We start from the raw sequence: 109,419 nt of genomic DNA, 5'->3' as shown, positions 1-109,419 counted from the left end.
CTGACTTATTTAACTCAGCATAATGCCTTTGAGGTCTATCGATGTTGTTGCAAATGGCAAGGTTTCTTTCTTTTTTATGACTGAAAGTGTTCCACTGTACATAAATACCACAATTTCTTTATCCATTCATGCATCAATGGGCACAGGTTGTTTCTGGATCTTTGCTATTGTAAATAATGCATATAATTACCTTTTATCCTTCCCATAACTGTAAAAAAATTCATGTTACTTTTTTCATCTCCATTAATAACCTGTAAACTTGAAAGCCAAGACTATGGAATTGTATGCTTGGTGTGATACCTGATTAGTACAGTTTTTTTTTTCTAGAACACATATCTGATCATTCCATTCCCCTGCTTTGTCTGTGAGATAAAGTTCAAACTCATCAGCATGTAATGTATGGCCTTCCTGAAACTTCTCCCTTGTAGTTTTCCCACTGTTCCTCACTCTAAGCACACATCAAGCAGAACCACTTAGAGCCCTGCAAACACACTATCTATGTCTATGCCTCTGTGCCTTCATCTTTGCTATTTCTACTCCACTTTCTCTCCCACACCTATACTGAGTAAACTCCTAATCCTTCATCCAGATTCAGCTCAAGTATTATCTACTATGTGAAACCACCCCAACCCCAAAATTGGAAATTATCACTTATTCTAGGATCCTCCACACTTATCCAGAGATATCTCCAACTCTGATGCTATTATTACATTATAGTTAGTCGCACATTGGACTGTGCCAACTGATTGCCATCTTGAGGTTAAGGAAATCAATCAGGTGAGGGGCCTGGCATTTGGGGGACACCCAGTACTTCTTAACAGACCTTTTATAAATAAATGAGCAAATGAAAAACTGAACAAAGAAACTAGCTAAATAAATATTAAATGAACTCAGATTGATTTGGTTTAAATATATCAAAAAGTAAAATTCTTGTCTATGGCCCATATTCCTATAATTGTAAGTTTCAACAACTTATAGAGAAGGAAGCAATCCTACAAGTTTATTCATTCCACTCTTCACATATTCTAGTATAGGTAGGCACTTTAAAAAATCAACTTCCGGTTGGGTTCCTAGTCTCTGAAATCCAAGGATCACTATTATGTATTGGTCTCATTGAGATAATAAAAGTGATATATGTATCCTAATATAACAAATATGTGTGTTCCTACAACAAATAATACCATGAATTCAACTTTGTTACTGATGAACACTTCTAATCAGGGTAAATATTGGATTACCCATTAACTAGTTCAATTTTATTAATTTGTGCTTCCATATTTCCAAAATGTCTAGTTGCTACCTTAAAGAATTTAAATTTTCTGAGAAAAAGCTGACTTAGGGGTAACTTGAAGACAATTGGGTTTTCTTTTTTCACAAGACAGCCAGTATTTGGGCTGCGATAGACAGAAAGACATACTACTATTTGAGGTTTATTGAATACATATCCTTAAGCTCCTTACTTGATAAATCACAAAACACAGTTTAACCAAAGAACTTATTTCCCTCTGGTAGATTTTATATTTAAATTTATGTGACAGTACATGATACAGAAAAGACCAAATCTGACAACTGAAGAAAGCTGTATGAAAAAGCATTCTGGACACAGAGAGATAACATAAATAAAGGGTTCTGGTCTCTACTTCTCACACCACCACTACTAGCTAACCGAGGAAAATACATTCTGAGTGTGACCCCCTGGTCTATAAAATGAGGAAGTTGAACTCTGTCATATAATGTCCTTTGTGATTCTAAAACAGTCTATACTTTGAATTTTAAGGGTCATATTCATAGATATTTGAGTAAGCTCTTCTCCTGAGGGGAAAGGGGAACTCTCTCACAATAATTCTGGTGCTATAACCATAAAACCATCTAAAGTGTCATTATTTCTTACCATCTATACTGACTCAGTGTTTATCATAGCCAGGGGGTGACTCTTGGCACCACCCAGAAAGGAGCTCTTCTCCTGGGGCAGGATATCATGAAGTAATTTTAAAGAATGGAAAACGACCAGGATTGCAATTGAAAAAAAAAAAAAAGAAACCCAAAGAACCAGTGTGCTTTGGTGAGTAAAGGGGTTGATTTAGGTTCAGTCAAATCCAAGTCAAATTGTGGCAAATAGAAGAGGGAAAAGTGGAAGGAGAGACAGATTTTGTTTTCTTGGGCTCCAAAAATCACTGCAAAATGGGGACTGCAGCCATGATAGTAAAGGATGCTTGCTCTTTGAAAGGAAAGCTATGACAAACCTAGAAAGCATATCAAAAAGAAAAGACATCATTTTGCCAACAAACGGTCCATATAGTCAAAGCTATGGTTTTTCCAGTAGTTATGGATGGATGTGAGAGTTGGATCATAAAGAAGGTTGAGTGCTGAAGAATTGATGCTTTTGAACTGTGGTGCTGGAGGAGACTCTTGAGAGTCCCTTGGACACCAAGAAGATCAAACCAATCAATACTAAAGGAAATCAACCCTCAATATTCAATGGAAGGACCAATGCTGAAGCTGAAACTCCAATACCACCTGATGTGAAGAGCCAACTCATTGGAAAAGACCCTGATGCTGGGAAAGATTGAAGGCAGAAGGAGAAGGGAGGAACAGAGAATGAGATGGGTAGAAGGCATCATCGACTCAATAGACACGAACTTGAGCAAACTCCAGGAGACAGAGGAGGACAGAGGAGCCTGGAGTACTGAAGTTCATGGGGTCGCAAAGAGTGGTTGGACACGAATGAGCAACTGAACAACAATAACAACAACAACAAAAAAATCTGAGACCTTGCAGTGAGACCTTACAGTGGCAAGGAAAATGAGGAAAACGAGTATCGCTTTTATTTTAAAGAAACCCATAAACTGGGACTAGCTTCTTTCCCCCACTGTGGAAGGGAGTAACAAGGAAGCAATGATAAGGAGATGCTTTTTGTTAAAGATGAAGCCCCACCCGTGGGCTAGGAGGCTCTTCAGAAAGGATAGGACCAGTTGACACAAGTTGAAGAGTTCAATTTAAGGAGTAATTTTCTAGTAAGTTCAGTTCAGTTCAGTTGCTCAGTCATGTCCTACTCTTTGAGACTCCATGGAATGCAGAAAGCCAGGCCTCCCTGTCCATCACCAACTCCCGGAGCTTGCTCAAACTCACGTTCATCGAGTCACTGATGCCATCCGACCATCTCATCCTCTGTCGTCCCCTTCTCCTCCCGCCTTCAATCTTTCCCAGCATCAGGGTCTTTTCCAATGAGTCAGTTCTTTGCATCAGGTGGCCAAAGCATTGGAGTTTCAGCTTCAACATCAGTCCTTCCAATGAATATTCAGGACTGATCTCCTTTAGGATGGACTGGTTGGATCTCCTCACTGTCCAAGGGACTCTCAAGAATCTTTTCCAACACCACAGTCCAAAAGCATCAAATTTTCAATCCTCAGCTTTCTCTATAGTCCAACTCTCACATCCATACACGACTACTGGAAAAACCACAGCTTTGACTAGACAGATCTTTGTTGGCAAAGTAATGTCTCTGTTTTTTAATTTCATGGCTGCAGTCACCATCTGCATGTCCTCAAATTGGAACCTATTAATTACTTCAATAATACATTTGAGAACATTGTTTTAAGGAAAACTCATACTGTAAACAAGATTATTAGGCATTTAAATATTGAATCTGCCCTCAAAGAGAGTAGAGTCTGGTAGAAGTCATACAACACACATAAAGAACTCTAATGCCAGACAGAAGGTAAAATTTATGAACGGAGCAGAAAGGTAATAAATCCAGTGGTGATGGCACTGTTTAAGGAGAGTCTGCCTGACTATTTGGGGTGATGTAAGAGAGATTTATACATCTGGTAGGAAGTTAACTACATGACCTTCAAGGTCCTTTCCAACAAATGCTTTGTGGTTTTATTAAAACTATCACTACAATAAGGAATTAAAAAAAAAAAAGAAAACAGGATGTCTGATTTCTGTCTCATTCACAGCTAGTTAGATATTTTCTTCTTGCATAAATGTAAGAAATCATTTTTCCAACACATGCTCTTAAAACAAATGTTCTTAATTAATTTACTTAAAACATGTCTGAGAATTCAATCAGTTTTAAAAAATCAATAGAGCATATTTAAAACTATTTCTAAAAAGGCAGGTACCAACATACTTTCCAATATAATCATGATGGATTTTTTAAAGGAAAACTTAATTATTTTATATAATACAAACCAGAGAAATGAGACTAATATAATACACTTACATACATCTATAATTTCCATTCACTCTTCATACTATTTTAGCTTTAAGATTAATTGTTCAGAATCTTATTTCACAGTCACTCAACTTTGATTGACTCCAGTATTGACAGTCTTGGTACAAGTTATAAAGTCTTATGTGGTGTGATTGTATAATTAAAATACTTTGTCTCATATTAATGGGTGTATGTCAGAGAACGATGATTCTCTCTGAGAAGAACGTAAACCCATACTAATTAATTTGTTGAGGAAAAGCCTACCAGGGCCATTACCCACTTGGCCTGTGCCTTATCTAGTAAAGTTCTGGCAGCTGCAGGCCGTGGTTGGGAGCCCTGCAGGCTCAGCCTACAATCTTCTTTAATGTGACTTCTGTGTAACAGTAAATCCATAGGTACATTTTTCAAAATGTAAAGTCACTGGATTAGATTAAAATAAAGCAGAAAAAAAAAAAAAGCACTAATGTAAGTATGTTTTCCTGGAACTTCTCACTAGCAGCTTTGATTAGCATTTTAAACAGTTCCCAAACTTCTCCAAAAGTCTTCACCAATGCCTGAGCTCATCTATTTTACGTGGGCTTTTGAAGATTACTTTTATTTCTAAATTATTGTGGTAGGGGAGCCTTCACTGTTGTTCCTAACTAGTCATACATATTATAAATTTAGTTGAATGGTAGTGGGCATGGTCTAAGCATTTTTAGAACACTCAGTTATAAATAAGTAGCAGGTCCACTGCTCATGGGTCGAGATACTTATTCTGTTCTTATACCTAAGGGTATTAAGGCTCTAGCAACTGATTTAGCCACCCAAACTGTCAAGAGGCTTCTCTGTAAACTGAAAAGAAAATTTATTCATGTGGAAGAGAAAAAAATCACTTTTAAGAAGAAAAGATATCCTGGTGTCTGATAATTATGGTCTCTCCCTTAGGCCAGATCAATAATGCTCCTGTTGCTTGGTGAGCATAGCATCTGATCACAGATAGCTGGTTGGGTGATACTTATGGCCACTGTTATCCACCTAGGAAAAGACTGGTGCATCTATCTCCACAGTTACAATATCCTTGAGGCCACTGGTCAGGTATGTTTTACCCCTAGACAGTGCTGGAGACCCTCTGAAAAATTCTTGCTTTCCGAATCTCTGTAGACATCATACAGGTCATTCTTCTTAATATAATCTTTCATTAAAGGATGACCACACACTGTAGAGAGGCTTAGGTCAAGGCAGGGCTTACTCATTCAAATGCCTACAAGGGCCAGTCAGTCACAGAAATAAGTGAAGCAGATGAAAGGTGAGAAAAGTCAAGCATCAGAGAAACAACCAAATTTCCTTTATATTGACTGAATGCAGTATAAATGGGTATGTATGGGATTTTTAGAAACATATAAAATTTTAAAATAAAAAAAGTATTTCATTACTTAGATCTTGTTGCATTATTTATTGTTTCTTCAATTGTTATTGAACCTAGTATGTCACCATCAGACCATGTAAACCTAAACCACAAATCCTTCAACTGGGTGCAGTAGTATGATTTACTCAATTTCATATGCAAAATGGAATTTACAAACATCAGTGCTACTATGTACAGACTCTCTTTATACGTATGTTATTCTTGGTCTAGTGTTCAGTTATGACATTCTAACATCACTGTATTTAATTTTCAGTCACTTATTGTTTTGCAGGTGAACAACTTTAATTTGTAGTTCTTTTTTCATATTCAGTTCAGTTCAGTTGACCTCTTTGCGACCCCATGAATCACAGCACACCAGGCCTCCCTGTCCATCACCAACTCTTGGAGTTTACCCAAACTCATGTCCATCGAGTCAGTGATGCCATCCAGCAATCTCATCTTCTGTCATCCCCTTCTCTCCTGCCCCCAATCCCTCCCAGCATCAGGGTCTTTTCCAACGAGTCAACTCTTGGCATGAGGTGGCCAAAGTATTGGAGTTTCAGCTTCAACATCAGTCCTTCCAATGAATACCCAGGACTGATCTCTTTAAGGATGGACTGGTTGAATCTCCTTGCAGTCCAAGGGACTCTCAAGAGTCTTCTCCAACATCACAGTTCAAAAGCATCAATTTTTTGGTGCTCAGCTTTCTTCACAGTCCAACTCTCACATCCATACATGACCACTGGAAAAACCATAGCCTTGACCAGACGGACCTTTGTTGGCAAAGTAATGTCTCTGTTTTTTAATATGCTATCTAGGTTGGTCATAACTTTCCTTCTAAGGAGTAAGCGTCTTTTAATTTCATGGCTGCAATCACCATCTGCAGTGATTTTGGAGCCCCAAAAAATAAAGTCTGACACTGTTTCCACTGTTTCCCCATCTATTTGCCATGAAGTGATGGGACCAGATGCCATGATCTTAGTTTTCTGAATGTTGAGCTTTAAGCCAGCTTTTTCACTCTCTTCTTTCACTTTCATCAAGAGGCTTTTTAGTTCCTCTTCACTTTCTGCCATAAGGGTGGTGTCATCTGCATATCTGAGTTTATTGATATTTCTCCCAACAATCTTGATTCCAGCTTGTGTTTTCTCCAGCCCAGCATTTCTCATGATGTACTCTACATATAAGTTAAATAAGCAGGGTGATAATATACAGCCTTGATGTACTCCTTTTCCTATTTGGAACCAGTCTGTTGTTCCATGTCCAGTTCTAACTGTCGCTTCCTGACCTGCATACAGGTTTCTCAAGAGGCAGGTCAGGTGGTCTGGTATTCCCATCTCTTGAAGAATTTTCCACAGTTTATTGTGATCCACACAGTCAAAGGCTTTGGCATAGTCAATAAAGCAGAAATAGATCTTTTTCTGGAATTCTCTTGCTTTTGATCCAGTGAATGTTGGCAATTTGATGTCTGGTTCCTCTGCCTTTTCTGAATCCAGCTTGAACATCTGGAAGTTCACGGTTCACATACTGTTGAAGCCTGGCTTGGAGAATTTTGAGCATTACTTTACTAGCATGTGAGATGAGTGCAATTGTGTGGTAGTTTGAGCATTCTTTGGCATTGCCTTTCTTTGGGATTGGAATGAAAACTGACCTTTCCAGTTCTGTGGCCACTGCTAAGTTTTCCAAATTTGCTGACATATTGAGTGCAGCACTTTCACAGCATCATCTTTTAGGATTTGAAATAGCTCAACTGGAATTCCATCACCTCCACTAGCTTTGTTCATAGTGATGCTTCCTAAAGCCCATTTGACATCACATTCCAGGATATCTGGCTCTAGGTGAGTGATCACACCATCATGATTCTCTGGGTCATCAAGATCTTTTTTGTACAGTTCTTCTGTGTATTCTTGCCAACTCCTCCTAATATCTTCTGCTTCTGTTAGGTCCATATCATCTCTGTACTTTATTGAAGCCATCTTTGCATGAAATGTTCCCTTGGTACCTCTAATTTTCTTGAAGAGATCTCTAGTCTTTCCCATTCTTTTGTTTTCCTCTATTTCTTTGCATTGTTCGCTGAGGAAGGCTTTCTTATCTCTCCTTGCTATTCTTTGGAACTCTGCATTCAAATGAGTATATCTTTCCTTTTCTCCTTTGCTTTTGGCTTCTCTTCTTTTCACAGCTATTTGTAAGGCCTCCTCAGACAGCCATTTTGCTTTTTTGCATTTCTTTTTCTTGGACATGGTTTTGATCCCTGTCTCTTATAGAATGTGACGATCCTCCGTCCACAATTCATGGGCACTCTGTCTATCAGATCTAGTCCCTTAAATCTATTTCTCACTTCCACTGTGTAATCATACATAATAGTGTCTAAAAATATCTTTCAACACTCAGTCACATAAATCCATATGCTACAACAGGCCACCACAGCATACATCTGATTCATTAAAAAAAAGGCCTAGAGTACCTGGATTTCATGCTGTGGGATTTTATCCAGTTTACACTGTTAAATTACTTGTACATTCAGGTATATTACATTAAAACTTTTTTAGCACAAAGCCATTCCTGGAAAATGATAGAAATGGAAAATGATAGAAATCAGGAAACTTAAATTCTATGTCTTTTGGAAAATGTTACCTTCTTGAGTTTGTTTTCACAGTAACCATATCCATTTCAGAAGTTTAATCACACTTATTCATCTTGACCAATTATATTACATTTTTCAAATTTTTTTTACAGACAAAGAGAAGTCATCTGCTAAATTCTAGTCAGAGTCTCCTTATTTTCTGACACAAAATTTTTTGTCAATATCACCAATTTCATATAGCTGACTATGTGATGTCATTTATATCCATGCTCTCATCACCCATTCTATTTTTATGGAATAGAATATGCTACAGCCAATTTAACATATTTCAAAAAACATATTTAACATATTTCAAAAAAACTTTTCTAGAAGTGCTAAGAAATGACTTCAGTTTGTTGGTTAATATTATTTCCAGTAACAGTTAAATTTACAAATGCTTGTCTCCATGTAGAACACATAATATATATTATTTTATAAAATTGTCCACTTCGTCAGAAAAAGATGTTATCTTCCATTGTGCCTGAATCAAGCATCCTTTTCCTACATTCAGTGGAGACAGGATATTGTTGTTATTGGTCAGTTGCTGAGTCACGTCAGACTCTTTGCAACCCCATGGACTATAGCATGCCAGGCTCCTCTGTCCTTCACTGTTTCCTGGGAGATAGGGTATAGGTTTCTTTTCCAGGAGAAACAAGTGCAAGTGACAACTAAAATCAGCTCCAGTGTTAGAAATACAACAAGGAGTCATAGTGATTGTGGCTAAGGAAAAAGCAAATGTTCCATCTAAGGGAATAACTGCTGCTGCTCTATATAAAAAGATGTGACTGATGATTTTCATGCAGAAATGCAAGTCTAGTATTGCCAAAATCAACTTGTGAAAAGAGACCTGAAAATGACTGGCTCAAATAAACAACAAGAAAGACAATGACAAAGTACTACAAGTCAACAGGCTGGACAAAATTGTTCAGCAAACCCAAACAGTCCAGTATTCAATCTTTTTATTAAACTGTTAGATATTTTCATAAAATTTTACTTTTTTGAGACTACACTACCATGATTGGAGTGCTATATATTCTCCAACACTCCAAACATTTGCAAAAAATTTTACAGATATGTGTTTACAGTGTGAATCTCTTATTTTTGTTATCCCAACAAGCTCTTTCTACTGGTGGGAATGTCCCTACTAGGTGGATGTACTGTATCTACCATCATAGAGAAGATGTTATGTGCTGCAGGGTAGCCACAGTTCTGAGATTTATGGATGGGCATGTGACCCAAGTGGCAAGGATACACATAAGAACTGTACAAAAAAGATCTTTATGACGCAGAAAACCACAATGGCATGCTCACTCACCTAGAGCCAGACATCCTGGAATGCAAAGTCAAGTGGGCCTTAGGAAACATCACTACAAACAAAGTCAGTGGAGGTGATGGAATTCCAGTTGAGCTATTTCAAAAGCTGGATTCAGAAAAGGCAGAGGAACCAGACATCAAATTGCCAACATCCACTGGATCATCAAAAAAGCAAGAGAATTCCAGAAAAAGATCTATTTCTGCTTTATTGACTATGCCAAAGCCTTTGACTGTGTGGATCACAATAAACTGTGGAAAATTCTTCAAGAGATGGGAATACCAGACCACCTGACCTGCCTCTTGAGAAACCTGTATGCAGGTCAGGAAGCGACAGTTAGAACTGGACATGGAACAACAGACTGGTTCCAAATAGGAAAAGGAGTACATCAAGGCTGTATATTGTCACCCTGCTTATTTAACTTATATGTAGAGTACATCATGAGAAATGCTGGGCTGGATATAACACAAGCTGGAATCAAGATTGTTGGGAGAAATATCAATAAACTCAGATATGCAGATGATACCACCCTTATGGCAGAAAGTGAAGAAGAACTAAAGAGCCTCTTGATGAAAGTGAAAGAGGAGAGCGAAAAAGTTGGCTTAAAGCTCAACATTCAAAAAATGAAGATCATGGCATCTGGTCCCATAACATCATGGCAAATAGATGAGAAAACAATGACAGACTTAATTTTGGGGGGCTCCAAAATCATTGCAGATGGGGATTGCAGCCATGAAATTAAAAGTCACTTGCTACTTATAGGGAAATCTATGACCAACTTAGACAGCATATTAAAAAACAGAGATGTTAACTTCACCAACAAAGGTCCATCTAGTCAAAGTTATGGTTTTTCCAGTAGTCATGTATGGATGGGAGAGTTGGACTATATATAAAGAAAGCTGAGTGCTGAAGAATTGATGCTTTTGAACTATGGTGTTGGAGAAGACTCTTGAGAGTCCCTTGGATGTTACGGAGATCAAACCAGTCAATCCTAAAGGAAATCAGTCCTGAATATACATTAGAAGGACTGATGCTGAAGCTGAAACTCCAATACTGTGGCCACCTGATTTGAAGAACTGACTCATTGGAAAAGACCCTGATGCTGGGAAAGATTGAAGGCAGAGGAGAAGGGGATGACAGAGTATGAGATGGTTGTATGGCATCACCAACTTGATGGACATGAATTTGAGCAAGCTCTGAGAGTTGGTAATGGACAGGGAAGTCTGGCATGCTGCAGTCCATGGGGTCGCAAAGAGTCAGACACAATTGAGAGACTGAACTGAACTGTGTGACCCAAGCCAGCCCAGTCAGAATCCAACCCAGGTTTTCATTTAGACAATTGAGATACTCTCTTTCCTTAGGGCTCACTGCCTGGAAAGTACAATGAAGTGCAGAATTGCTTGTGGTCATTTTTGTCACCCTGTTGGAAGAGTTTACTTCAAGTCATGCCAACATGGAGGAAGATATCAAAGCCAAGAAAAAAAAATATTGGAAAAAAAGAGACAAATTGGATAATATCATTTGAATTGCTGAATCCAGCCATTTCTGAAGCCAGGATTTTCTCTGGCCTTTCTGGTTACATAAGCCAAGCTATTCTCTTTTTGGCTTAGGCTGGTTTAGGATGGGTTTCTATGACAAGCAGAGTCCTGACTTTTTACCTAACTAGTACAGATAACTCATATTACCAATTATGTCTGAGTTGTTTGACAAGCTACATGGGCCATATAATCCTGAATTCTCTTACTGTAATTTACTATGCTTAATCATAATCTCTTATTTAGCATCTACTATATGTTAGATTTAGAAAAGTGAAAGTGGAAGTCACTCAGTTGTGTCTGACTCTTTGCAACCCCAAGGAATTCTCCAGACCAGAATACTGGAGTGGATAGCCTTTCCCTTCTCCAGGGGATCTTCCCAACCCAGGGATCAAACCCAGCTCTCCTGCATTACAAGCGGATTTTTTACCAGCTGAGCCACGAGGCAAGCCCAAGAATACTGGAATAGGTAGCCTATCTCTTCTCCAGAGGATCTTCCTGACCTAGGGAATCAAACCAGCGTCTCCTGCATCACAGGCAGATTCTTTACCAACTAAGCTATGAGGGAAGCCCAGTTTGGAAAACTTTTGTTAAGGGCCAGATAGTAAACATTTTAGACATTTTAGGCCAGATGGACTGTCACAACTAACTCATCTCTGCATTTTAATATGAAATCAGTCAGACAATACATAAGCAAACAAGTGTGGCCATGTTACAATAATGGCACTGAAATTTGAATTTCACATAATTTTCACGTGCCATAAAATATTATTCTTCTTTCGATTCTTTTTCAACCACTTAAGAATCATTTTTACTGTGTAAGCCACATTTGGCCTGCAGGCTTTAGATTGCTGACTTGGAAGCAGATGATAATTTTCACAAGGGTGAGCAGTGAGTCTGATTTTCAATGTGTCCATAGCACCAGAAGCAGGGCTTGCCAATAGCAATTTATCACTAATTATTGAAAGGATTGGTGAATGCTCAAGGAAAATCAACATTATAGAAAGTTTAGTTTTCCAAATCATACAGTCATATCAAGTATTTTATAAAATCAGTAAAACTATCAAAGATTTAAGGAAACTGAGGAAGGCCATGCTTCTACCTAGTTCTCTAGACTCTTTTTTGTTTTTCTCTAATCTCTTTACAACATTTGCTCCTGATCAGGCCCAGGAACCTCCAAGTTTTTTTCCTTCTGTTATGCAGATTAATTTTTTCTCTTTACAGCTTCATCCACAAACTTTCATATCAAAATCAGTCAAGGTATTCAGATGAACACAGGGATCTACCCCATATGAGATGACCAGGCTTCCCAGTTCCAATAGTGACATTCTCAGTAGGTCCTTGGTCTCAGGAAACACATTTAAATGCTCATTTTATTCACATATAAGACGGAGAGAATCACTCATTGAACCAACCTCATATGTTCTCTTTAAAGCTTCACATGAATTACTGAATATATAGAATATATTCACTTCATATATGTATATATATACACACATTATATATATATATAGTGGAATATATACATAAGCTTTTAAACTTCATCCAAAAATTTAATACATTATTAATAAAAATTTTAGCCATGTTCACAATGATCAGTGTGTACAAAGGATGTGATCCAGTCTGCTTGGATCAAGTTTAATTCTTTAAAAAAAAAAGTAATCATTTTAACTCATTTTAAACATAAACTAGTTCAAAGGTTTTCTCAAAAAAAAAAGATCAACTATGACTGGGATAATTTTCATACTATATTTTTCTAATTCTAATGAAATCTTTTTCTCTTTCATTAACCTGGAGGATAAACTTACATTTTATGTTAAAGTAAGTAAAAAATGAATAATACAATGTATTATCAATACATAACACAGTAATCTTTAGCAATAGTATTATAAAATTTTTTAGTCTTTCATACAACAATGAACAGGTCTCTTTTCCTCAAAATCATCTTAAATGTGTTGCTTAGCTACTGTTGCTAAGATTTTTTTCTTTTTCTTTTTTGAAAAAGGATAATGTGTCATACCACCTATGGGCTCTTCTTTTTCTGTCTTGACATTTGCTATTATATCTACATGAAACTAAAAATCTACAGAGATGTGTATCTTTGTTTTAAACAAAGAATCATACATAAAAGTGGTTATAATTTAATTGTTTCAAATGTTTTAATTGTTTGCATTATGTTTCAAACTGTAAATTCTCACAAATGAAAAGTTTGGATTTATAGACCATGTCATCCAGTTAATCTGTCCATTTTCACATTTATGTCCATTTTCACATATATACACAAGCATGCCAGGTGGCGCTAGTGGTAAAGAATCCACCTGCCAATGAAGGAGACGTAAGAGACATGGGTGGGATCCCTGGGTCAGGAAGATCCCCTGGAGGAGGGCATGGCAACCCACTTGGTATTCTTGCCTGGAGAATCCCATGGACAGAGGAACCTGGCAGGCTACAGTCCATGGGGTTGCACAGAGTTAGACACAACTGAAGCAACTTGGCACACACATGAAATACACAAGTATGAAATACTTGATGCTAAGCAAAGGTGATTCCATCATTTAAGACACACAGGATGAAAACACTTGATTACTTTAATTCTCAATAATATTAACAGCTCTCACTGGTTATCTCTCCCTGGCTCTACAAATTCAAGTGTGGACCTAAAGGGGAATATTTTCCCCCTACTCTATTACTCTAGAACGTAGTATCATTTTCCATAGCTGATTATGAAGAACTTTTACCAAAGAAGAGTTCACTCTCGTTTTTTTTGTTTTTTGTTTTTTTTAATTCAGGGGATGGTGTGGGTAGAAGGCAATAGGGGAATGCAGGAAATTAAAGCATGTCCAGTCAATTTTCAAGAAAAAAAAAAAAGATAATGTACTCTTGTCACCTCTCAGTTGTAACCTCCTAATTGGCAGGAACTAAAGTTGTGCACAGTCTAACTATCACATTACACTGTGAGTTCTTCAAGGGCAGGGCCCTGTTTTATTCATCATTTTGCCTCCAATACCTAGCATAGTGCAAGAGAATTGCGAAGAGTTTAGTACGAATGTTGAAGGAACTAATAAACGGGTAAAAGAACAATAGTTGACAGTCTATTTGTAGTCATGGCCATAACTCATTTTAGAAGATAAATGACAACATCTCATTAACTAGGACTTTAGGGTGAGCCCCAAAGAATTAGAGTAATCACTATTATTGATTTTAAATATTGAAAATAATTAGTGAAAATCACTCAAAAATTTGCATTCATCTCTTAAGACCTAAAAGTTTGGATTGGTTTCTGACTGACTACAGGCTACAGATGAAAGAAATATCACTAGATTAGAAACTAAACAAACACTTTGCATGTCAAGGACCATTTTGATCAACTGTTAGAATTTGTGTTCCTTTTGAATTCCTGTGTTGCATATGGCAATATTTTAGAACAAAATAAGATTAGAATTGCTTTCTACCCAATAAAAAAGTTACTTGGAAGAACTGGTTTATCTTCTATTTTATGGAGACATAGAAGAAAACTGTTGAAAAGAAAACTTGACATAGTCAGATATAATCAACTCGATTCTCATTATTCCTGATCTCCAACCTGGTACTTAAGTAGATCCTTTGTTTTAAAATGAGCACATTGGGACACACTGATGAGTTTGATGTTGATCAGCGTATGTCCCAGGATTTCTCTGATGGCTATCCTTAGGACATAAAAAATCCCCAGATGTCTCTGAGCAGTTTATGAAATCTGTTCACGTATTTTAATAAGGTTCTCCATCACTACCGCTTCTCTTATAGTAGTAGTGCTGGTCATCAGAGCCTAACATCAGGCATTTCTCAGAAGCTGTGCTGTTAGTTACTCAGTTGTGTCTGATTCCATGACCCCGTGGACTGTAGCCCACCAGGCTCCTCTGTCCATGGAATTTCCCAAGCAAGAATACTGGAGTGGATTGCCATTTCCTTCTCCAGGGGATCGTCTTGACCCAGGGATCAAACCCGGGTCTCTCGCATTGCAGACAGATTCTTTATTGTCTGAGACACCAGGGTTACCTCTTTACAAATGGAACCAAGAACTAAGTTGCTTAGGTTAAAGGTCCATACATCTTTCTCAACATTTCAGGGTTGTTTTTTTTTTTTTGCATTTCTTAGATAACAAAGGACAAAAATCTAACATGGAGTTAACAATAAAATCCACTTCAAATACTTTCTGACTGAACTCAGCCTGAGTAAATTCCCCAGCTGGTGAGACCACATGACCAAGCATCACAATAACTAAAGAAACATATCCTAATACTAATGTTGTCCTAATACTAATATCTTAATACTAATCCTAATACTAATGCTGTCCATATTACACAAGGAGAAAGCTGCTGACCACAGAGTCAGCAGAACACATGAAGTGCATGCATCAGAATACCAGGAGACAAGCTCAGTATGGCTTTTGGCTCTGTGGTGTCTAAAACTTAACTTATAAATTCAAGGATACAGTATGTATGTTTTTTTTTTCTTTCCCAGTATGTATGTTTTCTCAGGAAGTGCCACTTTCAACGAACCTGCCATTAGGATGAAGACTTTAGCAATAGTATAATAAATTTCATGACTGGATATGAATATTCATATGATCTCAACTATAAAAGGCTTTTACTCAGGGCGTCTACACTAGGGCATAGACCTCAAGGCAGGGAAATATTAGTAACAGCCCTTGAAATCACCATGACTTAGCAATGTCGACTGCAGGTCTTGGAAGTCAATCAACAGTGACAACTTCCCCACATGGTCTGTTGCACAGATAAGCGCAGTGTCTGGTGGAGGTAAAAAGAGTGCAAAGAAAGGCAAAAGCCACTCAGGCAGGGGGACAGCTTACTAAAGTGTCTGGGAAAGAAGGGATTCACAAACTCCTAAAACATAATCCAGGGAACTGGGAGCTTATAAAAAGAAACCTGTATAATCCACCTGGATTCAGATATTACACCAGCTTATTTGAAAACTAAAATATGTATCTCTTGTTCTAAAGGCGTAAAAGCTGAACATCACTTAAGTTAATGAAAAAAGAGGGCCTCAGACTAGTGGAACCAACCCAGTAGACTACACCAAGTCCCTTCAGAAAGGTCCCAAACATAGAACTACAGGGACATGTTGACCACCAGTGATCCATCAAATAAGAACTTAAGCACCTATATTTAGTGCTTCCAAGCTACTCATTTTTTACTGTATTTTTGTTCAATAAATGTGAACTATTGCTGAATTGTTTTATAGCTCACTAGAAAAATGTTGTTCCCTGATATTAAATTCACAGGCATAGAGATGCTTTCTGGAATATCAAGCAGGTGCTGAGTCTTGAATTTGTGCCAGAACATTACAAACACAAGCTGCAATCACTCTGCTTCACGTTAGGAAATCAGACGGTGCTGAGGGAGCAAATACTCTTCTTAAAAGGACAATGTCATCTTCAAAATGGAACCAAATAAAGGAAGCCCTTGATCCGACTTCAGAGCTAAGAAGTTCTAGAATTATGTCTAATTATGTCTATATAATTTATGTTGATCACAAGTTGCTTTCTGGACTACAAGGAGGCAGCATATGTTTTGAACTAGTGGCCAGAGAGAAGCCATTCTAAGAGTCTTAGTGTAAATAGTTAAGCCGAGTGGGAGTAGGAAATGGGTGGCTGGATAAACTGGACCTGGACTTCCAGACAGGAAGAGCAAGGCAAATGCCAGTCTTACTCACACACAGCTGGGTGTCAGAGTCTGGGCAGAGAGGAGGTATGCAGAAGAGAAGGTCAGGTTGGGGAATAAGTCCCCTAATAGCCAGGACAGCGTCCAGTGATTTTATTCTCCAAACAGAAAGGAGGCCAGGAAGAGGCAAGAGAACCAAGCACTGCAGACTTACAACAGCACAAAAACAACTGAGAGACAGAGATACACAGAAAAATCAGTATAATCCACACTCCCCCAATTTCTACAATACCCTTCAGAGGAGTGCAACTCAAAGGTAGTAAAAACAAGATAATTATCTTTGGCTCTTAGCCACCAGCAACAAAATAGACTTTCATGACACAATCATAGTTGTATTGTTACTCGCAAATGACAGATCACTAGATCGACTGTTTCTGATTCAGAGTCAGAATAAGTGAATCAGTTTGTCTATGTTGATATTGGGAAGTCTTGTGAACTAAGGGATTATCTGAACTGCCCTCATGTTTGCCACCAGCAATTTAGTCAAGCAGAATGGATGATGCAGATAACAAGGATTATCACTTTGAAGAAAATTACCACTAAGACGCACTGGGCTTCTCATCACTCCAATATCACTTGCCCTATATTAAAAATCAAAGTCTGTCCAATGAAAACACAAAGATGGTGTCTTGCTTGGTGTCAGCTGTCTCTAAGCAAACTGAGAATTCATAGGCAATCATTAAGGCTGCTCCACCTTTTTTTCTTTTTTCTTAATAAGAAGATCTTTGCAAAAACTGTGGAATTACCAGGGCTGTCTCCTGCCATGGGTGCTGAGGAATCCAACTCTGAAATGGCCCACTGCAAGATGTTTCCCCCAGGGAACCAAATAATAACAGAATCATTAAAGCATTTCTCAGACTTAACTGAATATTCAGTGTAGCTGAATTACTCAGGGAGCATCAAAGCCTTGGCATTGGTTTTCATTTGCTTTGTTTATTCAGCATTTTCTCCTTTTTAAAAATATTTTAAATTGAGGTATAGTTAGTATCCCATAAAATATATGTATCTTAAGTGTTCATTTCAATGAGTTTTTTTACAAAACTGTGGTGAATTACAGGTAACATAAAATCTATCGTTTTAACCATTTTAAAGTACAGTTCAACGGCATTAAGTACACTCATATTGTGGTGCAGCCATGACTACCATCCATCTCCAGAACTTCTTCAGAACCCAGACTGAAAGTGTACCCACTAAACATTAACTCCCCTACAATGTGGAGCATTGTTCTTAGGTCCACTTGCTATCTGAATTATCTTCTTTGGTGAGGTGTCTGTCAAGTTCATTTTTGGTTCATTTTTAATCGAGTTGTTGGCTTCCATGTTGCCGAGGTTTCCCCCGCCCCCCCCAGTGGGGACCCACTAAGATCAGATGCTTTTTTTTTTTTTTTCCATTTATTTTTATTAGTTGGAGGCTAATTACTTTACAATACTGTAGTGGTTTTTGCCATACATTGACATGAATCAGCCATGGATTTACATGTATTCCCCATCCCAATCCCCCCTCCCACCTCCCTCTCCACCCGATCCCTCTGGGTCTTCCCAGTGCACCAGCCCTGAGCACCTGTCTCATGCATCCAACCTGGGCTGGTGATCTGTTTCACCCTTGATAATATATATATTTCGATGCTGTTCTCTCTAAACATCCCACCTGCTGAGTTTTTTATGTTTCTTACTCCCACTCCTGCCTCTGCCTCAGGTAAGCACTGTGGTCATTATTATCATTATTTTTTTTTTTTTTACTGTGGATTAGTTTTGCCTGGACTTAAACTTTATATAAATCAATTATACAGTATGTACTCATTTGAATCTGGCTTCATACAATGCCTGTGAAACTCGCCTGTATTGTGGTATGTAACAGCAGCTCATTCATTCATGGTACCAAATAGTTCATTGAACCAATGCCATTCCAGACATTGGTAATTTGTGTTTCCTCTCTTTCTTTATCAGGCTTGTTGAAGTATATCAATTTTATTAATCTATCAAAGGATCAACTTTTGAATTTTTTAATTTTTTTCTTATTTATAGTATCAACACACACATGCAAATTCATTACAGGTTTTAAAATGTTATTGTACTGTATCTTCTAAATTGCTTTTTTTTTTACTTAGCAATATATCACAGATATCTTCCAAAACAGATAATACAGATATGCCTCAATTTTTATTTTTTATTTTATTTTTTTTCATTTATTTTTATTAGTTGGAGGCTAGATTACTTTACAATATTGTAGTGGTTTTTGTCATACATTGACATGAATCAGCCATGGATTTACATGTATTCCCCATCCCGATTCCCCCTCCCACCTCCCTCTCCACCCGATCCTTCTGGGTCTTCCCAGTGCACCAGCCCCGAGCACTTGTCTCATGCATCCAACCTGGGCTGGTGATCTGTTTCACCCTAGATAATATACATGTTTTGATGCTGTTCTCTTGAAACATCCCACCCTCGCCTTCTCCCACAGAGTCCAAAAGTCTGTTCTGTACATCTATGTCTCTTTTTCTGTTTTGCATATAGGGTTATCATTACCATCTTTCTAAATTCCATATATATGTGTTAGTATACTGTAATGGTCTTTTATCTTTCTGGCTTACTTTGCTCTGTATAATGGGCTCCAGTTTCATCCATCTCATTAGAACTGATTCAAATGAATTCTTTTTAATGGCTGAGTAACATTCCATGGTGTATATGTACCACAGCTTCCCTATCCCATTCGTCTGCTGATGGGCATCTAGGTTGCTTCCATGTCCTGGCTATTATAAACAGTGCTACGATGAACAATGGGGTGCACATGTCTCTTTCAGATCTGGTTTCCTCAGTGTGTATGCCCAGAAGTGGGATTGCTGGGTCATATGGCAGTTTTATTTCCAGCTTTTTAAGAAACCTCCACACTGTTTTCCATAGTGGCTGTACTAATTTGCATTCCCACCAACAGTGTAAGAGGGTTCCCTTTTCTCCACACCCTCTCCAGCATTTATTGCTTGTAGACTTTTGGATAGCAGCCATCCTGGAGTGTAATGGTACCTCATTGTGGTTTTGATTTGCATTTCTCTGATAATGAGTGATGTTGAGCATCTTTTCATGTGTTTTTTAGCCATCTGTATGTCTTCCTTGGAGAAATGTCTGTTTAGTTCTTTGGCCCATTTTTTGATTGGGTCATTTATTTTTCTGGAGTTGAGCTGAAGGAGTTGCTTGTATATTTTTGAGATTAATCCTTTGTCTGTTGCTTCATTTGCTATTATTTTCTCCCAATCTGAGGGCTGTCTTTTCACCTTGCTTATAGTTTCCTTTGTTGTGCAAAAGCTTCTAAGTTTCATTAGGTCCCATTTGCTTATTTTTGCTTTTATTTCCAGTATTCTGGGATGTGGGTCATAGAGGATCCTGCTGTGATTTATGTTGGAGAGTGTTTTGCCTATGTTCTCCTCTAGGAGTTTTATAGTTTCTGGTCTTACATTTAGATCTTTAATCCATTTTGAGTTTATTTTTGTGTATGGCGTTAGAAAGTGTTCTAGTTTCATTCTTCTACAGGTGGTTGACCAGTTTTCCCAACACCACTTGTTAAAGAGGTTGTCTTTTTTCCATTGTATATCCTTGCCTCCTTTGTCGAAGATAAGGTGACCATAGGTTCATGGATTTATCTCTGGGCTTTCTATTCTGTTCCATTGATCTATATTTCTGTCTTTGTGCCAGTACCATACTGTCTTGATGACTGTGGCTTTGTAGTATAGTCTGAAGTCAGGCAGGTTGATTCCTCCAGATCCATTCTTCTTTCTCAAGATTACTTTGGCTATTCGAGGTTTTTTGTATTTCCATACAAATTGTGAAATCATTTGTTCTAGTTCTGTGAAAAATACCGTTGGTAGCTTGATAGGGATTGCATTGAATCTATAGATTGCTTTGGGTAGTATAGCCATTTTGACAATATTGATTCTTCCAATCCATGAACACGGTATATTTCTCAATCTGTTTGTGTCCTCTTTGATTTCTTTCATCAGTGTTTTATAGTTTTCTATGTAAAGGTCTTTTGTTTCTTTAGGTAGATATACTCCTAAGTATTTTATTCTTTTTGTTGCAATGGTGAATGGTATTGTTTCCTTAATTTCTCTTTCTGTTTTCTCATTGTTAGTGTATAGGAATGCAAGGGATTTCTGTGTGTTAATTTTATATCCTGCAACTTTACTGTATTCGTTGATTAGCTCTAGTAATTTTCTGGTAGAGTCTTTAGGGTTTTCTATGTAGAGGATCATGTCATCTGCAAATAGCGAGAGTTTCACTTCTTCTTTTCCTATCTGGATTCCTTTTACTTCTTTTTCTGCTCTGATTGCTGTGGCCAAAACTTCCAATACTATGTTGAATAGTAGTGGTGAGAGGGGGCACCCTTGTCTTGTTCCTGATTTCAGGGAAAATGCTTTCCATTTTTCACCACTGAGGGTGATGCTTGCTGTGGGTTTGTCATATATAGCTTTTATTATGTTGAGGTATGTTCCTTCTATTTCTGCTTTCTGGAGAGTTTTAATCATAAATGAGTGTTGAATTTTATCAAAGGCTTTTTCTGCATCTATTGAGATAATCATATGGTTTTTATCTTTCAATTTGTTAATGTGGTGTATTACATTGACTGATTGCGGATATTAAAGAATCCTTGCATTCCTGGGATAAAGCCCACTTGGTCATGTTGTATGATTTTTTTAATATGTTGTTGGATTCTGTTTGCTAGAATTTTGTTAAGGATTTTTGCATCTATGTTCATCAGTGATATTGGCCTGTAGTTTTCTTTTTTTGTGGCATCTTTGTCTGGTTTTGGAATTAGGGTGATGGTGGCCTCATAGAATGAGTTTGGAAGTTTACCTTCTTCTGCAATTTCCTGAAACAGTTTGAGTAAGATAGCTGTTAGCTCTTCTCTAAATTTTTGGTAGAATTCAGCTGTGAAGCCATCTGGTCCTGGGCTTTTGTTTGCTGGAAGATTTCTGATTACAGTTTCGATTTCCTTGCTTGTGATGGGTCTTTTAAGATCTTCTATTTCTTCCTGGTTCAGTTTTGGAAAGTTATACTTTTCTAAGAACTTGTCCATTTCTTCCAAGTTGTCCATTTTATTGTAGATATGCCTCAATTTTTAAAGTTGCATAATATTCCTTTGATTCTATATTTAGGACAATTCCAAATTTTTTAAAACTACAAATAATGCTTTATTCTTGTTCACAAACATTCACACAACCCATGTTGGTCCCCCGTGGTACCTGCTAAATTATAAAATTTAAAGAATGGTAAAGATTTTCCAAAAATATTCATGCCCTCTCCCTCTAATTTCACCAATACTGGCATAACCTTTTTATTTAATTTTTTCCAGTTTACAGGAAATATTGCATCTTGTTTTTATTTGTGTTTCTTTAATTATAAATGAACAACTTTTCATATAAATATTAACCTTTGTATCTTTTTCTATTTATTATTGATATCCCTTGCCCATTTTTCTAATGCTATCTTTTTGGAACTTTTTTAAGTTCTCTCTACATTATTCATGTTAACCTTTCACTTATCACTTGTTGCAAATATATTTTCCAAGTTTTGGGTGTGCATATGTGTTTGTGTGTTGTATGTTTTTTGTTAAGTCATTTTTGAGACATAATTCACATAAAATGCATAGATTTTAATGGAGTGGTTTTATGACTTCTTAAAAAGGTAAACACCCATGTAACCATCACCCAAACCACGGAATAAAATGATTTCATCACTTCAGGAAGTTTATCATATCTCCTTGCAGTCATTTCTTTCTATTATTGATACTTCAAACTATTAGAATTAGATAGATGTTTATAAAGATTCTGGCATAATATCCAGTGTACAATAAGCATTCAATGCATGAAACTGTTATTATTAATCTTATCCTGGCAATGGCTAACACAATGAGTCTGTACTACTCTGAAGTCCTTTAGGAAGTTAATGCTTCATTTTCTATACACTTCTGACTTTGGTGAGACTCCTCTCCCCCACCAGTCATGGAGAACACTGCTTTCTTATTGCCATATTCTGCTAACAAACCAGCTAAATTTAAATTCAATAACAAATTCAGCTAAATTTAAATCTCCAGGAAATTGAATTTTAATTAATTCAATCCAACTCACACTAAGACATTTATACCATCTTTCATGACAAGCATCAGAAAATAATTTAAATTCTTAAGACTCATCCTTGAGAACAAAATGTCCTTAGACAATGAAACACAGGTGTAATGTATGTTGGTTGGCCTTGAAGTCGCTGTCTCATGCTCCTGGGATGAGAAATAATGTAGCCCAGACAAGAAATGAAGACTGTTGATGGTATTCACTGTATTCGTTGTGCACCTTCTGCCACAGGAAAAGAAGCTGGTTAACTATCTTACTGGGTTTGATTCAATGATACAAAGAATTCTGCAGGTGCTATTAGATAAGATAGGAAAATTTTTTAAAAGAATCACAGGTTCTGTGTGAACCTAGATGAAAAAGTGGTAGAGCTCCCATGAGGAATTAAGAGAGTGTGAGATCTGAGAGCTCACTACGCTTGCAGACAGATCTTTTAAGAGAGAGACACTAACTGCTCCTGTATACTCTCCTAGTAAGTCTTCTGTCGACCAACGACACCTTTCTTTGGCCCAGATTAATTAAGCCCAAACAGTTTTCTGTCACTGAAACTGTTCAGCCACTGGGAGAGGCAGAAACTTGGGTGAATATTAGTCATACAATGATGTGTATCTTTACATGTTTTATCCTATCTTCAAGCAGCTTCATCTGAATTTTTAACAAAAACAGCTCAATTATTCATTTATTCAACAAGTATCTATTAACCACTTCCTAAAAGTTTTTAACCAATCCTAAAGAAAATCAACCCATTCATTAGAAGCACTGATGCTGAAGTTGAAGCTCCAATTCTTTGGCCACCTGATGGGAAGAGCTGACTCCCTGGAGAAGACCATGATGCTGGGAAAGATTGAGGGCAGAAGGAGAAGGGAGTGGCAGAGGATGAGATGGTCAGATGGCAAAATCGACTCAAGAGACAGGAGTTTGAGCAAACTCCAGAAGAGAGTGAAGGACAGGGAAGCTTGGTGTGTTACAGTCCATGGGGTCACAAAGAGTCGGACACAACTGAGTGACTGAACAACAAGTTTTTACTAGTCTTGTATTCTTTGTACCTAGCACTGAGCCTGACACAACTGTTGATGTTTAATAAACATTTGACAGATGAATGAAAGAATGAAAAGAGTTAGGTGATGGATGGTATGGACTAGTTCTAATCCTTACTTTTATTGATAGAAGTTGAAATAGTTGCCCCTTTCTTTCTTCTTGAAAGCTCTATTCTTGAAAGTCTTCCTCAATGTTTGCCCCTCAAACTCCCCTGTTTTTCGCTCCTATCTCTTAGGGCAATTCCTGTTGTTCTTTGCTGACTCCTCCTCCTCTCTTTGACTCTTAAATTTTGGTGGTTCTTCCAGAGACTGTCATAGGCCTTCTAAGTCTGCTGACTTTCCCCAGGCCATTTTATCCATCTCCTCAGACAACACACTCCTGTTTTGTTTTTTTAAGCTAGTTTGAGTTGAATATCTGATCTTTTGTAAGCAAAGTGTCCCAGCTTATTCAGTGCTCAATAAATACCTATTAAATAGTATACCAGGTTATTGGGCAGAAAACTTGAGACAAGACTGTAGGTCAAAGAAATAAACAGCATAAGCAAAAAAGAAAGTTAAGTTTTGGACAACTTACATTTCTGTTCTCAGCACCCCACAGATGCAAGATTTTTGATGCTCTTAAAGCACCTGTCTTAAGGTTCTTTCTTCATCCCTCATACTGTCATACATAAGAATTATGGTATGCTACAAAGAAATGATTTGTTCAGTTTTGTTCAAAGAAGGCTATGCATTTTGTTCATGTTCTGAACAGAAAGATTCAAGGTTACAGACCTTATTCAATATATCTATATTAAGCTATTAGGATCAACCCCTACACCAACCATTATGATGTCACCACTTCTTGACAAGCACCAGGGAACAATTCCTAATTTATAACCGAAGATTTGCATAAATTGTGTCACATTCAAACAACATGCATTATGACTAGAGCACTGCCAATTCATGAGGGCATGATTACACTATTTCTTCTGCATTGTCAAATTACACACGTATTGAAATCATATCTTCTGAGCTCATCTTGTGCAATTTCAATGTTGCAACTTTTCCATACACACAAAACCTTCATTTCTGTTTCTTAACATAATTCAAACACAGTCTATCTTTGACAATCTTATTTATAGCACACCCATCTCTTTTAAAATTGGAAATCCAAAATTTATATACTACAGAATTTAAATAACCAATATATGAAAAGGGCCATCAATTGGTTTTGTAACTCAAACCCTGGTTCTAAATTAACTTTCAGTACAGTTGCTCAGTAGTGTCCGACTCCTTGTGACCCCATGTACTAAGTACGCCAGACTTCCCTGTCCATCACCAACTCCCGGAGCTTGCTCAAACTCATAAATTATTAACTTTAGCAGTTGCTAAAATGCACTGACAGAGGTTCACAGACTTAATCAATACTAGCACTCAAATTTCAGTTACACCTGAAGATCCCACTAAATTTAAACAATATGCTTGTAAAAGGTATCTAAATGTAAAATTTTAAAAATAGATACGTCTCACTTCAACTGTAGCCTTGCCTAAATTTCCCATAGTCATAGTACCTACTGCCCTAAAATATCCCATATTGGATATAAATGCTCCAACATAGTAAATAACAAATGAAAACTGAAGTTTTCACTTACAAAGTAGCTTGATAAGTGAGACCTTATGGACTCCTAGTTAAAATAGTTAATAAGGCCCAATGCAAATTAAAACAAAGCCTTCAAGGATAAAAATGTATTACATATAACCAAATTAATGAAGGGGTGACCATTCTCACAACTTCTCCATTTAATAGGCCAAATTCACTTGGTATTAAACCTTGAAAAAAATAAAAGGGCATTGCAAGGTGGATTACTGTAACACTTGACGTGCGTGAGCATGTTAAATCACTTCAGTTGTGTCTGACTCTGCAACCCTATGGACTATAGCCTGCCAGTCTCCTCTGTCTGTGGAATTCTCCAGACAAGAACACTGGGGTGCACTGCCATGCCTTCCTCCAGGGGATCGTCTCAACCCCAGGGTTGAACCTGTGCCTCTTGTCTCCTGCATTGGCAGGTTGGCTCTTTACCACTAACACCACTTCAGAGCCAATAACATTTAACCCTGGTGTCCTATCCATTAGGACACCATATCAATACTCAATATTATGAAACTTACTGACTTTCGTCAACAGCTGTAAGTACTTTGCTCTTGTAGATTTGGCTGACATGTTCTATTCAGTGCCTACTTCTACAGAGTCTCAGCTGTGGTTTGCCTTTGCCTCCAAAGGGACATCGTGACTTTTCCAGGCTACCTGTGGGGTGCCTCTGTAGTTGTGCCACAGCACAAGGTCTTAACCACATCCACCTTCCTCCAGGAGCACAGGTATGAAATTACCCTGGTGGCATCCTCCTCCAAGAAGATTCATTTGATATACTCATCATTCTTTGATAACAGACAAATTCTGAGGTGTTGCTACAGAGGCCAAATACAAACAAGAATTTCAGGGCCATAGCTGGCAACTGCTGTATTAACAAAAACTTTAAAAAAAAGAAAAAGAAAAACCTTCCATCTTCATTCCTGTTCTAACAAGTAAATGATCCTCAGACTAGCTCCCTCACCACCTATCATCAGTTACACCTAGCCTCCAGCTAAACTAACCAGCCCCTTATCTTCATTTGTCCTATGGAGTGGGGGAGAGGAGATCAAAGGACAAATATATTGTGTTCTAATATTTTTCAAGGTTTTTAGTATAGCATGCATAGCTCACTTAGTCACTGAGTGATTTGTTCATTACTCACTTATGTAATGGGCAGTGACAGTTGACAGTGCTGGGTTTAGTGTTCCGCCTTGGAATATGAACAAATGGAAACAATGGATGAGGCACCATCTCTCTCACTAGGAGCTCAGAAGCTCCAGAAGATTCTTCTCAAAACAGGGAATGAAAAGAAGTCAGTTGTGTTTGCTCAGTTTTTAGTTTTATCCAAGTTATAACTTAAGAAGTCAAATTCCTCTATATATCTCTGCTTCTGGTCATGACAGAATTATTGTTACTGTTCAGTCACTAACTCATGTTCAACTCTTTGGAACCCTATAGACTACAGCATGCCAATCTCCACTGTCCTTCACTGTCTCCCAGAGTTTGCTCAAATTTATGTCTATTGAGTCAGTGATCCTCTGCCATCGCTTTCTCCTTTTGCCTTCAATCTTTCCCAGCATCAGGGTATTTTCTAGTGAGTCGGCTCTTTGCATCAGGTGGCCAAACTACTGGAGCTTCAGCTTCAGCAACAGTCCTTCCAATGATGATTCAGGGTTGATTTCCTTTAGGACTGACTGGTTTGATCTCCATGCAGTCCAAGGGACTCTCCCTGGACTTGCAATCCCACTGAAAACAAGGAGAAAATGGGACAAAATATATGAGACAACTTTTTCAGGCACCGGGAACAGGGAGATCAGAATCACAGTCTTTGGGATAGGAATGACAAGTAGTGGTATGCCTGGGGCAATTTTGCTTCTGTGGCACAGAAAGGTAAGCCTCTAGCAAGACAGGTGAGATAGGCAGTCTTTCTGAGGGAGAAGGCACAGACCCACCCAAGTTCCAGGCGGCGGAAGCGGCCTCTAATTTGGGGGGCAGGGTACTAAAGAGAAGGCTGTTACCCAACAAAGTGGGAGTAAAGAGGTCTCAGTAGGGGGTGCAGGGTAAGAAGTAGGGGTGGGGTTAAGACATCAGGAAAGCCACAGAGTATAGAGGGCACACCCTAGAGTTAGGGCCCCACCCTAAAACTAAGTTGCTAATGATAACAGAGCTGCCCAAACAATAAAAACAAAACTAACAGGATCAAAAGACTTTCTGAGTAATCTAATAAATGCTGGGATAAAAGTGAAACACTCTAAAGGAGGATGTCATAATCAAAATTCATCACAGTGTTATCGCCCACAGTATCCAGCATAAAATCATAAACACTGAGGTGTGTACATATAATGAAATACTTGGTAAACTGAATGACTGAAATGTTGGTATGCGCAACAACACAGGTGAATCCAATAGACACTGTATGAAGCCAGATTTAAGTGCATGCTGCTGCTGCTAAGTCACTTCAGTCGTGTCCGACTCTGTGACTCCAGAGACAGCAGCCCACCAGGCTCCCCCGTCCCTGGGATTCTCCAGGCAAGAACACTGGAGTGGGCTGCCATTTCCTTCTCCAATGCATGAAAGCAAAGAGTGAAAGTGAAGTCGCTCAGTCGTGTCCGACTCTCAGCCACCCCATGGACTGCAGCCTGCCAGGCTCCTCCGTCCATGGGATTTTCCAGGCAAGAATACTGGAGTGGGTTGCCATTACGTTGTATAATTCATTACACAAAGTTCAAGTACAGAAAAAACTAATCTATAGTAAAAAAAATTAATAGCAATCAAAACAGTGGTTACGGGGACTTCCTTGGTGGTCCAGTGGCTACGACTCCACACTCCCAATGCAGGAGGCCTGGGTTCAATCCCTGGTTAGGGAGCTAGATCCACATGCCATAGCTAAGAACCAGTGCAGCCAAACAAATCAGTAAATATTTTAAAAAACATGAAAAACAGTGGTTACCTGAGAGGTGGGAGTAAGAGCTGACTGCCAGGAGACATGGGAAACTCTCAGGAGTGATAAAATTGTTTTATCCCTCAGTTTTGGTGGTGGTTACACAGGGGTTAACCTTTGTCAAAACTCATCAAACTGTCCACTTAAAATCTGTGCATTTTATTGTATGTGAATTATATTTCAAAAGATGACTAAAATTTAAAGGAAAAAAAAAACAGCAAAGAAAAATATAGAATGATGTTTTGCATATCAACACAGCTTTTTATGCAGGTCAGAGAGGATTTTCTCACTCAGAAAACACATGTAGATTTATTGAAGTCTTTGTAAGTTGATTTACACTGCCTTGCAAGGGCTGATTGTTAAAATTTTAAGAACTTTGCAAGCCAGCTGTTAAAACTATTGTTAGCTCAAAATTACACATGGCAGAAGTCTTTACAACACATTAGAAGTCAGATCTCCCCAAACCAACTCCCACCCAAGGGCTAGTTTATCAGCACACAACTGGATTTATGATTTATTTATATTAAAATAAAGATCTGCATCGCATGTCATGTCTAGAGTTGTGGTCAATAAACTTTCCAAGATATAGTTCTACACAGATTATTTGTATTAATGGAGACTATCAATACCTCCTTCCCTGCTCCCCTTTTAATCCTATTACCACTACTCACAAACAATGAATTCAGATCTTTTGTCTGTTTAATTTTGGATGTGCCTTCATGTCACTCATGACATGCTCATGCTGCTACTTATTTTTTCAGTTTTGACATTATTGACTGTTTCTCACTATGGAAGATGAATATGAATTCAGTCTTCTTTCCCACAGAACACCTGCCACCATCAAAACCACATTTCACACCACTTCTATGCTTCCAACATTGTGTTATACTTTGTTAGATCAATATTCAGTGTTTACACTAATATGGTTATGAAAATATTCACAGCTGAGTTGTCTAGTATTATAATTAGTATTACTTTTCCTTCCTTGCACAACTTTTTGTTTTCTCTGGAGTTACTGGTATTTCTATGCCTTTTTAATTTGCCTTGTTTTCTACGTACTTATCACTGATTTATACCAAAAATTCTATCCCAATTATCTAAAATTTCTCTGAATAGTTCCAAGATATCAGGTATTTCAGCAATTTACTCTTCTGGGAAACATGTCTCTGGAGGCTGCTGTCATCTGGATTGACTGCTCTCCAGGGTGGTACACAGTTATGATTCTGGAATTTACCTTCCCCCATCTGTGAAATTCTCATCACCTCCCTTGCGAATTGTTAAATCAATTGTTGGACTGTTCTTTAAGTATTGCTGTTGAGAGGTCCAAAGCATTCTGACTCCTGATCCCTAAGAGATGACTCATTTTTCACTTTATATTCTGAAATTTTGTAATGATGTCACTCGGAGCAGGTTTTGCATTGATTCGACTAGGCCTTTAAGAGTCTTTCGATCTAAAAACTCATATCCTTTAATTCTTGAAAATGTTCTCTTCTGTTTTTTTTCTGCTCCTTCTAAACTTCTGTTATTCAGATGTTGAGCAAAGTGAACTTCTCTAATATTTCCCATTTTTCTTGTCTTTTTGCAGTACTTTCTGAAAGATTTCCCCAACTTTCTTTAGGTCTTTTAACTCTTTCATTACTTTTTGAAAATGTCTGCTAACACATTTTAAATTTCATTTATTTGTATCCTATAATGGCAGATATCTTCTCATCTCTCTGAGGATATCAATGCAATTTGCTTTCTTCTCTAATTGTTTCGACAGGTCCTCTTTATGTGAAAGGCATGTTGTGTGAATACGGACTGTCTCTATTCAAGACTGAAACTGTAAAAGGTTAATTGAAGCTCTAGATGCATAGGTGGTACTTGTCAACCATGAGTTTAACTCTGGGATTATCTGGCTGAACTGCTTCATTGAAAAATTTCTTTCCTCAAGTCTTTCCTTTTGAGCTTGTAAAATTCCTCGGATTAAAATACTCCAGTCTTTTGCTTAGAGCAGTATGGTTCTAATGTGAGTGTGCATCAGAATCAGCTAGTGCTTGTGTGTGCTCAGTCACCTCCAACTCTTTGTGATCCCACGGACTGCAGCCCGCCAGGCTCCTCTGTCCATGGGGATTCTCCAGGCAAGAATACTGCAGTGGGTTGCCATGCCCTCCTCCAGGGGATCTTCCCAGGATCTTCCCAGATCCAGGGGATCGAACCCAGATCTCCCGCAATGCAGGTGGATTCTTTACCATCTGAGCCGCCAGGGAAGCCCAATGGTTAAGAATCCACCTGCCAATGCAGGAGATTCAGGAGATGCAGGTTCGATCCCTGGGATGGGAAGATTCCCTGGAGGAGGAAATGGCAACCCACTCCAGTATTCTTGCCTGGAGAATCCCCATGGACAGAGGAGCCTGGCGGGCTGCAGTCCATCGGGTCATAAAGAGTCGGACACGACAGAGCGACTAAGCACAGCACAGCACATCCTTTACCACTGTGCCACCCAGGAAGCCCATAGAATCAGCTGTGAGGATTTGGTAAAACACTGGGCCCTGCCTATAGAGATTCTGATTCATAGGTCTGGGATAGGGACCTAGAATTTGCATTTCTAACAAGTTTCTAGATAATACTAACGCTGCAGGTCCTAGGAACACACTTTGAGAACACTGGCTGGCCTGGATTGCCCAAAACAAGGCCTGAGTTAAAGTATTGGGATTACAATCTTCAAAATGTAAGGTTTAAAAATCCCTCTGTTTCCAATAACTATACTGTCCTCAACAGCGCCTAGAGTGCTCTGTCCAGAGATCCTCTGTTTTACGGTCTCCAGAAAATAAGGTTTAAATATTCTGCCAGAGTTTGGGAAGGGATGTTCCCTGGGAAATACGATTGAGCTTCTCAGTGTTTCTTAAGCATATATTCAGTCAATCCCTTTTCCAATCCCACTTTCACTTACATTTCCAGAAGTACACAGTACTGCCAATTCCCAAGAGTTCTGAGGATTCTTTTGGGGCAAGTCAAGGTGGTTTCATCTTTTTGCCAGTTTGGGCTCTACCTGATCAAATTTTCTGAGTCATTTCCCATTCATCCATCTGTTTCCCAACTTCCAAAATCATATTGCTATCAACTCTCTACATCATCTTCTCTTTATCCATTAGGACTTAAAAAGAAAATCATTTTACTATCATATCAGTGAAGTTTGGGAGAGAAACAGAGGTAAAAGTTTGTGTTCAGTCTGCTAACTTCACAGTGAACATGGGAACCATGTTCCCAGACTCTGATTATATCTCAGAATATAAAACAAACAGGACGCAGTCAAAGCAAATTGAACCATCCTCAAAAGTTACACTAGGCTGGTCAGTTTTATTTGTTTCAGACTTGGCAAAAGTAATCACCTATGTTTGTATAGGGAAAAATCCATTTCACAGGTTTAGACTGTAACTCTCCCAAAGCCAGTGTGCCATAGGTCTGTAATACAATCTGCTGCTGCTGCTGCCACTAAGTCACTTCAGTCGTGTCCGACTCTGTGTGACCCCATAGATGGCAGCCCACCAGACTCCCCCGTCCCTGGGATTCTCCAGGCAAGAACACTGGAGTGGGTTGCCATTTCCTTCTCCAGTGCATGAAAGTGAAAAGTGAAAGTGAAGTTGGCTCAGTCATGTCCGACTCTCAGCGACCCCATGGACTGAAGCCTGCCAGGCTCCTCCGTCCACGGGACTTTCCAGGCAAGAGTACTGGAGTGGGGTGCCATTGCCTTCTCCGGTAATACAAGCTACATATATGAAATACTGGTGACTCAAAGGCAGCAACCAAATAATATGAACCAGATAGTTTATCTTTGCATATAAACAGCAACAGTAAAATCATTAATACCATGCTAAGATAGTCTTATCTTTTTCATATTATCTTCTGCCCAACAACAATTAAAATTATAATTCACTGAACAAATATCCAATGTCAGAATTATGGTGGTTCCTTTATATACTCTGTCTCATCAAATCTTTACACAATCTGCTAAGATGGGCATTATGTATTTTAATCTTTTAATACCAATTTGGAAACTGATATCTAGAAGAGGTAAGAAACCAGGCCACACAGGAAGGGCCAAGCCAGAACAGAACTATAGACTTATCTTATTCTAAAGCCCCAACATACCATTTTGATATAACATGAGTTAAAAGCAAATAAAAACATTTATTTTGAACATAAAATAAATTTTGTTTTTGTAATAAACCAAGCTGATTTTGTAATGTAACACAGCACATTTGAATTCAAGTTTTTTACAGATGTGAACCACATCTTATTTTGTGTAGGTGTGTGACCCATACAGCACTCAGTAGAGCAAAATATCATTAAATTGAAGGCTTATAATTTAATAGCTCATGAGTAATGCACAAGAACCAGTTCATTTATGATTATTATTAATATAAATGGTATGTTATGAGATGGATTTCTGCCAAAAGAGTCAGCAGGACAGAAAAGCCTACAGAGAGACACAGAGCTTGTTAACATTACTTTGCACTATCTTCTGTTTTTTTTTAAAAAACAAAAACAGATTCTAAGCATTTGAACCAACAAGGTGGTTTTCCCAAAGGATATTCTGAGGGTGGATATTTTTGCTTTAGTTTATATAGGTCATTCTGAAGTTTTATGTTCTCTAGGGACACTTCTAAATGAAGAATTTATCAGAAAAGGGAGATTCAGCTAGAGAGTAATCAAGTTTTAAAATCTAAAAAATAAAGGAACACAGCTTCACTTACCACCCTAGAGTGGAAGCAATCCAGTAGACAGATAAAAAAGTGTGGGCAACAGGAGGAGAGGTGAAAAATAAAAGAAAAAAATATTTTTAAAGCTTGTTTGGCAGAAGCTCTGAAAGGAAAAGCAGAGATGTTAACAATTAGGAGGAGGAAGAGATGGAAAAGTAGGAAAAAAATGTGCTTACGACTGCCCATGAAATAAATGTCTTTGTTACAGGACCACAGGATCCTGTTTCCTGGGAAGAGGAAAAAAATTACTCAGCTACATGTTTTTATGTTATGTCAGGCCAAGAGACATGTCACAGAGTCATACAAAGTAAAATGTCATTAACTAATACTGAGTTGTTCACTCAATTTAAAAGGACTTGTTAGGAAAACTAAGACAAAATGTGTTGCCCAATTTGGAAGACAGCTTAACCCATCTGGAAAAGACAAATATTTTATTGGTCTGTCCATTAATGCCCCCTCCAAAGATGTCCACACCCTAATCTCCAAAACCTATGAATATGTTGAGTTACAGGGCAAAGAGGAATTCAGGTTGCAAATGGAATTAAGTCTACTGATCAGCTGAGCTTCCTGCCAAAGTGCTCCTGACAATTTTCATTTAGTTCATTTAGATTCACATCTAATCTGTAGAACTGTAAGACAACAGTTGCTGTTTTAAGCCACTAAACCTGTGGTAACGTGTATAGGGTCAACAGGAAACTAATAGGATTGACCAGTCAATATATGTAAACTCATTGTTAGTCTTACTCTCTGAAGCAAGCTAACAGACTCTCATTTAACTGAGTGTGCAAAGTAAAAATGAAATCATCACTTTTTTGTTAACAAAAACTGACTCTATTTCTCACTATTTTAAATAATTACATTTCCATATTGTGATGTAAATAATTTACATTTAAATACATTTAAATAATTACATACTCCATACTGGAGTGGGTAGCCTATCCCTTCTCCAGGGGATCTTCCCACCCAGGAAGTCTCTTGCATTGCAGGCAGACTCTTTACCAACTGAGCTCTCGGGGAAGCCCAATTATATTTCCAGTTAAACCTAATTAATGTAGTTTTATGAAAACAGAAAATAGAACTGAATTAAACAATCACATGTAGCCCGTTTAACACAACATTGTCACTGCATAATACTCATTCGGTTCGGCCAAGTCTGCTTCTTTCCACACTTGCAGAATGCTGCTGCTGCTAAGTCGCTTCAGTTGTGTCCGACTCTGTGTGAACCCATAGATGGCAGCCCACCAGGCTCCTTGCCCCTAGGATTCTCTAGGCAAGAACACTGGAGTGGGTTGCCATTTCTTTCTCCAATGCATGAAAGTGAAAAGTGAAAGTGAAGTCACTTAGTCATGTCTGACTCTGCGACCCAATGTACCGCAGCCCACCAGGCTCCTCTGTCCATGGGATTTTCCAGGCAAGAGTACTGGAGTGGGTTGCCATGTCTTCTCCCTTGCAGGATGGAGTTAACCAAAACATCCTTTCCTGAGAAGAACTTCCACTGGTCTCTATGTACACATTATTTTTTTAACTACATCAGTCTGTCACCAGATGTTCTTTCAAGATGCTTCCTTCATTCCTTTAAAAATGCTCCCCTTCTAGGGACTATTCCCCATTTCCCTTTAAACACTATCAAGGTGCTACCATGAATGATAGATGGGAATTGGTTGTACTGAGTGTATGTGAATAATAAGAAGGTTTACTTATTTGGACATCTTAATTTAGAGTTGACAAAAGCACCAAGAATATATCCTTACTAATACACTTTTTAAAAATACTTTGAGAAAGAAGAAAATAAAGCAAATCCGTTTGTTTACAAAATAAGATATATGAGTACATACTATGTGTCAGGCACTGTTTAATGCACTGGGGAGACAGCAGCAAACAAGAAACAAAAATCGCCTACATACTAGTCTAAATGACAGGCAGTGAATATGACAGAGTTCATAAAAAAGTAAAATATATCAGATAAGTGTTGAGAGACAACACAGAAAAGAAAAGACAGGAAGTACCAGGGAGCCTGCACCAAGGCAGTAGTCCTGCTACGGAGAGGAGAAGTTCCAGACTCTGCCTCTATTTTGAAGGTACAAACAGAATTTGCTGATGGATTTGACACATAAAGTATTGTCAAATATTCAACTATTGAGATATTGTTGGAGTCAATAGATATTTTGCCCAATTTCCCTTCATCAACAGCACTGCATTAGGAGATACGAATCACTTAATGCCGGGAGACGGCACACGAGGTCCCACCCATGACAAGGTCATGAGGGAGAAAACATGACGGGCAAGGCGGATCAGGTTTTCAGGGATTCCGAAAAGCTGCCCCCGGCGCTCACCTTAAAGATGATATCTGTCTTTCTGATGCTTGCTTCAATAGACTACTCCCTAATTTCTGTGACACAGGCAGAAGGCCTTCCCCGATCTCTTTCCAAATAAGAATCAATTTAGAATTTTAATCAATAAGTTTCCCTGGTGGTGGTATTTTATGAGATTATCCAGGGTGAAAGGAGTGTTTTCATTTAAACTCCTTTGCTGGTATTTTAGTTTGTTTGGCAAATGCATTTATGCCCTTGGTACTAATATGCATGATTGCTTATAATACCCTAATCATAAAATAACATAAAGAACCTGATCATATAAAGACCCTAATAGACATAGAGCTCTTCGGGGAGTGAAGAAGCCCTATTAGAAAACTTAAGAAAAATTATCCTGTAGGTGGTTATTGGGTTGACATTTGTTTGCTGTGTTTTGCTTGCTGTGTTTTTGCTCTTAATGTGCTAAGGCTGTGTTATGGAAACCATTGTTAATATAGTTATACTAGAAAAATAAGAGCTTAGCCCTAGTGTGGTACCAATGAGACGGTTGTTAATTATCAGCCAGGAGTGCTAGGCAGGGGCTGCCTCACCAAAGTCGCAGCCTGTGTGGGGTAAACCTCTTAGATAAACTCAGCTGACAACTTCTGCAGAAGAATTAACTTTTATGTTAACAAGGTTATACTTCTACTATGTTGTGACATGCTGTACTGTTGCCCTATGAGACTGTAACTTTTCTGTTAAGATCACCACAGAAACAGAAAATAGGTTTACATTCACCTGACTTGCATAAAATGTTAATAGGCCCCAAGGCCAGAAGATAATGTACAAGACCCTCATAAACAAAGAAGTATGCAGAAAACACCCTGGTTTCGTGAAGGACAAGCTGATGTAATGTTAAACTATCTTTCCCTTAGAAATGTACTAACTTAGGGTATAAAAGCTATGGTAAAAAATAAAGATTTGCCAGACCCTACCAGATTCGGCTGCATCCCCCGTCTGGTCACTCTCTTTCTCTCTCTCTCTCTCTCCCTCGCAGACTTGGCCCTATCAAGGCTGGTCTCACGTGTCTTTTCTCTCTCTCTCTCTCTCTCTCTCTCTCTCTCTCTCTCGCTGACACCGTTCATCCTGAGGGTACCCCCTGGATCCTGCCGAGGCTGGACCCCGGCAACTCAACTCATGAAACAACAAAAATTCTGAAATCATGAATTCCATATATGTTAAATAACAAGGAGAAAGGAATTTTAAACTAAAGCTTTAAAGGAAACACATCTCTAGTGATAAAGCTGATTGACAGGTCAATTACCAAAGATCCTAAATAGAATACCTTCATTTTATTTGATGGACCGATAATTCATGATGAATCTTTTGAAGACTAAAGAAAAATACTAAATAATCAAGATTAACACACATGGAAGTTATTTAAATAATCAACAACTTAACATCAACTTTTCATGTGGTCTCAAGGTGAAAGGCTTTTATTTATATTTTTAAATTCAAAATTAAAATGTACTGATTAAACCAATAAGGCTCTTAGCAAAGAGCCTTAAGAGATTAAACCAATAAGGCTCAGTTTAGCAAAAGTAAAAACTGAAATTTCACTTTCATTTTCCTTAAACTTTATAGTTTCTCAAGGGTACATGTGAAACTAATTTGAAAATAAGTATCAAATACATAGTATTAAAAATTATGTATGGAACAACTGGAAAATGCATATAGACAGAAATTTAAAATTTATATCTACAGAAATGGAGACAGAAGGAAGGAAGAAAGAAGACAAGGAAAGAAGGGAGGGAGGGAGGGAAGGAAGAAGCGTCACTTTTTTGCAAGCATTTGTTATTCCCAAACTTCCTCCAGTTTCCTGACATGATCCTATTCAAGGCTGTACCAGAGAAATCCAGCAGGTGGCACTCGGACATTTTTCTAAATGGGATGCTGAATTAAAAACAGAATTGTTTAAATTTTGCATTTCAGTCCAGAAAGACCAAATAAATCATAGTTGGAAGCAAACACATTTGAAAATTTTCTATTATCGTGGAGAAATAATGCTTTTAAGCTGCTTTAACGCACATTTGTAGCTTGCAAGCAACTTACAATTTTCACTTCCTATTCTAGCAGCTGATAGAAAGCAAGCATTCATAATCATTACCTGCCAATCAACAGCTTGATAATAGAAGGCTGTAAGTGACCACGGAGAGACTCACAAACATTTCTCACAGTGGCATATGGGATCATTCCTTTCTTCCACTTTCTCTTCCATGCTTTTATTGGTTGTTCCACATAGATGGGTTCTGAAATTAGGAAACATTATTACTACCGCTTTCAACTGAGTAAACAAGAGGCTCAGAAAGAGTAAGAAAATTAGAAAGAAAGAAAGTGAAGTCACTCAGTCGTGTCTGACTCTTCGACCCCATAGACTGTAGCCCACCAGGCTCCTCCATCCATGGAATTTTCTAGGCAAGAGTACTGGAGTGGGTTGCCATTTTGGATATGGTAATTCAACTAAGAAAGAAAGTAAATAATAAATGAACCCAGTTTAAAAACTGGATAACCAAGAAATCCTCAATTAATAAATATGGTTTTAATGAACAAGTTTATTCAAGCCATACTTCAATACACCTTTATTGAACACTTCATATGCTGACACTGCTCCAGGCTCTGAGAAAAAAGTGGTGCATAAGACACATAATACCCCTGCTTTCATGGAATTTGTGGTTTTATAAATAGAAACAGACAAGGACGATTTCAGAAATCACAATAGTATGAAGAGAATTAAACTAGATGGTGTGATGTGATCATGTGACTACTTTAGACTATTTAAAGGAAGGTTTCTCCCAGTAGGTGACATTTCAGCTGACATCTGGACTACAGAACAGATGGCCATACAAAGACCAGGAGGAGGAGCATCCTGGGCAGAGGGAACACAGCTTCGAAATGAACCTAAGGCCAGAGTAAGTCAGGCCTTTTTGCGGAGCAGAAAGAACAGCAAGAATGGTAGTGTGGATGGAGAGGTTTGTGCAAGGAGGAGAGGCTATGACCTGAGTTCTAAGAGGTAGCTAGGAACCAGGACGAATGGATGAAAGGATGGACGGAAGGAACAACAGAAAGGGAAAAAGAAAGAAATATGAAGGGTGCTGATTTTAGGTTAATAAGAGATTCATTTACATGCTGATCTTTCTGGAAGTTCTCCATTAGTCCATATTCCTGCCTTAACAGGTACTGAAGAAAGGAATACAACTCCTTATGTATGAGTTTAAGAAGATGCCATCTCTCAGGTTATCACCTTAAATTATCAATAACTACAGGGTAGCACTGGAAAAAAATCTGCAGAAAATGTAAAAAAGTGCAATGAATAGGGATTAATTTCAAGATATACCCAGAAGGTGAATTTTCAGTAATACTTGATTTGAGTCTGTTTTGTACTTCTCACGGAGTCTAAAGGATATTCTTGGTTAATTAAAGATTCACCTTAACTGATTCTGATTAGTCAATGTATTCTGGAAGCAAAAGGGTGATTTAAATGATCCTCAAATTTCTCTTATCTTCTAATATTTACCTGTTGTGTTAAGATTTTATTAAAAGCACATTTTCAAAAACAATGTATTTTTAAGATTGTTGAAGTCCAAGAAATTAAACAGTACATAAAGAGACCCACTGCCTTCTCCAATCTCACATGAATCAGACATCAATCAAAATCTCAGCTTTTCCTGCAAAACCTGCATTATATGTTAGACCTCCAACTAGAATCTCAATAAAGAGCTTTGCTTTTACTGGATAAAAATATTTTTATAAATATAACCTTTATTTTACAGATTTTAATTGGCACCATATTTTAGAGCTGACATTACACTGATTGCTATGATTGCATTCATGTCACCCATTCCCAGCCAGGAGTTTCTTTGTCTAAATGTTACAAAAGCCATCAACATCATGTACTTTGGTGGTTTGAATTTACACTTTCAGCAATCACAAAGCCCTACCCAGAAATATTCATTAGTAATTGTATTTGCGTCTATTAAACATAGATTAAGAGGATTTTATTTTAACAAGATTTTATTTACCAACTAATTAGAATGACAATTTATTACCAGTATGACAACAATTAACTTAGAATTAACAGAACAGTACAGCTTTTCTGGTTGCAAAAAAAAAAGAAAATCATTTTTCTCCCACTCTATGGGCCTCATTTCCCACAACTACTTACTCTTTATTTTCCCAGACATCTGAATTCTTCTGCTGTCAATTTCACAAAGGTCTTTTTAAGATGAATTCGCTATATATCAAAAGCAGCTGTTTAAATAAGCATTCGGTACTGTCAGCTTTGCTCTTGATACTTTCCATAGGAGCAGCTAGGATAGTGTCTTACCATCAGTCATGGCTTTCCTCCTTATACTTTCTTTCTTTCCAATCAAAGTAAATATGCTTTTACAACCAGTATTACCCTGCAAAATTTTCTTCATGTTTAATGAATGTGATCCTTAGTACATTGTAACAACGAACCAATGATAACCCAATTTTCCCTCAGAGATCGAGTTATTGTATTATTTCATTCATATATTAGTTGATGCTGTCTCAATATCATTCCTTTGTCAAATGTCAGTAAAGTTAGTAAGAAAATAAAGGTTCTTCTCTGGTAGGATGATTTAATCATTACCAGACCAAGCAAAAGTTTATTTAAATTTGAAAATACAATGTTTAGAAAGCATAAATGCAACTAATTATACATTCCTACCTCCAACATTTCCAAAGATAACTTCATTCTTCCCATTCTTTCATTAAAAAAAAAAAAATCTGGTGTCTTAAGATAAAAGGGCCACAAAACTCCAAGACCTAATCCCTGCTTCAGGCTAATGACAAAAAATATTTTTCAATTTTAGTTCATGTCTTGGAAAAAATTCCCTTGACAGAAAATGCTCTGAACAAGACTCTGAAAGGCAAGTATATTTGCTTCATCTAAGTTTTTCAGGATGACAAAGGAGAGAAGTCAGGAAGAAACATAAAAAGTTGAATTAAAATATATCTGCTTCAGATACATTAAATATTTTTTAGTATACTTAACAACTTTAAGTATCAAATTTTATACTATAAATAAATATTTGAATGACAGAACACCTTAGCCTTCTACAGCCAGGATTTAAAAGCATATCAAATTTATTTCTAATCATGTCACTGAACTGCTACTGTTTTCTGGACTGCAAATAAATGACTTATTCATAATAATGTGACACAGTTATGTATGATTGATTGGTATGAAATAGAAAGGGACTTTGTCCTCATCAGAGATTAGAATAGGGCCTGTCCAGTGAATGCTGTCTGTCCATGTGCAGTTAGCCAGCTGAGTTACCGATTGCCCTTCTGGTAAAAGACTCAATAGACTTTTCTCAGCATAATATCTACTCTATAATAAATTCCTAAATCTCAATTGACTCTGTTTTAGAGTCATTTCTAGATTCCAATTCACTACAATACAATGACTTCACCCTTATCTTGGACTTTTAAGAATCTCATCATGATTTATCAAGTTTTAAGAGAAAAAGGATAGGCAGACAATTCTCAATTTTTGTTTCTTTTACAGAAGAAAATGCTACCATTGATAAAACAATGAGTAGTTTAGGACTCTTTCTGACTGTACAGGCCTTAAAGCTTTTCCCTTTCTCTTCTTTTTCCTCCCGTTTCAATAATTAGGCCAGGGAATAAAGAAAGGAATTTCTAGTCCAGTGGTTATGCTCTACATCGTATCATTTTGTTGCTGTTCTTCCCATAGCCAAATAGCTCCATTACTCAGCAGGAAAAACAAGCAGCGAACTATCTATACATCCCAGTATTATACCCAGTGGAGGGCTGAGAATCAGTAAGCTGCTTCTAAAAGATCTCCCATTACAGGGAAGGACTATGGTGGAAAGTCGGGAACCTCAGCGCTGTAGCAGTTACTCTGGGTTAGTTAGGCTTTAGTTATAACTAAGTATAGGGAAAATGTAGTGAATTCATTTAATGAATGAGCATTCATTTGAAAACTGCCTTTTTGGATAGCCAATGTCATCTTCTGGAGTAATTAAAGTCAGTCTGAGACATATTTTTACTTAGGTAATTTCAGTTACTTTTTCCTGTTTAAGAGTTTAATGAATTACTAATTCTTAAAAAAAAAATTAAGAACAGACATCTAATATATTGACAGTGTAGTTTTGTACACTGCAATTTCTACTGAATGCTGTATTTCCTTTTTTAAGTGAACTTCTTCCTCTGACTACCTGATTCTAACAGTCCCAGTTTGCTGGTTGGTATTACTTGAGCAGTGTAGTCTACCATGCACTCTTAAAAAAATCATTTGACTGCTTGAAAATTAGTTTAAATCTTAAAATACTCATTTTAGACATTCTGAAATAATGAAAATATGTTCTGAGCCTTCCATTTTTCTCAAATTCAGTTCATATAAATTCTGACTCCATTACTGAATATTCAATCTAAATAGTCTATATACACATTCATGAAAAGATTTTTACATCAGTAAGTTTATTCTGCATATATGCCATTCTGTGTTCGTTATATAAGTAATAGGCAGATCTCTACTTCACATTAATATTTTAGCTACAAAATCAATAATGAACAAAAATCACTGCAAAAAAGGCTTTACATGTAAACTTACCCTATATATTAATGATATGATACACATTTAATAATAAATATTCACAAGACTCAGAACTTAGAATGTGGTTAGATAAATAGACTAAAATAAGACAGAACTGAAGTTATGACTAATCCCAGTAAACACTTCCCACTCTATATTTGCATATAAAATAGACTGCAATTCCCTGGTACCATTACTTTTTTTTCTTCTTAAGCAAAAGTAATTTACTATTAAATACTTAAAGAATCAAAATAAAAATAACTTCTAACTATGCAAATTACTTAAACAGATGGCAACTGCTACACATCTCAAAGGAGAGTTTTAACTTTGATACTTAAAAAAAAATAAGGATGTAAAGCAACCTATACAAAAAGTTATGCCCAAATAAGACTTGATTTGAAACAAGACTACCTTAATATCAATATATCTAAGACATCTGTAAACATCTCATATTTTATATCAAATTAATTCAACTACAATCACAAAACATTTGCATTCAGTACTTTGAGATACATCCTTAAATAGCTTTTGTTTCCCTCCCCACCAACCACAATTTAGGACCTTGTTGAACAGTTTCAATATGCTTTATTTGTGTGTGCCATAATTATATTGCTGTATGTAGATTGATACAGTGAATGACAACTACAGGCAGAACTGTAGAAGCCTATATAATATTTGTAATTTGTACTTATGACATATGACTTCTAATTCTGATAGCTCCAACTAGGTAAATACAGAGAATGTAATAAATATCCTTTTATTTCTTCCTCTTTGTTTATTCCTGCTTCCTTCTTTCTTCCCACCACAAATATATAGTCTTGAGTTATAAATGAAAATACATACAAATATCAAAAACAAACTATGGTTACATAATGGGAAACATGGAGGGAAGGGATAAATCAGGAGCTTGGGATTAACAAACACACACTATTATATACAAAAGAGATAAGCATCAAGGACCTACTGTATAGCACATGGAATGCTACTCAATATTCTGTGACAGCCTATACAAGAAAAGAACCCGATATAAAGAATATGTGTATATGTTTAACTGAGTCACTTTACTGTGCACCTGAAACTAACACAATGTTGTAAATCAACTATACTCCAAATTTTTTTTAAAAAAACAATTAAAAAATCTTAAAGAAACTGATGAAAATATACCTTTCTTCCTAGTTAGGACTTCCAACAGCAGAAAGATATCTGATGTTGGAAATTTAGTGACAATACCAAGGTTGATCCAAACATAAGTACACTGTTTTCAGTTTCAATATTTTAGGACACCAGCAAAAGTGAATCCTGATGGCCAAAAGGAGACTATGTACCTCTCCAAGTAAACGACTTATTTCCTTCTAACCAACACTGGCATTAGGAATAAGACTGGTAGGACAAAGTACTGGAAAGTGGCTGCAGGTGCCCCAGACTCAAATCTATAGATATATTTAGAGAAAAGTGGAGAAAGCTGGCTACTCAAGATGAAAGGCCTCAGAAGGCCTCTGTCAAAAGACATCACCTTGTGATTACAAAGGATTAAAATAAAAATAGACATCTTTGCTGATGCAAATGGTCCTGACAAAAATTGGGTCTATAATCTGAGTTTTTCCACCTATATGTGTTTGATTTGATCCAAGGTAAGCTGCAAACAAAAAATGAATAACATCAGAAAGTACAAATCAGCTTAAGGGTCAGGGTGAATAAAAAATCTGAGAACACAATATCTGTTTCTCCTTTTTAATTCCTTTAGAAACACAATCAACTCTAAATATTTTTAACCTCAAGTTTCCCACAAGAATCTGTTGTAATGGGTATCATTCATGTATCTACCACAAAGATCTGATACTAAGATGCTTTGACCAAATCTTAGATAGTTGGTCAATTCTTTACAAGTTATTTGTTTCCTGATGATCTTTCTGTGCCAATGTCTGAAACAAAAACATACAATTTTTCATGAGACAAATGAAATTCTTAATAAAAGAATTACATAAAATTCATGTAAATTTAGCACAACTGGGCATTTCTAAATTTTACTATTGAAAGTTTTAATAAAGATATAAATCTTAGAAAATACAACTTTAACACAATCTATTGGAAAATTTTGAACAAGAAAATGTTTCTGGAAAATAAATATGAAAGAAAACAAAGTGTATTAAATTAAAACTATATTTTAACGTGCTTTAAAGCTAGCTATATATGTCCTCTATTAAAATAGAGCATGACAAATACTTGTTCATTTTATAAACAACCAAAGAAGTTAAAAGCAATTTGAAGTGTTCCCACACAATCTGAAAATAGGTTTCCAATAATTGAATCCAAAATTCTTGAAATCATAAAAATCATAATAAGAAAGTTTTATGGTCAAATATAATAGAAGTATAATTTATTCCTAACAAAAACAAAAAGCTTTTAAGCATTATGATAGTTAAACTTCTTCAGTGCATTAATCCTCTAATAACAGTTTCAGTCAAGGGGATGTTGTGAGGTCAGGTTTAAATTTTTTTTAATTTATATTCTCTTTAAATATAACCTGCCTTATGCAGCATCAATTCTCCAAGACTCAAAACATTTCACAGGTTCATATTTTTACTTTAGTTTTATTTTTTGTATCTAGTGCAAACCCACATGAAGGGCAGAACATTAATTTAATGAAATTTATTCCAGTAAAAACATTCTTATCAGTAGGTAAAAAAAAAATGCTAAACAAAAGTTAAACAATCAGTGATGGCTTACCAACTCCAAAAATTCTATTTCTGACTGGAGAGCATCATAAACACTTTGCATGTCGTCTTCCTTATAAAGTTCTAATTCTTTTTTAAGTCTGTTTTAAAGGAAAAATTCACTCGAGTAATTAGTTCAGCAATAAATTTTATAATAATTCTTTATTAAATGAATAGTGGCAGATTTGTAGCTTCTATCATCACAATTTTAAGTTAAAATTAAAGAAATTGGAAAGAGATTTCAATTCTCTATAATTCTAGTCATTAAAATTAGTCTAGCAAAAATAATTAAAGGAATAAGAATTTGAAAGAAGAAGAAATAAAGCTAGCTACCTAATTTTTGGGTGATTTAAAAACATACTTCGAAAACCCAAGAATCAGTGATAAAACCAACTCAAATAATAAAACAATTCAGTAGGGTGACAAGATATAAAATTAGCAAACAAAAGTAAGTAGCCTTCATTGTTACCAGTTATTTGAATAAATTCAAATTCAAATAACTAACTTGAATTTCTTATGGATGGCTTGCTTAGTTGCTCAGTTGTGTCTGACTTTGCAATCCTTTGGACTATAGCCCACCAGGCTCCTCTGTCCATGGGATTTTTTCAGATAAGAATCCTGGAGTGGGTTGCCATTTTCTCCTTCAGGGTTTTTCATGAATAGGACATCAGAAAAATGGTTACTATCCCCAGTTAAATAAAATTTTATTTGATCCTAAGAAAAAATACTAATACTTTTCCCCCTGGTGCTGGGTGGATTGATTCTAAAGTTCATATAGTAAAAGAAGAGAACAGTCTAGAAAAAATCTTGAATTTTTTTTTCAAGAAAGTTCTAAAAAAAAAAGGGAGAAAACAAAGAAGGATAACTAGCTCTATGAGATACTAGATCATACCATTAATCCTTCATAATTAAAAGAGTGCAGTACTGACATATAAATAAAGCAGTGGGACACAGAAGATAGAAATAGCTTAAGAAACAAATGGACATTTAGCATATGCTAAAAGAGCCGCTTAAACTGTAAAAAGAAAAGAAGACGGACTTTTTAATAATCTGTGTTAGAAAAACTAGAGAGCTGTCTGCGATGTGACAATAAATGGACCGTCAAAGCTAAAACTGCCTCTTCTATCTCACAGCACATATCAAAATACACTCTAACTGGATCAAAGATTTAAGTGCAAAAATAATAAAACTATGTAAGGACAAAGTGAAAAAATAGGGAAATTCCTTTATAAGTTGATAGTGTTCAAGAACTTTCTCACTATGGTTCAAAATATAAATGAAATAGAAAAGTATTCAATTTAATTTTAAAAACTGCACAGCAAACCACATGAGTAGAGTAGAAAGATGAATGACAATCTTAAAGAAAATACTTGCCACATACATCACTGATAAAAGTCTAATCTCTCTAATATGTAAAGGAAATTTATAATCAAGGGGAAAAAAGACCAAAAGGCTGATTAAAAAATGGGGAAGTCATAAAAAGTGAGTTCACAGAAAAAGTATAAAAATCATCCCTAAACATATGAAAAGTGCTCAATATTACTCATAACAAAGACTTGAAAATTTACTACACAGGGATATCATGTCTCATCTATCAGATTGGTAAAACTCCAAAAACTTGATGACACATTTTTTTCATAAGCTGTGGGTAAACAGGTGTACTCAAACATTGATAGGGAAATTTAAAATGGTTAAACTTCAAAGGAGAAGAATTTGGTAGTATCTAACAAAACTACATTTATATTTTTCCTTTGACTTCACCATTCACCACCAGTAATACACCCTGTAAGTACAAAACAATATATGCCCAAAGTTATTACTGCATTATTATTTGTAATCGCCAAATATTGTAAACAACCTGTGTCCATTCTTAAGAGATGGGTTGAGTAAACTATAGCACATCCATATAATGGAGTATTACATAGTATAAAAAATGAAGATAAAAAGAAACACAGAAAGATGAACCAGAAACTAACAAAGTTGATCACCTACAGCAGTGAGTGAAAATGGGGTGGAATAAATAAGGAATAAAATGAAACTCATCTGCATGTATCTTTTTTTATATACTTTTGACTTTTGAACCATGATGATTATTTACATACTTGACAAATAAAATAAAGTTCAGAAAAAGAACCATAAAGTTTAACACAAAACGACAGCTGAATTAAACACAAACAGAACAAAATAAATCTGTTTTTCAAACTAATAATCACAGATAAAAATTAAAAAGAACTCAAGTAATTTTCAAAAATAGTAGTCTATATACCCTCAGTGAGATATGTTGTAAAGCAGTAAGAATTACAAAGGAATCTTAAATTTTACTACTTTTGTTGTTAGTGAGGTACACAGCTAGTTATTCTAAAATTATTTTAGAAAGTTGTAAGAAATGGATAATTACATTAACATTGTTACAAAGCAGAGTTTTCACTAGGAAACGGAAGATGTACATTGAAAATGGATGGAGGGGAAAAAAAATAAAACTGTCATTTTGGATTTGAATGGAAGAAATCAGTATAAAAATTTATGATTAAAAAAATGGTATTTTTATTTCTGTCCATTTAAAGTACTCAGAAGCAACAACACCCAGTAGTAATGAGCACATCTAACATGCTAATCTTAGTTTCTAAAACCAGTACCAACAAAAGATCCAGGACTCCTTGAAATAACTTGTCCCAGGGCTGAGGCAGGTAATATTCAAGGTGAGCCTAGAATATTTTGTTGCACAAGAAGAAAGGAAATCGACCAACAACTGATGGAAACATGTCCAAAGACACAGAAATTTAGTTCAAAGGACTGCCTATATGCAAATCTGGGACAATTTGAGCATCAAAGATAATGATAATAATGTATTTATAACACACGACATAAAAAGAAATTCATGAGTCCAGTCCACAGAAAATCTTAAAAAGGAGAAGTTAAAAGAATGGGGTAACAGGAAAAGGAACCTCTGTCTTTTTTCCCCAGAATTTTATTAGCTAATAAATGAAGAAGAATTCCATTATTAGAAAGTTTCCACTTTCCAACCACTTACATAATAATTGACTCGGGGAAGCAACATTAGTGGACGCTAAAACGACTGCATGAAAAGTTACTGGGAAAAAGGCTATCCACAAGGTCTGAGTCATCCCCTATATCATTTAGTAAATATTCATGGAAAAGACTATTTTCTCATTGGAGTAACCTGGAAGACACAATCTTACCTAAGCAATCAAACCTAACTGAAAATGAAACAAAACTGGCATTATATGCCTTCTGATGCAATGTTCTGAGGACACAGTCTTACTTATATATTATCCTTGTCCCAAATTATTTAACCTGAATCTAATATCTAAGGAACAAATGAGTCTAAGTTGAGGGACATTCTACAATGGCTTATACTCTTAAACAATTTGATTAAAAAATGGGCAGAGGATTTGAACAGACATTTTTTCCAAAGAAGACATATGAATGCCTAACAGGGAAACAAGAAGATGCACAACATACTAATCAATTATAAGTCAAAAAAAATTTTTTTAAGTAGAGGAAGCTTTTAGATTGAAAGAGATTTAAAATATCAGCTGCTTGTCATGTGTGGACCTTATCTGGAACTTAATTCACACAAACAAATAATGACATTTACAAATAATTGGAAATGTGAACACTGACAATATTTGATGAATTGTTATTTGTTGTCAATTACCTTATGTGTAATAATGGATTTTAGTTATATTTTTAAAGTACTTTTTTACAGAGACATAATAAGATAATAATACATATGATTTGTTTCAAGTAATACAAGAGAAAAATGAGAAGAGACATAGATTAAACAATACTGGCCATAAATTGATAATTCCTAAAGTGACCACCTGTTAAGACCAGCTGACCTGCCTCCTGGGAAATGTGTATGCAGGTCAAGAAGCAACAGTTAGAACTGGACATGGAACAACAGACTGGTTCCAAATCAGGAAAGGAGTATGTCAAGGCTGTATATTGTCACCCTGCTTATTTAACTTACATGAGTACATCATGAGAAATACTGGGCTGGATGAAGCACACGCTGGAATCAAGATTGCTGGGAGAAATATCAATAAACTCAGATATGCAAATGACACCACCCTCATGGGAAAAAGTGAAGAAGAACTAACGAGCCTCTTGATGAAAGTGAAAGAGGAGAGTTAAAAAGTTGGCTTAAAGCTCAACATTCAGAAAACTAAGATCATGGCATCCAGTCCCATCACTTCATGGCAAATAGATGGGGAAACAGTGACGGACTTTATCTTTGGGGGCTCCAAAATCACTGCAGATAGTGATTGCAGCCATGAAATTTAAAAATCTTGCTCCTTGGAAGAAAAGCAATGAACAATCTAGATAGCATATTAAAAAGCAGAGACATTGCTTTGCCAGCAAAGGTCCATCTAGTCAAGGCTATGGTTTTTCCAGTGGTCATGTATGGATGTGAGAGTTGGACTGTGAAGAAAGCTGAGCATCAAAAGATTGATGCTTTTGAACTGTGGTGTTGGAGAAGACTCTTGAGAGTCCCTTGGACTGCAAGGAGATCCAACCAGTCCATCCTAAAGGAAATCAGTCCTGAATATTCATTAGAAGGACTGATACTAAAGCTGAAAGTCCAATACTTTGGCCACCTGATGCAAAGAACTGACTCATTTGAAAAGACCATGATGCTGGGAAAGACTGCAGGCAGGAGGAGTAAGGGACAACAACAAAGGATGAGATGGTTGGATGGCATCACCAGCTCAATGGACATGAGTTTGAGTGAACTCTGGGAGTTGGTGATGGACAGGGAGGCCTGGCGTGCTGCAGTTCATGGGGTCACAAAAATTCGGACACGACTGCAAAACTAAACTGAACTGAAAGTTAAGTGATAATTACCTAGGACTCACTATATTTTACATTTTTACTTTTGTATATGCTCTAAATCTTCTATAATAAAACTTTAAAAAAATAGAGTTTAACAAAGATAATGGCCAAAAAGTCAACATACAAAAATATGTTGTATTTCCATGCACCAGCAATAAACAGAATACTGATGTCATTAAAAAATTTACACTTAAAACTACAAGGTATCTAAAAATAAAACTCACAAGATTTTTATTAAAAGATTAAGACAAAAAAATCAGTATATTCTAAGTTTACAGATAAGAAATCTCAGCTTAATAAAGATGTAAAATCTCTCAAAAGAGATGAGTAGGAATGATGTAGGATGAGTGGAATCATAAAAGATTTTCATGGATATAAGCTGATTTGGAAATGTATATAAAAAAGCAATGGGTCAAGTACAGTCAAGATATTCTTGATGAAGATAAAGAAGGATAAAGGGAAGTGTTCTGCTTTAGATTAAGATTCATTATAAAGTAGCAGTAGTTAAGTAGTTAAAAGTTAATAGCGTGCATTTAACAATAATTAAGACAGTTGTGAAAGAAATGAATGTTGACCAATTTAGCAGAATAGAAAACAGAATCTTAAAATAGATTCACAAATGTTATTCTGATTATTATTTTTAAATAAAAGACATGGTTTTGCAGATCATTAGAGAAAGGAGAAACCACTCAATAAATGCTGCTCAGACAACTGGTTACCATGTGGAGGAAAATAAAGCTATATCTTACTGTGGAATGTAAGCAAAAATTAGTTCCAAATAAATAAAGACCTAAATGTGAAGCACAAACCTCAAAAATTATTAAAGAAAATACAGGAGAATAACCTTCTGATCTAAGGTAGGGAAGAGTTCTTAAACAAGACACAAAAATGTTAACCACAGAAAGAAATGACTGATAATTTCAGCCACTGTAAAAGTAGGAAATATACCTAAGCACAAGAGTATGAAGAATACCAAAAACAAACAAAAAACTTTATAAGTTGGGAGAGAGATTTTTAATGCATAAGAAGTCTGAAAATATAGCATTTAAGAGAATATAGATCACTGGGGAATTTGGTAATGTGCCAATGGAAGTATAAACTGGTTTAGTCACTTTGATAAGAAGTTTGTTGCTACCTTGTAAAGTTCAGCATTCACATGCCTTATACTCAGCAACTCCATCAGGCATATATCCTACAGAAGCTCTTGCAGTGTGCACCAGGATGATCAAAACAGCACTGTTGGCAACAACAAAAACTGAAAACTCAAATGTGCATTAAAAAGAGAAAAAGCATATTGACATATCTATACTAAACAACATGGATGAATTTTAGAAACAAGTGAATAAAAAGCAAGTCCCGGACAGAATGATACCCTTTTTACATAACTCAAAAATAAGCAATATTTTGTTTTGGCAGGCATATAAATGACATGTAGATTACATATGTGAATACATGACATAAAGTTAGTAAATCATAAAGTAACAAAGAAAATTATATATAAGCAAGGAATGAATTAAGTAAGTCATACCACACACACACACACACAAATGAAACAATCCAGGACAGCAATTACATCTGAGGCAAAGAAGGGAGTGTGGGTTAATGGAGGATCCCATAGCAAGATACTGGTAATGTTCTAGCCTAGTTCACAGGTCCTCACTATATTACTGTACTTGAGAACTAACACCTAGCTAGGGAAAAAACAACAGTTATAAGAATGGATTGAGAAACAATACCTAATATATAAGAAGTTCACTGTGTTCTGAACTTGCAGGAATTTAACGGTGAATAAAAATTCTGAAGGAATGCTCAAGTTGGACAGAGGAAAAGTTAATGATTTGGAGCATTAGATGTTTACACAAGCATAAAATCCCTTGCAATAAATATTCTTAAAAGGTAAGTGTAAAGCTAAATGTAGAGGAACAATATACCACAGATGCTGCTATACAATGTTCATTTTAACATATATATATATATATATATATATATATATATATATATATATATCTTTTCAAATACATACAGTGGTAGGGATCGTTCTTCCCACTATGCCATCAATACTTGCCCTTTTTCACCTTTTCAGTTCAAATGGTTTGGCAAGAGTTCTCATGCCCATCAGAATTGGGTGGTGATTGGTTTCCATTTTAGTTAGCTAACAAGAAGGAGGAGAGACTACTGAAATTAAGGATGGCATTTAGGATGAATTATAGGAAGCATTTCACAATTCAGCATATAACCAAGTTGTAGAATTTAGATCTCACTTAAAGGAAAGATTACTGTTGCTAGCTTTAAAGGAGGCTGGATGCTAACGGTATGAATACTTATGTATTTGCAGCTAGGCTGGAGCTATATAACGGTAAGCAGATCTCATGCTTCAGTGCATAGACTGATTGCCTACAGGAGTCAAGAAGAGCTTCCTTCACCTACTGCACAGTAACTAAGGGCAGTTTGCATTGGTTACTGTCTCCTTTCTCTGAATTATCAGATATTGATGAGGATGGGCCAACATTGCAATTTGCAACATTGCAAAATGTATGTTCCATGTAGTTTTTATAATTTCTTGCACCATTCCATTTTTTTCAGTTACCTCTAAGTGCCATGGAGAAGCCTTAACTAAAAGAACACTCTTTTTAGTTATAGAAATGTAAACAAGTACTATTTAATTAGAAAGAAGGACACTTTTCACCCAAAGTCCTAGTACACAAATTCAAAGAGATTAAAATGTAGGTACGCTTCATCTCAGGTCTTTTTCTTCCATAGGATATTGATTATGTAATCTTGCCTTCTAGTTTTTTCTTTTGCCTTATACTGTCATATTTATTTCCCCCAGTTAATTACATTTGCCAATTAATAGCATTTAAGATAAATATATAGTAGTTTAAGTGGCTGTAACACAGTTAATTTAATCATTCATTTATAGTACAGCATTTAAGTTCTTCCTATTTTTTTCTACCATAAATAAATTTCTATGAACACCTTTGTTCATAAAGCTTCCTCTGTGCTTTGGATTATTTTCCTTGGGATACAGCTAAGTGAAATTACTGCTTTAAATGGCATAAACATTGTTAAGATGCTTACAATAACTTGTATACATCAAACAGCATTCCAAATACAAGCAATATACATCACATTGCATTCCAAATACGAGCAATATATACTGCCACAGCAATGAGTAAATTATCTCTGTACCACACTGTTTCAAATTTTCAGTATGGTCATCTAAGTATATCTTTCAAAATTTGATAAAAAATGGATATTCAGTAGTTTTAATCTGTACTTAAATGATAAGATGTATAACTGAATTACCTTGTCTTATTCACTTTGGTATCATTATAACTTGCAAAGTGCATGGGAAAAGCAAGTGTTTAATACATGCTTGTTGGATAAATACATAAATTAAAGACTACTGATTTTGTGTTTTTTTGTTGACTTTTTATCTGTTAATTTTTGATAAACTGTTACCCTTTGTTCATCACAAGTACTACAAATTTCTCCCAGATTATCATTCCATGTTGATGCCATTTCTGACATATGGAATTTTAGATCTAACATGTTAAGTCTATGAATCTTATCCTTTTTGGTTACCTTAATCACTATAGAGGTTTAATAAGCAACCCTTACTACTTTTCACTCGTTTTTCATGGTGTGACACTCTCATTTCTCTATAGTAATTCATATGAAAATTATTTCAGTGCCATTTAAACACAAAATACTCCATTTTAAAGATATATATGTCATGTTCTTTCATACACAGTTTATTTATGAGCATGGGTTTCAAAGTTGATTCTATGAAAGTAGAATTTCAGTTTTCTAATTATGCATTCCTTCAGTCCAGGCCATCAGCAGACAGGTAGGAACCTTCACAGGTGGGTAAGTCTGAACTGATGAGATCTACTGAGAAGGAAGTAAAAGAGAGAGGAGTGCTACCAGCATCTCCATTACTTCAAATCTTGGTTTGGGTGGATTAGGCATCTCCTTTCACCACATATTTTCTATCACCTTCCCCATCCCCACAACCAAAAGTGGTTGTTTCTAAAGGTAAACATGTGAAAGTGAAAAAAAATGTGCATTATGATATCAAAGGGACAAATTAACTTTGGAAATGATTAATGTTATATATGGCTCATATAATAAGCAAAATTATTTCAAAGTTTGGGACATTTACAAACAGGCACGTTTATATCATAATATAACATTTAAAATAATCAGCTGACTTCTACCATAAAAATTTCCCTTGTATTTACTCGAAGCTTTAATAACTACAGTGTGTGCCAGGAATTCACGAAACAGGGGATTTCTCTTAGCTTGAAGGCTACATAATCAATGCTGTAGAGGCACTTCTGTTGGTGAATAAATGATGAAGTTTTACCAGAAAAATGCAGAGTCGACAGAAATATTCAACAAAATACATAGCTAAGAATGGTCCTGGAATTAAATGAGGATTTTCATATTTTATAAATGTTAAAAACTAAAGAGATGATAGGGGTTGGCTACAGATATCTAATTTTTGACTAGTATTTTCTAGACACTTTAGAACTGAGATTTTGTTACACCTGTCTACTTGGAGTTTATTACTGTTGATAATCAAGAGTACTGCAACGTAAACGTGCATTATTTCCTCAATAAACTAGATAACAATTCTTATTACTCTGCTAAATGATGTTATAGAAACACTTCCACAAGTATTTAAGGATACATTTATAAAAATGCTTCTAATTATGAATATTTAAGAACTTCCTCCCATCCATCAATGGGAGAAAGCTTACAAAATATGGCATCTTTATACAACAGCATTAAAAAGAATCAAGTTGATCAGTATGTATTAATGAGAAATATCTATGTTTTCTAAGTAATAAAGCAAACTACAGACCAATGTTAAATGCACATATGCGTGCACACACACACACACACAGACGATAAACTCTTGATAGGATGTGTGTCAAACTTTTAACAAGACATGAGAGAGGAGACTGATGTTTTACATTTTTGTAATGTCTAAACTTTTTTTATTTAATCAACATAGTCTACTCTCATAACTTAAAACTATCTGTTCATATTTGGTAAAATAAAAAATATATACATATGTAAATATACATATTTATCTGTGTATCTTTCAGAGAGGTTAGAAGTATTCTAACATCATCATGTGCTTATACCTTCCTATAAATCTAGGGACCATCAATGTGACCTCTATGACTAACTTAACTGGATGACATTTTCATTGAAGAGGCAACAGCATTGATTTATTACTTCATATAAATGCATTTAGTCTCTCAGTAGCAGGTATATATTAACTTTTGTGCAGTTTCCATTGCAAATATGCTCTTCACAAAACTACACTATCTTCAAATGCTAAGAAAGAAAATCCATGCTGTTGACTCTGCAGCTTCATTTCTGAAACAAACTTCCTGTTGTATTAAACCAGTACAAACATTGATTATAAAAAATGTAAAACCATTCTAAGTGCTGTGGGTAAGAAAAAGCCCAAAATGTTTCAAGTTGTCTGGTATGTTACTATTTTGAGTAAATACTCATGATGAAGAATTATATTTTGGTGATCCTGGTGTTGATTAATAATAACAAATAATAGGTGTTGGAAGTTTGAAGGGGTCTATTCTTTGCTACCTGAATTCTGTGCATCTGAGAAATGAGGAAGGCAGAGGGAAGCCAAGATAGCATGTTTGCTACTAATAGAGCAGACACTAGAGAATGTGGCTTATATCTACATGCAAAGGATTTACTACTAATACTGAACCCAGAATTAGACTAACCTAACTCACAGCATTAAAGGCAGATGCCAAAAGGTTTCTCCCATGAAGTCCCAGCACTGTAAAATTCAAGGGACAGAGGAGCAGAGTAGAACATACACTGTGAGGCAGGCCAGACTCCAAAGAGATAAGGCAAAGAAAGGAGCTGGTCTTCAGTTTATCCTTCCAAACTCAACAATCAGACTGAATCACTCCTCTCCACCTTAGAATAAGAAAGAAGAAGTTCTGGGGGGATGGCTAGGAGAGTTAAACCAGTAAAGTTTTTTCTACATAGAAGAAAACAATCAGGACTGGGAAGAAGAATTCCATGTGGCTATCCCAGTGGTTATTATATACCATGTCTTTGGGAAGAATATTTAAAATATATGAAGAACTTCTATCCTCTTTGTAGTAAAAGTTTTTTTTTTTAATGTAGATGTACTCACTGAACAATTATTTACTCAACACTATGTGCCCTTGACTATGGTAGGTGCAGACACCGACAGAAAAACAAACAAGAAGTAGAGGGAGCTCCCAGTTCAGTGAGAGAGACTGATACACACAGCTATCATTGAATACGATCAGTCACAGAACGGAATTACAATCCCTATGAACACAGAGGAGGAAACAGTAGAGGAATGCTTTCTCAATTTATTATGCTCATTGATTCCTTCATTTATTTATTCAATACCTACTCCAGACCAAGCTCTGCACAAAGGTATTAGTATTAGACCATGAGTATACAATGGTAAACAATGTAGGTAAGATCTTTCCCCTTATTGAGCATATGATGAATGATGAGACAAACATGAATAAAATAAAGCACATAAATACGTAATTAAAAATGGGATTCTGTGTTCTGTGTAGAAAGGAAAAAATACAGTGTGTTATTAGGAAAAATAACAGGTTATAAAAAGATAACAGGAAACCTTCCCTGAGAAAATAGTTCAATTGAGACCTAAAGGATAAGGTGCGGGGGGGGGGGGTCCTTCCCTGGTAGCTCAGACAGTAAAGCGTCTGCCTACAATGCGGGAAACCCGGGTTCGATCCCTGGGTCAGGAAGATCCCCTGGAGAAGGAAATGGCAACCCACTCTAGTGTTTTTGCCTGGAAAATCCCATGGACTGAGGATCCTGGTAGGTTACAGTCCACGGGGTCGCAAAGAGTCGGACGCGACTGAGCGACTTCACTTTCACTTTCAAAGGATAAGGTATGTTTCATCAGGTAGGAGACACAAAGCAAGGGACAATCTGTTAACCTGAGAAGAAAGAAAGGCATAGATAAGGGTCTTAGGTGGAAGAAAGCCTGGATTGCTTGAGGGAGCAGAGTGAGAAGGGAAACATCAGTCAGTCAGTTCAGTCACTAAGTCGTGTCTGACTCTTTATGACCCCATGGACTGCAGCATGCCAGGCTTCCCTGTCCATTACCAACTCCCTGAGCCTACTCATGTTCATTGTGTCGGTGATGCCATCCAACCATCTCATCCTCTGTCGTCCTCTTCTCCTCCTGCCTTCAATCTTTTCCAATGAGTTGGCTCTTTGCATCAGGTGGCCAAAGTATTGGAGTTTCAGCTTCACCATCAGTGCTTCCAGTGAACATTCAGGACTGATTTCCTTTAGGATTGTTGGTTGGATCACCTTGCAGTCCAAGGGACTCTCAAGAGTCTTCTCCAACACCACAGTTCAAAAGTATCAATTCTTCGGCGCTCAGCTTTCTTTATAGTCCAACTCTCACATCCACACATGACTACTGGAAAAACCAGAGCTTTGACTAGATGGACCTTTGTTGGTAACCACAGGTGGGAATAACATCTGGGAGGTGGTCATATACCATATCGTGACAAGTCATGAGCTTTAGGTTGTATTATGTTCATTATGAAGCCACAGATAATTTTAATAAGGGAAATTATGCAGCTCAATTTACAATGCAAAGGTAGCAAGAGTGGTTGAGGGAAAAGCAGAAGAGAGATTATTACTGGGATCCAGGGAAGAGAGACGAGTGGCTAGAACTAGGATGTTAGCTGTGGAGAGAGAAGTGGAAGGATTCAAGAAATGTTTTGGAGGCAAAAGCAACAAAACTTGGTGACGGGCTGGGATAGGATGGAAATGATTTGTGAACACATCAAACACACTTGCTACATTTCATGCCAAAAGCTCAGCCTCTCTGCACCAGTGCCAAATCGAATCATGAAGACAAGAGTCTTGGGTAAAGTAGAAAAGAATAGATTTATTGTTTTGCCAAGTGAAGGGGGATGCAGCAGACTCCTGCTCTTGAAAGCTATGTGTCCCAATCTGAGAGGGTCTGATGAGGAGTGTTGTGGCAGGAGTTCAAGGGTGGGCTTGCTGACAAAATTGGGGTATATGCAGGACTTGCACTCTTTTACTTCCATTTAGAGTCTCCTAATCTTGAGGAGCTTCTCTGGTCCCTTTAATCTTGCCTCAGGTGGTTTCTTGGCTACTCTTCTCTTGATCAGCAACTGTTCAAACCTGTCTTTTGGAACTCAGGGAAGACCATGGAGGTTGGAGCCTTGCCTATAAGAAAAGGGGGAAAAAAAGACTTCTGTGCCCAGGAGCCCCACAGGGTCCTTCTTGGTTTTACATTCTGGGTTTGAGCAATACCTAGGAAAAATGCCATGTGAGCTATGCCTTGGAGACTAAATCAGATTTTAGCTAATGGAAAAGAAAAATAAATATACAGAGGTGTGAAGTCCTCTGGCATATTTGGAAATGCACAAATAGTATTCTGATGAGTTAGCAGAATAGAGTAAGTGACAGAAATGCAGGGAGATAACATAGGTTATGCTTTTGTTTTTAGTTGATTATATTACATTATTGAAAGAGGTCAAACAGAAGAGTGAAAAAGCTGGCTTAAAACTCAACATCAAAAATCTAAGATCATGGAATCCAATCTCATCATGTCGTGGCAAATAGAAGGGAAAAAAGTGGAAGCAGTGACAGACTTTATTTTCTTAGACTCAAAAATTACTGTGGACAGTAACTGCAGTCATGAAATTAAAAGACACTTTATTCCTTGGAAGGAAAGCTATGAAAAACCTAGACACAATATTAAGAAGCAAAGCAGCACTTTGCTGACAAAGGTCCATACAGTCAAAGCTATGGTTTTTCCAGTAGTCATGCACGGATATGAAAGTTGGCCCATAAAAACGGCTGAGCACCAAAGAATTGTTGCTTTTGAATTGTGGTATTGGAGAAGACTCTTGAGAGTCTCTTGGACTGCAAGGAGATCAAGCCAGTCAATCCTACAGGAAATCCACCCTGAATATTGATTGGAAGAACTTTGTTGAAGTGGAAGCTCCAATACTTTGGCCACTTGATGTAAAGAGTCAACTCAATGTAAAAGACCCTGATGATAAGAAAGATGGAGGGCAGGAGGAGAAGAGGGTAACACAGGATGAGATGGTTGGAAGGCATCACCAACTCAATGGAATGAATTTGAGCAAACTCTGGGAGACAGTGGAGGACAGAGGAACCTGGCGTGCTACAGTCCATGGGTTTGCAAAGAGTCAGACATGACTTAGCAACTGAACAATAATAACAATAATTAAATTTTTGAGAATTCAGCTGGATCTTAGGAAGGAGGGATTAGTGACAGAAATTTGAAAATTATCTATAGATGATACCTAAAACTTTAGACCAGATGAGACAAGCTATGTAGAGTATAAAATAAGAATCCAATCAATAACTAACTTTCAGGAAGTCTCTGCATTAAAAGGACAGAAAAAAAATGAGAAAGAAGCTTGAAAGGCATGAAATCCATAAGGATAATAAAAAGTACAGATGAAATCATAAGTAATTATACAATTATAATTATGTATAATAATTTAGAGTATTTACTGTGTACTATATGCAGGTCAGGAAGCAACAGTTAGAACTGGACATGGAAAAACAGACTGGTTCCAAATAGGAAAAGGAGTGCGTCAAGGCTGTATATTGTCACTCTGTACTTATATGCAGAGTACATCATGAAAAATGCTGGGCTGGATGAAGCACAAGCTGGAATCAAGACTGCTGGGAGAAATATCAATAACCTCAGATATGCAAATGACACCACCCTATGGCAGAAAGTGAAGAGGAACTAAAAAGCCTCTTGATGAAAGTGAAAGAGGAGAGTGAAAAAATTGGCTTAAAGCTTAACATTCAGAAAACTAAGATCATGGCATCTGGTCCCATCACTTCATGGCAAATAGATGGGGAAACAGTGGAAACAGTGTCAGACTTTATTTTTTGGGGCTCCAAAATCACTGCAGATGGTGACTGCAGCCATGAAATTAAAAGACACTTACTCCTTGGAAGGAAAGTTATGACCAATCTAGATAGCATATTAAAAAGCAGAGACATTACTTTGCCAACAAAGGTCCGTCTAGTCAAGGCTATGGTTTTTCCAGTGGTCATGTATGGATGTGAGAGTTGGACTGTGAAGAAAGCTGAGCACCGAAAAATTGATGCTTTTGAACTGTGGTGTTGGAGAAGACTCTTGAGAGTCCCTTGGACTACAAGGAGATCCAACCAGTTCATCCTAAAGGAGATCAGTTCTGGGTATTCATTGGAAGGACTGATGTTGAAGCTGAAACTCCAATACTTTGGCCACCTCATGCCAAGAGTTGACTCGTTGGAAAAGACCCTGATGCTGGGAGGGATTGGGGGCAGAAAGAGAAGGGGACGACAGAGGATGAGATGGCTGGATGGCATCACTGACTCGATGGACATGAGTTTGAGTGAACTCCGGGAGTTGGTGATGGGCAGGGAGGCCTGGCATGCTGAGATTCACGGGGTCACAAAGAGTTGGACATGACTGAGCGACTGAACTGAACTGAACTGAAGCACTGCTTTAAGGGCTTTATATATATATATACACACACACATACACATATACATATACACACACATATATTAAGTCATTTAATTTTTATTTTAATCTTGTGAGGTGGTTGCCATTATTAACTTCATTTGATAGATGTAGAGAATGAATCACAGACATGTTAAATTGCTTGTCTGGGGTCACCAACCTAGTAAATAGCAAAGCTGGGATTCAAAGGGTTTGTAACCTTAATCTCTATGCTTATTGCCTCTCAAGACCCTGAGGTTTATCACGTCTGTCCTTCCCAGACTATGTGAAAAACACTAGCTTGATCAGTTATAAAGTTCTCAGGGATGCTTCTTAGAAATTAATCCAACCTCTGGTTTAGGTGTTAATCATAGCAATATTCTGTAAATTAGTTGCCTTAACATGTGTTAATTAATGATCCCATTCTCTTCACAACAGAATATTTTAAATAAACAAGTATCTTATAATTTATAAACCCAGGGAAAGATTAACTAAAGCAGAGATCATTAAAATACTGTGAATATGAAGTACTGCTTCTCTTCATTAATGGATGGCATTGAGTCCAACAAACAACCTGAACATGGCAGATTAACTTTAAAAAATTTTAACTTTATAATCATTATAAAAGAATTTCAATAATATAGACAGAATAAAATAGGTATCAAGACTTTCTAATTATAAAAAGCAGAAGCAAAGCTCATAGAAATGAAGTATTAATTTTTTGCAATTGCTTTCTTACAGGTTAAAGTTTAATAAAAGAAGAAGTGCAATGATAAAAGCCTTAAAATAAGACAGGTTCTGAACTGGGGACAGTTGTGCCCACCTGCCTCTGCCCGGGGGACACACGGTAATAATGGAGACGTCTGTGGTTTGTAACAACGGGGGGTGGGTAGTGCTGCTGGTATCTCATTGGTAGAGACCAGGAAAGCTAATAAACATCTTACACTGCATGGGACAGCTCTCCCACACACAATATCCTGGCCCCAAATCTCCACGGTGCCAAGTCTGAGAAAGCCTGCTATCAAAACAGAATCTATACCAACAGTAGTTAAATCGGAAAATTTAAGATGAAGGTCATTACTACAGAATTCAGTACACATTTGAACACAGAAATGAAAAAGATTCTATTATAAAATTTAGGGGTAAAATCAACTTAATTTTGGTCTTAGTGATGTTCAATAAATGTCATATCATTTCTTGCTACTATTTATTAGCTCCTTGTTATTTCACTATTTATAAGACTGATGGCGCTCTTTTTAAAAATCTCTATACTTAGTACTTTGACTCTGCTCTTCACATTTGAAATCATTTTTATGGAACATACCAGAAGGGAAACTAAGCTACACATTTTAAAGAATTTAAAGTGGGAACTGATAAATACTGGCATTTCATTCAGTAACTGCTAAAATGCAAAGTTTGGACTAGGCATATTAACTGATGTCTCTTTCTATACAAATTTCCTCTGTCACCATCTCTGAAGGAAAAGGCCCTCTTAACAAACTTTGAGTGTTTAATTTTAACCCAGGGAAAACTTTTATGACTGAGGGATAAACCCACAAAACTGGAGTTCATACTGGAAGCCTTTACATTATGAACTATGATGATACCAGTGGGCATGAACATTTTTAAAAGTGTAAAAAAAATCAATGAGCAGACTGTCATTACAGAAACTCATTCTGTATCAAACATATCACCCAAGAGATTGATATTTCACGCTTATAAAACTTAACATAAAATTAAATTGCAAATATTTTCTCACAATCTACTAAAATGATGGCCTAAGGCAATACACTGCTAATATGAAGCATTTGTTCAGCTCTAGTGGACATATTTCCTGTATGATTTATGTGAAAGACTTCATATGCCTCTTCATAGATTCAGTAATGAGGTTTCTGTTTCTTACATGAAACGTAGAAAGTATAGGAAGCTCTTTAAAATTAAGCCAGCAAATGTTAACACTGAATTATTAATAAATAACAATGAAATTAATAAACTGGGGGAGATGTTCCCCTTTGGTCATTTCAGACCTCAGCCATTCTTTCATTATCCAAATACACAGAAAACATCTAAATATTCCATAGAGAAAATGTATTTTCAGTCTTTAGGCACAAAACCAGAAGGATAGACTTCAAGTTACGTAGTAGACTGTGATTTCTTCCCCTGAAATCTAGAAGGACCATAAAAGGTAACTTCAGTCATTTCACTCCAAAAACTTAGGGATAATAGAAAAAAGAGTTGTGGAAATGATTCTACATTTTATCTTTTAGGATGTGAATAACTCAAGAGTTCTTGAGGAATAGGAAAAGATAAGACTGATTTCAATATTATCAACCTGATACAATTTAAAACTTATGTGTTTTTAGCCAGTAAAGCATTTGCTTATTAACATATTTCAGAATACACATAGAAGGAAATAACATCTTAAATGATCTTGAAATAATTATACATTTGGCTTTATGCTGAAATCTACTTAACAACTTGAAAAATTACCAGACTTTATATCAAAGTATAATAGGCAATTCTTACCTTAAGCATTCAGCATCATTTTGAGGTTTTTTACTGATTTTTATTTTTTCTGCCTCTAGGTATTTAGTAGTACAAATGGCTCCATTTTTTTTATCTTCAAAACCTAAACAATTAAGAAAATTCTTATACTCTTTAAAAAATTAAATATAAAGGTTATCTTTCTTCATTCATAAAAACAATGCTCTAAATTTTGGTGTTTCATGTAAAATACATGTACGAATGATTTTTATTTTTCTACTTAAATGTAGCAATTAAAGACACAAAGAAAGATCTTAAAATTTATGAAATTAAAAATAACCAGATTCAACACTTAGTCAATTTAGTGCTTTACCTATTTCTTTTTCACATCAATAAAATTCCCTTTTTACGTCACCTATATCCCAATGAGTAAATACATTTTGAAAGAATAATATTAACCTATAATAGAGAAGACTCTTGTGAGCCCCTTGGACTGCAAAGAGATCAAACCAGTCAATCCTAAAAGAAATCAACCCTGAATATTCACTGAAATGACTGATGCTAAAGATGAAACTTCAGTACTTTGGCCACCTGATATGAACTGACTCACTGGAAAAGACCCTGCTGCTGGGAAAGACTGAAGGCAAAAGGAGAAGTGGGCAGCAGGGGATGAGATAGACGGATAGCATCACTGGCTCAATGAACATGAATTTAGCGGACTCCAAGAGACGGTGAAGGATAGGAGGGCCTAGTGTGCTACAGTCCAAGGGGTCACAAAGAGTTGGACACAACAACTTAGCAACTGAACAACAAATGATAGGTATATAACTATATTCATCAGCAAAGTAACTCATATATGTAATACCTTTAAGCTTCCTCTGCAAAGTAAATAATTCTTGTATTAATTCACTCTTTTGTTTTTGAAGTTCATTTAACAGGTCACTATCATGTTCCATTGATTTCATTTCTAGAAATAAATATGCAAAAAAACCAAAAAAACATATTTTAACTGTTTTTGGCTTTGCCTAATGTCTGTCAAGAATGATTAACTTTTTCTTGTGTAGTAAAAATGTAAGCAATGTATGGTCAATATACTTTTGGGAGTACTGTTTAACAATATTAGATTTTCCAATCCATCAGCTTGGGATGACTTTCCCTTTATTTAGGTCTTCTTTAATTTCTTTCAACAATGTTTTTTGTAGTTTTTGTATACAAGTCTTAAACTGTTGTTAAATGTGTTTTACTCTTTTTTGATTGCAAATTGAATGTTAATTTACAAACTGTCCATTTGGCTTGTGTATATTGATCTAATAACCTGCCACCTTGCTGAACCTATTAGCTCAAATAGTTTTCCTATGGATTCCTTAGGATTTCTAAACACAAGATCATGCTATGTTCAAATAGAGATAGTTTTACTACTTCATTTCCCATCTAGATGTCTTGTATTTTTTTCTTGCCTGACTGCCCAGGCTAAAGTCTCTAGTAAAATGCTGAATACAAGTATTAGGAGTGGATGAATATCTTCATCTTTTCCTGATTTTAGATGAGAAATTCTCATCCTTCCATCATAAATAACATTCACCAGGGTTTTTCATAGATACTCTTCATCAGATTGAGAATGGTCCCTTTTATGTCTAGTTTATTGACTGTGTTTATCATGAAAGGATGTTGGATCTCGCCAAATAGTTTTTTGAATTCTTTATTATTTTATATCTTTTATTTCTATTATATTCATGGTCTTGAATATTTTTATAATATCAATTTTAAAAGTCTTTCTCTGTGAATTTCATTATCTCTATGATTTCTGGAGATGTTTCTGTTGACCTAATTTCCTTTTTGGCATGAGATACAATTCCTTTTTCATAGATATAGTGATTTTTGGTTGGATACTAGACATTTTGCTTACTATTTTGTTGATGTTTGAATTTTGCTCTCTTCCCCTCAAGCATGTTGATACCTGCTATTCAGCATGCAGTTAGGTAACATAATTAGGTTCAAACCTTTAAGATTTAGAATGCGTCCAGAATAGCCTTAGGTCAAAGGCTAATTGAATCCAACTATTAAGGCAGGATTCTTCTGTTTAATGAGCTCTTTCTATTCTTAAAGGATGGAACATGAATGTCTCTCAGTCCTGTGTGAGCTCACAGAATTGTTGAGCTTATGATTCCCCAGCAGTTTTTCTTTATTCAGTCTAGAGGATTTTCCCCTATGTAGGCAAAGAATAATATATAGCCAAAGACTCAAAGCAACCTCTATGTAGATTTCTGGAGGTTTTGTCTGTGCAGTTCTTTTCCTCTTAGTAGGTTGTCCTGAAAATTTCAGCTAACTCAGCCTCCCTGAACCCCAGTCTTTGTATCCTCGACTCAATCAGGCCACTGTGTTTTGTTTAAGTTCCCTCTCTCTCTCCTGTTGTCAAAAAACTGCAACCAGGTAAAAGCTTAGGGCAATCATGCTTCATGTGTTTTTCTTCTCTTAGGAATCATAGTCTTGGACAATCTCTTGTCCTCAATATCTAAAAATAGTTTTTAATACATTTTCTCTAGTTCTAGGTTTTTGTATTGTGCTCCTTTCTGATCATCATATATATAACTTTCCAGATGTATGCCTATAAGATGTATGCTTATATGTATGCCTTAAGAACTTCTGCCCTATACTCTCTACCCAAAGCAACTTATCTCTGAGAGCCTCATTTTCTTCATCTATGAAATTAAGCTAATTAAAAAGTATAATGCCTAGGTTTCAAGGGTTTAATTATGATCCAGGTAGCATTCTATGTAATTAAATATTATTTCATGAGTAATTACAACAATCCTGTTAAGGTCATTATCATTATCCTCCATCTTCATAGATGAAGAAACTGAAGCAAATAAAACTTAAGCATCTTGTCCCAAATCACATATTACTCTCTGCTGGTTCTCCTCTTGCCCTCTTTGACATCTCTGTCTCATTATTCTCTTTCTTTCTTTAAATGCTATGCTTTTCCTTTTTCTGCCTTTGGTCTTTGCTACCCCTTTATGTTCCCTCTACATATTCCCTTTGAATTATGTTAGCAACTTATCTGGAATCCCACAACTAATGTTCTAGCTTGATCTCTTCTATCAGTTTCAAAACCAAATTTTAACCTGCTACTTGGGCATTTCTACCTGTTTATCCCATAGACATCTCCAACTAAAAACATCAAAACAAAACTTAAGTTTTTTGTCCAGAAAAGGCTATAGTTCACCTCCATCTCTGCTCTTCCTCCTGGTACCATATTCTACCCAATCTCTTAAGTTTGAAAACTGTGGTTCATGCTTGACTTTCGTTATATCTGTTTAGTCAGTGATACATCTGTCATTCTTCCTAAAAATCTCTTTGTCTTCTCCTCTCTTGGTAACTTCTAGTTTTTTCTTTAATAATTTCATTTATTTATGGCTGTACTGGGTCTCATCATTGTGCAGGGTTTTCTCTAGTTGCAGTGAGCGGGTGCTACTCTTAGGTGGGCAGGTTTCTCATTGTGGTGGCTTCTCTTTCTGCGCAGTACAAGCTCTAGGTCGTGTGGGCTTCAGCAGGGGAGGCACATGGGCTCAACAGTTGCAGAACATAGGGCTTAGCTGCTCTGCCGCATATGGGATTTTCCCTGACCAGGGATCAAACCCGTGTCTCTCGCACTGACAGACGGATTCTTCACCACTGAGCCTCTCTTTGATAATTTCTTTAGTTCAGGATCTTATTACAGACTGCAATTACCTGCATACTAGTGTTTCTGAAATGGAATTCTCCCCTCTCCACTGTGTAACAGTGTTTCCTAGTTTAAACTGTGTTGATGGTAAAATAAAGATCACAGCAACAATATCACCTATATAGTTTCTATCACAATGTACTATAAATATCTGCCTATATATTTCATCCCCCCACATTTTAATTATACCTCCAGGACCTAGGAGGGTGCCTAATATATAACAGATAGTAAACAGAATTTGGTTATTAAATAAATGACCAATGATCATGTCACACCTACTTCTAAAGAACCTGAGACAGCTCACAGTAAAAGAGATATATAATTAAGATAAAAGTAAAAGAACAGCAATGCAGTAACCCAATTTACTTATGAAAATGTAAAATTTCTGGAAAATTCATTAATTCAAAATAAGTTATCTTCATTAATGCCAGATAAATGAGGTGGTACTATGTTTTCATACCCAAAGAACCTGAGACAGCTCACAGTAAAAGAGATATATAATTAAGATAAAAGTAAAAGAACAGCAATGCAATAACCCAATTTACTTATGAAAATGTAAAATTTCTGGAAAATTCATTAATTCAAAATAAGTTATCTTCATTAATGCCAGATAAATGAGGTGGTACTATGTTTTCATACCCATTTTAAGAATGTTTGCCTGGTTTTCTAAGTCAGATATTTGAATCTTGACATTTTGTTTCATCAAGAGCTCTCGTTTCTTTGTTAATTCATATTCATTATTGAAGTCTGTAATTTCCTTAATAAATTTTTCTTCCTCCTCTGTAACTCTTCTCTTTGTAGCCTCCTGAAAAATGGAAACAAAGGACCAAATATAGGTGTTAACTGCAACAATATTCTTCTTTAATGATTAAAATTCAATCATTTGGAAATACTGGGAACGAAACAGAAAATTATATCCCTGGTACTAAAATGCTATATTCCTCCAGCAATATTAATTTAAAAATTGAGGTTATTACATGATAACAACCAACTATTTTCATGTGAAAGATTTATCCTTAATATTTTAAGAGAATTATTTAGGTAGAAATTTTACCACCCATCATTATGTATGTGTCTGTGTATTAAACTTAGAGCCATATATGCCATTTTGTCATTGCAAAATTGGTGGTACAATAACTAAATGATCAAAGTTGAAAATGAAAATCTATACTCAAAGGAATTACATTGCAACTGGATGGAAAAGAATTAAATGACCAAAGTTGAAAATGCAGGTCTACACTCAAAGGAATTACTGTCCTTTGATTGCAAATTCCAAGAAAATCTTTTAAAATGTAGACAAGGGAAAAAAAAAAAAAAAAAAAATGTAGACAAGGTAAAATTACATGGTCATTTCAAATATAGTTCTAAATAACAGTTTAAATTTCATAAAATATCAACATGAAGTAGAAATAAGAATTTCCAGAAACTTTAAACAATCCTAGAACCTAAAGTTTTTGACAATGGTAGAACCTAAACATTACTGTGTTTTCCAATTTTTTTCCAAGAAACAGAACTAATTAAGAGCTACAGCTGGAAACTTGCCATGCCATTCATAACCATTTGGTGGTTGATTCTGTTGACTCTGACTCTGGATATACATTTTTAAGTTTAAAATGTATTTTTTTGAAAAGTCAATTAGTTACAGATTATATTCTTAAGCTGTTCTTGTCATTTAAAGCTACTGAGTCTGTTTGCTGTGATTTATGATAAAAAAAAATAAACAAAATCTATCTTTGCTCCCACATCCATTAATTTGCTGCAGGTTTGAACCTCTGTGCCTTTCAAAAACATTAAAACCAAGACCTTGAAGCCTGAGCAATTCAACTCAGTTTCAATGTTTCTTTTATGCTTAGTACAATTGCAAATAATTTCCATACTGCATCCTGACAATTTAATTCTTTCAAACTATATTACTCTACCAATTGGTTTAAAATAGCACTTAATAATTTTTCATATCTCAACAGGACTACCTGCCAATATGCATATGGATAATTTTTCTAAATGTATATCTAAGCATATTTTTATACAAATTTTTGATACAATTAGTAAAATAAACTTTTCCAAGTGGATGGAGACGTACAAAGGTTTGGAGAAGCATATTCCTTTGGTTTGTAATTTCATTGCGCTGTCTTTCTAAGGCATTTTCATGCGTTTTCAAAAGCTGTAAGAAGAAGGCTTTTTCAGAAAACTGCTGAACCTTTAAAGCAAAAAAAAAAAGGGGGGAATCAGAATGAAACAATTAGACATTTCAGGGTATCTTAGTTAATAGAAGAGATCTGTATAGATGAAATTTTTTATATCAACCTTTAAGATGCAAAATAAAATTCACATTAAACATCTCACTTTATATGCTCTATCTTAAATTATTTCATAAGTGCTTTAAAATTCTTATAATCTCTTCCCCTAATAAAACTATGGGTGCATCAAGGGCAGAGAATGCATTTTTCCTGATATCTAGTACATTTGGTAGCTTAGGCACTAAGCTACTAAGCTATGACACACACTGAAATTTGCTTTAAGACAGCTCGTTTTAAAGAACAAGTTTTTAGTCTTATCACTAGAAAATATGGATAAAGAAATCATGTATACAATATGACTAGTAAAATAATGAGATCAAATCTAGAAACCAAAGGCAAAAATCCACTCCCATGACTATAGTTATACCCAATAAAACACAGATCTGTTAAAGTTCTCATATGGGTTTTGAGAACTCATTTTTTATTTTAGTACCTCATTTGGTTCTAACTAGCAAAAGATATAATAAACATTAATATTAGATATGTAACTGTTATTTCATTTGGGCTATAAAGAATAGCATCTCTTGAGACCATGAATATTGAAATGAAAGTCAGGAAGCTTTAATATGTAAAAGCTAAAAATGATGCCAGATTGGAAATAATCCTTCCACTACATTCAGTACTGGCCCTCATAAGAAAGCATCACTTCAAGTTTGGGGCTGTTCCCATCTCCACAGAGAAAAGAAAAAAGAAATAAATCCAAACTTAAATTGCAGAAAGCAAGATTTATGTTAGCTATAAGAGCTTCTTCAAGGTGAGAGACAGGTTGTGAAATCTCTGTCCCAGAAGATATTGAATAGTAAAGAGCTAGGAATAGTCTGGTCCAGACCCAAAGGGTTGGCCTAAAAGACATTTTGAAATGATATGGCTAAAAAGCCCTACAAATACTGGCATTAAAAAAAAAACAGCTGAAATAAAACAGAAAATATGATTTTACATTTATATAATATCACAGCACATCTGCCAATACCTTCAGCACTTAGTGCTGATTTCATCAACTCTATCATCAATAAAGAAAGATTAGAAAGGTACAACTTACATGACCAAAGGGATTCAGAAATACTCTCAAAATTGGGGGAGGGGAGAATGGGGCAGTTAATATTTTACTGTCTGAGAAGACAGAAATTAGAAAACATATGTTTTGATCTATAAAATCATATACAAACTGGTAACAATGGTGAGCAAAGCTATGATCATGAATTCTATCACATTTATTTCAAATAAGAAAATACTGCTAAGCTATTTAATATATATTATATAAATGAGAGTAAAATGAGTTCCAAAGAAGTTAATACCTTAACAAAGGTTATATAATTAATTAGGGGAAAACCCAGGACTAAAATTCAGTTCTTCTGACTTTACTGCTTCTAAATCATGGTCCTATTATGGAAATACTAGAACTATTTCACAGTAATATAAAGAAACTTTTAGAACTAAAACAGGACTTCAGTCTCTGACAACAGTATAAGTTGAAAGTGTACAAATATAAGAGACAGAAAAATTACCAAACACTAGGTCTATGAGAACTCACTGATAAAAGGTTCAGTTCAGTTCAGTTCAGTTCAGTCACTCAGTCGTGTCCAACTCTTTGCAACCCCATGAATCTCAGCATGCCAGGCCTCCCTGTCCATCACCAACTCCCGGAGTTTACTCAAACTCATGTCCATCGAGTCAGTGATGCCATCCAGCCATCTCATCCTCTGTCGTCCCCTTCTCCTCCTGCCCCCAATCCCTCCCAGCATCAAGGTCTTTTCTAATGAGTCAACTCTTCGCATGAGGTGGCCAAAGAGTTTCAGCTTCAGCATCAGTCCTTCCAATGAACACCCAGGACTGATCTCCTTTAGGATGGACTGGTTGGATCTCCTTGCAGTCGAAGGGACTCTCAGGAGTCTTCTCCAACACCACAGTTCAAAAGCATCAATTTTTCGGCGCTCAGCTTTCTTCACAGTCCAACTCTCACATCCATACATGACCACTGGAAAAACCATAGCCTTGACCAGACAGACCTTCGTAGTATATTCCTAACTCTCAGAGTTGCACTTATGAACAATAGCCATCAATGCCAACAAAAATGCTTTAAGACCAAACATCAGGTTGGATAAATTTTGGGTTAATCCAATTAGGTATTTTATGTAATATGCCTTTCAGAATCAAAATTCCTAAATTCTGATTCTGTTTCTACCACAATTTGTAGTCAAACCTGCAATGAAAACCAAAAATGGAGAAAATATTACCTATTAAACTAAGGAAGTTTAAGATAAGACAAGCAAATTTATTACTCAAATTCAGAAAAGCCTTATCTTAAGGACTCAGAAGTTAAGGTGTTCTATTATGGCTATCAATAAGACCTAAAATTATCACTGAACTCACGTCTTCTTTCTTAAAAGGGAAAATAATAATTAAAGAAAGATATTAGACATACTGTCACTTAATTGGAATGTTTTACCATAAAACATGAAATCTGAAAAAATGAAATCTAAATACACCAAATGAAAATTAGACAACTATTTAAAAGATCTATAAGAAAGGTACAGCTGAAATTTTTCTCTTCCCTAAAATTCTATGTAAATTATCCACTTTGAGGTCTTTTTACTTCTTTTTTTTAACTCATTATTGGTGTACTCTTCATTCCTACTTTCTGTTTTACACTCTATCTTCTCATACATTTTCCTCTTTTAATCAAGACCTAAAAAGTCCCAGAGAATCAATTACTACAGAAAGATTACAGTAACATTAATTTTTAAATTTACTTAGGATCTGTGATGAAAACATTTAATGCATAATAGAATTGGCAAGTAGGGAAAAGGGTAATAGAAGAAAGAAGCAGGACTTTGGAGAAGCTCAAGTTAGGAAGGCTAAGAAAGAACAGATGCCTATGATATGCTGACTCACAAGCTGAAAATGGCAATAAGTTTGGCTGTAGGAACTACATGGGGTCTAATATTATCAGACCTTCTATTTTATTGTAACTAAGGGGTCAAAGGATTTAGGATCCATCCAGTTCCATCTACCAAGTTATTAATTTTACTACTAAAAAAGCTTTTCAAGACCACCTATTTGTGGAATGTGTTTCTCGCTGTTCCTTTTGTTCTTCCTGTTATCACAACTCATTTCTTAAATTATTTTTCACAGTCTGACTTTTTAAAACCATATCTACTACTGTATAAATATTCCAACTATAACCCTGAAGATACTGATAGGGTCACAAGATGAGGTCATCTCACAGAATAAATTATCATTAGAGATTTCTCTCATCTTTCTTTTGTTGCAAAAGTATGGGCAGGAATCAGAATTGGAAAGATACTAAAAGAGATGCAAAACTGTAAATTAAAAAGATATTTTTGAACTTATCTCTGAGTCAGGTTTGAATTGAGGCACTATCTTACACTCATAGTAGCCTGGACATCCATGATAAAAACAAACAAACAAAAAGACTTACTTACAAAAAGAAACTACTGGCTATATCTGCTAAATTACCCAGGGATCTCAAGGGGCTACAAACAATAAAAAGAAAGGGGTAGAAGGTTCAAATTTCTCTTTCTCATCTTGTTCCTTCCTCTGACTACAAACAAAATGAAAATATCTGTGTGCATCTATAAAGTTATATTCTAGAATCAAACAGCCACGCTTTGTCAGAAAATATAGCTCTTTTGCAAATTTTTAATTTATAACAGTGCCAACACTCTGGTTAATTTTACCTTTTTCAGCAATAAAGATTTTGCTTGTTTCTTCCCTGTCTTATTTCTCCTGGGATATTTGAGCTGTCAATAGAACTTGTAGTTTTCCCAATCAGTTAACTTATCTGGTCAACTAGGTCAGTTTCCAGCATAGCCATTATTTGGGACTCTTCACTACTCTTGCCACTTGGACACCCTTAGGTATTTTTCTACCAAAATAACTTGAAAATTGAGAATGACTGAGGATGTGAAATTAGTGTCTGGGTTCAAGTAAACAAAGAATTTTTAGTAATGCTCAAAATTCTCCAAGTCAGGCTTCAGCAATACATGAACCATGAACTTTCAGATGTTCAAGCTGGTTTTAGAAAAGGCAGAGGAACCGGAGATCAAATTGCCAGTATTCATGGGATCATTGAAAAAGCAAAAGAGTTCCGGAAAAACATCTATTTCTGCTTTATTGACTATGCCAAAGCCTTTGACTGTGTGGATCACAATAAACTGTGGAAAATTCTTCAAGAGATGGGAGTACCAGACCACCTGACCTGCCTCTTGAGAAATCTGTATGCAGGTCAGGAAGCAACAGTTAGAATTGGTCATGGAACAACAGACTGGTTTCAAATAGGAAAAGGGGTACATCAAGGCTGTATATTGTCACCCTGCTTATTTAACTTAAATGTAGAGTACATCATGAGAAATGCTGGGCTGGATGAAGCACAGCTGGAATTAAGATTGCCGGGAGAAATATCAATAACCTCAGATATGCAGATGACACCACCCTTATGGCAGAAAGTGAAGAAGAACTAAAGAGCCTCTTGATGAAAGTGAAAGAGGAGAGTGAAAAAGTTGGCTTAAAGCTCAACATTCAGAAAACTAAGGTCACGGCATCTGGTCCCATCACATCATGGCAAATAGATGAGGAAACAACGACAGACTATTTTTTGGGGCTCCAAAATCACTGCAGATGGTGACTGCAACCATGAAATTAAAAGACGCTTGGTCCTTGGAAGGATAGTTATGACCAACTTAGACAGCATACTAAAAAGCAGAGATTATTACTTTGCCAACCAAGGTCCATCCAGTCAAGGCTATGGTTTTTCCAGTAGTCATGTATGAATGTGAGAGTTGGGCCATAAAGAAAGCTGAGTGCTGAAGAATTGATGCTTTTGAACTATGGTGTTGGAGAAGACTCTTGAGAGTCCCTTCGACTGCAAGGAGATCCAACCAGTCCATCCTAAAGGAGATCAGTCCTGGGTGTTCACTGGAAGCACTGATGCCGAAGCTGAAACTCCAATACTTTGGCCACCTGATGTGAAGAGCTGACTCATTGGAAAAGACCTTGATGCTGGGGGGGATTGAGAGCAGGAGGAGAAGGGGATGACAGAGGATAAGATGATTGGATGGCATCTCCGACTCAATGGACATGAGTTTGAGTAAACTCCGGGAGTTGGTGATGGACAGGGAGGCCTGGTGTGCTGCAATCCATGGGGTCGCAAAGTCGGACACGACCGAGTGACTGAACTGAACTGAACTGAAACAAAGCACAAAGTATAATCTACACTTTGCTGTGGATGCTGTTGCTTAAAATAATTTCAGCTTTTAGGATCTGATATTTTGCTGATTAAATGCTCTGCCCAACAGTAAAACAGACATTACACAAGAAAACATCATGAAAGTTAGGTAGAAGTTTCCACATTCATAATCATAGTAACTGGGGTAAGAATGTGTTTGTATTGACTATGAAAAAAGTTACTCAACTATTTAAACACTAGAGCACATCAGTGAATACTGTATCAGTTGCAGATATTAACTTAAAAAATAGATCTATTATTTTTTTATAGGAGAAGAAAATGGCAACCCAATCTAGTAATTTTGTCTAGAGAATCCCACGGACAAAGGAACCTGGCAGGCTACAGTCCATGCGGTTGCAGAGTTAGATACGACTGAAGCGACTGAGGACACAGCACTTTTTTTTTAAATAAATACAGTTCTTAACCACAGGTGCAATGCTTAAAGAATAACTCACTATGACACAGTAATTCTAAAAGAGTAACAAAGAAGGCTCAATGTTAGTAAATATTAGTCTTTACAATTGCTCGTAGGCTTTACACGATTGCACTCCCTTATTCCCCCTACGATCTTTTCTTCTACCAGTCTCTTCTCAATCACCCCTCTCTAGCCACACTGGTCTGCTTGTTATTCCCCAAACATCCAGCCACACTCTCTCCTCAAGGCCTTTGCACTGGCTGTTCTCTGCCTAGAAACCTCTTTCTCCAGATTCCTCATGGTTCATTCCTTCACCTCAGTCAAGTCTTGGCTCATCTCTCCTCTTTTCACTAAGGATTGTAAGGATGCCTGATAAGACCACTGCTATGTAGGTCTGTTCTGGAAGTTTTTGTTAATGTAATATATCAAGAAAAGAAACAAGAGATAGAATGATTCAAAAACCCGGCACACAGTTTTCTTTCTTTTTCATTTCTTCAAGCAAATATGATTATTGTATACTTAGTAAATTTAACACACTGTTAGAAATAATAAAGAGTTCACTAAAAAGGCTAGTAACAAAATAAATACCAAAAACTAGTATTTTTTTTCTATTTACCAACAAGAAGTAGAAAAAAACAGGAAAAGATCCCATTTATAACAGCAAAAACAAAATAAATAAAACCACAAGTAAACTTAACAAGAAGTATCTGGGACCTATATGAAAAAGCCTATACTGATGAACATAAAAGAAAGTATAAATAAATGAAAGATACACTGTATTCGTGAATGTGAAGATTCATAGTTGTAAACATATCAGTTCTCCCCAAATAAAATGAGTATAATCTTAATTAAAATTCCAATACTTTTGTTGGATCTTGATAAAATGATCTCAAATTCTTTTTGGAAAACAAACAAATAAAAAGAATCAGGAAAATTCTAAAAAAGAAATTGTTCTTCCACAGCATCAAAGATATTGTAAAGCTAATGTAAGTTAAGTGATGGTGATACTGGTGACAAAACAAATAGATTAACAGAATTATATAGAATATATTAGAACAGACACAAATATACAGTTTCACACAAAAACGCAAGCTGGTATGTAAATATATATACATATATATATACGTATAAATATATGTGTATACATATGTATATATATATACATATATATTTAAACAACTACATCATAAAGATGGTGTTTCCCAGTCAATGAGAAACATGTGACACTTACCCAGGAGAAAAATAAGCAATCATTTTTATTTATGAGTAAGAAAAAATCTCGTAAAAGTTCTGGAAAAAGACATTGCTTAAACAATGAATTTCAGAAACAAACAAAAAGCTTAAAAATTCTAGTAACACAAAGATTCTAAATTTTGATTTAAAAAAAGTTACAAATAATAAAATTTTCAACAAATGACAAAGAAAGAGTTAATACCTATTGTATATAAGAAGCTAGAATTCAGTGAGAAAAAGACAAGAAAAGGATATTATTAGGCAATACACAAGGTAACTATGAGCAATACTAACAAATGAAAATACAAGTAACCTAAAAAGTTCAAATTAAAACCACGAAAGAGTCACTGTTGACACGTTTGTAAAGAAAATCAATCATTTCTATCGTACAAATAGTGAAATTGTGGAAATACAACCTGGGACTTTTCTGAGGACAATTTGAAAATTATCAAAAGCCTGAAGAATACAGTTGACCCTCCCGTGGACAACACAGGGCTTGGGGGACTGATTCATTGTATGGTAAAAAATCTATGTATAATTCATAGTTAGATCTCCATAACCACAGTTCTAATCTTCACAGTCAATCAATCAGATCATGCAGTACTGCAGGATTTATGAAAAAGAAATCTTCATGTAAGCGTACCCATGCAGTTCAAACCTATGTTGTTCAAGAATCAACTGTATCTACCAATTTGATTTCTAGGACTTTACCCTAAAAAAATAAGTGTACAGGGATGTATGTATAAAAGTATCATCACAGTGATATTAATAATTGCATTATAAATAGAAAACCAGTTACATAAAATATATAATAGCCATTTAATGGGAAACTATGCTACCATTAAAAATTGTTTACTTAGATATATACTTACTGATATATCCAAGGTATAGTAAATAGAGAAAAAGGCAAAGGAGAAAGGGAAAGATATACCCAATTGCATGCAGAGTTTCAAATAGCAAGGAGAGATAAGAAAGGCTTCTTAAGTGTAAAATGCAAAAAAAAAAAAAAAAAAAAAAATATATATATATATATATATATATATATAGGAAAACAATAGAATGGGAAAGACTAGTGATATCTTCAAGAAAATGAGAGATACCAAGGGAATACTTCATGGAAAGATGGGTGCAATAAAGGACAGAAATGATAAGAACCTAACAGAAGCAGAAGAGATTAAGAAGAGGTGGCAAGAATACACAGAAGAATTGTACAAAAAAGATCTTAATGACCCAGAAAACCATGATGGTGTGGTCATTCACCTAGAGCCAGACATCCTGGAGTCCAAAGTCAAGTGGGCCCTAGGAAGCATTACTGTGAATAAAGCTAGAGGAGGTGATGGAATTCCAACTTACCTATTTCAAATCTGAAAAGATGATGCTGTTTAAGTGCTGCACTCAATATGCCAGCAAATTTGGAAAACTCAGCAGTGGCCACAGGACTGGAAAAGGTCAGTTTTCATTCCAATTCCAAAGAAAGGCAATGCCAAAGAATGTTCAAACCAGCACACAATTGTGCTCATTTCACATGCTATCAAAATAATGCTCAAAATTCTTCAAGCTAGGTTTCAATAGTACCTGAGTTGGAACTTCCAGATGTATAAACTGGGTTTAGAAAAGGCAGAGGAACTAGAGGTCAAACTGCCAACATCCACTGGGTCATAGAAAAAGAAAGAGAATTCCAGAAAAACATCTGCTTCATTGACTATGCTAAAGCCTTTGTGTAGATCACAGCAAACTGTGAAAAATTCTTAAAAAGATGGGAATACCAGACCACCTGGTTTGGAATACACCAAAAAAAGATGTCCCTCATCTAAAGACAAAGAAGAAACCTCAGTGAGACAGTAGGATGGGTATAATCATGATAAAATCAAATTCCATACCTGCCAGGTGGGTGACCCACCAACTGGAGAACAATAATACCAAAGAAGTTTTCCCACTGTTGCAAAGGTTCTTAGCCTCACATCAGTCTTCCCAGGCTGGGAATCTGACAAAGGGACCGGGAATCCCCAAGGAATCTGACCTTGAAGGCCAGTGGGATTTGATTATAGAGCTTCCACAAGACTGGGGGAAACAGAGACTCCAGTCTTGTAGGGCACAAAAAAATGCTACACACACCAATACCAGAGAAAGGGAACAGTGACCCCACAGGAGACTGAACCAAAACTACCTGCTAGCGTTGGAGGGTCTCCTGTGGAAGTGTGGGTTGGCAGTGGCTCAACACAGGGATGGGTACTGGCAGCAGCAGTCCTAGGAGGTCCCCCTTGGCATAAACCCTCTTGAAGGTCAGCATTAACCCTACCTCAGAGCCCACCGACCCTAGGGCTGGGTCACCTCAGGCCAGACAACCCACAGGGAGGGAGCACAACCCCACTCATCAGCAGATAATTAGATTAAAGTTTTACTGAGCAACGTGCTGCCCACTAGAGCAAGACCTAGTTTTTCCCCCCTGTCCCTCCCATCAAGAAGCTTATAGAAGCCTCTTAGCCTCATCCGCCAGAGGCAGTCAGAAGAATCAAAAAGAACCACAATCCCACAGCAGCTAAAACAAAAACCACATTACAGAAAGCTAATCAGGATGAAAATGCAGAGTTCTGCCCCAGATGAAGGGACAATATAAAACCTCAGAAAAACAACTAAATGAAGTGGAGATAGCAATCTTTCAGAAAAAGAATTCAGAATAGTGATAGTGAAGATGATCCAGGATCTTGGAAACAGAATGGAGAAGATGCAAGAAATGTTTACCGAAGACCTAGAAGAACTAAAGAACGAACAAACAGAGATGAACAATACGCCTGAAGGAATCAATAGCAGAGTAACTGAGGCAGAAGAACAGACAAGTGACCCGGAGGACAGAATGGTGGAAATTACTGCCCCAGAACAGAATATAGAGAAAAGAATGAAAACAAACAAACAAACAAACCTGAAGACAGCCCAAGAGACCTCTGGAACAACATTAAATGCACTAACATTTACATTACAGGGGTCCCAGAAGGAGAGGACAGAGAGAGAAAAGACCTGAGAAAACTTTTGAAGCAGTAACAGCTGAAAACCTCCTGAACATGGGGAAGGAAATAAATAGTAAGCCAAGTCCAGGAAGCACAGAGAGTCACAGGAACACCCCAAGACACACAGTACCAAACTGACAAAAACTAAAGACAGAGATAAAATATTAAAGCGACAAGGGAAAAGCGACAAATAACATACAAGGGAACTCCAGTCAGGTTATCAACTGGTTTTCAACAGGAACTCTACAAGCCAAAAGGGAACAGCATGATATATTTAAAATGATGAAAGGGAAGAACATATAACCAAGAATACTCTACCCAGTAAGACTCTCATTCAGATTTGATGGAGAAATCAAAGGCTTTTCAGACAAGCAAAAGTCAAGAGCATTCAGCATCACCAAACCAGCTTTGGCCTTCCCAGGTTGCACTAGCAGGAAAAAAAAAAACCCACCTACCAATGCAGGAGACCTAAGAGATGTGAGTTCAGTCCCTGGGTTGGGAAGATCTCCTGGAGGAGGGCATGGCAACCCACTCCAGTATTTGTGACTGGAGAATCCTATGGACAGAGGAGGCTGGTGGGCTACAGTCCACAGCATAGCAAAGAGTTGGACACGACTCTTAGCACGCATGCAAACCAGCTTTACAACAAATGCTAAAGAAACGTTTCTACTCAGGAAACACTAAAGAAGGGAAAGACCTACAAAAAAAAAAAACCCAAAACAATTAAGAAATGACAATAGGATCATATATATTGATATTTATCTTAAATGTAGATGGATTAAAATGCACCAACCAAAAGACACATACTGGCTGGGCGGATGCAAACATGTGCATGTTCACATTTCCACTTACCACATCACTTTGCTTGACCCCACAAATTGTATGTAATCATTTTATACTGTTAGGTTAATGTTCCCATTATGGCTTACAACTGTAATTATTTTATTTTTTGTCTGACTATTGATTGTGAAAACTGATAAACATCTTTTACTACTGTGATTATGTAACTATTACTCACTAAATACCATTGTATCATGATTGGTCAACAGAAAAATAATAGAATTCTATATCACTAAATCTATATAATTTAATAGAAAAACCTATAATCACTTTTTAAAAATCCAGATGCATATCAGATTATCCTGGAATTTTTTGAAAAATACAAATGCCCAGGTATTGCTTTTTTTCTCCAAAGCTCCATATATGTTTCTAATGAGCAACCATGATTAAAAGCAACTGGACTATATGATGATCTTTTACTTTATCTAGGTTGTTTCACTTTTTCTATTTCATGTCCAGTGCTCACATTTCATTTAGTTTATGTTTTCCAATTTCTCCATCTCTTCTTTTTTTGTGTTTTTTCTCAAGTGTAGCAGAAAAGCTTTTGTATATACATACATAAATAGTATGTATATGTATTTTAGAAAACTTAAGAATTTTTGCCTAACTAAAAAATTTATGACATTTTGATTTCACTTCTTTGACTTATATGAATAGAATACTAGATTAATAACTTTAAAAGACATTTTTGCAACAAGCAACAAAGGTTTACTGTATGGCACAGGAACTCTAATTAGTATCTTGTAATAACCAATAATGGAAAATAATCTCAAAAATAATATGTGTATATATGTATAACTGAATCACCTTGCTGTGTACCTGAAACATTAGAAGTCAACTATACTTCAATAAAATATATATATTAAGGGAAAAAAAGACTGAGAGGAGCAGGAGCTGATAATAAAGAAGAAAGAACATTTTAGAGTAATAGCCTGGTCTATTTTCCTATTGTGGTGGTCACATATCTCCCATTCCTTCCACTTTTCTGTCTTCACTTGGGAGGAATTGATTAGAATTTTAACTAAGAAAACCTGGACTATATTTAAAACCATGGAACTAGCTTGAACCAAAGAAGCTGAGGTAGGCAGCCTTTCAACTAATCTTGAAATATTAATTTAGGCTATAACAATTCATAAGAACACACAAGCACCAAAGGCTATAAGAAATTCTTCCCAGCAGCACTGAGATGACAGGCACAGCTATGCATAGCCAGTTTACCTTTGACCGTTTCCATTCACCTTTTCTGAACCCATCTGGGGTTCCAAAGTCCATAGACAACCTCCTCAAAATAACCCTCCATCTTCAAAATTATTCTTCTCCTTTTCCTCAAATAAAACTCCCATTTCTAGAGAACTGCTGATTCAGCTAGGCATTACTCTGACTAGGGAAAGAATAGTAAAATACAAATAGTGATAGGCCAGGAACAGTCTGTAATGATACTTCTTAATCTGAAAGACTCTCCCTGGGGAGCTACTTTGAAATAAGGTGACTTCTGTGCAATTTGACAACTTAGGAAGCAGAACCTTACCTTACCTATCACTACATCTTCCTGTTCTGTCAGGATATAAAACAATGGAATGCTGAGGGTAGTGAATTTTCATGTACTGCTTTTAACGGAAGATCTATAAAATGTCACAGCTTCTTTAAAACATACATTTTCCTGCTCATAATAAGAAAACTTGGCACACAAGCAAGAGAAGATCAGACCTCAGTCAAGTATTCCACAATAATGCTAGAAACAGGTTGGAGATATTCACATCAACTTGTCAAACAGCAGTTTTAGTTCCAAGAAGACAGTTCATTCTTCAAGAATTCAAGAAAACAAGAATGGGGGAAAGAACAATTTATATATGCTAACTGTTGGCAAAACATAAGTCTGAATAGTTCTCACAGAATAACAATGTAAACCCTATAAAAATACCATAATAGAAGAGAAAAAGAGAACTGCCTGGAGAATTACAGAGAGAAAATACTGTATATATCTATAATAATTTTACTATGAAGTAAAAATTTTTTTGCTAATCAACTACTTGATGTCCTCAAGAGGTGCAAACAAAGATATGTTCACTAAAAAATAAGAGCAAGAAAAGACTCATTTTCTATTCAAAGACAGAGAAATGCTGGATAAAATATAAATAATTTAAAACATATATCATTAACATAGGGAAGCCAAAAAACAAGAGAGAAATATCATGCCAGAAGTCATCACACTAGAATTCAAGTCCAAAGGGGTATCTGGATACAGGCAACAGGGGCTAGGATTTTAAGAATGCTCAAATACGACTCAAAGTCAAAGCCAAAGGGAGATGAAACTGGATAAAGTAAGGAATAAAACAAACAAATGGGCTGTTATACACTTTTACACAGCAAAGGAAACCATAAACAACACAAAAGACAATGAATGGACTGACCGAAAATACTTGCAAATGACGCTAACCAACAAGGGATTAATTTCTAAAACACACAAAGAGCTCATACAGCTTAATATCAGAAGAGAACTCAATCAAAAATTGGGCAGAAGACCTAAATAGACATTTCTCCAAAGAAGACATACGGATGCTCAAGAGGCATATGAAAAGATGCTCAACATCATTAATTATTAGAGAAATGCAAATTAAAACTACAATGAGGTATCACTTCACACCAGTCAAAGTGGCCTTCATTAAAAAGTCTACAGATAATAAATACTGGAGAGGGTGTGGAGAAAAAGGAACTCTCCTACACTAATGGTGAGAATGAAAATTGGTGCAGCCACTATGGAAATAGTTTGGAGATGCCTTAAAAAACTAAAAATAGAGTTACCATATTATCCTGCAATCCCATTCCTGGGCATATCCTTGGAGAAAACTATAATTTGAAAAGATACATGAGAAAGAGACACATGCACCCCAATGTTCATCGCAGCACTGTTTATAATAGCCAGGACATGGAAGCAACCCAGATGCCCATCAGCAGACGAATGGATGAGGAAGCTGTGGTACATATACACCATGGAATATTACTCAGCCATTAAAAAGAATTCATTTGAATCAGTTCTAATGAGATGGATGAAACTGGAGCCCATTATACAGAGCGAAGTAAGCCAGAAAGATAAAGACCATTACAGTATACTAACACATATATATGGACTTTAGAAAGATGGTAACGATAACCCTATATGCAAAACAGAAAAAGAGACTCGTATGTATGGAACAGACTTGTGGACTCTGGGAGAAGGTGAGGGTGGGATGTTTCAGGAGAACAGCATTGAAACATGTATATTATCAAGGGTGAAACAGATCACCAGCCTAGGTTGGGTGCATGAGACAAGTGCTCGGGCCTGGTGCACTGGGAAGACCCAGAGGGATCGGGTGGAGAGGGAGGTGGGAGGGGGGACTGGGATGGGGAGTACATGTAAATCCATGGCTAATTCATATCAATGTATAACAAAAACTACTGTAATGATGTAAAGTAATTAGCCTCCAACTAATAAAAAATTAAAAAAAAAAAAAAAAAGAAAAGATACATGAACCTCAACATTCATAGCAGCACTATTTGCAATAGCCAAGACATGGAAGCATGTCAAAATGATAGATGAATGGATAAAGAAGATGTGGTATACATACATAATACAAAGGAATAATACTCAGCCACAAAAAAGAATTAAATGATATCATCTACAGAAACATGTATAGACCTAGAGATTATCATATTAAGTGAAGTATGTCAGATGAGAAAAATATCATATGATAACACTTATCTGTGGAATCTGTGATGGAAATGAACTTATTTATGAAACAGAAATAGATGCACAGACATAGAAAAAAAACTTATGGTTACTAAAGGGGAGAGTAGGACAGAGCAGAGAAGTAAATTAGGAGTTTAGGACTACCATATTATATACTACTATAAATAAAATAGATAAATAACAAGGACCTACTGTCTAGCACAGGGAATATCATCATCTTATAAGAACCAGTAATGGAAAAGAATCTGAAATAGAATACACACACACACACACACACACACACACACACACACACACATGTTATAGCTGAGAAAAGGAGAGAAGCTAAAGGCAAAGGAGAAAAGGAAAGATATACACATCTGAATGCAGAGTTCCAAAGAACAGCAAGGAGAGATAAGAAAGTCTTCCTCAGTGATCAATGCAAAGAAATAGAGGAAAACAATAAAATGGGAAAGACTAGAGATCTCTTCAAGAAAATTAGAGATTCCAAGGGAACATTTCCTGCAAAGATGGGCACAATAAAGGACAGAAATGGTATGGACCTAACAGAAGCAGAAGATATTAAGAAGAGGTGGCAAGAATACATAGAAGAACTATACAAAAGATCTTAATGACCCAGATAACCACAATGGTGTGATCATTCACCTAGAGCCAGACATCCTGGAGTCCAAAGTCAAGTGGGCCTTAGGAAGCATCACTAAAAACAAAGCAGGTGGAGGTGATGGAATTCCAACTAAGCTATTTTAAGTCCTAAAAGATGATGCTGTTAAAGTGCTGCACTAAATATTCCAGCGAATTTTGAAAACCCAACAGTGGCCATAGGACCGGAAAAGATCAGTTTTCATTCCAATCCCAAAGGGCAATGCCAAACAATGTTCAAACTACCACACAATTGCACTCATCTCACACACTAGCAAAGTAATTCTCTAAAGTCTCCAAGCCAGGCTTAAACAGCATGTAAACCGAGAACTTCCAGATGTTCAAGCTGGATTTAGAAAAGGCAGAGGAACCAGACATCAAATTGCCAACATCAGTTAGATCACAGAAAAAGCAAAGGAGTTCCAGAAAAACATCTACTTCTGCTTTATTGATTACGCCAAAGTGTCTGACTGTGTGGATCACAACAAACTGGAAAATTCTTCAAGAGATGGGAATACCAGACCACCTGACCTGCCTCCTGAGAAATCTGTATGCAGGTCAAGAAGTAACAGTTAGAACCAGACATGGAACAATGGACTGGTCCCAAATTGGGAAAGGAGTACGTCAAGGCTGTATACTGTCACTCTGCTTACTTAACTTATATGCAGAGTACATCATGAGAAATGCCAGGCTGAATGAAGCACAAGCTGGAATCAAGATTGGTGGGAGATATATCAATAACCTCAGATATGCAGATGATACCACCCTTATGGCAGAAAGGAAAGAGGAACTAAAGAACCTCTTGATGAAAGTGAAAGAGAAGAGTGAAAAACTTTGCTTAAAACTCAACATTCAAAAAAGTAAGATCATGGCATCTGGTCCCATGACTTCATGGCAAATAGATGGGGAAACATTGGAAACAGTGACAGACTTTATCTTTTTGGGCTCCAAAATCACTGCAGATGGTGACTTCAATGATGAAATTAAAAGACACTTACTCCTTGGAAGAAAAGCTATGACCAACCTCTCTCTCTCTTTAGTCTCTAAGTCATGTCTGACTCTTGCAATCCCATGGACTGCAGCCTGTCAGGCTCCTCTGTCCATTGGATTCTCCAAGAAAGAATACTGGAGTGGGTTGCCATTTTCTTCTCCATAGGATCTTCCCGACCCAGGAATTGAACCTGGGTCTCCTGCATTGCAGGCAGATTCTTTACTGACTGAGCTATGAGGGAAGCCCTAGACAAACCTAGACAGCATATTAAAAAGCAGAGAGATTACTTTATCAACAAAGGTCTATCTAGTCAAAGCTATGGATTTTCCAGTAGTCATGTATGGATGTGAGAGTTGGACCGAAAAGAAAGCTGAGCATGGAAGAATTGATGCTTTTGAACTGTGGTGTTGGAGAAGACTTGAGAGTCCCCTGAACTGCAAGGAGATCCAACCAGTCAATCCTAAAGGAAATAAGTCCTGAATATTCATTGGAAGGGCTGATGCTGAAGCTCCATTACTTTGGCCACCTGATGTGAAGAACTGACTCAGTGGAAAAGGCCCTGATGCTGGGAAAAACAGAAGGCAGGAGGAGATGGGGACGACGACAGAGGATGAGATGCCTGGAAGGCATTACCAACTCGATGGACATGAGTCTGAGCAAGTTCCAGGAGTTGGTGATGGACAGGGAGGCCAGGTGTGCCTCAGTTTGTGGGGTAGCAAAGAGTCAGACACAACTAAGTGACTGAACTGAACTGATACATATATGGATAATGTGTTATATACATATATGTATTATATATATGTAATAGAATCACTTGCTATACACTTGAAACTAACACAACATCTTAAATTAACCATATGTCAATTTTTAAAAGTGCCTACAGGAAATTGCTGACAGAGACTACCTCTCAGTCTGGAAATAAGGCAGAGGAATAAGTATAACGACTTCAACACTATCAGACTTTTCAACTAAAATGCTGCTTCAGTTCTTTGCAAAAAAATACTGCCTATGCTGGCTATGCACGTGGAGTAATAAAACTTCACCACCGGTTTAGAGATGCAGCAGAAAAGTGAGTTGCCTCTGTTGATCCATGAATAGAAAAGGAATCATACCCTAGAACCCCCAAACCCACACTTGAATTGTTCATGGGTGTGAGATTCAAATGTCTCCTAGCCAGGCAGCGCAGAAATCCTGAGCCCAAAAATTAACATGAAAATTTATCCTCAACAAATGAAATCTTCACAGTTCTGGCAGCAGGGTTGAAACTGCTCCTTAGGAACATCTTTTTTATTGAGACAAGGTAGTACTCCCAAGAAAGGAAAGTTCCACTAAAGACAAGTTCACAATAAAAAATTTTAAGGCTCATAAAAAAATATACCATGTGAAAAGGTCAACAGCTGTCACAAGCAGAATTCACAGAAGAGGAAAGATTTTTTATTTAATTTACTCACCCAATAATATGTAAAACCTACTGTAATTCAGACTGTTCTAGATAGTAAGAATAACAGCAGTAAACAAAAACAGATGGATATGTATTCCGTGTGAAGTTTACATCCACAAGGGCTTCGCATTACATTAACAAGGGCTTCCCAAGTGGTGCTAGTTGTAAGGAACCCACCTGCCAAAACAGGAGACATAACAGACGCAGGTTTGATCCCTGGATCGGGATGATCCCCTGGATGAGGGCATGGCAACCCACTCCAATATTTTTGCCTGGAGAATCCCATGGACGGAGGATCCTGGCAGCCTACAGTTCATAAGGTCACACAGAGTTAGACAGGACTGAAGCGACTTAGCACACATGCAGCACAAGGAAAGATAAACGGTAAAGAGATCAACATAAAAATGTCAAGAGAAATTAAGAGCTACAAAGAAAAATAAAGCATAAGCCAGGAAAGAGACAGAGATGGCATGAGGTTTATATATGATTTATATATTATTTTATATATGGACCTAAGGGAGGGTCAAACTTTTTGATTTTATGACTTCTGGTCTTTAAGATTTTATAGCCTTAAAAAATTATTGAGGAATTTTATTTAATTATTTTTGTGAGTTGTATCTATAAATATTTTCAGTTTCAAAGATTAAAACTGAGAAACTTTTAAAATATTTAATTCACTTAGGAATAATGACAATCCATTTGTTGTATACTAAAATAAATATATTTTTATAAAAATAATATTTTCCAAAACAGAATGAAGTAAGAAGCAATGCATTTACATTTCTGCAAATCTTTTCTAAATCTGGTTTAAAAGAAGACAGCTGAATTCTTTTTTTTTTTTCCCATTTATTTTTATTGGTTGGAGGCTAATTACTTTACAATATTGTAGTGGTTTTTGCCATACATTGACATGAATCAGCCATGGATTTACATGTATTCCCCATCCCAATCCCCCCTCCCACCTCCCTCCCCATTCCATCCCTCTGAGTCTTCCCAGTGCACCAGGCCCGAGCACTTGTCTCATGCATCCAACCTGGGTTGGTGATCTGTTTCACCCTTGATAATATACATGTTTCGATGCTGTTCTCTCGAAACATCCCACCCTCGCCTTCTCCCACAGAGTCCAAAAGTCTGTTCTGTACATCTGTGTCTCTTTTTCTGTTTTGCATATACAGTTATCGTTATCATCTTTCTAAATTCCATATATATGCTTTAGTATACTGTATTGGTCTTTATCTTTCTGGCTTACTTCACTCTGTATAATGGGCTCCAGTTTCATCCATCTCTTTAGAACTGATTCAAATGAATTCTTTTTAATGGCTGAGTAATATTCCATGGTGTGTATGTACCACAGCTTCCTTATCCATTCGTCTGCTGATGGGCATCTAGGTTGCTTCCATGTCCTGGCTATTATAAACAGTGACAGCTGAATTCTTATATCTGCTTCTTTATCCAATCTTTTGCACTATGTTTCTTGGTTGAAGTATATGAAGAAAATCTAGCCTCACAAAGATGTACAGTTGGAAACGAGAGGAGTATTTTAATACCCTAATAATTATGCCATATTCTTCAGGAACTAAATGAGTGGCAGTTCCTTAAAGGTTAGTTGCAATGTGGGATCTGAAACCATTTCAATAAATTTTTCATTCTGTTACAATAAAAACCATTGGTCTATTTTGTGCTTTGAGTGAATCTTCTATCCATGTACAATTAAAATCATGTGCTGTTCATGTCAATGTATGACAAAAACCACTACAATACTGTAAAGTAATTAGCCTCCAACTAATAAAAATAAATGAAAAAAATAAATAAAAAATAAAATAAAATCATGTGCTGGTCATTTTGAAAATATTCCTTCACTGAATTATTCAAGTCCTCCAAATGTTGATATACTCTATAATGCAATATTTAAAACATTTATTAATATCACCTACAAACTCAGAAAAATCTTTATGTACTGGGAAACTGTACATATAGTGACAAATAGTGACACATACAGTGCACATATAGTGACAAATTTGAGTCTTTCAACATTTTAATTTTTGTTTGAAAGGTTGAATATTATCATTGGCAAAATAATATTTGCCTTGACATCAGGGTCATTTCATTCATTTTTGAGAAAATTTTGTCAAGTACTGAAGTCTAAATAACTACACTTATCTGTCAATTATTCAAGTAAAAAGGATGCTCCAGAAAAAGAATAGCTAGTTCATACTGAAACTCAATCATACAAATACTCTCCTGTGAGACAATCATTGTACTTCAGAATATAGAAGTACTTTATGTGAACTTCCCATTTCATCACACACAATATTAAAAACACATACATAGAATGGTTAGTTTCAAAACAATATTTTTTATACTTTAATCAAGGGCATACAGTGAAATTGGTGGGTTTTGCTTTCTCACTGTGAGCGTGTAGCAGTGAATAATACAATGACTACGAGCCGTTTGTTGCCACTGCCTTAATTTGTTCTGAGGTGCCAATATTTGCCTTTGCACTATCAGTGTTCATATCAGAACAGTGCAAATGACAAATAATAGCTTTATATCATTAAGAAAACAGTTTGACTTCACAAAACTCTTCCTATAGAGTTTTGAAAGCAAAATTGTGGTGTGGCAAACTGTGGTGTGGCAGAGTCCCTTGGACAGCTAAGAGATCATACCAGTCAATCCTAAAGGAAATCAACCCTGAATACTCTTTGGAAGGACTGATACTGAAGCTGAAGCGCCAATATTCTGGCCACCTGATTCGAAGAGCCGACTCATTGGAAAAGACCCTGCTGCTGAGAAAGATCGAGGGCAGGAGGAGAAGGGGGCAACAGAGGATGAGAAGATTGAATGGCATCACCAACTCAAGGGACATTAATCTGAGCAAACGCCAAGAGATAGTGAAAGACAGGGAAGCCTGGAGTACTGTAGTCCATGGGGTCACAAGGAGCCGGACATAACTGAGTGACAGAACAACAATGGATCATAGATCCCACTTTGAGACCCACAGCTCTAAAGTGCCAACTAAGCTGAGAGGTAAGGTAAACAACCATCAAGATTTACATGTGACTGTTCCAACGTGAGAACTGAAAGTCTCACATTCTCATAGAATGGTTGGCCTCTCTACCAGGAAAGAGCTAAAAGTGTGTATAAAATACCAATAGCTGAGAGAAGCATTTCAAGCAGAGAAGACACCAAGTGCAAAGGCCCTGAGGTCAAAGAATGGCTGGTACATTCAAGAAAATTCTTTTAGTCAAGAATTTAAAAACCCACTACAAAGGTACACACCCTAGAAGATCAGATTATCCTTAGTGGTGAGCTACTAGAAAATGCCAGTGCTACATTAAAATATCTGGTGAACTACTGTAGTTCCCCATTTTAGAAAAGAATTCATGACAAGCATTATAAGGCTTTCTTTAGAGAATTAAACAGAGACAATTTTAAGTAATTACAGAAATTTTAAAAAGTGAGATCAAGAATTTTGAATTTACTGTTAGATTTCTATAGTAGAAGTTGCTTAATGTCAACCCTCTAATTAAGATAAAAGGTTGTTACATAATTTACTTGCCAATTACTCTTGGCATCATTTAAGAGTTGTTCAATGAATGTTTGTTGAGCGAATGGATAAGTGAAGTGAAAAGGATATCTAATTGATTTTCCAGGAAATCACAAATCAAAAGGTAAACTTTTTTAAAGGTATTCTTTTGTGCTGTATATTCTTAGGAGGCTAGCAAACTAAATGTTAATCTCATGCTTTCTGCATACTGAGCCACAAACTTACTGTCTTTAATTAGATCATTGTCTCAGTTCCTGGAAAGGAAGTATTTCTTTTCTTTCCTGTTTAAAACACTTCTAACATTTCAGGGTAAACAATTTATTTAGAGTAGTTCTTTTTAAAAAAGGAATACAGGCACACTAGTAGATTAAACAATTAGAAACAGTGCAGTAGATTTTCTACCTCAGGGATCCAAGCCAGGAAACGGGCAACTTTTGTGATTTATAAGCATTTGCAAACAGAAAGGCTATCTGGCATACTGTTATATGGTTTGCTCTCTACTGCTATTACCATGAAATGTTACTCAGATTTTCTTAAGATCATGAAAACAAACCTGAGAAAAAGGAGTCCAACAAATGCTATATGTAATAATCTTTTACTTCATTTAGAAATAAAATCATTTCAGTTATATTAAGAGAAAGATTACTACTTCTCAGAGATAAGACCCTCCCATAAAAGAACTGCAACCAATTACATGGCCATTAATTAAGTAGGCCATCTAGAAAACAGCTTTGCAAAATGGCCAATGAGCACCTGAAAAGATGTTCGATATTAATCTCATTAGGAAACTGGAAATACAAACCACAATGAACTACCATCTCCCAGCCCCTAAGATGGCTATCAAACAAACCAAATATCTCAAGAAAGCAAGTGTTGGTGAGTATATAGAAAAACTGGAACCTTCATATATTCCTGGTGGCAATGTAAAATTGACACTACAGAAAACTTGGTATTTCCTCAAAAAGTTAAACCTACAATTAACCATATGACCAAGAAATTCTACTCCTAGGTGGGACACCCAAGAGAACTGAAATATAATATTCATACAAAAACTTGTACACAAATGTTCACAGCACCATTACTCACAATAGCTAAAATGTGGAAATAACCCAATGTCCATCAACTGAGGAACGGATAAATAAAGTGCATCCATACAATGGAATGTTATTCATATGAATGTCATTGTATGATTATACTTATATGAAACGTCCAGACACAGAAAGTAGACTAGTGGTGACCGAGAGCTCATGAGGTTTGAGGGAGGTGGAGGAGTGACTAATATGGGGAGGAGTGACTAATATGGGTACAGAGTTTCTTTTTGGGGTGATGAAAATATTCTGGGCTCAGATAGTGATGGTTGCACAATCTTTTGAATGGACTAAAAGCCACTGCTCTGTAACTTTTAAGATGTATCTTTATTTTTTAAAGTAACCTCACAGCTATGTGCCCCAGCTTAAGAAATAAAACATTATAGATATAGCTGAAATACCCTGTATAGCCTTCCTTGATTACATTGATCTTCTACTCCCATCAGAGATAATCACTAAGCTGATGTGTTATTATCATTCCTATGTATGCCATTATAATTTCACTATACACATATAAACCCCTTACAAGATGTATTATTTGTTCTGTGTGTTTTTAAATGGTCTCATGCTTATGTAACTTTTATAGGTTGCTTTTTTTTTTTATCACAAAGCAAAGTTATCATGACAGTTAAGTAGTTCAGAAGAGAGGACAAAATACACGAGAGTAAAAGGTTTACAACAGTCACTGCAGAGAGTGAGAAAGAGAAATGCAGCAGTTTTCCAGGCAGCGTGGAGGTCTCAGCTGAGGCTAAAGCCAACATCCATGTATATATACATTGGATCAAATCTCTCCTGGAATCTCCTGAGTGTTGGCATAGTAGTAAATAACTGACTCACCCAGAATATAATTCTGGAAATAGGTAGCTGAGGTAATAATGGAGAAGAAGGTCACTGAACATGTGGAGACCAAAGAACCAAGAAGTCAGGAAGGTAGCTAAATAGTACGTATAGACAATGATATCATACAAGATGCTGGCAAGAGTTGAGATAGAGTGAAAGCCTGAGAACCAAGTGCCAAATTCTAAAGAACAAGGGAGATTACCCAGTGAGTGAGTAAAATGACAGAAAAGAGCAGGGAGGAAAGTTGGCCGAGTCTAGAATATAGGATTAACTACCACAAGCAGGTAGAGAAATAATGTCCTGGAAGCAGCACTGGGGAGTGAAGAAGACATCCATCAAACCATCAACTATGAGGTACCTTGGATGTGAAAGAAAAATCATCTTCCATAGAAGAGACTCCAGAGTCAGTGACCCCCATAGACTGCAGCTTGCCAGGCTCCTCTGTCCATGAGATTCTCCAGGCAAGAATACTGGAGTGGGTTGCCATGCCCTCCTCCAGGGAGGACATGGACTTGTACAACTGACCAAAGTGAATAAAAAAGGGGAAATACACCTAAACTTCTATGAGAACTTAAAAAAATCAGCTATACATGTTTAAGACAAGAGAACTTTGTAATTTCATGTGAAAAGGTCAGAGATTAAAAGCAATTAAGAATAACTACCCTCAAAAGTGTCCTGGTCATGACTAACAGAGCTACATGTATATATTAAACTATGATAAGGAGAATTTGAACTTTATTTTTCAAAATTAAGATCAAATAATTCACATGTATTGTTATTTAATCAAATGTTAATTGGAGAAGAAATGCCTTTCTTTTATCTATGTTTTAAGCAACTTTTCATCAACAATAAAATGAAACATAAGTAGTATATAAATTTTTCTTTCATTAAACTTCTTAAAAAGGGGAAAAATCTTAATTACACAGCTTCAATATTATAAATGATAATAATTTGTGATTTGTTCTTTCCCTAATTAGGTAATAAGAGTTCAGTTCAGTCACTCAGTCGTGTTGGACTCTTTGCGATCCCATGGACTGCAGCATGCCAGGCTTCATTGTCCATCGCGAACTCCCAGAGCTTGCTCAAACTCACGTCCATCGAGTCAGTGATGCCATCCAACCACCTCATCCTCTGTCATCCCCTTCGTCTCCCGCCTTCAATCTTTCCCAGCATCATGGTCTTTTCCAATGAGTCAGTTCTTTGCATCAAGTGGCCAAAGTATTGGAGTTTCAGCTTCAGCATCAGTCCTAACGGATTAAGACTCTGTCTGCTGTTCTAGGAGGGTTCATAATTTTCATCAATTGAAAAATATGAAAGCATATATTCTGAAATAAACAAATAAATGAGGCCACCTTAAGTTACTTATTTCAATACCATTTTCCTTTAAAATTCATGAAATATTATTTCATTAGTGTTATGATGTTTAAATAGGTTAAAACTGGAAGAAGAAAAAAGTAAAACTGCCTCAGATTTTCCTCCATTTACTTCCTCTTGAGGGAGGATGGCTTTATGTTAGGTTTTTTGTAATATGTTTCTAAAGATTAAAATGTCCCAATTTTAACCATATATTACTATTTTTAAAAGAAGAAAACTCTTTCAAATGCTTTAAAAAAAAAAACATTCTGCAAGTCCCTAATTTTTATTTTTCCTGTCATCAATATTATAAAACCTTTCCTTGACGATCAGAAGCTATAGATATTGGTAAGCATTAACACAAATCCAGAGCATGTTCTTGTCTTTCTGTTTTCACATTACCAAACCTAACCAGGCATATCAAAGTTCTCCAATTCACAAAGTACTCAGACTACATAATCTGAGGCTTTTGCAACCATGTATTTTAAAGTACTCATTGAGCCCTGAAAGCAAATGCTATCATTCAAGTTCTAATTACATGCTACTTGGGTTTCATAGAACAGAAAAATATAAATACTATACTTCCTGAATTCATTTTTTGACCACAAGCAACTTCCAAAATAAATGCCCAAAATACTTTCTGAATGTATCACTGTGCAAATACCTCAAGCACTGGCTCATTCAAATTATGTTCTAGTTTCTCCTTATGCTGCTTCTAGTTGATAAATTAGTCAATAAATGCCAAGTCAAATATGCAAGTAAACATATTTTCATTGTTATTGGCAGACATATAATTAACTCTGAGAATAAAAGAAACAAGAAATCAATTTATGATTACTTCTTCAGTTCTTCCATTAGTCATTTACATTGTAAGTGTGGTTCCACTTTAAAGATCTTTATACACACACACACACACACACCCCCATGTTGACTATATAATAAATCAAATTATTTCAGTTATAAATTAGTACTGTATGAACTGTGAACCACATATGTTAATTGTATTAGTAAAAGCAATTGTATTACTACCCACATATATGAGCTGATTAAAAAGCAATGTGCATTCATGAACCTATATTAATTAGTAATTTCAACAAATGTTTCCAAACAATGCTATGGATTTGCTCTTTCTTCTCTCAAATAAAACTATTTGAATCAGTTTTTTATGTATGTGTATATAGCAACAAACTACATTTCCATTTTCAGCAAAATAAGCTTTTAACTGAGAAAATATTACAAAGAGTAAACCTACTATTTTCTAAAGATATTCAAGAATAAACCTTTTTTTTTCCTTAACATTTGTTATCTGCCAAGTCAATATCTTCGCCAATCCAGGAAATAAACATTTGCTCAAAAACTTACATTACTATCCTTTTAAAAATATTGCCCTAGACTAGATGCAAAAGCTTCAGACACTATTATATGTGAATTCCATGAAGAAAAAAGTTTAAGATGAGCTTTAAAAAATGTTTTAATAAAATACACTGCCATTACTCAGTTACTACTTTCATTATTGTCATTTATTTTATTTTTTGTCATTTGTTTTTAAATTATATACCATGAACAAGTCATTTACCTCTCTTTTTCCTCCCCTAAAAAGGGGTATTAATGATGGTGCCTCATCACAGAATTCCTGACAGGATTAAAAGAGTTAATACAAGGGAAGCATCGAGAACAGTGCCCAACATAGAGTAAGTGCACAATAAGTGTTAGCTATGCATTACTTAATTGCATATGTTTTGCCTATTACTTGTATTGGCTTCTAGTTAACAATTCTGAAAGTATCTTAATTCTTTTTAAAGAAGAAATTAAGCTACACCATGACATTCTTAAAACTTTGCCCATGCCACCAGCTTTTAGAATTATTTTTAGCAGTTAGTTTATCTACTACTCACAGGCAAAATAGGACCTAAGGTCTCACTGAACCATATTTCCAAATTCTATTTTAAAAGACAGTACATCCTGAATAGTCACTGGAAGGACTGATGCTGAAACGGAAACTCCAATACTTTGGCCCCTTGATGCGAAGAACTGACTCACTGGAAAAGACCCTGATGCTGGGAAAGATCGAAGGCAGGAGGAGAAGGGGATGACAAAGGATGAGATGGTTGGATGGCATCACCGACTCGACGGACATGAGTTTGAGCAAGCTCCGGGTGTTGGTGATGGACAGGGAAACCTGGTGTGCTGCAGTCCATGGGGTCGCAAAGAGTCAGACATGACTGGGCAACTGAACTGAACTCTCCCTATTATCTCCCTTTTAGTACTCATTCATTCAAACCACCAATGTATACTGTGTGTTATGGAATACAGGTTGTGGGAATAAAAGATGGTTAAGAAAAAAATTCCAAATACAGTGCCCACAAAAGAATGAGAGATACAAACATAAATACAAGTATGCTCTGTTGTTTAATGATAAAGTGATATCCCAAATGCGATGATAAAAATATCTTTCCAAGATGTACAAGGGAGGGCTCTTGGGTGGTGTTTGAATAAGAATTGAAAGGACGAACTGAAGAAGCTTGAGAGGTGGAGAAAGAATCTATGATTATTTTATCCAAAAAGAGAACTGGAAATTTCTCACAGTGTTACGCCTACTTGACTTATTTTAGCAAACAGACTTTCTCAGATTTCCCATTGCACACTGCTCACATAATTTATCTTCAGGAGTTGGATAAATATTTTTGTATGGCTGTCTGCCCTCCACTCATAGCAAGGCTATGGGTGACCTATTTGGATGATGTGCTTAGCTCCCATCCTCCCAAAGCTCAAGAGAGATCTTCCAAAACCCACTTTTATCACATCATTCCCTGATCAAAATCCTGCAATGGTTTCCTCCTATTCCCAGGCATCAACCCCTGCTTTGTAGATTTCTCTCCACAAATGCCTTGCCTATGCCTCCCTTTTGTTCATATTCTCCCCCTGCTCCAAATACTTTTCTCTTACTATTATATTTCACTCTGCCTCTCAAAAATTCTATCCACATTTCAAAATCCACCCTCAAAATAACATCAGATTCCTTTGTTTCTGTGTAAAATAACAGAACTTTACAAATGCTGCAGAAAAGACTGAAATGCTAGTGGAAAAAAAAATGATTCCTCTGGATGAAAGACATGTCCAAAATGTGGCAGAAAACTGAAAAATAAATGGTAAGATGCAAGGAGGATTCCAGACAGAGCAGACACATGTGTACCCGTGGCTGAATCATGTTAATGTATGGCACAGGCCAATACAATATTGTAAAGCAATTATCCTCCAATTAAAATAAAATGTGAAAAAAAAGTTATTACAATAAAAAAGGTAGAGACTCCTTTGAAAGTTACATTCAATTGTTTCATCAACACAGCACACTTCTTAAATTATTTATTCTTCTAAACTTATTTCCCACACAAACTACTTAATTGAATCATTCTTCTTCCAACGGCATTATGCTCTTTTGAAACGTTAACCATTCCACAACAGGGACAATGAATTCTTCATGACTTAAATTGGTTTCTGTAGAACAAATTCATGTTAGAGTGGAAGGTGTCACCAGATTCAGAACTTTAAATATTACCAGACAGCATGGAACAATGCTCACTAACACAGTAGCATGCTTCATGATGGTGGGTGTGTGTGTGTGTTTGTGTGTGAGTGTGTGTGTCTTTGTACGTGCTCATACATGTCTGACTCTTTGTGACCCCATGGACTGTAGCCCGCCAGGCTCCTCTGTCCATGGGATTCTCCAGGCAAGGATACTGGAGTAGGTTGCCATTTCCTCCTGGAAGGGATCTTCCCCACCAAGGGATCCAACCTGCATCTGGTGGGTCTCCTGCACTGGCAGGAGGATTCTTTATCATAACCACCACATGGAAGGACAACTAGTTAAATAGTATCATATCCTCAAACAGTCAAGTAAAAACACCTTTTCAAGTGATAATGAGCAAGTTCTGTATGTCAATACCTTAGACTCCAACTGAATTTTCTCTTCATTCAGCTGCTCTGCTGCTCTCTGGATTTTCTCACGACATCTGTTTATTTCTGACCTTACTGTAATAAAAAATTAAATGCTTAAACACGTCCATCTCTCTGGAGTCCCCATTCTGGTGCCTGTGATAAGACACCTTTCAGCTGTCTTTCCCCCACCCCTCACTGCTCTGCCCACTGCCCACGGCCTTCCCTGCAGCTCCAAGCCCCCAACTCAAACAGCAGAGGCCCTGACCTTCCCGCATCAAGCGGCGACTCTCCTCGGCCTGGTGCTCGGAGAATATGATGTGCTGGAACAAAGACTCCAGGCTCATCTCAGGCTGCGCTCCTGCTGCTCCCGTCTTCGTCCTTAAAATATTTTATAACCAAGTCTGAGGATCCTGGAAAGCAGAAAGAAGCCTGATTCCAGGGCCATTCCTGGTTCGGGCTCCACAGGCCTGTCCCCCGCCAACACCAACTACGGGGCCCCTACGGGGTGAGGTGAGGCCCGAGGCTCCGGGGCCTCGACCACACTCCGGGCCTCCGTTTCCTCCATTAAGTTGGACAAACTTGCTTTTTTTCCCCTCCCGTGCGCCTTCGTTTCTCCTGTGACCCGTCTCAAACTGCCTTGTTCCCCTGGCTGAGCGCGGCTCCCCTCAGACAAGGCCTTGGCCCCGGAGCGGGGTTCTTTTTCGTTCTTGTAGAGGGTTGGGGGAAAAAAAAAAATGGATTCACCGAGGCCTGAGCTTTGGAGCAGTTTGGACAGCAGCCTTTTCGGGGCTCGGGCTTTTCCTCTCATTCCCCTGCCCCCCAATGCCCAGTCTCAAGTAGAAAGTCCTCAAAGCAATCTCTCAGCAAAATACGTACCTGCAACAATATGGTGGGCTGGACACCTAGCAGAAGGCCTCACTTAGCGGGTCTCTGGGAACTGAGCCTACGGTGTCTCGTTGGGCCCATTACGCGTCATTCAGTGGTTTCGCTTGGTTCCGCTCTGGCTACGTGGCCAGCAACAGTCTTTAGGTCATCCTGGGAGTTGGAGTGATCTGTCTCCAAGGCACAAATCCAGTCTCATAATAAAGTACAAAGTATCTGTGATTCTAAATATAAACTTTTGCAAAGTCTTATCACTTGACGATGGGAAAGACGGCTATAAATGTACAATGTCTGACATTCGCCTTAATCATTCCTTTGTAATCAGGGCATATCTTTTTTGTCTGCTTTAAAATTAATCATTGCCTTTTGTAATCAAGCTGCGGTAATATTAACACTTCAATATCTGCGTAATATGTGTCAGAGACCAAAGTGGTTGCTAATTAAAGCTTAAACATGAAAGGCACCTTTGGGACTTTGGTATGGGATTTTTAAATTAAAAAATAAAATATTTTTAGTTTCAGTAGGTCAAAATATTAAGATTATAATAAACATTTGACTTTCTGTCTAAATGTTAAATTCAAAGTGGCTAAACTTTAAAGAAATGTATTAAGTAAAAACTGGTAAATGTAAATTCTGTCACATCATTTGTATAATAAACTTAATTAAAATTTCAATAATGCTATAGCATAATCAGTTATAAATGTTAACCTTTTTTCAAGACTTGTATGCAAAAACTTAATTTTTAAACTTTATTATAAAAAATACATACTAAAAAGTGTAATGAAGTAGAAAAGAATTTCCCGTAAATATACCATTCAGAAGCAAAAGTTAGTAACATTTTGGTTATTGCCCTTCAGGTAAGTCTCCTCACCATGCATTTGCATTTTTTCTTTACAAATGCACGGTGAATAAGTAATAATAATAGTTATTATCTGTTGAGTGTTTCCCAGGTACTATTCTGAACCCTGTAAGCCCTTTCGAGATGATTTTTACTATTACCTTCAGAGCATAGTTGAGGAAACTGAGGCACAGAAGTTAAGTATTTTGCCAAGATTGCACATCTAGCATGTAGCAGAGCAAGATCTCAGATCAGAGGCCATAAATTTGATTTTGGGTTCTGCTCTTTTTCCTTCTTATTACAGCACAAGCATTTTACCATTTCATTGAAAACTCTTTTATTAATGCATTTTTAGAACTTCATAATCCTCCATCATATGGATGCATGTGTAAAATTTACATATATTGAAATAAATTTGACTTTTATTTGTTCAGCGATGGAAAACAAAGCTGAAATTGTGGTGTGGACCATTTTTCTTTGAGCACTCATTTGGAGGCTTATGAACTGTGCCACAGCAACCATCAAAGGAAAGGGCTTCCAGAAGATAAATTATATTACTAATTAATATCACTCCCTTCAGAATGATTTCCTGTGGACTTGCAGTGGGAGCATCCTCACAAGGAGGCTGGTTTTCAAAAGCATGCTGCTCTTTAACATTCTAATTTTATTAGTTACACTCAAGCTCACATTTATTATTTAACATGCTCTTTCTGTGCTAAGACTTGGCAGAGAGAAATTTGGGCACTTTAGGGAACGCAGTCGCCTCAGTCACACAGGAGTATGGAATAGAACACAGTTGGAAATTCTGGGGAAGGGGCATGGGAAATATGGCTTTTTCTTCTTTTGTAGTCTTCTTCAGCTCTCAGAATATTTTTGTGCTTTTAAATCCCAAGTTTAAGTCTTCTTAGAGGTATCACAACTATAGGCTTTAGCAGGATTTTTAATTTTATTTATAGGCACAAACACAATTATGAAAGGTCACAATTCTTAAAAATGTTTCATAATAATGAGTAAAAGTAACATATTAAGATATTGCTGTCCTGTATCAAGCTTTGTTCAAGCATTTTCCATAGTATTAAGATATTTTTTCTTACAGATATGCATGCTGATTACATTCTGTAATGTTCAGAGCAAGAGTAGCATTACTTAAATTTATGCCAAATAAAAATTATATATGACATGGCAAAACTAGGGCATTCTATTTTCTGAAAATATATATTATAAGCCTAAAAAGAAAGATGATTCATTCAACAACTGTTTAATGAGTCTCTGCTATTCATTCAACAAATATTATTGAGCATATCCTATGTGCCATATTAGAGAAACAACAACAGGATTTAATAAAAATAGAACTACATAAAAAGTATTTTTCTTCCCCTGGATATTTCTATCCTCATTGGAGAATTATTATATTTTTCAGCATCTTGGCAGCAGTATAAACAACTGCTTTCAGATGTTTAAACAGATGTTCTTTAGAAAGAAAGCCAATTATTTGTGTTATGATACCCACATATGATTCTCAGATCTAAACTTTCCATCTGTACATGTTTCACTGAATTGTGTACCTATGGAATATAAAAGTTGAGATCACTCACTGTCTCTCAACCTCATATTTTTGTTCATAATAACACTAGCACCTGGGTTATTGAGCCATCGATAATTGCTTTGCTAGAAGGCCTTATATAAGGCTATATTGCTCTTGTGATTTAAAATGCATTTCCTTTCTTTTCTTAGATTGATGACTTCCCTAAGTTCTAAACCAGGCTTGCAAATATCCACTAGCCCAGGGCATATATATTGCAATGAAAAGAAGAAAAGTAATTCATTTGTTTTATGATTTTCTTAGGGCATCTGCCAAAAAGAAAAAAAAAATGTGGGTTCAACTAAGTTTAACAACCATTTATTGAGTATCTACTAAGCGTAAAATTTCTGGTAGGTACTATGAGGGATACAAAATTATAAGATACAGGCCCTGCCCTCCTGGAGGTCATAATCTATCAAGTGGGACATAGCAAGCATGACTCCTGGTAGGCTGTGTATGAGAGCTTCACGCTGATGTGATGGAAATATGGCAAGGAGGAAAAGAATGTCTGATGTAGGTGATCCGGGAAGACTTTTCAGAAGGAAATAAAATATGAGCTGAATTTTAAAGGAGGATGAGACTTCAATAGATAGCGTGTAAGGGAGAAAAAAAGCAGAAACTTAGATGATGCCAATTTTTGGACAGTGTTTAACTCTTTATCTATGTGATGGAGATTCCCGTAATGTTCGTGGCACATCAGAATTGCTTTACGCAGTCAATCTGGCAATGGGTTAGAAGCACTAGAAAGGAAAGACTAACAGTTAACATGTATTAATAACTATGTTCCAACCACTGTTTGAGCCCTTGTCATGCTTTCATTAGTATAGTCAATCCAACAGTCCGATGAGATCAATGCTTTTATTATTTCCAAGTTAACAATCAGAGAAGCAAGGCGGAGAGAGCTCAAGTATCTTGTTGAAGGTCACATATAATACTAGCTAAGAAGTAACAGAGTCAGAATTTGAACCCTGATAATCTGTCTTGTCAAGGCTATGGTTTTTCCAGTGGTCAGGTATGGATGTGAGAGTTGGACTGTGAAGAGAGCTGAGCGCCGAAAAATTGATGCTTTTGAACTGTGGTGTTGGAGAAGACTCTTGAGAGTCCCTTGGACTGCAAGGAGATCCAGCCAGTCAATCCTAAAGGAGATCAGTCCTGGGTGTTCATTGGAAGGACTGATGCTGAAGCTAAAACTTCAAATACTTTGGCCACCTCATGCGAAGAGTTGACTCATTGGAGAAGACCCTAATGCTGGGAGGGATTGGGGGCAGGAGGAGAAGGGAACAACAGAGGATGAGGTGGCTGGATGGCATCACCGACTCGATGGGCATGAGTTTGAGTAAACTCCAGGAGTTTGTGATGGACAGGGAGGCCTGGAGTGCTGCGATTCATGGGGTCGCAGAGTCAGATACGACTGAGCGACTGAACTGAACTGAATCTCTTAAGGCAAACACTTAATCACTTCATCTACCGCCTCCAAAAATAAAAGGCTGGAGAAAATGAGACAATTTCATCAGCTCTGTTAATATTTCAAGACAGATACATTTTCTAAAAAATACTTACCATCAACAAATTAATGTCATATTTTTAAGACACCTTTCAGATTTCTAGAATTTGGATTAGTAACACAATGCATCTATAACATAAAATCAAATGTGATATAAAGCAAAATAATTGAAGATGGATCACTTTGTTATAAATGTTTATTTAACCAGCTACATATTAATACATAAAACTAAGAAATGAAATTATTAAACAAACTATTTGGTGAAGAATCCACCTGCAATGCAAGAGATGTGGGTTCGATCTCTGAATCGGGAAGACCCCCTCGTTGTGGGGGGTGGTGCATGGCAACCCACTCTAGTATTCTTGTCTGGAGAATCCCATGGATAGAGGAGCCTGGCAGGCTACGGTCCCTGGGGTCACAAAGAGTCAGACACGTCTGAAGAGACAGCACAGCATAGCACATACGAAGTATCATATTAGTTTCTTAATATTTTTATTAGATTCCTATAGCTGCTATAACAGAGTACCACAACTGGGTGGTTTAAAAAAAAAAAAAACACAGAAATTTATCTTGTCACAGTTCTGGAGACTAGAAGTCTGAAACCGAAGTGTCAACAGAGTTGGTTCCTTCAGGCCCGCTGAGCGCGCATCTTCTCTGTGCTTCTTGTTAGCTTACTGTCCTCACTGGTTATCTCTGGCATTCCAAGTTCTTTGGCAGATTCATCACTCCTACCCCTGCCTCTATTGTTCCTTGGCGGTCTCCCTCTGTGTCTCTGCCTCTTTGTCTGTTCTTCTCTCCTTATAAGGACACAAGTCATATTTGATAAAGAGCCCACCCTACTTCAGTATGACCTTGTCTTAGCTAATTCATCTGTAACAACCCTATTTCCAAATAAGGTCACATTCTGAGTTATTGGGGGGTTAGGACTTCACGTATCTTATTGGGGGTTGCAAGTGAAACCATAACAAACCTTAAAAGTTCAGTTGTGGGAAAGAATTATGATTCTTTTAATTTTAAGATTTATATCTATTACAATCAAAGCATTTTTAGTGGTTTAATTGACTTTAGAAAAGATCTTGCACAATCCTCTTATTTTTTAGATGTTAACACTGAGGCCTGGAAGATGATGGATTCCCCAACTTTGTACAGGCAATTAATGTCAGAGCTACGTCTAGAACTCCCTTCTAATTCCTTCTGTTCCAATAAAAGATCTTTTTTGTTCACCAGTGGCTTTCAACTACTTCAGTTAAAGCAACTCCTCTTTTATCTTTTTTCTATATTGAACTTTCTAGTAAGAGTTTGAAGAAAGAGTATCACAACTAGGGTACAGAGCAGGCCTCAGGCAATTATCTATTGCAGGAGTCCTTCCTCCTTAAGGAAATCAGGTAGATAGATATATGGAAAGAGAGACAGACACACACAGAGACAGGTATACTGATGTAGAGAAAACACACGTGCATATACACATATGTGAGTATATACAAACAAATATACTCACATATATATTCATACATGAGTATATATAAACATATATATATACTCACATATACATGATGAAATCATATATATAATATAAATGCTTTATGGTTTCATTTTATTTTTAGTCAGACAGTAGAAATGAAAGTAAACTGTCAATTCTTAGTTACTGATTAAGAAAAACAAACTTTTTTTCTGGTTGTAAAATATATTGCATGAAGAAATTCCATTAACGTGTGTGTGTGCTCAGCTGCTTCAGTTGTGTTCGACTCTTTGTGATCCCACGGACCATACATAGCCTGCCAGGCTCCTCTGTCCATGAACTTCTCCAAGCAAGTACACTGGAGTGGGTTGCCATGCCCTCCTCCGGAGGATCTTCCTGACCCAGGGAACGAATCTGAGTCTCTTCCATCTCCTGCACTGGCAGGTGAGTTCTTTACCACTGGTGCCACCTGGGAAGCCCAAGTAACACATTTGGAGTCGTTATATACCAATGTTTTGGGAAGAAAAAATCTATTGAACTTGATTTTTACATAGTCAGAGTCCAGAACCCAGCACAGGATCCAGGAAGGCTACTCCATGTGAGATTAGACTATTAGGCCCAGGAAACAAAAATAAAACAGAACTTTGAAACCACTGTTCTCCACCTTGTAAAATTCTTTTACTTCATAAATATTTACTATGTATATGCTATATGTAAGGCAAGTAAGAATCTGGGATTACAAAGAAGCATAAATAAGGAAGTTGAAATCTGGTCATACCAAGTTATAGTTTCCATGACAAATAAATTTAAGTGGTTGGGGATTACACAGGAAGAAGTAAAAGACAAATAAAAGACTTTTAACTGAAGGATAATTGCTCTGCAGAATTTTGTTGCTTTCTGTCAAGCATCAACATGAATCAGCCATTGGTACACCCATGACCCATCCCTCCCATCTCCCTCCCCATCCCACCCTTCTGGATTATTACAGAGCCCCTGTTTGAGTTCCCTGAGTCATATGGCAAATTCCGATTCGCTATCTATTTTACGTATGGTATTGTAATTTTCCATGTTACCCTCTCCATATATTTCACCCTCTCTTCCCCTCTCCCCACATCCATAAGTCTGTTCTCTATGTCTGTTTCTCCATTGCTGCCCTGCAAATAAGTTCATCAGTACCATCTTTCTACATTCCGTACATATGTTAGTATACAATATTTATAATTCTCTTTCTGACTTACTTCACTCTGTATAATAGGCTCTAGGTTTGTCCACCTCATTAGAACTGACTCAAATGTGTTCCTTTTCATGGCTGAGTAATATTCCATTGTGCATATGTACTACAGCTTCTTTATCCATTTATCTGTCAATGGACATCTAGGTTGCTTTCATGCTCTAGCTATTATAAATAGTGCTGCAATGAACATTGGGGTACATGTGTCCTTTTCAATTTTGGTTTCCTCAGGGTATATGCCTAGGAGTGGGATTGCTGGATCATATGGTGGTTTCATTCCTAGTTTTTAAGGAGTCCCCATACCATCTTCCAGAGAAGGCAATGGCAACCCACTCCAGTACCCTTGCCTGGAAAATCCCATGGGCGGAGGAGCCTGGTAGGCTGCAGTCCATGGGGTCGATAGGAGTCAGACACAGCTGAGCGACCTCACTTTCACTTTTCACTTTCAAGTATTGGAGAAGGAAATGGCAATCCACTCCAGTATTATTGCCTGGAGAATCCCAGAGATCGGGGAGCCTGGTGGGCTGCCGTCTATGGGGTCGCACAGAGTTGGACACAACTGAAGCGACTTAGCAGCAACAGCAGCATACCATCTTCCATAGTGGCTGTATCAATTTACATTCCCACCAGCAATGCAAGAGGGTTCCCTTTTCTCTACACCCTCGCTAGCATTTATTGTTTGCAGACATTTTGATGATGGCCATTCTGACTGGTATGAGGTGGTATCTCACTGTAGTTTTGATTTGCATGTCTCTAATAATGAGCAATGTTGAGGATCTTTTCAAGTGTTTGTCAGTCATCTGTATATCTTCTTTGGAGAAATGTCTGTTGAGGTCTTTTTCTCACTTTTTGGTTGGATTGTTTGTTTTTCTGCTATTGAGTTGTATGAGCTGTTTGTATATTTTGGAAATCAATTCTTTGTCAGTTGTTTCCTTTACTATTATTTTCCCCCATTCTGAGGGTTGTCTTTTCACCTTGTTTATAGTTTGCTTTACTGTGCAAAAGCTTTTAAGTTTAATCAGATCCCATTTGTTTATTTTTGTTTTTATTTCCATTACCCTACAAGGTGGGTCACAGGGAGTCTTGCTTTGATTTATATCATCAAGTATTCTGCCTATGTTTTCCTCTAAGAGTTTTAAAGTTTCTGGTCTTACATTTAGGTCTTTAATCCATTTTGAATTTATCTTTGGGTTTAGGAAGTATATTTTTAGGAAGTGTATTGTGTTTAGGAAGTGTATTTAGGAAGTGTTCTAATTCCATTCTTTTACATGTAGCTGTCCAGTTTTCCAAGCACACTTATTAAAGAGGCTAACATTGCCCCGCTGTATATTCTTGCCTCCATTGTCAAAAATAAGGTGCCCATAGGTGCGTGGGTTTATCTCCAGGCTCTCTATCTTGTTCCAGTGGTCTATATTTCTGTTTTCTACTGGCAACCTACTGTCTTGATCACTGCAGCTTTGTAGGATAGTCTGAAGTCGAGAAGTTTCTTTCCTCCAGCTCTATTCTTTCTCAAGACTGGTTTGGCTATTAGGGGTCTTTCATGTTTCCACATGAATTGTGAAATTTTTTGTTCTAGTTCTGTGAAAAATGCCACTGGTAATTTGACAGGGATAACATTGATTCTGTAGATTGACTTTGGCAGTATAGTCATTTTCACATTATTGATTCTTCCTATCCAGGAACATGGAATATGTTATTTGTTTGCTTTCTTACGTGTTATTTATTTTAGTCATTAATGTATTCTTTGCCCACCTAATAAGTTCATGGCGATTTAGTAAATAATTGACTCCTTAGTTATTAAGTCCAAATTTACACCAACAATCAATACATTATATTCTAATCTCTTTTTGCAAATTTTATGAAAATTTCTGTTTAATTCAGTGAATTAATCGTGGTGACTATTTGGAAATGTGAGGTAAATTTCAATATTTTTGTTACTTTCTATGAATTATTCACAGTGACTCTTTAGAAAGTTTGAAGAAAAATGTACATATATACATGTATAGATAGAGTGAACCATAAATCCTATACATTCCTAAAATAATTTGAAAAATTGCTCATTTATCACAGTAAAATTACTTTATGTTTCCAATATTTAAAATGAATTTAGTGGCCTTAGTACAATAGTATTACACTATAAAAGTTAAACACTGCCATTACTTTTTCTTCGTGATGCCATAGACAGTTCAAAATGTTCTATCATAGTTTACATGGCTCATAAACCTTACCTTTCATTTGACATTGCAGATGTGTTGATAATAGGATATGGAAACTCTGTAAGATGGTTAAAGGAAACAATTAATTAGCATTTAAATAAAAGAGCTCCCTAAGAAACAGTTTAAACAGAGAATAAACTGATTATTTAACAGGTAATAGTAAGCAGTTCTGGAATATAATTGAAGGGAATGAATAAAGAGAGTAAAAGGAATTTAAATATGTGAAAATAAATGAAGAAATATTGCAATATATTAGACTTACTGCAGTTGTGTATACATCATCATTTGAAATTTGACAGTCTTGTAATTCTGCACTTGTTGTATCTCATTATTCTGCTTATAAAATGTGTACATGCACAGGTCTCCTAAACCTTTTGATAAGGTACCTTTACCATTTCCTTTTCTAAGGTGAGAAAACAGAGAAAAGCAGAAAACAGCCGAGATCCTGCACTCTGTTTATTCAAGTGAAAAAACACAAGGGATGTGAACATAAGACCCAAACACTCATAAAAATGATTCATGATGATAGTCTCAGAAGAAATTAATAAAGCCTAAGAAAACTTGTCAGAAGTATGTCCTAAAGATGATTTTATTTCAGCAACTGTTGTATTTTAAATGCTTTCATTTTCTTTTGATGTCTTTATCTTATTTAAAGATGCTATTACTCATCAAATATGATATTTCAGTCCAGAAGCCTGTAGCTGTGAATGAAACATAATATTCTCATCAACAAGTAGATAAGGGGATTCAAATCTCCTGCTTCATTGTGTAAGCTGATTACCAGAGAGGTCAGGAAACTAGTTTCCACTTCCTTTCAGTACCATCTATTTAATATGATATTTTCTATAACTGACCAGACATCTTGCCTTTCCCTTATTCATTCCCAGCCACTGACTGGCAGCCCATCTTGGTGGTATACGAGGTGGACTAGGAATAGAGTGGTAGCAGGAATTTAGGGTGAGGCCAGGAGGAATGACCACAGACGTCATTCACTGAGTGTTCAGTGAGTAACTGCTTGTACCAGGCTCAACAATGCGCAGGATGGATAAGCTCTCTGCCCGCATGGAGCCCGCAGGGGCCACAGGAAATAACGGACACACATTCATCAGCTCAATACACGCTGAGTGAGCAATGATGTAAAAGCTATTCGCATGAGACCCACTGCAGGCTGTGGCTGGTACACTATGTTACATCAAGTCTCTCAGGCTGGACAGAGCTGGTGTCTGGAGAACAGATAGAAAGCTAGTAGGATCAAAGCACAGATGGGGTTGGTGAAATGGTCAGGGCACAATCATGCTGAGTCTTAAAGGCAATGGAAGGAGTTCGGGTTTTATTCAAATTGCAGTGGATGGTCATGAAAGGATTCTGTAGGGGAATGATTGCATTTTAAGAACAAACAATGACCATTAAGCACTGTTCCCTTGATGGAGGAGTGACTAAACCTCACTGGATGGAAATGCAGAGTGCTGACCTGGGTCCAGAGCTTAATTTGGCTGGTCACTAGTTATGTGACCTTGAACAAGTCACTGACTCTCTATCCTCCTTATTTCATTTGTTTTCAAATGGGGATAGAGAGGAAGAGTATAAGAGAGAAGGAAACAAGAGATAATAAAGGTAATCTCAATACTTGGCAGATGGAAATTTCAGATAGTAAATTGAAAAAGCAAACAACTAAGAATTTAGTCTCAATAATATTAATAAAATATTAATAAATTAATTAAGCAAAAAGGAGTCATCTCAGTCCCCATTCTGGAAAAGCCCAACGGAGGATATATAGAGGGCTTCCCATGTGGCACTAGTGGTAAAGAACCTGCCTGCCAATGCTGGAGACAGTAAGAGACCTGGATTCGATCCATGGGTAGGGAAGATCCCCTGGAGGAGGGCATGGCAACCCACTTCAGACTTTTGCCTAGAGAATCCCATGAACAGAGGAGCCTGGTGGGCTACAGTCCGTGGAATTGCAATGAGCTGGACATGACAAGCAACACCACAGCACAGGATATATAGAAAAGAACCTAGAAATTTGTTAAAGCCATTGCCTTTGTTCCTTTGGTTAAAGTTTATATCAGGGCCCTAAGGAAGAAAAATTAAAGAATGACGCTAGAATCTACTCTATATCCTTTAGATTTAGTTGTTCATAAGTGTATGCATAGCAAAATTCCCTAGCACACACATTCTGACTGCAAAAATATTGAAATACTCTCACACTGGCTATTAAATAACCATGCCCCTAGCCCTCTAGTGTCAACTCCCACTGCCAGACTGCCAACCTCCATGACCATGCAGATCTCCACTATCTGGCAACTAATGGTTGATACTTGGCTTAGCCTAGCGAAGGGTCTCAAGGAACCTGGTCAGGGTCAGTTCTGATATCTACTGAGACCTATCAGAATATTGTCTTATTGCTGTTATAACAAATTGCCACAAACTCAAGGGTATAAAATATTTGTTATTTTGCAGGTCTGGAGATCAGAGGTCCAAAGCCAGTCTTAATGGGCTAAAAAAAATTTTTTTAAATCATCATTCTGGAGGCTCTAGAAGAAAATTTGTTTCCTTGCCTTTTCCAGCCTGCAGA

At 36.6% G+C, this 109,419-nt stretch overlaps 1 protein-coding gene across 4 annotated transcripts; it reads right to left on the bottom strand.

Annotated features, from left to right (window-relative positions):
• Nucleotides 1-43,885: 43,885 nt before the first annotated feature.
• On the bottom strand, nucleotides 43,886-98,095 carry CCDC172 (coiled-coil domain containing 172). 4 transcript variants are annotated; one of them, XM_020897141.2, is made up of 9 exons: nucleotides 98,009-98,095; nucleotides 97,398-97,542; nucleotides 97,140-97,225; nucleotides 68,616-68,732; nucleotides 67,175-67,340; nucleotides 63,680-63,781; nucleotides 62,857-62,959; nucleotides 44,896-44,983; nucleotides 43,886-44,090 (listed from the first exon to the last, which is right to left on the bottom strand). In XM_020897141.2, the coding sequence occupies exons 2-9, from the start codon at nucleotides 97,474-97,476 to the stop codon at nucleotides 44,049-44,051; spliced, it is 783 nt and encodes a 260-aa protein (XP_020752800.2). In that variant the 5' UTR covers nucleotides 97,477-97,542; nucleotides 98,009-98,095; the 3' UTR covers nucleotides 43,886-44,048. The 4 variants fall into 4 exon arrangements, with proteins under 4 accessions (XP_020752800.2, XP_020752802.2, XP_020752806.2 ...); XM_020897143.2 differs by having other exon boundaries at nucleotides 97,398-97,510; nucleotides 98,009-98,080; XM_020897144.2 differs by lacking the exon at nucleotides 43,886-44,090 and adding an exon at nucleotides 50,875-50,975 and having other exon boundaries at nucleotides 44,897-44,983.
• Between the last annotated feature and the right edge of the window lie 11,324 nt (nucleotides 98,096-109,419).

The sequence above is a fragment of the Odocoileus virginianus genome, chromosome 7 (assembly GCF_023699985.2).
Source record: "Odocoileus virginianus isolate 20LAN1187 ecotype Illinois chromosome 7, Ovbor_1.2, whole genome shotgun sequence".
Classification (NCBI taxonomy): domain Eukaryota; kingdom Metazoa; phylum Chordata; class Mammalia; order Artiodactyla; family Cervidae; genus Odocoileus; species Odocoileus virginianus.
The sequence above is the reverse complement of the archived record's forward strand: the minus strand, read 5'-3'. Positions and strand labels throughout refer to the sequence as shown.

Coding starts and splice junctions, on each gene's coding strand:
- CCDC172 (XM_020897141.2), bottom strand. CDS start 97,476: ATGAGCCTGGAGTCTTTGTTCCAGCACATCATATTCTCCGAGCACCAG. Junction 68,733..97,139: donor AAATTCAGTTGGAGTCTAAG/GTATTGACATAC, acceptor TTTGCTTTAAAG/GTTCAGCAGTTTTCTGAAAA. Junction 63,782..67,174: donor GGCAAACATTCTTAAAATGG/GTATGAAAACAT, acceptor ATTTATTTCTAG/AAATGAAATCAATGGAACAT.